The sequence below is a fragment of the Loxodonta africana genome, chromosome 26 (genome assembly GCF_030014295.1).
Source record: "Loxodonta africana isolate mLoxAfr1 chromosome 26, mLoxAfr1.hap2, whole genome shotgun sequence".
Classification (NCBI taxonomy): domain Eukaryota; kingdom Metazoa; phylum Chordata; class Mammalia; order Proboscidea; family Elephantidae; genus Loxodonta; species Loxodonta africana.
Window position 1 is genome coordinate 24,894,838 of NC_087367.1, and position 144,179 is coordinate 25,039,016.

The window sequence follows — 144,179 nt, forward strand, 5'->3', positions numbered from 1 at the left end:
GGAGTCTGAATCCACCAGCCACTCCTTGGAAACCCTATGGGACAGTTGTATTCTGTCCTGTAGGGTTGCTATGAGTTGGAATTGACGACACACAACAACAAGAGGAAGTATGGGAAGGTAAGGCAGGCTGAGGGGACTTATAGGAAAATGCTGGAAAGCACAGTAGAATCCAGAACACACTGTACTCGGTCCATTTCCCAAAGACCAACGACTGACAGGTTTAAAATGAGTCAAGGAATTGGAGTCTTCTGAGGTGCAGATTTTGGATTTATTTGAACTGATTGATAGTACATGATAGCATAAAACATTTCCTTAAAAAGCACCAACCCAGACCCATCACTGATTATTTAATTGTCCAGGAAAGGAGAGTGCCCCCAGCCTCGTCTGTATGACACCTGCTCCCAGGGCAATGTGTAATCCTCACTGCCCATCACAAGGCAAGGCGTGCCCCTCACACTAGCATGGCTCCTATCTCCAATGTCTCCTTTCTTACCCATGCCTGTGCTCGGCTGGGCTTTCTCAGGTAATCTCAAAGGCAGAAAGTCTAAATGACAGATTCTCCATAATTTGATTTTCTACTTTAAGTTAAACCATCTCCAGGACTAACAGTTAAACTCAACCTATTGCTTCTCATAACAGTGAATCTGGGAAGAACGGCTGGCTCTAATCACCACAGCAAGGGTAAGATCCCCCTTTGGCCCTCAGTGCAGACCAAGGTGGAGGAGCAGGAAAAGAAGGAACTTGAGTCCACATGACCTGAACTCAAGTTCTGGCCAAAAGTTTTACCAGCTGGGTGCCTATAGGTATGTCGCTTAACCTCTCTCAGCCTCGGAGACCGCATCCTTCCATCAGAGCTAGAGGCAGAGCGTTCCATCTGCCAGCATGCTGAATGGGCTGATGTCACGTTTGAAAACCCGAATGTGCTGTTTGAGGTAGAGGAAGACGAAAAAGAAAAGGAGTGAGACAGTAGGAAAGAAGAAAGGGACAGTGAAAAGCAGAAAAGAAAGGGGCAGGGTGAAATGATGGAGCCAACAACACCTGACCAGGCACCACTGCCTCTGAGCTTGAGGGTCCTTGGTACCACTTCTGTGTTCAGGTTAGGGCTTAAATGGTGACACTGGCAGTTGAGTTCCCTTGTCCTTTGAACTACACAGAGAATAGAGCTGGTCATTAGACATGGCAGGGAGCCAGCCATTGGAAAAGCTCCTAGGAAACCAGTATTCAGACTGATTATCATGACAGCTACCATTTATATGATTTTAATTCACAGGATCACTTTTAAAGCCTCTAAATCTTTGCCTCATTTCTGGATAGGAAACAGGGTGCTGTGGAAGTTCCTGTCGGTCCTGTTACAAGTCATGACTTCACACTTCCTTAAGCCACAGAAAAGTTGAACCAGGTGGTGTGGTCATACTCCTCACCAGGTCTCAGCAGCACAGGAGGGAAGTGGGGCTGTGAAGGGGAAAACAACATCGGTTATACCTGCCAGCCCAGGTTGCACCATCACCCATTCAGGAATTCAAGACATGCTTCTGGACTGGACTGGATTCTAGACCAGTGTTAGATCAGTATTCTATAGACCAGTTGCCAGTGCAGGGGCTATTTATTATTGATTTGCAATGAGATAAAGAGCTTGTGCCAGAATGAAAATCAGCTACACTAGGGCAGCGGGGAAGCAAGACTATTTGTTAAAGGAAGCAGTGTGTTGATTTACATTCTGGTGCGAGCTCATCATGGACTGGCACTCTGGAGCATTACTCCAGTCAATAGCTAGGAGAGTTTTGAGGGAGCAAACAGGAAAGTGTGGGTGCAGAAAATGACTAGGTATTGATGAATAAAAACAAACTGAATACAGGCTTTGAAGTGCAAAATTTGTTTTTTTTGTTTTTTAACTTGGCTAGGGTCTTCCTGTATTTATCATGTCTTAGGAGAACAAACATGAATTTTAGAATCCTAGGGAACTGGCTTGAATGTCGTGACCGCTGTGGTACAGTGTGGCCTTGGACACACCACCACTCTGACGAGGCAGCCTGCGGCTTTACCTGATTGACTGCATTGGGCCAGTTCTGGGTCTCAAGGCAGAAACCAGAGTGCTTGGGGTAGACTGCTCCACTCTTCCCCTTGATCGTGCCATCCAGAAAGTTGCCCGTGTAAAACTGGACACCAGGCTGGGTGGTGTACACTTCAAGTACCCGCCCGCTTCCAGCATGACGGACCCTGAGGATGAAGCCAAACAGCCTGTGAGTCCAGGGCAGAAAAGCAGGCAGGGAGGGTAGAAGCCGGGAAGCAGCTGTGAGACAGGAACCAGGGCCAGCCGTGGCGCAGGGACAAGGCGTAAGGAGAAGACAAAGGGAAGAAGAGCGTGACGGAGGATTCTCACAGCCTCGTAGGTGAGGCATGGAGGGTTCCCACAGCCTCCCAGGTGTGGCACGGAGGGTTCCCACAGCCTCCCAGGTGTGGCACGGAGGGTTCCCACAGCCTCCCAGGTGAGGCACGGAGGGTTCCCACAGCCTCCCAGGTGAGGCACGGAGGGTTCCCACAGCCTCCCAGGAGAGGCACGGAGGGTTCTCACAGCCTCCCAGGTGTGGCACGGAGGGTTCTCACAGCCTCCCAGGTGAGGCACGGAGGGTTCTCACAGCCTCCCAGGTGCAGCATGAGCAGCTGGTTTTGATGATCCTCAATAGCACCTTCTCACTCTGATCTTGGCTTTGGGGAAGAGGGAAAAAATCTCCCCAGCCAGATGGGGGTGGTGCGGGGTGGCCAGGTTGGAGAGAGGCAGCTCTAGGGTCCTGGAGGGGCTGGGGGTTCTTATAAAGAGCCGGAGCTCTCTGTGTGGCCTGCTTTATGAAACAGAAGAGACGCTTTTCCTAAAGTAAACTGTTTGCCTCCTTGCAGCTTGAGCAGGCTGCTTTTAGTTAGACCTCTGCCTAGAACAGTCCTGCTATGGGTTTCCACAAGATTCACCGTTTCCTTTTTTAAAATAAAATAAAGCCTCTACAGAGGTGAGACGTTGCCCAGCACCGTACTTGGTGTCGAAATGATATAAAGAAATGACGGGAGTCTTACCATCTCACCAAGAGGCAAAACACACACACGAAACAGTTAAAATATCCCCACAATGTGTTGTCAACCAAGAGATTCAGGGGAACATGCTGCAGAAAAAGGTCCAGGATTTAAGTAAAAGGAGAGAAGGCAGGAGGGTGCCCTCAGGTGGGGACAGTGAGGACACAAAGGTGACTAAGGAAGAAAGTGGGCTAGAACTGGAGAAACAGAGCCTGGATGGGCTGGGGCCTTGGTGTTGGGGCTCGAATTTGAATTCTTTTTCTCTGCTGTATTTAAAATCCATTCGTTCAACAAACATTTATTGTTTGCTAGCGCCAAGCATGGTACTGGTGTTAGGACAGAGGTCGGAATTCACAAAGAGGAAACAGCATGAGGCACTTGGAGTTTAGTGAGACGGTGAGAGTGTGCAGTACAAAGGCCTATCAATCGAGGCTGGCTGTGGTGAGTGCTGTATGGGGGGAGCACAGCCTCCAGCTCTCCAGGGAAGTAGACAGGACACAAATCACAACTCAGGAAACCACAAAAGGCTCTGGGGGTTCAAGCAAGGCAGAGGTGGCTTCCACCAGGGGGAATTAGGACTTTTAACAGAAAATGGGCCTTAAAGAACAGGTAGAGATGGGAGACAGAGAGCAGAGAAGGGAATCCACGCAGGAGGCATAGGAGTAACAGCATGGCGAGGGCGGGGGAAGGTAGGGATGTGGTGGGCTGGGCGGAGCAAACGTTAAGTGCTCAACTAAAGCCAAAAGATTGGCAGATTGCACCCACCCAGAGGCGCCTGGGAAGAGCCCTGGCGATCTGCTTCCTAAAGGTCACAGCCTTGCATACGTAGCACGGTTCTACTCTGCACACATGGGGCTGCCATGAGCCGGAATCGACTTGACAGCAACAAACAACAGCAGCAGCAAGGTAAATGGTACTGATACGGCCAGAGGAAAAGCTCCTCAATTAGGCCTTGGTGTCTATTCCCTACAGAGACAGTAAATGAAAAGGACCTGACCTTGCACAAAACTGCTTTTCTTTAGATCTCTTCAGACAGAAATTGTGGTCAAAGCCATCGATGTGGGACTCTTGCAGGTGTTTTCCAAGCTCCACTGGCTTCCTCAGGTCAAATGCAGTTCCTTGCACTGGAGCAACTTCTCCTGGTGTAAAGAGGCAGAAAAAAGAAGCTGATAAATACACATATCAAATTTTCATACACAATGTCCTAAAGACCCACTGATTCTACTGTCTCGGCTGTCATTTCAATTTTTAAAGGAGATGGGGGCTTAGATCCCAAGATGCTACGAAGGAGAATAAACTACTGGATTTCTTTCATTATAAGGTGCTACTGATTGCAAGATGCAGTACCTGTACCAAGTATTCTAATTTAAGAATAATTTAAGTGTGAAGATGTACAAAAAATAGAGGAAACACAGAATCTCCATTCAGGGCTAAGTTGGATAAAGGGTGATGGTTGTTCTCACATCTTACTGTACGTAAATAAAATAGTCATTCATCTTGTTGACATTTCTTGTTTAGTGCTGCAATATCCCAGGGCTCATAACCAAGTATTAGTACCTGCAGTGGCTAACCAGACACTAACGAAGTCTCTGATGTTAGATTCTCAAACCACTTTGGGCCAAAGGTATATTGGCAACCACTCTGGCTCCAGTCATCTCCCTGATCAGCCTGTAGACACTGTCCAAAGGGTGTTGGGAGCTAGTCACAATAACACTGGGACAAATGGGTTAACTGGGAAAGCCCAGGGCAAACTGGGATATATGGCCATCAAACTATATGCCAATTTCAGATTCAATCCTTTGAATGAAAGCTTTGCGTCTCCAGGAGTGATTCCTGAAGGAGTTGTACTCAGGCAGTCACTGCTTCCTTGGCTCTAAGCCAGATTAGATTCTTCAAGCTCTGGGTGTAATATATTTTTGTCCTTGAGCCTCTTCACAATGATGTGGGTGGGTGGTGAGCCCTGAGAGAGGATACTGCAGCGTAGGGACCCTCAACTTTTACAGGGCAAAGCACAGAAGGAGCCTGGACAGGGATCCTGTTCTGACAGTCATCACACAGCCACTGCCCCAACGGGCACATCCCTTCATAGTGTCACAGAACTCAAGGGTGTTGGGATGGAAGGGTTCTCAGAGCTCCTCTGGTCCAAACCGCTCATGTAACAGACCGATGAGGAAACTGAGACCCACATAACGTGTTCCTAAACAACAACCTGTTGTGCTGATGTATGGTATTCCATCAACTGAAGACACTCATTTTCATATTTTAACATCTTTGAAACTGTCATGGTTTACCTGGCAGAGGTTTTTCTTCATGGTATGTAAAATAATGGTGAACCTTCCATTGACGGCACCTTAGAGTAAATAAAATACGTACATCAAAGAGTTTGCTGCATCCTCTGCTTTACCAAAGCCACTAAGCAAGTAATCAGAACTCTGAGGGAGAAAAGGGAACTGGCATTGTTTTGGGAAGTCATTTCAGCCCGAAATTCAGGGGAGAGAGAATTCATCAGTAGACAGTCTGAATATATAAAACAACTAAAAGCTGGTACAGGCTCTGAGCAACTCAGTTGGAAGAACCTCAGGACTAGGTGATAGCAAAGGTCCACCCCCACCCTCCTAAAATTCTAGCCTACCCAAGAATAGGAGCAGTCAGATCCTAGAATTTTGCATCAGGTTCAAAAGCTCCCTGGCTCCTCTGCAACAGGCCAAAAGAGGTGAGGTGAAATGGAATCACTCTTCTTGAGGGAGGAAGAAGAAAAAGGCTCCATTTTAAAGCCTTAAATGATGATACAGTTCAGTCCTTTTTAAAGTTTCTTTCCTGTTCCAGAACCGTATCATGTATTTTTAAGGTAGTACAAACTTACAGTGTTTAACATACTCATTTAGGGTGAGAATTACTTTTTTCTTTTATGTGGTCACATATAGATATTTTAGGAACTTGGTTTCTATTATTTTTAAGGGAGAGAGATAGCATGCAAAGTGGGACTGAAGTCTCAGGAAGCTAAGAAAAATCAGGAACTTGTACTTGACTGTTAAAAGAATTAAATAAAAGGAGAACCAACCGACTGTTAGCCATTTAAAGCATTTAGTTTGGGTTTTGTGAGTTCCTAAATCCTGAGAGGAAACACAAATCTGTCTTTAGATAAAACAGGCATCCTTTTCTTAAACTCAGAGCTCCTTTCATAACTGATGCCTTCATGGCATTTGAGGACTAGGGTCCTGGAGCTCACACAGAGCTGTCAGGGTCCTTGCGGTACAAAGTGCCCAAGCAAGACACTGTGACCTGGGTGACACCGTCCTGGAGTCCAGGTATCCATGGCTCAATCACGGGACTTTGGGAAGCACAAAAGAATCCTTTTACCAGAGTCGGCTTTAGGAAAAATTAAATAGCATCCTTTTTGAAACATTATTTAAGAGCATCTATTTCCCTGGCCCTGGCTCCTCTTTTACAAAAAAATAATTTTTGAATAGGCAGTATTTGCATGACAGTCCCTGGGTGGAACATATGGCTAACTCGGCTGCTAACTGAAAGGCTGGTGGTTTGAGTCCACCCAGAGGCACCTCAGAAGAAAGGCCTGGTGATCTATTTTCCAAAAAAAGAGCCATTGAAAACCCTATGGAGCACTGTTACTCTGATACACATGGGGTAGCCATGAGTAGGCACTGGCTCCATGGCAACTGGTTTTAATATTTGCCCATGTAATCAGTTTAACGGGAGCCCTGATGAAACAGTGGTTAAGTGCTCAGCTGCTAACCAAACCTTGGTGGTTTGAACCCACCAGAGGCTCCACAGGGGGAAAGACCCGGCGATCTGCTCCCATAAAGACTATATCCTAGGAAACCCTATGGAGCAGCTCTACTCTGTCATATAGGGTCGCTATGAGTCGGAATTTACTGGAGGGCACACCCCACCACCAGCCATCAATTTAAAAGATAACAAATGTAAAAGTTACAAAATACTGTATAATTAAAAGAATTTCTCTCGTCTTTGTTCCCCACATATCCCATTTCCTTCAGAAACAACCAGAAGCAACCACTGTGTTTTCCTTCCTGGTTTCTCACACACTCTTCCAGATAGTCCAAGTATATCCAAGCATCTACATGCACACTCATAAAGTACAATAAAAGAAAATAAGTGCACACTCATACATAAATATGGTGCACCAGTTTGCAGCTTGCTCTTTTCACTCAATGTATCTTGGAAATTGTTGCTGAATTTATTGAGGCATTTTATTAGACAACTCTATATACACTCCTGTTTTTCTCTGTGACAATTTATCCATTCTACATTTCAAGGGCCACATTTATAATTTTATATTTTTCTAGAAAATTATCCAGTTCATCTATATTAGTTTCACATTTATTTATAAAAAGTTGAACAAATAAATCATTTATGTTCCTTTTAATTTCATCTGGCTGTGGTTATTTCCCTATGCTCATTTCTTATTTTCTATATTTAGTAGCTTAGCTAATGACTGATCTATTTTTTTGTTCTATTTTTCCTTCCAAAAAAGCAGCTCTTTGAATTATTTATTGGTATTACTTTTCCCTGCTTCTTTTCAAAATCAAATTTTCTGCTTTTATTTTTATTAATTTTTTTCTTTTGTTCTTTTGGGTTTATTTTGTTACTCTTTTTCAAATGCCTAATTCATTTATTTTCACACTTTCCTGATTACTAATATAATTATTTAGAACTAAGATTTTCTTCTGAGCAACACTTTAGCTGTATCACATGTGAAGTTTCCATTATAGTTATCTCCTGGATACTCCTTGTTCTGGGGTTTGATTTCCTTTTAATCCAAGAATTATTTAGGAGTTAAAAAACTTTTGGGTCAGTGTTAGCTATATTATTTATATTTTATGGAATCGCCCAAGGTTTTTTTTTCTTTTTTTATTGTTTTAAAGAGTTTTTTAATCTTTTTTTTCTTTACTGTTTTGTTTTATGGACTTGTCTAATCTTTGGCTGAAGGTTGGACTTCAGGAGTGGCTTCAGTTCTGAGTTAAAAGGGTGTATGGGGGCCACAGTCTTGGGGGTTCTTCCAGTCTCTGTCAGACCAGTAAGTCTGGTCTTTTTTTATGAATTTTGTTCTACATTTTTCTCCCACTCTGTCCAGGACCCTCTATTGTGATCCCTGTCAGAGCGGTTAGTGGCGGTAGCAGGGCACCATCTAGTTCTTCTGGGTTCAGGCCGATGGAGGCTGTGCAACTTTGGTCCATTAGTCCTTTGGACTAATCTTTCCCTTGTGTCATTGGTTTCCTTCATTCTGCTTTGCTCCGGATGTGATGGGGCCAGTAGATGTATCTTGGATGGCCACTCACAAGCTTTTAAGACCCCAGATGCTACTCACCAAAGTTGGACATAGAACATTTTCTTTGTGAACTTTGTGTGCCAGTTGACCTAGATGAACCCTGCAACCGTGGTCCCCAGCCCTCAGCCCCAGTAACTCAGTCACTCAGGGGGTTTGGATACGCCGAGGTTTTATTTATAGTCTTAGACACGGTCATTTTTGTGAATCTTCATTGTGAATTACATCCTTTATTATTACAAGCTAGCTTCCTTTGTGTAATTTAATGCTTTCTGTCCTGAATCAGCATTTTCTGATGTTAAGATGAGACCCTCTTCTACCTTTGATTTGCATTCGCCTGGTTTGCTTCAGGGTTTTTGTATTTTCAACCTTTTTGAGTCACATGGTTTGTACACAGCATTCTATTAGGTTTTGCTTTGGGATTCAATCTGAGAGACTTTGTTTAATAGGTGTATTTCATGGCATTAATATGACATACAAATGTTCTAAGTGTTCTAAGTCCTGTCCTCATATTTTATGGTATGCTCTCTGTGTTTATGACTTCAAGTTTTTTTGTGTGTGTGTGTTTTAATTACTATATGGTTTCTGTTTGCTTTTATGCGTGTTTCTGACAATTTAGAAGGTTTATGTTTTTGTTTTAGTGGTGATATCTATTTATATATAACTTCAATATAATATATTTTATCCTGTTTTTTAGACAGAAGCTACTCTGAATTCCTTTCTTCTCCTTTTCTACTGCCTCTTTGCTACTTGAAAAACAAAAACCAAAAACCAAACCTATTGCCGCCAGGTTGGCAGCTGAGCTCTTAACCACTGCACCACCAGGGCTCCCCTTAAACTGAAGGTATCCTAAAAAAAAAAAAAAGCACTTTTGTTTTCCGGTAGATGGCGCTAGAGACAATAGAAAGGGCTTGTTTTAAAACCATCCACCTTGTGTGAATTCTGAGTCAGTTCTCTAAACCCCGATCAGTTCTGAGAGAAATGAGAGGTGAACTGTTTGGATCTTTATGACCAAAGACCAATCCTGGGTAGAAGTGATCCACCTAGTACTCTGTCCTGTGACCAGCCACCTCCCAAACTGACATAAAAAAGGCAACTCTGTGGGTATCTTTGAGTCGGAATCGACTCAACAGCAGTAGGTTTGGTTTGGTTTTTTTGGTGGGTATCTTTAAGAAACAGTTAGACTGGGGAAAAGCAGCAGCTTTTCTCATGGGCTCAGGATAGTTTGAATCTTGTCAACCCATATTCTAATGGTAATTTATGTTAAGCTTTCTTCCCTAATATATTATGGTGTTCACGATATTAGTTCTTTCTTAAAGCTGCATTTGGATTCAAATCTAACCCTTATGATAGTTTTAATATGATTGCCCCAAGTTGATCAAAATTACTAGCAATTACTTGCCTTAGAGTATGAATATGGTCTGAAGAATTTAAGGAACAAAGAAAGCCATGGGATTTTCATGAAGGAAGAACCTAGGTTGTATTTCAGGTCTGTTTACCTGATACTGAGCAATTCACAAATCAATATTTGCTTCGGCTTTTCCCTCTGTAAATCGAAGCTGCTATACATTATATGGAAATATTTGATAAATGATATGCTTGGAAATCTTCAGGAGGATGGTATGCATAAATAAAGGGACCAGTTTTCAGGATAACACACGTAACGCAGAGCAGAGACTAGAGAGAGTGTAAGAGTTCAAGAATGGCAAACCTCACTTAAAATCAGAAACTTAGAGTAATTTTAAAATGGATTTTTGCTAAATGAGAAGAAAAAACGGTTCCAATCTATCTTCCCTGCCTCACATCCTGACACGCTCCTGCATGATCTGGCATATGGAAAACTTGGCACCAGCCTCCCAGATTCCCCATGTCTCTGGGCCCTTTCTCCTAACTGGAACTTCCTTTCTGTGCTCCCTACCCCCACTACACTCTGGCAAAGTCCAATAAATCATTTAAGATTTCTCTCTGATGCCATTTCCTCTGTGAAGGATTCTAGCCTCCAAGTCCAGAACTAATCTCTTTTTCTACTTTGTTCCCACTTTGAACATACTTTCCCCCAAACACCCCTCACATTATATAGTTACAGGATGATACCAAGCCATGTTTCTGTAAGGCATGTGAGCCCCAGGGCAGGAATTGCACCCTATTCATCTTTTTTGTTTTTGAACATTTTATTGTGCTTTTGGTGAAGATTTACAGAGCACATTAGTTTCCCAATCAATAATTCATATACAAATTGTTTGTGACATTGGTTGCTGTCCTTGCTATGTATCGGCACTGTCCCCATTACCACCCTGAGTTCCCCGTTTCCATGTGGCTGGTTTTCCTGCTCCTTCTGCTTTCTCATCTTTGCTTTTGGGCATATGTTGCCCTTTTGGTCTCACACAAGACAATGGCTCCGAGGAGCACCCTCCTCACGGGTGCCGTTGTTCATCTCATGTAGTTAGCTTATGTGGAGTCTATTCCGACTCACGGCGACCCTGTGTACAACAGAACGAAACAGCTCCCGGTCCTGCGCCGCCCTCACAGTCGTCGTTACACGTTTCAGCCCATTGTTGCAGCTGCTGCGTCAATCCATCTCATTAAGGATCTTCCTCTCTTTCACTGACCCTCGAACAAGCATGATGTTTTCCAGGGAACGGTCCCTTCCGATAACGTGTCCAAAGTACACGAGATAAAGTCTCGCCATCCTTGCTTCTAAGGAGCATTCTGGCTGTACTTCTTCCAAGACAGATTTGTTTGTTCCTTTGGCAGTCCACGGTATATTCGATATTCTTCGCCAACACCAGAATTTAAAGGCATTAATTCTTCTTAGGTCTTCCTTAGTCGTTGTCCAGCTTTCCCATGCATATGAGGCAATTGAAAATACCATGGATTGTGTCAGGCATGCCTTAGTCTTCAAAGTGACATCTTTGCTTTTAATACTTTAAAGAGGTCTTTTGCAGCAGATTTGCTCAATGCAATATGTTGTCTGTCTTCTTCACGGCTGCTTCCATGGGTGTTGATCGCAGATCCAAGTGAAATGAAATCCTTCACTACTTCAATATTTTCTCCGTTTATCAGTTCACCTTATAGGCCTATTATATGGGTGACAGGTTATCCCAGGAGTGGCTTCAGTTCCAAGTTAGAAGGGTGTCTAAGGGCCATAGTCTCAGGGGTTCCTCTAGACTCTATTGGACCTGTAAGTCTGGTCTTTTTTATGGATCTGAGTTTTTTTCTACATTTTTTCCCCCACTTTAACTAGGACCTTTTATTGTTATCCTGGACAAAGCGGTTGGTAGTAGTACCTGGGCACTAGCTAGCTCTTCTGGTCTCAGGCTAGTGAAGACTGTGGTTCCTGTGATCCGTTAGTCCTTTGAACTAATTACTTCCTTGAGTCTTTGGTTTTCCTCACTCTCCTTTGCTCTGGATGGAAAGAGACCAACAGTTGTATCTTAGATGGCTGCTCACAAGCTTTTAGGACCCCAGACACTACTCACCAAAGTAGGATGCAGAATGTTCTTTATGTTCTTTACATTGTCTTTATGAACTATGTTATGCCAATTGACCTAGATGTCCCCTGAGACTGTGGTCCTCAGCCTTCAAGTCCAGTAACTTGGTCCCGTGAGGTGTTTGATTATGTCTAGGAAGTTTCCATGCCTGTGCCCCTGCCCCCGTGTGCTCTATTACATACATACATGAATGTACATGCACTAATATATATGTAGAAATATTCATATCCAAACCTATATATGCACATGGATGTACTCCCATGTGCCCTCCCACACCTTGCAGGATTATATATATTATAGTATTTACCTTAGTTGTCTTTTCTTCTTGCAAACCTCTCACTGTCTTCCCTTGTCTTGGTCATGCTGTGCTGACTTTCCTCTTGTTGTGTATTGTCTTTCCCTTCACCAAAGTTAACACGTGTCTACCATATAGTTAGTGATTTTCCCTCCCCCACCTCCCATCCCTAGTAACCATCAAAAAATGTTTTTTTCTGTGTGTAAACTTTTCTTGACTTTTTATAATAGTGGTCACAAACTATATTTGTCCTTTGTGATTGACTTATCTCACTCAGCATAATGCCCCCCAGATACATCCATGTTGTGGGATGTTTCGTGGATTCATCATTGTTCTTTACTGTTGTGTAGTATTCCATTGTGAGTATGTACCACGATTTGTTTATCCATTCACACATTGATGGGCATTTAGGTTGTTTCAGTCTTTTTGTTATTGTGAATAATGCTGCAATGAACATGGGTGTGCATGTCTATTCATGGGACAGCTCTTATTTCTCTAGGATATATCCCTCGGAGTAGCACTGCTGGATCATATGGTATTTCTATTTCTAGCTTTTTAAGGAAGCCCCATACCATTTTCCATAGTGGTTGCACCATTTTATATACCCAGCAGCAGTGTATAAGTTCCAATCTCCCCACAACCTGGCCAGCATTTGTTGTTTTCTGTTTTGTTGATTGGTGCCATTCTTTGCTGGGGTGAGATGGTATCTCATTGTAGTTTCGACTTGCACCTCTCTAACGGCTAGTGATCGCAAGCATCCCTTCATGTGTTTGTTAGCTGCCTGAATGTCTCCTTTGGTAAAATGTCTGTTCATGTCCTTTGCTCGTTTTTTAATTGGACTGTTTATTTTTGTTGTTGTGAGGTACTGAAGTTTTCTATAAATTTTAGAGATTAGACCCTTGACAGATATGTCAAAGCCAATTTTTTTTCCAAATCTGTAGGTTCTCTTTTTACCCTTTTGGTGAAGTCTTTTGATGAGCATAATTGTTTAATTTTTAGGAGGTTCCACTTATCTATCTTCTGCTGTTTGTGCATTTTTAGTTATGTTTGATATTCTATTTATGCCATTTACTAGTGCCCCTAGTGTTTTCCCTATATTTCTTCCATGATCTTTATAGTTTTATGTTTTACACTTAGGTGTTTGATCCACTTTTAGTTAGTTTTTGTATTGTGTGAGGTATGGATCTTGTTTCATTTTTCTGCACATGGATATCCAGTTTTGCCAGCACCATTTGTTAAAGAGACTTTCTCTTCCTCATTTAATGAACTTCGACCCTTTGTTGAAAATCAGCTGTCCGTAAGTGGATGGATTTACTTCTGGGTCTTCAATTCTGCTCCATTGGTCTATGTGTCTGTTGTTGTACCAGTACCAGGCTGTTTTGACTACCCTGGCTGTATATTAGGTGTATCCTACTTATCTTTGTATCTATCCTCTAGGAGTGAAGTAGAGCCCTTTACTTGACTAAAAACTGATGAATGGAGCCAGAAAAAAAAAAAAAAATAGGGAAACTATGAATGTTGTAGTATCCTGTGACACAGAATGAAAGATCTAGAAAGGATCTAGGAAATTACCTCATCCAGTCCCCTCACTTTGCAGAGCATGAAGTTGAGACTCAGACTACTAAAGGGACTTGCCCAAGGTGATGCATTTCCCTAGTGTCAAAGTCTCCAGGCTCCCACTCAGACACTTTCCATATCACCCTCTGCCAGGTGCTCTTGATTTTTCTCACTAAAAATTTGGAAATGAACATGCAGTTCTTCTAATGTTAATGTGCGCTTGTCCTCGTGTGCTAAGAATAGAAGATGTCAAAGTAGCTCTCTCGGTAACGCTGAGTGTACAGGAAATGAACCGGAAATGGGAAGGGTGCCCTCAGAGAGAATGTCACATCATCAGACTTTGGTTTTAAAGTCACCAGGAAGCCAGGGTAGGTGCCCATAGAGAGAAGATGTTTTCTGGTTGGCTTAGAGTGCATTAAGGCCTGAGCAGCAATGCCGACTGGCAGACATCGGTCTCTGACCCAAAGATGTAGGTTTACTGTTCTGGGGCCGAGGAGGGGCCTGAGAGAAAGGCTGATTGGCAGGTGGCATTATGTATCCACTCGAGGCTCATGGTCATGAATATAGAGTGAGAATCAGTAAGCTGCATGGTGGCAGGTGTGGAGGTTGTGGACGGGTGAATTTAATCATGGTTCCGTTTTGTTGGGAGAATACAAAGAAGGAGAAAGGCGAGAGAGTTGACAGCATGCGCAAAGGGGTGATTTTTTTTTTTTTGGTCAGGGTCCTTTTTTATTGTGCTTTAGGTGAACGTTTAGGGTGCAAATTAGTTTTTCATTAAACAATTAATACACAAATTGTTTTGTGACACTGGTTGCCAACTCTGCTGTCATTCAAAAATTTATACATTCTCTCCCTTTCCACCCCAGGTTCCCTGTGTCCATTTGTCCAGTTTTCCTGTTTCATCTTGTCGTCTCATCTTTGCATTTGGGCAGGTATTGCCTATTTGGCCTTGTATACTTGGTTAAGCGAACAAGCACATTCCTCACATGTGTTGTTTGTTTTATAGTCCTGTCTAATCTTTGGCTGAAACGTGGATTTCAGTTCTGAGTTAGCAGGGTGTCCAGTGGCCATAGTCTCGGGGGTTTCTCCAGTATCTGTCAGACCAGGAAGTCTGTTGTTGTTTTTTTTTTTGTTGTTATGTTTTGTAAATCTGAATTTTGTTCTACATTTTTCTCCTACTCTGTCCAGGACCCTCTGTTGTGATCCCTGTCAGAGCCATTAGTGGAGGTAGCCAGGTACCATCTAGGTTTTTTGGGCTGAGGCTGGTGAAGGCTATGCTACTTGTGGTCCATTAGTCCTTTGGACTAATATTTTCCTTGTGTCTTTGTTTTTTTTCATTCTCCTCTGTTCCATATGGATTGTGACCAATAGATCTACCCTAGATAGCAGCTCACAAGCTTTTAAGACTCCAGACAGTACTCACCAAAGTAGGATGTAGAACATTTTCTTTATGAACTATGTTATGCCAATTGATCTAGACATCCCCTGAGACTATGGTCCCCAGCCCTCGGCTCCAATAACCTGGTCCCTCAAGGTGTTTGGATGTGTCTAGGAAGCTTCTATGACTTTGCCTTGGTCAAACTGTGCTGACTTATATTGTGTGTTTTCTTTCCTTTCACCAAAGTTAATACTTGTGTACTATCTAGTTAGTGATTTCCCCTTCCCACCCCTCCCCTCACTTGTAACCATCTATTCATGTGACAGCTCTTATTTCTCAAGAATATACTTCTAGGAGTGAGACTGCTGGATCATATGGTATTTCTATTTCTAGCTTTTTAAGGAGGCGCCATATTGTTTTCCATAGTGGTGTACCATTTTACATTCCCACCAACAATGCATAAGGGTTCCAATCTCATTGCTACCTCTCCAATGTTTGTTATTTTCTTGATTAGTGTCAGTAATGTCCAAGGGAGATGGCATCTCGTTGTGATTCTGATTTGCATTTCTCTAATTGCTAATGATTGCAGGTATTTCCTCACGTGTCTGTCGACCATCTGAATGTCTTCTTTGGTGAAGTGTCTGTTCATGTGCAAAGGGATGATTTTAATGATGAAATTTGAATTTAAGAGGTGGCAGTGAAGGAAGTGAGATCATGAGGGGGTGAAGGACAGTGAAAGAAAGACTCAAGAGACTATAGGTTCTTGTGGCATCGAAGAATTACTGGAGCTGAAAGATAGGAGGTGGTGGTCAGGGATTGATATGTCTTAGATTACGATTGTGGGAATTTGCAGTAAGAGGTCAAGGGTATGACTCTATGATGACAGGAGTGTGTACCTAAGAAGGGTGGAGGACAAGATCATTGGAACAGAGGATGTCAAGAAGCTAAGAGGCCAGGGCATCACCAACACAGATAATGAAATAATCAAGAGTTATGATAAGAGTGGTGTTAGACTGACAGTGAGCCAGGAACAAGGGGAAGTGTCTTGGGGTGGGTGGTCTACAGATGACTGCAACAAAGAGGAGTTGTCTGCGTGCCACTCTGGCAATTACAGTTGCCAGCTTTTTTTGCAGGAAGATGAAGAAGACCTCATAATTGAAAGTACTGTAGTACTTTCTAAGGAGCCCACGTGGTACAGTGGTTAAGTGCTTGGCTGCTAACCAAAAGGCTGGTGGTTCAAACCCACCAGCTGCTATGCTGGAGAAAGATGTGGGTCTGCTTCTGTAAAGATTTACAGCCTTGAAAACCCTATGGGGCGGTTTTACTTTGTCCCATAGGGTTGCTACGAGTTAGAATCGACTCGATAGCAACAGGTTTGGTTTTTGGTTAATACCATCTACCATTCCAGGTCTCTGCCACAGGAAGTTAAATCTTTCTCTTTCTATTTGACTTCCTGACAGAGGTAAATTTACCTGTACTCTGGAAGTGAAGGAAAAGCTCACTGCCTTTATGAAATCATCTGCTTTGATTCGTCTCTCTTATCTCACATAAGGGACTCACACACATATTCTGTTTTGAGGAACATGGCCTATTCTCCATGACGGCTTGTGGCAGATTGTACTTTTCAGAGATGGCTACACCTGTATGTATCCCATCCCACATAATCTTCTCACAACAAGAAGTGATGCTGACACTCCTTCACTGAGAGGTATAGTCTTTGTTCCCTCCCTCGAACCTAAATGAACCTTTGTAATCGTGTCAACCGGTAGAAGGTGGCCCAAGTGATGCTCTGTGATTTCTGAGGCCAGGTTATAAAACGCAACGTGGCTTTGGCCTGGGCACCTCTCTTCTCAGGACACTATCATAGCCTCCAAGTGAGGAAGCTGAAGCCACATGAGAGGCCAAGTGTGGGGTATTCTGGCTGGGAGCCCCACCTGGGCTCCCAACAACGGGCAGCACCACTGCCAGACATGTGAGTGAATGCATGATTCCAGCCCCTACTCTAGTTTTCCAGCTGAGGCCCTGGACATCATGTGCAGAGACAAGCACACCCTTTCTAAATTCCTGACCAATGGAAACAAGATATAATAAACGAAGTGTTGCGATAACTTCTTGTTGGGTGCACAGGTATGCCATATCTCTTTCACCGTCTCCCTAGCTCGAATGGACATGATAACTACTAATGGACATAAAGTAAAGTATGTGCTTTAGGGCGAGATGATTGCCCTCCGAAGAAAGCCAGAACTGTATCTTAGTTGGATAGAGGAGGAAGGAATGTTCTCTGGTGCCAGTAAATCTATGACAGCCTGAACAGGGCACTAAATGATGTCCATTGCCTTCATGGGGCTTTCTACTTTTATTACTACCTTTTACCTTTTATTACCCCCTTTTATGCCCGGGAGAGAGGAACTTGGGCACTCTCCTCCCAAGCCATGAACTGGGGTGTGTGCTTGGATGTGATCTAACCCTGTGGATGGGAGCCTAACTTCAGGGAACCTAGGCTGATGATGACGTATGCTGTTCTACTCATCCCCGTCCTGTTTATTCTGTGAGTAATAACTGTCTGCTGATCACGCCGTTAGAAGAGTCTGGTCTCAGAATCTGGTGGAAAAGACAGGTAAGACATGTTGTAAGAGGATGACAAATGCAATGAGAGTGGGGTTTGTGAGGCTGTGATAGAGCATGGAGAAGCAGCACCTAACTCAGCCATGAGCATCGGGAAGGGTTTCCCAGAGGTAGTAATTGGAGCCCAGTCTTGAAACATAAGCCTGAATTAACTAACTGGGCTGGTCACAGCAGAGAACAAGCATAGGGACCAACTCCTGTCACCTGTGACATTGTATCTGGGGCACAGGCAGGACAAATTCATATTACAGATATCCTATGGGCACCTTTGCACTCGACTACTAACCTAAAGGCTAACAGTTCAAACTCAGCCAGTGGCACTGAGGAAGGAAGGCCTGGTGATCTGCTTCCGTGAAGATTACCACCCAGAAAATCCCACGGAGCTGTTCCACTCTGTAACTCACGGGGTCACCGGGAGTCAGAATGGACTCGACGGCAATAGGCTTGGTTTTGGTATGGGCACCTAGCTCTGACTTAAGTTTGTGGGCAAAAGACTTAAGAAACAGGGTAGAAGGTGAATTGGTACTTGTAAGCTTCTGATCAAACACTGAGTACAGTGAAATTTCTTCTGTAACATGAGCTTTTTCTCAGTGTTTGACAGAAGACCCATGTGGGGATAGTTTTAATTCAAAGCTTTTAATTCCCCATGATCTGAAATAGCTCTTTTCCTTGGCTGCTGGTCCTCACGCCTGCCTCTCTGAGAAAAGGAACGGACAGTCACTGTGAGAATGGCTGAATCTCCACGTTCATTCATTTTACCTCCTTTCTTCATGGCAAAGCCCCTTTCTACCTCATCCTCACACAACCCAATTATACAAATGCAGGGAGAAAACCACAGTTTCTTCAGGTAGTCCTCAGCACAGGTAAGTCTCATTTATAATAACAATTAAACATTATTTTAACAGAGAAAAGGAAGAAAACAAAAAGAAAATCTGGCATAGAGTCTCCAGAACATTTTGGTAGGTGGAAAGAAATTTTTTCTAATATTTTTTTCTCCTTTAAAAAATACTAAAAAAAAAAAATTAAGTATGCTATTTGAAAATTGTTGTCTATGATTTGTCCTATTTTGGTTTACAAAGCTATGTAAGATGTTCTAGGATTTAGACAGACTTATCATCAGTTTCTATGCCTCTGTAAGTTTCAGTTTCCCCATTTATAACATGGAGATATACTGGTGCCTATCTAATACAGACACTGTGAGTACATAGAACTGTCCCATATGGTTTCCAAGGCTGTAATCTTTATGGAAGCAGACTGTTACATCTTTCTCCTGGACTAGTATCTGGCACACAGTTAGCTTTTTCTCTCTTTTATACACACATACATACACTCAAATCCATACTCGCTCCCTTGACAAAAAGAACACGTATTACAGCATAAACCATTAATGAAAAAGAAAAGTACATTCCTGCCTCAGGGGGGCATTGTCATTTGCATTAAACAAAGATTCATGGTAAATCTTAAACCAAAACTATCCCCTGAAATCTTCTTTGAACCACAAAATAGCTTATCTTAATTAGTAAAGCACATCTGCTTTGAGAATTGTGTACTTTTAAAGAATTATCTATGAGATACGAAATTGGCAATGGCAACTGAAAGGTTAGATGGGAAGCTCAGAGGGTAGTGAGTTTGATAATGGTGGTAGAATTTTGGAAAAGGACAGCAAGAATGGTATTACAACTTGAAGAATATAATCAATGCCTCTGAATTGTACATGTAGAAAATGTTGAAATGGTGTTAATATTTGGCTGTGTACACTTTCACTAAAATAAATAAATAACCAAACCCACTGCCCTCAAATTGATTCCCACTCATACCGACCCTATAGGACAGAGTAGAACTGCCCCATAGTTTCCATGGAGCGGCTGGTGGATTCAAACTGCTGACCTTTTGGTTAGCAGCCGTAGCACTTAACCACTAAGGCACAGGGTTTCCAGTAAATAAATAGATAATAAAAAGATCCAGGGTTTTTGTTTTAAGTTTCTTCTCCGTGATTTTTAAATCTAAAACAATGGTTTATAAGTTATTTTTTGAGTCATGGACTCTTTTGAGTATTTTATAAAAGCAATGGGCCCTCTCTCCAGTAAAATGCATACATATATATACAGGATGTCCCTAGAAATTCTGAAACCCAGCCGTGCCTCCTTGATCTACAGGCTCATGAATATGTTCTCTTTATACTGTTACACTTTCTTCTATAGTTTGGACATGGTATCAGGAGGGACCAGTCCTTGGAGAAGGATATCATAACTGGTAAAATAGAGAGTCAGCAAAATAGAGGAAGACGCTCAACAAGATGGATGGCACAGTAGCTGGAACAATGGGCTCAAACAGAGCAACGACTGGGAGGATGGCACAGGACCGGGTGGTGTCTCGTCCTGTAGGACGTAGAGTTGCTATGAGTCCGATTCGACTTGACAGCACCTAACAAGAACATACTGCTACACATCACAAAACAAGTTGCCCTCTCATGATCTCATGCTGAAATGGACATTTGAAATGTTGCAGTCAGGTAACATTTGGTCAAGAAATGCAGCCTGGAGTCCGCCGGCAGAGTTCTCCTACAGCTATGAGGCAAAGGCTTTGCATCAGGGGCCTCCTTCTGAGCTGTTTATGGTTCCTCCACATTCATGCAGCACGTAAACAAACTAACATGTGAAAGATTGAGAAGCTTATCTCAGTCTGAGCAAATCAGCAGCTTTCAGAAACTGCAGGAAAACGAAACATCAAAGAAAGCAGAAATTGCCCCTAATGATAGCACAGAAAATGGGACTGATTAGGCAAATGAGTTGCAGTGGGTATCAGGAATCATGATCACCAATTACTGTTATCAGCCTCACAGGAGCATCCTGCCCAGGTGTTTGGCAGCCAAGCTCAATAGAGATTAGCACAGATCTTAGAGTCAGGCGCCAAACCCAAACCCACTGCCATCTAGTTGATTCTGACTCACAGCAACCCTATAAGAACAGAGGGGAACTGCTCCATAGGATTTCCAAGGCTGTAAATCCTTACGCAAGCAGGCTGCCACATCTTTCTCCTTTGGAGAGGCTGGAGGGTTTGAACGACTGATCCTCCTGTTAGCAGCCGAGTGCTTTAACCACTGTGCCACCAGGGCTCCTGAAGGTCAAACAGGCCTGGATTTAAACCCTGGCTTTCCTTGCTGTAAACTTTTGTGGAGGTTGCTTAAATTCTCTGAGCCTTGGTTTCTTCATCAGTAAAACGGGGATAGTTAAGAGTATCTACCTCAAAGGGTTATCGTGAAGATTAAACGAGATAAGGCATGTGAAGCGCTCAGCACCCTACGCTACACTCAGTAATACAGCTGTCGCTCTGGACCGTAGCGACGGAAGCAACAGCATAGACACTGGAATTAGACAAACTTGGTTCCAAACCCTGACTCCGCCAATCACTTACCTGTTTAACTTAACAGTTACTTAACCTCTCTGAACTTCAGTTTCCTTAACCGGAGCACACAGATAACACCTACTTCAAAGGGTACTTCAGTGAGCTAACGCATGCATGTGCTTAGCCCAGTCCTGCATGTATCAGACACTCAGTGAATGGAGGCTATGCCAAGGATGGTGACAATGATAGTAATACTAACAGCTAATACTTATAAAGCTCTTATTAAATGCCAGGAGATGTTCTAAGCACTTTTATTATCTCATTTAATCTTCACAACCAACCCTAGGAGCTAGGTCCAATTATTTTTACTTTACACATGGGTCCCCAGAAAATAAACCCACTGCTGTCAAGTCGATTCCGACTCATAGCGACCCTATAGGACAGAGTAGAACTGCACAATACAGAGTTTCCAAGGAGCACCTGGTGGATTCAAACTGCTGACCTCTTCATCAGCAGCCGTAGCACTTAACCACTAAGCCACCAGGGTTTCTTGGGCCCTCAGAGCTCACATAAATTGCCTACGATCACAGAGCGGGTAAGGATTTAAAGCTAGGCACTCAGAGTTTGAGTCCATGCCCGTAACCACTGTGTTTTCCTGCTTATGGTGTGTCGAAATCAACCTTGTAAAACTGCCATATGAGGTCATACCAAGGATTCACTTCACCCAGCTTGGAGGCACTTTCCATTTCTGGCTGGAGTGCCCTTGCTTGCCCCATCAGTTTTCAGGGCACACTGGGGCACCCACTCACCCAAGAGCAGGTGCATTTCCAGTAGAACTGTGTTCCACAGGGTTTACAATGGGTATAAGGTTATGGAAGCAGATTGCCAGGCCTTTTTTCTGCAGCACCATTGGGTAGATTAGAACTGCCTACTTTTCAGTTAATAGCTGAGTGCCAACCATGTGAACCACCCAGGGAAGCCTCTTCTCCTTGAAAGTCTTCCCAGATAAACATACAATCTAAGTTTCAAGGCAAGCCCCAGCCTCCCTTCTAAGGAGACTGCAGCCCTTTGCTCCTCCTATATAGAAATGCTGAGCCTTCTGTAGTTTAGTTGGAACATAGGAGGCTGGCGTTTGGGCTGCTGGAGTCAGAGAGGCAAGGAGCCTTCACCTTCATGGATGGCCTTCTAGATCTAATTATCTGCAGGAATTGGTCACGGCTCTTTCTAACGTGTGTTCTACAGAACCTGCATTCTACTAGTTCCTTGCCTCTGGCCCTGCCCAGAGGGTCAACTTCTCAAACTACAAATTTGGGAGCCGCAGGGCATCCTGGGAAGAATTCTGGAATGGGGAGCTGAAAGTGAAGAAGGACGCTCATCAGGAGCCAAAGACAAATATGTTCAAATACAAACTACGCCCAGCCACCCTCATAGGCTTCTCTGGCTGTGTTACAAGGCTGGTGGCTCAAGGAGCTTCCGGAGACGTGGAGCATCTGGCTTCAGTGATCAAAATCTGTAGAGCTGCCAAGTAGCCTCTGCCCTCGTGGGTGGTCTGGATAAAGCTACAGAAGACATTCTTAAGCAACAACAGACAGCACAAGGCTAGGAGGCAGACACCCTTGAGATGACAAAACCAGGAAACCAAAAGACATTGAAAAGTGGGGTAAGGCACCAACTACAAGATGAAATTTAAGAATAACAGGAACCATGTGGTCCTGCAGGTATGTCCAATAAAAACAAAGACACTGCTTCGGTTTAGACCATAACTGTGGTCCCGGGCACAGAACAATCTTTCGGAGTTCCAGTTTCTTCATTTGTAAAACTGAGATAATAACAGCTCCTACCTCATGGGTTGTTCTGAAAATTAACTACTACAGAGAAAATGCTTAGCATGGTGCATGGCCCACGGTGGTCGTGATGATGACGACGATGGTGCTTAGCACAGAGCTTTATACACAGGCAGTCTGGTTCCAGAGCCTGTGTTCTCAACTATCACGTTACACTAACTCTCATAAGTGTTAAGTATAATCATTATAATTATTACCATCTAGGGAGAAATGTAGCTGAGTCACAGCATGTGTGAGAATGACTTAAGGATGTGGGTTGGCAGTAAGTTCAATATGAGTCACATACAGACTATAATGAGATGGTGACAGTCATAGGCCTACTGGGCTACTTTTTAAAAAATTGTGGTAAATATATATGTAACAAAACATTTGCCATTTTACCATTTCTTTGTATAATTCAGTGATATCTGGACTGCTTTTTGCAGTGTGTGGCAGGGGGGTGGCAATCAAAGGCAGAGAGGGCTGCAGACACACAGAAGCAAGATCAAAGGAGAGGATCACAATGGCCAAACTGTGGTATACAAAGAATAGCCAGATGAACCAGCGATGTTTTGCCTGAAGAAGACAAGCCTCGGGGGGACATGATAGCTGATTTCTAACACCTTATGCCTGCTCTGTAGGGACCCAAGGCCCAGCAATAAGCCAGTTGGGGGTCATCTCCAGGCAGGACTGAGCTCAACATGAGGAAGGCCATTCTGACGTGCTGGCCCAGGATCTGCCTCTAAGGACAGTGAGCACCCTGTCCTGGAGGTATCTGAGTACCAGCAGAGCTCTTAGTTCTGGGATTCAAATATTAGACAGGTGGCTGGTGGCTGGAGAAAACAAGGTCCTTTCCAACTGTGGCGTTACAGGGCTATCAGTCCATTGGTCCCAAGTAACAAAATAACAAAGCAGGTTGTTCCGTTCAAGGATACACTGTATTCTTTTGGGTATTTCTCTCTTTTTTTTAATTAAAATTTTAGCTTGTCTTATCTAGGGAGGCCATTGGCTGAGAAGGGCCTACAGAAAATGGCTTTTGATGAGAAAGGCCCAGTTGGGGGTGTGCAGTGCTGACAGGGGAGGGGAATACAGGGAGCTTAGGGGATACCACAAGGGCACGGGGTTGTTGGGGAGGGAGACAAAAGGGGAGGGATGAGTGATAAAAAGGGAAAAAGCAACAAAGGCCAATGTCACCTGGGGCTTTTGGTGTTGTTAGCTGCCGTCAAGCCTGCTCTGACTCATGGTGACCCCATGTTTGCAGAGAACTGCTCCACAGGGATTGCAAGGCTGTGACCTTTTGGAAGGTCCCTAGGTGACACAAACAGTTAAGTGTTTGACTACGAGCCAAAGGTTGAGCTCACCCAGAGGTGCCTGAGAAGGCAGGCCAGACAATCTGCTTCCAAAACACAGTCTCGAAAACCGTATGGAGTAGTTCTACTTTACACACACGGATCGACTTGAGGGCAACCAACAACGACGACAACCTTTCAGAAGCACATCCCTGGGCCTTTCTTCCGAGGCTTTTTAAATAGCTCTTCCCAATGCAAACCAAAGACCATCAGCATAGGTATCACCTGGAGGTGGGGGCAGGTTACAATCGACTCTGAGTCTCCTTCCCAGACCTACCGAGTCAGAACCTGCATTTTAACAAGTTCCCCTGGTGATCTGGGTGCACACGGAAGAGGAAAAGCAGTGATGTGGTGATCATCTAAGGGAGATCCAAGCTCAGATGCATCGCTGCATTCATCTCTGAAAAACAAGTGAGGAGGAACGCTGGCTGGGGCAACAGGAAGAGCGTGCCTAGGTGCTGGAGTCTGGTCTCCGTGGGGACGGCCAGCTGTGCTTCTAGCCCAGCTGCTCCAGTTATGTCAGTCAGGCTCAGAACAGTCGATCAGATTTGCATAAGGAAGCCGGGCGATAATGGTGCTCATGGGCACAGGTACTCACCTGACAGCTAATTAAGCCATCTTAGTAAATCATCTCTAGAATGCCAGTTATTATTTTAGGAAATAACATAAAGAGAACGATAATTAAAAGTAACACTCTGTGAGAATTTTGCCTTCGTTTCAGTGGTTGGCAACTAAAGCATCGAGGGTTTTTTTTTAAGGCAACATTTCTATAAATTTTCAGAGCTCACACAACCTCAAAGCTTGTCTGTGCTAGTTTTTTCCCTTCCCTCTGTCAAGGCTTTTAGTTTGTGGCTTTATTCTACTGCTTTTTTTTTTCTTTCTTTTTCCACCGAGCATTTTCTGATTTTACTTTGACTTGCACCAGGGTAGGGTATCGGCTTTTGGATATTATATCTGAATATGTACTGATATTATATCCACGTAATGGAAATGACACCTGAAGCATAAAATGCTAAACCGAGCTGAATGCTGTTTTCAGGTGAAAAGGTGATTTTACACTTCACGGTTAGGTTCAGGGGAGGCATTTTCATGGCAGGAAATTTTTCCATTCCAGGCCTCTAGCAGGATGGTATCTTGGGATTTGCCAATGAGTAGAAACTTTGCCCTTCAGTCACCCACCCTGTCTGCAGCCTCCTAGCCTTCCTGCAAGTTGCATGGGCATTCCCATTAGACCTGCTCTCCTCCTGGGGCTTCCAGGCCCCTGGTGCCGCCATATTCCCCTGGTCTTCAGGCCTCTGATCATATTATGTCCTTTACACCCTTCACATCCTTCACTGCCTACCTGCGGCCCACTGTCATGACCTGGCTAGTAACCTCCTTACTGATCTGCCTTATACCCTGTCCTTCTACCTCTCTGACTTGACAAAACCCCAACTGTGGGTCATCTCACAATCCACCTTCTCTGTTCCTGACTCCCTGCAGCTGAGAGAAACTGGAGAAAACCCACAGAAGCACCAACTGGGATCACTACAAATTCAGGGATTCTCAGTACCCCTTCACAGGCACTTTATTTGTCCTAGTGGCACAGTGGTCAAGAGCTATGGCTGCTAACCAAAAGGTATGCAGTTCAAATCCACCAGCTGCTCCTTGGAAACCCTATGAGGCAGCTCTACTCTGTCTGATAGGGTCGCCATGAGTGGGAATCGACTTGATGGCAACGAGTATGGTATGGTACGGTTACTTGTCCTAAATCAGATCCTCCTTCCCTAAAACCTTTCCCTCTTTCCCTAAAAACCTGCATCTCCACCTCATGGAGGCATCCTCTCTTCTGTCTTCCACAGCGTTTTTTAAAATTCATTTTTATTTTGCTTTAAATGGAAGTTTATAGATCAGTCTCTCATACAAAAATTTACATACATCTTGCCATATACTCCTAATTGCTCTCCCTCCAATGAGACAGCACAGTTCTTCCCTCCACTCTCTTTCCTCGTGTCCATTCGGGTAGCTTCTGGCCCCCTCTCCCCTCTGATCCCCCCTCCAGACAGGAGATGCCAACATGGTGTCATGTGTCCACTTGATCCAAGAAGCTCGTTCTTCACCAGTATCATTTTCCATCCCCTATTCCAGTCCAATCCCTGTCTGAAGACTTAGCTTTGGGAATGGCTCTTGTCTTGAGCTAACAGAAGGTCTGGGGACCATGGCCTCTGGGGTCTCTCCAGTCCCAGTCTGACCACTAAGTCTGGTCTTTTTATGAGAATTTGGGCTCTGCATCCCACTGCTCTCCTGCTCCCTTGGGATTTCTCTGTTGAGTTCCCTGTCAGGGCAGGCATCGGTTGTGGCCAGGAAACATCTAGTTCTTCTGGTCTCAGGCTGATGTAGCCTTTGATTTATGTGGTCCTTTCTGTCTCTTAGGCTCATAATTACCTTGTGTCTTTGGTGTTCTTCATTCTTCCGTGCTCCAGGTGGGTTGAGACCAAATGATGCATTTTAGATGGCTGCTTGCTAGTGTTTAAGACCCCAGACGCCATTCTCCTAAGTGGGATGCAGAGTGTTTTCTTAATAGATTTTATTATGCCAATTGACTTAGATGTCCCCTGAAACCATGGTCCTCGAATCCCTGCCCCTGCTATGCTGGCCTTTGAAGCGTTCAGTTTATCTGGAAAACTTCTTTGCTTTTGGTTCAGTCCATTTTTGTTGACTTCTCCTGTATTGTGTATTGTCTTTCCCTTCACCTAAAATAAAACTTATCTACTATCTAGTGAACACCCCTCTCCTTCCCTCCCTTCTTCCCTCCCCTCTCTCGTAACCATCAAAGAATATTTTCTTCTCTGTTTAAACTGTTTCTCCAGTTCTTATAATAGTGGTCTTATACAATATTTGTCCTTTTGCAATTGACTAATTTCACTTAGCATAATGTCTTCCAGGTTTATCCATGTTATGAAATGTTCCATGGATTCAACACTGTTCTTTACCGATGTGTAGTATTCCATTGTGTGAGTATACCATAGTTTATTTATCCATTCATCTGCTGATGGGCACCTTGGTTGCTTCCAACTTTTTGCTATTGTAAACAGTGCTACAATGAACATGGGTGTGCATATATCTGTTCGTGTAAAGGCTCTTATTTCTCTAGGATATATTCCAAGGAGTGGGATAGCTGGATGGTATGGTAGTTCTATTTCTAGTTTTTTAAGGAAGTACCAAATCGATTTCCAAAGTGTTTGTACTATTTTATATTCCTACCAGCAGTGTATAAGTGTTCCAGTCCTCCACAACCTCTCCAACATTTATTATTATGTGTTTTTCTTCCACAGCCTTTTGACAGATTGGTCAACACCAGTGGCTTCCAATAACTCACTTTGGCAGCTTTTAGAATGTACAGATTCCCTGGCCCCATGCTAAAGTGAGTGCTTTAGAATCTCTGGGGTGGGGCCCAGGATTGTGTATTCAAGAATGGTGCCTCACACAAATCAAAAAAGCAGAAAATAACAAATGTTGGAGAGGCTGGGGCGAGACTGGAACTCTTATGCACTGCTGATGGGAATGCAAAATGGTACAACCATTCTGGAAAATGATACGGTGCCTCCTTAAAAAGCTAAAAATAGAAATACTATATGATCCAGCAATCCCACTGCTAGGAATATATCCTAGAGAAGTAAGATCCATCACATGAATAGACATATGCACACCCATGTTCACTGCAGCACTGTTCACAATAACAGAAAGATGGAAACAACCTAGGTTCCCATCAACAAGTGAATGGAAAACCAAACTATGGTACATACACACAATGGGATGCTGTGCAACAATAAAGAACGGTGATGAATCTGTGAAGCATCTCACAACATGGATGAATCTGGAGGGCGTTATGCTGAGTGAAATAAGTCAATCACAAAAGGACAAATATTGTATGAGACCACTACTATAAAAACTCCTGAAAAAGTTTACATGCAAAAAGAAACAATCTTTGATGGTTACGAGGAAGGGGAGGGGTGGGGATGGAAAAACACTAAATAGACAAGTGGTAACTTTGGGTTTTGGTGAAGGGAAAGGCAGTATACAATACTGGGGAAGCCGCCGCAACTTGTCCAAGGCAAGGTCACAGAATCTCCATAGATACATCCAAACTCCCTGAGGGACCGAATTACTGGGCTGAGAGCTGTGGGGACCATGGTCTCAGGGAACATCTAGCTCAACTGGCATAACATAGTTTATAAAGAAAATCTTCTACATTCTACTTTGGTGAGTAGCGCCTGGGGTCTTAAAAGCCTGTGAGTGGCCATCTAAGATACCCCACTGGTCTCACCCCATCTGGAGCAAGGGAGAATGAAGAAAACTAAAGATACAAGGGAAAGATTAGTCCAAAGGACTAACGGACTACAATTACCACAGCCTCCACCAGACTGAGTCTAGCACAACTAGATTGTGCCCAGCTACCACCACTGACTGCTTTTACAGGGATCACAATAAAGGGTCCAGGATACAGCTGGAGAAAAATGTGTAACGAAATTCCAACTCATAAAACAAGAAAAAGAAAAAAACACCAGACTTACTGGACTGACAGAGACTGGAGAAACCCCGAGAGTATGGGCCCAGGATACCCTTTTAGCTCAGTAATGAAGTCACTCCTGAGGTTCACCCTTTAGGCAAAGATTAGACAGGCCCATAAAACAAAAGGAGACTAAATGGGCATACTAGTCCAGAGGCAAGGATGAGAAGGCAGGAAGGGTCAGGAAAGCTGGTAATGGGGAACCCAAGGTCGAGAAGGAGAGAGTGTCGACATATCATGAGGCTGGCAGCCAATGTCACAAAACATAATGTGTATTAATTGTTTAATGAGAAACTAGTTTGCTCTGTAAACCTTCATCTAAAGTACAATAAAAAAATATTAAAAAAATAAAAAAAGGATTGGTGCCTCAGTTGGAAACCACTCACTGGCCTACACTCCTTGACTCTCTCCCTTCACTTTCTGTTACTCCTCAAATTGCCATGATCTGGCTTCTGCCCTCATCACTCCATCAAATGGGGCCAGCAACTACAACTTCTAAAGCCCATGCTCTTCCTCCAGGTCTCCTGTGACTCAACCTCTGGAGTACTGACACTTCCAGGACACTTTCTCTTCTTCTCCTCCTTCTATCTCTGAGCATTTACTGGGAGTCTTTCTTGCACCTCAAATATCGGTGCTCTCTAGGGTTCACTGGGTTCAGACTATTTCTCTTCTTAATCTATGTTTCCTGCCCAGGAAATCCACACGGCTTAATCTTCAAAGTACATGCTGATTTCTATCTTCAGTCTTTATTTCTCTCGTAACATTATACTCGTCGATCTAACTGCTCATCTATCCAATCAGACATCTCCCCTGGATGCCCCTCACGCACCTTAACACCAAATATATCTGAGACTAAATCTACCATTACCACCACCCCATGCAGGCTCCTCCACTTCCTATATTTACTACTCAATATCTCCATCTCTACTACCCAGGAGCTGCCCTAGAAACCTAGGACCCACCACAGATCCCTCCTGCTTCCTCACCCACTACATTCCGTCAGGCTGCCTGATTTTCACCTCCTAAATAGTATAAGCTACATTTCTTTCCACTTGATCCCTAGTTAGGCCCTTCTCATCTCTCTTGGATGATTAAAATAGCCACTTAAGGTCATACCAGAGTAAGGTGGGTCCTAAACCTAATCCCTTCCAAGTGGTGTCTTATAAAGGGGAGTACAGACAGAGATACGACACACACGGGGTACGACGCCACGTAAGGACCCATCTACAAACAAAAGAAGGATCACCAGCAGACACCAGAAACTAGGGAAGAGGCTCACAGAAGGAACTGACACAGCTGAGACCCTGATTTTGACTTTTAGCTCCAGAACTGTGAGAAAATAAATTCCCGTTCTTTAAAGTTTAAAAAAAAAAAAAAGTCTCTTAATTGGTGTCTGTCTTAAGTCCCAACCCCAACAGTTGCTTGGGTAATATTTCTAAAATGCCAGTCTTAAAACTCTTCAAAGTCCTTCATGATATAAAGATAAAATCCTGGCTCCTTAGAAGGCCCACCATTACTGTGCCCAACTGCAATGCTAGCACCAGGGTGAAGCAACCAGGTGCTTAGGGAACAAAGTTTAAGGAAGCACTCACTCTCAGGTGCTGAGCCTGCACGTGCACGACCCTGAGAGTGAGTGCCACCTTAAATTTTACACCTGAGGCACCTTGCTCAGCCTGTCTCACCCTAGCCCTTGCCCTGCCCAACTGCCTCTCTAGTAGCCTCTTGGCTTAACATCCGCCTCCATTCCAACATTCTGTGCCATCACTCTCCTTGTTGCTAGATCTTCGCAGACACTAAGAAGCTTTTCACAGCTCAGAGCAATCTCCTGGGAAAAGCATCTGCCAACCCTCGCTTCTATGCTCCCTTAGCTCCCCTGGACATTATTTCTAATATTGTCCTGACCACATTAGATTCTCCCACCCCCTGTGAGCTTCTCAAGGGCAGAGATACTGTGATTATTTTTCTATGGCCAGTGCCTCAGGCAGCATGTAGCAGTATGTAGGTGCTCCGTAAATGTTAACTGAACTGAATGCAAGTCTGCTCTGTGACATCACTTGAATCATGTCAGCTTCAGGCCCGTGGTTCAAAGCTCACAGTTACTCCTCAGCCTCTTCAGAACGGGAAGCCCTCTAAGGATTGTCCTGTACTGGGAATGAACTAGAGCCAGCCACTATCCAGATCTGGAGGGAGAAGGTTAAACAATTAGGTCTCCAAAGCCGGTGGCCAAAGCTCTAGCAAACAGCTCCTCCTCTGACAAATTTACTTGATGTTAGTCTGCAGTTTCCACAGGGATTACACACTGCTTGCTCAAGTGCTAATTTTTGAGCTTTCTTCCTGCCAAAATTTCCACCATGCTGGCTCACGGTTGCCAATCTTGTAGCAGTGATACGTTTTCTGGCAGAGAGCATAAGCAGTTCTGGAACTTCGCAACACTATTCTTGGGACCACTTTATAAAGAGTGGTTCAGTAATGCACTCCCTTGGAGAGTATCACCGCAACCAGAAGAAGTCCTTGGAGTTTTGGTATAGAACCTCCTTAGACACTGTCTAGGAGTAAAGTGTCATAGAATACACGGCTCCAGAGAAAACAGCATCCCATAAGATCCAATGTCATGAGTTACTTTTTTTTTTTTTAGTGTTAAGTTACTTTTTTTTTAAGTGTCAAGTTACTTTCTTAACTGTAGCCTTATTTATTTGAGGACAGGACCTGTGCTGTGTCCATGACTGTGTGTTCTCCATGTGGACAGGACTCATCCATTTTGTTCAAATTGCTTCCCTGGGGCTGGCACAGTGCCTGGCACACAGTAGGTACTCAGTATCACCAGGTGATGAGAAGAGAAAAACAAGAAACTTGAGGGGTAGATGTGGAGCTGAAGGGGCTCATCTTCAAAGCTGCAGAGCTAAGGGCAGGGTGTTGACCAGAACATGGTACTCTGGCTTTCTGTTTACAGGGCAGCCCCTGTGCACTTGCCTGTTTCTGCACTCCACAGACTATGCCCAGGCCTAGAATCCTGACTGGGTCAAGGGCTGGTGGATATTTGAAGGCTACTTCATTCATCCGATCAAGCAGAAAGTGGAAAGCTGGCCATCCAACCCAAAGTCCTGTACCGCTGTTGCTTATGAGTGACTTCCTGCTGAGTGACCTTAGGGAAGTTGTTTTTCTTCTCGGTGTTGCGTCTTTCTGCTCTAGTGAGCCTTCTCACTCTCTTCAGGAAATTTAATGGTGATGAGTCAGAAAACAACCCACTCTTAAGACTACAAAACGGAAAATGCACAATTGCTATTAACAAAAATGATAGCTTCCTTTACGTATAAATATATGTGGTAGGGCATCCATGTTGTTGTTAGGTGCTACCCAACTTATAGCGACCCTATGCACAACAGAACAAAACACTGCTTGGTCCTTCGTCATCCTCACAATCGTTGTTACGCTTGAGCCCACTGTTGCAGCCACAGTGTCAATCCATCTCGTTGAGGGTCTTCCTCTTTTTCGCTGACCCTTTACTTTACCAAGCATGATGTCTTTCTCCAGGGACTGACCCCTTCTGATAACATGTCCGAAGTATGTGAGGCGAAGTCTCACTATCCTTGCTCCTAAGCAACATTCTGGCTGTACTTGTTCCAAAACAGATTTGTTCATTCTCTTGGCGGTCCATGGTATACTCAATCCAAGGGCAACCATAGGCTATCATTATCCTAAGAGATGAAAAAAAAAGACCAGAAAGCTCCTCTGCAGGACCAGGATGATAAGCTAACTCATACAGCATTTTACAAAGAATTTTAGAGGCTTATGAATCCCTTGAAATTCTTTCATCATGCCAGCTGTCTAAGGGCCCCAGTTAAGAATATCTGGTTTTGAGATTCAGCGTGATCTCTGAGTCAGAGTTAGAAATGGGACTTTGGAGTTCATCTAATTAGATTTTATAGATTAGGTTGATGAGGCCCAGAGGATTTACATGACTGACTTGAGGTCAACAGCTAGTGGGTAGCAGAATAGACAGAGACCTGTATCCAGGTTTTCTGACTCCCAAGTCATCACATAGTACTGCTTTAATATATTACGTTTAAAAACAAATGTAAAAAGGAAGAGGGGCAGGGAAGCTAGATTAATGAAATGGTAAAACCAGAATGGTAATAATGGGAATGCTGACATATTGTGAAAAATGTAACCAATGTCACTGAACAATAAGCACAGAAATTGTTAAAGAGAACCGAATTTGCTGTGTAAACTTTGACCAAAAACACAATAAAATATTATTAAAAAAGAAAAATAATACAGAAAAAAAAATGTAAAGGGGAAAGGGGGAGAAAGACCAAATGTGGGGGTAAAGGAAGAAGCAGCTTTCCTAGGTTGTAGATTAGCTATTATTTGGTTTCATTTTTGGGTTGAGTATAAATTAATTCTCTAGCTTCAACCCAAAGAGACGAAGCCCGACGCTCCCTTCAAGTTCCCGATTTAAGATCTGGAAATTGTAGACCTCCTGAGAAGACAGTGGAGGGGCAGATAAGCAAGACTCTGTATATGGTGAACTCTGAACAGCTGACACCATTACAAAACCCACAAGCAACAAGAATGTTGTTTCCAGGAAGTCGGGGAAGGGCTTCTGAGGAGAAAGTATGAGTCTTGAAGGAAGAGCAGAGGCTCATGCAGCACAGAGGGGGAGTTGGGCGGTCCCTGTAGGTGAGAGGAGGACTAAACCAGAGTACCCTGTGAGCGAGAAGACAAGTGAGGCGTGGTGGGAGATAGGCCTGCGGAGGCAGCTGGCGTCTGGCCTGGGAGCCATCCAAAGGGTCTTTTAAGCTGGAGAGCATTAAAGTAAGATTTACGCTTATTAACTTTGGTAACCAAACAGAGTAAAGATTTCAAGAGTTTTTTTTTTTTTTTTTTTCCAGTTAGGGAGTTATTATCCAGATTCATTCATTCATTCATTAGAAGCCATTCATAGAAGTCAGGCACTGATCTACACAAGAAAAGACAGCCTAAACCAGGGCAGTGGCAATGGAGATGGAGTCAGATAAGCAACAGCACACGCTGAGGAGGCAGAGTTGAGAAATACATAGGAGCTAAAAATCAGCAAGGCCTGAAGACTAATGACACGGGAAGTGGGGAGGAAAAGGAAAGAGGCAGCACACTGATGGTTAGTTGAAACTAATATTATGTCCAATATTTTAGAACGTTGAAGAGAATTTTCTGTAAGGAGATCTAGAAAGATTAAAACCCAAATGCTAATACATTAAGATCAAAACAGTCTTCATTTGCAGCATCTCTGAGACCAGAAGACTAGTTTGGAATTTGTTATTTCTCCTGGGCAGAGACATAGTTCAACTGAACCGCAGGCTGAAACTAGAGAGGTTGAAATAAAATACAAGGGTATTGCTGGGCCTCTCGCCACAGCCTGGGGTAAGCGGTTACTTGCAGAATTCTAATCTTGTCAAAATGGGGTTGCTTCTATGTAATTTTAGAATGAGCTTTCAAAAACTGAGAGCAGCCAGAACTGTAAGTGATCACAGACGGGCTGGGGGACAGCAGAGATTGGGTAATTTTTATAAAAATAAATAGCACCTTCTTCAAAGAAAAGAATAAGATGGAATTTTTACTAATATTACTTTAAGAGGCAAAAGACCTAGTCAAAGCATTCATTTTTGCTTTCTTAATTTCTTATCTACTACTACAAATAAAGAGCAGCTAAGTAACAAAAGGGAGAGAAAAAACAAAAACTAAGTGCTGTAAATGCCTTTAAAGACATATCCTTAGGTAAAAAATGGCTTGGGGACAGTGCCTTACCTCTTCCAACTGCACAAGGGGGAAAGAGAACCAAGATCAACAGCACAAGACTGACTCCCATGAGGTGGAGGCCAAACAAGCCTCCTCTCTCCGCCATCTTTACTAACTCTGACACCAAGTCCCTCGCACAGCACTCTCTACTTCTCTGCTGGGTTTGGTAATTTGTTGCAATGGCCACACAGAACTCACAGACCATGCTGGCTATTATGGAGCTTATTAGGTAAGTAACAGTTACAGTTCAGGCTCAGAACATTCAGGATACAGTTCTTCCATCAGGATAGCCTCTTCCCAACCATGCTCACAGGCACGCCTCTCGCTGGCCCTAGGCCTCTACCTAAAGGCACTCAGTGTTCTCTCTGTGGGTGGTGAAGCCCACTGCACTGTTTCCTGCTGGGTCTCTGCTGCCACCATTTCTCACTGGTTTCAGGGTTACAGCTTGTTCTCTCTCTCTCTCTCAGTGTCCTGCTTCCAGGAGCTTCTCAGAGCAAGGATCCTGGGTCCAAACACATGCTCTCCGCTCTTGGCTGTTCTTCCTTGGTGGTGGTAGGAACCTCCTCTCTGCTCTGGAATTGACTCTCTTTTAGGGCAAAACTGACCAATCCCCTTGGTAGATTACCCCCATTACACAATCACCTGAATGGGAGTTACAAAACCATGGCTAGAAAGGCCACACACTGCACCTTAGTACATGCACTGTGTTGTATATGCCCTAACATCTTGCTGGGTGATGAATTATGAGTTGCTCAGATTACCTGGCCTTGCAGCTCTGTAAAGTGAAAGGGTGAAACGTAATATTTACAACCCTGGGAGTGCACTAATCCCTGGAGAAACTGAAGGTTTGAAATTTCTCACTTGTTCACATGTAGATGGCTTAGTTCCTGGGCAGTGTATCAGGGGCCAGCTTCCTCTTGCTGCCACAGGGCAGGACACTGGACTCAGGTCCTGAAGCTAAATGTCTGATAAGGTAGCACAGGGACCTGGCACTGGTCTTCTCTATCTCTGAAACCAAAACCAGACCCACTGTCGAGTTGATTCCGACTCATAGTGAACCTACAGGACAGAGTAGAACTGCCCCATAGGGTTTCCCAGGAGTGGCTGGTGGATTTGAACTATGGACCTACTACTTAGCAGCTGAGCTCTTAACCACTGCACCACCAGGGCTCCTCTCTATCTCTAGACAGTCAGTTATATACCTGTCATCCTGGTACACAGCTTCTAGCAATTTGACTTCGGGGAAACTACAGGGACAGCCCTGACAGCAACAAATACAACACACTCAAGAGGACCTTAAGATGCCTGTAATTGTTAAAGTTGTGTGGCAACTTGGCTGGGCCATAATTCTCAGTGGTTTGGCGGTTATGATGTAGTTTGGCAGTCATATAGTTATGTAATCACCGCCATGATGAGATCTGATATAACGTGATCATCGCCATGATGGGATCTGCTGTGAGGAGCCAATCAGTTGAAAAGGAATTTCCTTGGGGGTGTAGCCTGCATTCAATATAGGTGGACTTTCTAGCAAGGTTCATGGGCTTTTGCTTGCTTTGGATCTTGCACCTGGCTCCTGTTCACCTCCCCTCTGGTTCTTGGGACGTGAGCTAGCAGCTTACCTGCTGATCTTGGGATTCTTCAGCCTCTGCAGTCTGTGAGCTTACCTGTCAATCTTGGGATTTGTTAGTCTACACAGCCTGTGAGCCAGAGGCCCATTGTCTGACCTGCTGATCTTGGATTCATCAGCCCCTGCAGCTACGTGAATCTGGAGAAGCCTCCAGCCTGACCCATGAACTTGGGACTTTCCAGCCTCTACAACCACGTGAGCCATTTCCTTGATATAAATCTCTCTCTCTCTATATATATATACATATAGAAGCTTCACTGGTTATGCTTCTCTAGAGAGCCCAGCCTAAGACCAAAAAACCAAAACCAAACCTGTTGCCACTGAGTTGATTCCAACTCATGGCAACCCTACAGGACACAGCAAAACTACCCCACAGGGTTTCCAACGAGCGGCTGGTGGATTCGAACTACTGACCTTTTGGTTAGCAGCTGAGCTCTTAACCACTGCGCCACCAGGGCCCCTAACCACAGTAAGGGAAGGGAAAGAAATGAGCATTTATTGAGTACCTCTTGAGTGCTCCCATTAGTAGCAAACGCTTTATGGGCTGCGTGCTTTTTTTTTTTTAAGGTGACAAAAAACAATTGCTCTGAAGAAGCTAAGCTAACTGCTGACACCCAAACCCAGCCTAACCGCTAAGCTGCAAATCTTGCACCTGGTCCATATATAAAATGAGCTCCCAGCCTTACAGAGGCCTCTGTACCTTGATGAATCATTTTTCTAAAATTACAAAGGGAAAGTAAACTCAAAGTACTGGCATCAGAGGTGGTTGGGAAGGCAGAGGAGGTTCTTTCAGGCCCTACCTGGGGTGGAGGTCTATGTCGGGGCTGTAAGTTTAACACACGAGGGCAGTTCATCATACTGTGCTTGCTTTGGTTCCCTGTAACTTATGTCAGGGGATCCCTTTCTTTTCTGTGGGATAATGCCAGATCACTAGGTCAGTAACAAACAAAATGGAGGACAGGAAACCTCTCCCCCAAATATACACAGTAGAGAATGTCCCCCTTTTACCAAATGCCATGGCCACATATTAAAGCTACTATAAAGTCCATGAAGATGGGTTTTCCCACCACCTGAAAAGTTATTTACCAAATGTCTGTAACCATGATGAAAACACCCCCAAAGATTAGATTTGCATCAGCATTTCCCTCAAGAATAACCCAGGTTACAGCTTTTATGAAGACAAATGAAAATAGTTAAGAAACAAATTTAAGTATAAATTCCAAACCCAAACCAAATCATTGCTGTCAGGGTGCTTCCGATTCACAGCAACCCTATAGGACAGAGTAGGACTGCCCCATAGGTTTCCAAGGAGTGGCTTGTAGATTTGAACTGCCAACCTTTTGGTTTGCATCTGAGCTCTTAACCACTGAGCCACCATGTGGCTTCCCAGCCACAAAATGCTGGGAAGAGGCTATTAAAACATCTTTGCACCAAGGAAAGACACGAAACTAGAAGCAGCCCTGTGGGGCTAGGCTGGGAGTCAGCAGGATGCTGACTCAATGGAGCTACAGAAATTGTGATTTTGTCAGATGAAACATGTGGGACAAGCCCACACAGGATTCAAAGAAAGTAGATGATATGGCAAAAGAGCTCATGGCGAAAATGTTGCACTGAGCTTCCCCCAAATCTACCACACATTCTCTTGCTTGAGACATGGCTTAGTTGCCATCTGTTCTTATGACTCAGTTACAGAGTTCCTGGCATTGGCTTGTTTCCCCAGTACAATGATGATAACGGACACTTCTCTCTACAGAAGCACCAGGGAAAGTTAACGAGAATCTTTATGACCCTAGGAAGAGAGATTTAAAAAACAAGCAAGCAAGCAAACAAACAAATGGACAAGAATATGGGGGTGGAATGCAGAAGACTGGGATGGTGAGCCAAAGAAATGATTTATGGAGTAAAAACCATTTCTATGCAAGGAGACCAAAATTGTTGGTAGTTTTCTTTCTTTTTTAATAATTTTTTATTGTGCTTTAAGTGAAAGTTTACAAATTAAGTCAGTCTTTCACACAAAAACTCATATACACCTTGCTACACACTCCCAATTACTCTCCCCCTAATGAGACAGCCCGCTCTCTCTTTTCGTGTCCACCCTCTCATCTCCCCTCCAGGCAGGAGATGCCAACATAGTGGTAGAGTAGTTTTCTACTGCCAACTTCTGTAGAGCTTCACCACAACCAAAAAAGAGTAGCCCCAGGGAGGGCAAAAGGGTCTCAAATGAACTCATTACCATTGCGTAAATGAAGTGCCCCACCATAAATCAATGTTCCAGATTACTAATGTCTACCTTGAAGTGGGGAAGCTTTTCTTTACTGTTGGTGAAAATCTTTCCAAGGTGATTTTCCTGTTCTCTTCAACAGAGATAGCCATCGCACACACTCAGAGAAAACACACTTTCAATATAACTGGATTATAACAAGATTTTGCAGCTGAGAAAGTCAAGAGCCAGTGAGACAAGAGATGTGCCACCAAGCACACTATGTTGCAACAGGGCAATGATCTCCGAGCTCCTGAGGGTTACAGAGAAGAATTCTGAGCTTTAATTTGCCTGTCTTGGGGTTGTTCCTTTTTTGCTTTCTCTTCCTTGTCAGGCTAACAAGGCCAGACAGTTAAATTCATGCTCTTCAGTTACAGGAAAGCTTCTTAGGACACTTTTTCTTCTTCTTTCAATATAATTTCAACAAGCTTGGTGTTCTGTTTTCTTCACAGAAAAGTAGAAATTAATTAAAGGCAGGGGGAGACAATGAGAGAAGCTGTGAGCTACCTATACAAAAGATGGCAAAAGAAACAAGAACTGACTACTATCAAAAGCCTGTCAAAAGAGGAACCCCCAAAACTATGGCCCCCGGATGCTCTGTTAACCCAGAACTGAAACCATTACCCAAAGCCCACTTCAGACAAAGATTAGATAAGCCTAGAGAAAAAAAAAAAAGCTTGTCAAAAGCTTTTTTTGCTTGTTTGTTTGTTTCTTTCTGGGGGCGGAGGGGCTTCCTTCCAATATCTTGACTACATGATGTCTTGGCTATCTATAGAATCAAGAAATTAATTTACTTTTATTTCTTCTCCCCTCTTCCCCTCCTCCTAAGAGAGACTTCTTCACATATAATCACACTGTAAAGTCTGTGTGAGTCCAGTCAAAAGCCTGAGTTCTAATACCAGACTACCTAGGTTTGAATCCCAGCTTCCCACCACTTGTTAACTGGGTGATCTTTAGTAAGCTACTTAAACTCCTTGTCCTACAGTTTCCATATGTGTTAAATAAGAAAAAGTAACAGAAACTACCTCGCAGGGTTGCTGTGTGGATTATATATAAAGTGTTTATTATTATCATAAACCTTCACCTCATCTCACAGATAGCCAGTATCTTCCTTTTTCTCAATTCAGCAAAACCACTATCTCTAGATACAAAAAACCGTTGCCGTTGAGTTGATTCCGACTCATAGCGACCCTATAGAACAGAGCAGAACTGCCCCACAGGGCTTCCAAGGAGTGTGTGGTGGATTCGAACTGCTGACCTTTTGGTTAGCATCCATAGCTCTTAACCACTACACCACCAGGGTTTCTAAATCTCTAGATACTGCATATCAATTCCCAGAAGTCTTTAGAGAGTGTGGCTGCCCTAACAGGCTTTGCAGCACATCTCAGGAGGTGGCCTCCTCTCCCTCGTGGTCCAGTTCTGCCTAAACACCAAAAGGTCTGATCTGGACGCCAGTACACCTGTGAGTCAGTTCTGCATGGAACCACCTTGAACTCCAGGTCAGCCTGGGGTCATCCAGGGCCAGCACAGGGATTGCAGGAGGGTTGCAGAGTCTGATGTGGATCTGACATGGTCCCAGGCAATCTCTGCAGGCCCATCCATCCATCTTCTGCCCCTCAAAACACATGTTCTGTGCTTCAGAAGTGCAGTACCTGCCCAGAACTGCTCTGCTGTTCCCGCACTGTCTGGGGTTACCCATCTTATCCAAAACATCTTCCTCCTCCTCACTGCCTGGCAAACCTGTCCTTTAAGGTTTTATCTAACTCTTACCTACCCACCCCCCCATCCACACACCCACCCACCCACCTACCTTCCCACCCACCCACCCACCTACCTATCTATCCATCCTTTTAACTGAACATATGCACAAAGAAAGGAGCCCTGGTCATGCAGTGGTTAGAGCAATCGGGGGCTGAACGAAAGATCCACGGTTCAAACCCATCAGCCGTTCTGAGCGACAAAGATGTAGCAGTCTTCTTCAATAAAGACTACAGCCTTGGGAACCCTATGGGGCAGTTCTACTCTGTCCTATAGGGTCGCTGTGAGTCAGAATCAACTCGATAACAACGGGTTTCATCTCCTCTATCAGGGAGCCTCCCCAACAGTTGCTTCCCCTCTGTGCTGAGTCTCCTAGTGACCTCTGCTTACATCTAGCCTGGCACTAATGGATAATATTCTGGTTGACTCCTCTACTACACACTGCCAACTCCTGGAGAGCCCAGCAGCACAAGGGAAGCACTCTGCAAAGACTTCTAAGTGACCCAATGATGGGCAGGCCCTTTGGACCAGTCTCAGAATTAGCCACTTACTCGTGGGCTTTTGCTTAGTATCAAGAGTCAGATGATATTTGTTAGAGATTCGTTCGTGCTGCAAGTGGGTCAGACATGTGAGTTTATCTGTCTCTGAAATGCACAGTAGCAAAGGAGTGCAAAGGAATCATATAATTAGCCTCTTTTTTTTTTTTTTTTTTTACACATTTCTGAGAAAGAAGAAGAGAAAAAAATGAAAGAAAACTCAAAACCTGCAATTTCTGTTTAAGTATCAGTTGGCAAACGGGCAAAACTTATGTAGGACTGACTAATCTATGGATAGGTAGAAGGGAATTAAGAATTTTTCACGAGCTCTGAAGCTGTCGTCGTTAGGTGCCGTCGAGACGGTTCCAACTTACAGCGGCCCTATAGGACAGAGTAGTACTGCCCCATAGGGTTTCCAAGGAGCGCCTGATGGATTCAAAATGCCGACCTTTTGGTTAGCAGCTGTAGCACCTAACCACTACACCGTTTCCAGATGCCGTGTACAGCAGAACAAAACACTGCTCTGTCCTGTGCCACCCTCACAATCATTGCTATGTTTGAGCTCACTGTTGCATCTCGTTGAGGGTTTTCCTTTCTTTTGCTGACCCTCTACTTTACCAAGCATGATGTCCAAGGCAAACATAAATGCCTTTAAACCCAGCCCCGGGGCCCAGATAACATTCAAAACTGTGATGCCAAAAACCTTAGTCCATTTATCTCTATTTCTCCAATTATTTCAACTAGTTTTGTAATCACTGCATTCAGGGGAGTTTCAAATTCCTGATGTTATCTGAAGTTGTTGTTTGGTATGCAGGTTCACATTCTTATCTTTTTTCCCTGTAAAAATTTTGAACTACCAGTGTGATAAACACAATACAATTGTGTTAAAGGAAACAAAATAAAACAAAAATCCCTTAGCTAATGTAAGGCAGGTGTCCAATGGTATCTTACTTAAAGCCCCTGGTTTTTTGTTTTGTTTTTTAATTTTGAAATAATTTTAGACTTACAGAAAGATTGCAAAAATAGTACATCTCTGCAAAAAAATAGTACATCTCTGCATACCCTTCACCCAGCTTCTCCTAATGTTAACATCTTACATAACCATGATACAATTATCAAAACCAAGAGATTAACATTGGTACAATACTATCAGTAAACTATGGACTTTATTCGGATTTCACCAGTTTTCCCACTAATGTTCTTTTCCTTGTTCGGCATCCAATATAGGATCTCACATTACATTTACTTGACACGTCTCCTTAATCGCCTCAATCTATGAAATAGCTTCTTAGTCTTTGTCTTTCGTGACCTTGACACTTTTGAAGAATACTAAACCTGCTGCCGTCAAGCTGATTCAGCCTCATAGTGACCCTATAGGACAGAACAGAACTGCCCCATAGAGTTTTCAAGGCTGCAAATCTTTACAGACAGCCACAGCTTTCTTCTGTGGAGTGGCTGGTGGGTTTGAACCGCTGACCTTTTGGTTAGCAGCTGAGCACTTAGCCACTGTGCCACCAGGGCTCCTTTGAAAAGTACTGGCCAGTTATTTTGTAAAATGTCCCTCAATTGGCTTTGTCTGATGCTTTCTCCTGACTGGACTGTGGTTATACATTTTTGACCAGAATACCATACAAGTGATGTGTTTCCTCAGTGCATCATATCGGGGCGGGGGCATGGGATGTCAATACGTTTTATTACTGGTGATATAAACCTTGGTTACTCGGTTAAGATGGTGCCTTTGTCTTTTAATTGCTCATTTTATACCATATTAAGCACTTTAATGGAACAGGGATGACAACTAAAATAGTAGCACCCTTATTTAGTATGGGAACACAAGGGAAAAGTCTTGATCTTCATGTATACCAGCAGAGAGGGCTCGTAGAGGACTGACCCTCTGAACAGAGCCCTGAGAGACTGGAACACGGAACATATGCACTCTGACAATGGAGCTATGAGGCAACACCTCAGAGACATGGGCAGACACAGGTAGAGGCCTGTAATGGGAGACCTTAGCCAGCCAAGAGGTAGCATGAGGAGAGTGGGCCACCTGGGGAAGAGGAGCTGATGCGAGTGTTTGTCTTTCAAGGTTTCTATTCTTCTTTCCCTTCATGGCCTACTTTTGTTTACTTTAGTTCTCTTTGATTATGCCCCGTACCCTCCCCTGATCTTTGATTTCAACAAAATCCCATTAAGAACGTTTATCTCTACCAGCCGCTCCTTGGAAACTCTACGGGGCAGTTCTACTCTGTCCTATAGGGTCGCTATGAGTCAGAATTGACTCTAAGGCAATGGGTTTGGTTTTTTTGGCTTTGGGGGTAATTGGGTGGTGCAAATGGTTAACACACTCAGCTGCTAAACGAAAGGTTGGTGGTTTGAGTCCACTCAGAGGCGCCTTGGAACAAAGGCCTGGTGCTCTACTTCTGAGAAATCTGCCACTACAAACCTTACAGAGCACAGTTCTACTTTCACACACGGTGTCGCCATGAGTTGTAATCAAATCCACGGCAAATAGTTGGGGTAATTACTTCAAATTAATTCCCATAAGCTGCCATAAATGATAACTGTACCCCTGCCAGCCATCTCCTGTTTTCCACCTGACTGCTGGAGGCAGATGGAGGTGTACGTATGATTTAGAATAAACTACACCACTCACTCCTGGAGATGACAGTGTGAACCAAGCTTTTTTTTTTTGAGATATAGTTCATATGCCATAAAGTTAACCATTTTAAAGTATATGATTCAGCAGATTTTTCGTATATTTTAGTATTTTGTATACTCCAGAGCATTTTCATCAACCCCAAAACAAACCCCATATCTGTGAGCAGTCAGTCCCCATTCACCCTCTCCCCCAGTCCCTGGCAGCCACTAACCTACTTTCTGTCACTACAGATTTGCCTATTTGAACCAAATTAGTGATAACCAAGATGATCTTAATCAAGTTAACCCAGGAGACACACACAAATACAGTCTGACTTTGGTAGCACGTACCTTCCCTTTTGATACTCAGCCCTCCCTGCCTGGCCCTGTTCTCCTGACTGTGTCTCAGAGGCAACTTATCTGTACCCGCCTCTTCAGGGTACACTCATCCCATCCTCTCCACTTCTATCCAAAACCACGTGGTATTCCTTCAGTGTTCTGCATTGGTGAGGTAACGTACAGTAAAATCATCTTTGCTGAGGTGCTAAGCAGTAACAGATTACCTGGTAGCAGAGGACTTCTAGAGTCTAAAGCCTCAGCAAGGGTGACCACATGACTCGGTCTGCTTTCAGCTTTCCCGGTTTATGCTTGTTGTCCTGGCTTAACCATTACTAGCATCTCCTTTCTCGTTCAAAAGTGTCCTGGTGTGGATGATAAATTATATGGTCTCCCAATCTTAACCAAAATAAATGACTAATAATGGCAATTATAGGCATTTTGGCAGGCCAGGAAAACGATCTTACGTAAATGAAGTTTTCATGGCTCCTCAAACCATAGCCCAGCTCAGCCTACCTTTATAGTTTAAATTGACCAACCTGTGGGAATCAGGGTTTCATCCACGGGCAAAAAAGCGTCAGCTTCTATAGTGACTTCGTGGTCATATATATTTGGAGAACCCTGGGAGAGAAAAAGTAGAGAAAGAGAAGAAGATTTAATGCTTAATCTTATTTTATGTAGTTGGTTTAGAACTTCTTTTACAGACATATTTTTAGACATTGACAAAAACTTTAAAAATCCCATTCGACTCTGACTAATGATTAAATACGTTCACTTAAGTGTAGGTAGACAGGGCCTCAGAATAGCCACTGATAAATTTAGAGCACATTTTCAAGTACGACCCCAGTATGCACTGTCTTTTCTAAATGGGATTATGAAGGTGCAAAGTCAGAGAGACCTCAGTGGTTTGAAAGCGTTTTGGACCTTGGCTTATTAGCAGAGGGTGTTTTCTACTCTCCTCACGTGCCAGGAAACTAGAACAGTGAGAGTGGTGCCCAGTCACATACAGGCCCTGGACAGCCAAGGCTCACTGCCACCCTTTCTCTGACCTACCTCCCGCCCAGAGGACCCACTGTCTGCCCTGCGACAGAAGCACAGGAGTCAGAACAGGGTTCCTGCTTTTGGGAGGTTGCCCACCTGCTACATAAAGATGTAGCCTGCTCTCCCGGGGGGGTCAGAGGCTTGTATAAAAAGCACTGGTCAATGGTCAGAGGGCCTGGATCTAGTTCTGGTTCTCAGTGAATGGCCCCAGGGAAATTACTTAACCTCCAAGAATCTCATTTCTTTGATATAAAATTGGGATAATGATGCCTCCAGAGTTCTTGTGAGAAACAGTTAAGGCCTATTGTGATGTTTGCAAATTGGAAAATACTTTACCTGTGTATGTTCCCAATCAAAAGATTATTTTTTACTATTAATAGTAGTATATTTTAAAGCTTCGTGGCAGATGTGGAAGGGGATCTGGGTGAAGGGTTTTGCTTAGTAAATGCTCAAGAATAAGCGAAGCCAGTGAGTAGGGCTGGAGCCTAGAGGAGATGGGCTCTTTCTCTGGGCTCCTGGCCTAGCATTTATACAGGTCTTCAGACCGTTTCCTCAGGTGCAGCCTTTCCTTTAAAAGAAATAAGTAAGCATGTATTTATTTATATAAATATACGTTTAGTTAAGATGTAAGACACAAATAATGAAACGCAGACTTTCAGAGTATAGTTCTGAGCTGGGACAAATACATGCATCCCAGTCAAGATACAGAACATTCCACTGCCCCGAAGTTTCCCTCCAGCTCCCTTTCCAGTTAATACCCAGCCCCACTGAGGACAACACTGTAATGGTTTCTATTGTTATACATTTAGTTCTGCCTGTTTCAGAACTTCATATAAAAGGAATAATACAGTATACACCCTTTTGTGTTTTGCTTGTTTCACACAAAATCATGCTTTTGAGATTCATCCATATTGTTGTGTGCATCTGTAATTTGTTCCTTTTTGTTGTTGAATAGTGTTCCATTGTACGAATATACCTCAACTTCTTTATTTATTCTCCTGCTGATAGACTTTTGGGCTGTTTTCAGTTTTTTACTATTTTGAATAAAGCTTTTTTTTTTTTTTTTTTTTTTAATAAAAGGAAATTCCTTTTCCTGTTTGTGTTTTAGTACTAGGGCAGGAAGCTAGTGATTCAACGTGAAAACCATACACCAAATAAGCTGATGAGTCTGAGATGTTAGGAAGCAGCCTGGGAGTGAAGGGAACACTTACTGAGCTCCCCTGACTTAACGGTCATCATCGGGTCACTACTCAGCACTAACATTCTTCATTAAAGGGAAGGATGCTTCATTTTACAGCTCTTCTGGCCTGGAAAAAGGCATGGTCCACTCAAGCAGAATATTACTGTTGGATTCATTTCCTTTCAAGGCTGATGAAAATGTGGCAAGAAATGCTGATTCACAAATAATTCTTGAGGCCCATCTCCGAGTTCGGTGTTTGTTTTGGTTAACGTTGCTCAGCTGCTACTGGTTCTGTAACATTAACCACTTATAGTCTACTATGGCTCTCTTTTTTTTTTTTTTTTGGCTTGTGTGGGGCCTTAAAGACCTTTCTGGGCATTGCCACTACCACTGCCTTTATTCAGCTCTTATCACCTTTACCAGGATACAACAGACACTATCAGTTATTACCCAAAAGCCAAAGCAACCCCTTTGCTAGTGCACTCACTTACCCCTTAACAGAATCCTGGTTTGTTTATTCATCCTATTCTAGGCCATATATTTAAGGAAGGAGACTCCCCTTCCCCAGCCCCAGGGGGTGAATTTAGATTTTTGATTGGCCTAAGCCAATCACGATGGTCTAATTCCCTTTCTGTGGTTGGGTTAGGCAGGGCATGGGGCATACTTCTGACCAGTGAAATGTGAGGGAAAATCTGCTGCTGAGGGGCTTCTGGGAAAGGTTTTTCTTGTTCTTAAAAAGGTAATATTAGAGATATGCAAAAAAGGAGTAGGTCCTTTTTTGTCTCTGGGTATGATTTTTTCTGACTCTGGATGTATATAAAGGAGGTGACTCCTAGAGCTGTGGCGGCCATCTTGTGACCGTGAGGGAACAAGCCTGAAGACAAAAGCCAAAATACTGAGGAAGCAGAATGGAAAGATGGAAGTATACGCGCCCTTGGTAACATACCAACCCAGTTAAACCTGAACCACAGCTACTGTTTTCCATTTCAAGTTCACCTAGGCCTGTTTTCAGAGCTCTTTAGGTAAAGTTTCAATAAAAAACACATTCTCCCAGTTTTGTGGTAGGTATAGGATAGAACAGCAAACGAAACAACAACAAAACCAAACTGCAACTTACACACCTTTTCCGTTCTTTGAAAAACACAGTTCTCCCCTGCCCCACACGCTCAACACTCAAACTTACGTGTGATGAATTGTCAATGCTTGGGCCCCAAGTAGAACAAAAATACTGCCTATCAAACTAAAAATGAACGAAAAGACATAAGATGAGCCGACTACTTTAAACATCCACTTTTGAGCTATTTCCCTAGGGAGCATTTGGGATAGATGATAACGCTTCTCTAGGTAGGACGAGAGATGTTCTGGAGATGCAGTGGCCCCTTGATCACAACCCTGGTGACTGTCCACTCCTACCTGAACACCCCAAAGGGCTGGAGGTCCCTGCCTACCCTCAACCCTTAAGCTGGTGGCTGTGGATTTGAGCTGTACTTACTTTATGGAAACCCTCGTGGCGCAGTGGTTAAGTGCTACGGCTGCTAACCAAGAGGTCAGCAGTTTGAATCCCCCAGGCGCTCCTTGGAAACTCTATGGGGCAGTTCTACTCTATCCTATAGGGTTGCTATGAGTTGGAATCGACTCGACGGAAGTGCGTTTGGTTTTTTTTTTTAACCTAAGATGGAATCCACAAGCCACTCCTTAGAAACCCTACGGGGCAGTTCTACTGTCCTATAGGGTTGCTATGAATTGGAATCGACTCGACAACAACAGGATTGGTTTTGGATTTTTGGCTACCTAAACAAAAAAAAAAAAAAAATTTTTTTTTTTTTTAATATAGTACAAGGAAGGGAGATCCTGGGTGGGATCTATGATCTGGGAAACTATTCAGCCTCTGGCAAGAGACTTAGAAATACTTATCACAAGTCCTTGTTGGATTGAAAGGATGGAAAACCCTGGTCAGAAGGGTCCTCTTGCCAGATGAATAGAAAGAACCTTCGTGAGCCCTATGCTCCTGCTTTGTCTCCTTCATTGACACATATTGGCAGATGTAATACTTCAAGCATAACTTCTCTTTCTATTTCTGAATCTCTCCCATTATAAAACAGGATATTTTTTAATTATAGGGTCGCTATGAGTCAGAATTGACTTGTCAGCAATGGCAATGGGTTTGTTTCTCTGTTTTAATTATAGAAAAATACAGTTAAGTAGTGAAAAATGACCATAACCCACTACCTAATAAAGGTATTCATATTTTGTTCTATATGTATTGAGTTTCTTTTTGAACTCCTTTAAATAAGTTCACATTACTACACATTATTGCAGAGACTCTTATGGTTGGGCGTTTGGCGGTGTTGATTTTGTTTTCTTTTTTTAAAATATTTTACTGAGTTTTTGGTGAAAGTTGACACAGCAAATTAGGTTCTCATCTAACAATTTCTACACATATTGTTCAGTGACATTGATTACATTTTCCACATGGCATCAATATGCTCATTATTTCCATGCTGGCTGTTCCAGTCCCATTATTTTTGCTTCCCGGTCCTACGTGACCTTCTCTTGTTTGCTTTTGGCTAAATGTTGACCGTTTAATCTCAAGCAGATAATTTTCTTTTTTTTTTTTTTTAGTATAAAAGGGGCACAGTACTCATGGGTGATATTGTTTATTTTATGAGCCAATCTGCTATTTAGTTGAAAGGTGATCTCCGGGAGTACTTTCAGTTCAAAGTTTAAAGGGTATCCACTTCAAAGTCTAAAGGGTATTTCAGGGCGACAGTCTCAGGGGTTTCCCAGGTCTCTGCTGATCCAGTAAGTCTGGCCTTTTTTTATGACTGTGAGTTTTGTTCTATAATTTTATCCCATTCTATCTGGAACCATCTGTTGTGGCCCCAGTCAGAACAGTTGATAGTGGTAGCTGGGCACCATTTAATTCTTCTGGTCTCTGGACAGGTGAGGCTGTGTTTGTATAGGCAATTGGTCCTGTAGACTAGTTTCTTCTTTAAGTCTTTGGTTTCCTTCTTTCTCTTTCGCTCCAGACGAATAGAGACCAACAGTTGTATCTTAGATGGCCACTCTCAAGCTTTTAAGACCTCAGACACTACTTACCAAACTAGGATGTAGAATATAAACGTTATAGACTATGTTGTGCCAATTGACTGAGATGTCCTGCAAAACTGTGGTTCTAACCCTTCAAGCCCAGTAAACCTATCCTGCAAGGTGTTTGGTTATCTCTGGGAGGTATCTGTGACTGTGCCCCCTATATGCTTTATTATATATATGAATATATGTGCAGCATTCATAAACATGTATACAGATATGTCTACAAAAAAAATGTCTACAGGCACTGTTTATTTGTTTTTAAGATCTCAAGAAGAATGGTGGAAGTCCTTGAAGCTAGGGAACAAGCAAGTGAATGACCACTTTTTCATTTTTAAAGGCAGAACTTTGGAAATAGTATAAGAGCCAATTAACTCATACTACTTGAGAAGATCTTAGAAAAGAATTAGCAGATGATCAGCAAACTCCTAAAACAGTGTAAAAATGCAAGATATTACTGGGTAGCTGTGAACTTCGCCTTGGGGTAGTAAATCATGCCAAAACGATTCAAGTATAGTAGTGGGTAATGGCAAGTTGTCCAGATAAGGAAGTAACAGAGATAATCTACAGAGTTCAGCTAAGCTTTTTATTCTGTATCATTTGATAGCCTCTTCTTCAACAAGCTAAAATGTTAGCATTAGGAGGGAATGAGACAGCTTAGAGGGGAGTGACTCTACATGGTCTTAGGTTGACATTTTCAATATCCTCCCATTGGGGTTTATCTTTGGATTGATTTCAGTGTCTTTATCAATAACTTGATAAAGCGTTTTTAACAGGTGCTGACAAAAAAAAAAAAACAACAACAGCAACAAACCCACTGCTGTTGAGTAGATTACGACTCATAGCGAACTTACAGGACAGAGTAGAACAGCCCCAAAGGGTTTCCAAGGCTGTAAATCTTTATGGAATAGTTGACAAATAATAGGTAGCGATTATTATGAAATGGAGATTTTGCTTATTAATCTAAAGAACTCAGTCTTCTAACTTCAAGTGCAATGCTCTTTCCACTCTACTGTGCAGGGCAGGACTGGCCACCAGGAACTGAAGTGGGCTGCACAGTGGGCGCACATAAATACTGGCCAAAACCCATTGCTGTTGAGTCGATTCTGAGTCACAGCCAGCCTACAGGACAGAGTAGAACTGCCTTACACGATCTTTAAGGCTGTAAATCTTTATGGCAGCAGACTGCTACATCTTTTTCCCATGGAGCGGCAGATAGGTTTGAACTGCTGACCTTTTGGTTAGCAGCCAAGCACTCTAACCACTGCACTACTCAGGGCTCCTCAAATGCTGGCAGCATATATAAAGGGACTACAAGAGAGGGGTTGTGCTAAGCACATTTCCAAATAGCAAGAGCAGAAGACATCTTAAAAGAAAAAAAACCAGTTGCCATAAGTAGAGTCCAAGTCATGGTGACCCCATGTATGCAGAGGACACTGCTCCATAGGGTTTTCATGGCTGTGACCTTTTGGAAGCAGATTGCCAGGCTTTTCTTTGGAGGTACCTCTGGGTGAGTCTGTACTGCCAACCTTCCAGTTAGTAACCAAGCACTTAACCTTTTGGGCCACCCAAGGACTCCTGGAATACACTTTAATTGGAAGTAATTCTTGGGGGTAGGAGTAGAACAGGGGAAGCAAATACAAACACACATAACAATTAAATAAGAGGAAGCAACTGAAATAGCTCATTACTTGTCTGAAGCGTGCTGAGAACAGATAATTCTCTGGGCAGCACAATGTGCTCATTCTATCTTCCTCTATAACTTCCATTTATTGAGCACTTCCTATGAATCAGATGGTCTGCTGGGCACTCTTCATGATCATGGGGATGACTCTATCACCCAAGTAATTACACCCTGGGTGGGACTCTCCAGCCACTCCCACGATCATTCCACAATGCACGTGGGTTATAGCTAGAGAGAAGAGGCAAGTTCACTTACCTGGCCTGCCAGGTTGAAGTAAGAATGGTTGGTCAGATTTACTGGTGTGGTCTGACTGGCCTGTGCTCTATAGTTGACCATGAGCTCCCCACCATCCAGTGTGTATGTCACCCAGACCTTCAACTCTCCAGGGTAGCCTTCCTCACCATCTGGACTGACACGTGAGAATTCGACGCCATTTGGCAGCACCCGAGGGGTCCAGAGGACCTAGGAAAAAGTGTTTTCAAAGCTGCTTGATCACTCCAATCTCAAGCTAAATGTCACATTTTAATATTTAAAGACAACTGATTCTTGGAAGGGAAGTAGTTATATCAAACATTAGGGTTTTTGAATAATACCCTGGATTTCAAACACTAAAATTTTTGATACAGAATGGCTTTTGAGAGAGGGAAGAAAAATGTTTTCATTTTTACCTACCCACATTTCTGTATTTTTTCTCATTCAATTTATATGCATGTGTGTACGATATTTTTCTCTTCCCCTTCTCTGATTATTTTTCTTTGATATGTTTTTATCTTGCAGCCCAATTCTGGTAAATATTATATAGCAGTATCTGCTAATACCCTCTCCTGGGGGTACCATATGCAATATGTATTAAAAACAAAAAAATAAAAAAACAATTTGAGGTTCTCTATGTTCCCTTGGCAGAGTTAAAAACAAATAAGAAGGCACTTGTTCCATTGGGAAGAACCCTAGCCCACAAGCCAGGAGGCCTGATTTCGGGGGCAGGTTTGTCCTTAGCTCAATGTGTGACTTTGGGTACCAATCCCTTCCATAAATAACCCAAAAAAACAAACCAAACCCAGTGCTGTCAAGTCGATTCCGACTCATAGCGATCCTATAGGACAGAGTAGAACTGCCCCACAGAGTTTCCAAGGAGCGCCTGGTAGATTCAAACTGCCACTTAACCACTACGCCACCAGGGTTTCCTCCATAAATAAAGGGGTTGAAAAAGTGATCTCAAAAGTTTCCACTTGTTTTACAAAGTACAACTCTAAGAATAGAAAGAAAAATATGAAGAAACATTCCCTAAAAAATGTTTTTGCTTTAGGAAATAGGAATAGTAATCTTAGGTTAATATATAGTTCCTCTCAATTTTGGCCTTGAGGCTCAAAGGTCAAGCTTATGGGGAAGGGAAAACCCAAGTGGCCATGATGACTAAAACACTTCGCTAGAAACTTCACAGACATTATCTCCTCTGTCTCATGGCAGTCTTGAAGTATCATTATCTTCATTATTATCATTTATCTTCAATGATTAATGAGAGAACTGAAGCTCAGGAAGGATAAACCACCTGCCCCAGGTCGCTTAGCTAGTAAACGACAGCAGATTTGCACAGAATGTCTGATCTGGAACCTATGCCTGCTTCCTTATTCTACAGATGATGACTTGGCCAGAGATTTCCACTACCTGAAGGGGAATCCTGCTTCTCAGCCCTGTAGGAGTCTGTGGGTTAACTCGATGACTTTCTCACTGGTCTTGTTTCAGGCTGTGAGGGAGATCATTTTGGTAGTTAACTTTCCTTTAAATTATACCACCCAGATTATATCCTAGAGAAGAGCCAGAGAAGATAGTAGCCAGTATGGCAGCTGGGTGAGACCTCCAATTTCTGAGTTCTTACCAGATGCTGACCTGGTGCTTTACGTAAATCACCTTACAAAGTAAGGACTTGGTTGAACCAGATGAACTTGCTAGTTTCTGTATATCAAAACAAACACTGGTAATTTCATATAGCCCCAACTAATATTCTTACCCCCATTTTACAGATGAGCAAGTTGAGGTCTGTGAGGTTAACTAGCCCACTTCCATCTCCCACATCCCAGTGAGTAGGGTACAGTCCTTTCATACTTCAGGTCCATTGTTTAAAAGGAAAAAAAAAATTTTTTTTTTGTTTGAAATCATACATGTAATTAGTGACAGAGCTAGGATTCAAATTGAAGACTGGGTACTTATACTAATGGTTTGGCTGTCTACACTACTCTACACCTTTGTTCTCAGTGAATGCTTCATAAAAGTCTCCATTTTCAACAGATGAGTTGAGCTCAAACTTTGTCATTCCAAAAAGACTTGAAAGATAATAACCTCCACAGGCTGTTCTGAATGGCCGGTGGACCCAGACTCTGCTCATCCACTCCAGGCGGGGCTTGGCTCTCTCACTGATGTTGAATTTGCCAGGAGGGGAGCCCAGCAGGAACAGAGGCCTCTGCCCTCACCTATGGTGAAAACAGCTGATATTTCAAGTCACTGACCTTATAAAAATTAATTTTACACCCTAATTATCCCCCAGAAATGGCGAACTCTCCACTTAAAATATGAAGCCTGTTACATATATAATTAAAAAAAGAAAAACAATCCTCCAAATGGAATATTTTAGGGATCAGAAATTTTAGAAATATTTGAAATAAAATGTTCATAACTTGCTACCTAGTTTTTCTCCTTTAGCAAAAGGATATAATGGAAAGATTTTTGTGTAAACCAATATTATCAGATAAATAGAATTCCTATTCACAGAAGTATTTTCCTGTACCTGTAGTTTCCAAATTTCTAGAAATTTTACATCTCTAGGCTTACTTATTCCATTTCTAATCCTGTCAGGTTTTTCAAATTTCGTCTTTTAAAAAAATGTGTTGATATAAATAGAAAAAGCACATACCTTCAAAGTAATCAATAACTCTCTACCAGCAAACTCGTAAGACTGAAGATGGCAAATTGTTCCGTGTTGAGAGCAAACACAACTTAAAACAAAGCTTACCTGACACTGTTCGTGTTACTGTGCTCAAAAACCTTCAGTGACTGCAAGATAGTGTTCAACCCTTCCCCACCTCTGCCCAGGCCATTGCACAACCATTCTCTCTAATATCCACATATTAAATGAAATGCTATCCTTTCTTTAAGCACAGTTCAAATCTCACCTTCCCAGTTGCAATCAATCCATTTATACCCAGTTCCTACAGCACATGTTGGCATCTACATTATGGGACTTCTTACAGACTACCTATGACAGTCACCATACTTTTACACAAATAATGCACACATTATATGTTTTTTGACAACCGTGCAACCCCCCACTCCTCGCTATTTTCATATGTGAGCTATGCCACGTGTTACACGTGTGGGTATGTTATTTACATGCATGTGTTACCTGAGGAAAAAAATACAGTATTATATAAGCGTCTGCCTCTCTCACTATACTGTGAGCCTCAGGAGGACAGGGACTGTTTTGTGCCTCGTTCAGTTTGGTATCTCGAGTCCTATTACGCTCCCTGGTTCACAGAGGGGCTCAGGAGGTATACTGAATTGAAGGACATACATATTCACTATTTTGCTATGTTTATAGAGAGCATATATAGTAAGAAACACCATAGAAAATACTACAGTGGAATAGAGGGATCAGGAACATGGTAGAACAAGGTACTGCCCTGAGGCTTCTCTGAAAATCTCTGTCCAAATGACAGAGCCAGGTCTTACTTCCTCTGGTTGGGGTTTGCTCATGGACCTGGCATATTCCAGAGACCCTAGCAAAGCAGGTCTTACTCTATGTCTTTATGCTTTCCCTGGCGTGACAAGTCACATCATTGAGAAAAGGAGAACTGTTGGAACAGTCTGGTTCTAGGCCACAGACAAAAAGCTTGTGGAAGAGGGGAAACGGAGTTACCAACTTCCTTCAACAGGACAAGTAAGTCAGAAGCAGAAAAGAAGAAACTGTGGTCTCCAGCTATTACTCATGTTCGTGCCTTCTCTGCCTCTTCTCTAGGATATAATCTGGTGGTGTAATTTAAAGAGAAGTTAGCTACAAAAATGATCTCCCTCACTAAATAGTGTAGTCAAAGAACTTTCATATGGGGAGGAAGTTAATGCAGTATCAAGATATAAAAGATTAGTTTAAACTTAGAAAAATAGAGGTAAATTTTAAGGTAACCACAAAGGAAACTAACAAATCTACACATCAAAATAAAATAGAAGAAAAATATAAAGATTCAGCAAATACAAAATGAACGACAATGAAAAAGATGAAAATGAAACATAAAGAAAAACAACTCAGCACAGAAAATTAAGTGGAACAAAGAAACTCAACAACACACAAAAAAACACATCAAAATGACAGCACTAAACTCTATCAATAATTACACTGAATGTAAATGGACAAAATGCTCCAGAAAAACAGACAGAAAGTGGCAGAATGGATAAAAAACATATGTTTATATGCTGCCTAAAAGAGATACACTTTAGACTCAAAGACACAAACAAACTAAAACTCAAAGGATGGAAAAAAACATATCAAGCAAACAATAATCAAAAAAGGGCCGGAGTGGCAATATTAATCTCTAACAGAATAGACTTTAAAGCAAAAACCATCACAAAGGATAAGGAAGGAAACTATATAATGATTAAAGGGTCAATACACCAGGAGGACATAACCATAATAAACATATAGGCACCTAATGACAGGGCTCCAAAATACATAAAACAAATTCTAACAGCACTGCAAAGAGAAATAGAGAATTCCACAGTACTAGTAGGAAGCTTCAACACACCACTTTCGGTGAAGGACAGAATATCTAGAAAGAAGCTCAATAAAGACACGGAAGATCTAAAAGCCACAATCAACCAATTTGACCTCCTGGATACTCCACCCAACAGCAGCCAAGTATACATCTTTTCCAACGCACATGGAACATTCTCCAGAACAGATCACATATTAGGCCACAAAACCAGCCTTAACAGAATCCAAACATCGAAATACTACAAAGCATCTTTTCTGACCATAAAGACACAAAAGTAGAAATCAACAACAGAAAAAGCCAGGGGAATATAATCAAATACATAGAAACTGAACAACACCTTGTTCAAAAACTACTGGGTTACGGAAAAAATCAAGGATGGAATAAAGAAATTCATACAATCAAATGAGAATGAAAACACATCCTACCAGAACCTTTGGGATACAGCAAAAGCAGTACTCAGAGGAGGTCAATTTATAGCAATAGACGCACACATCCAAAAAGAAGAAAGGGCCAAAATCAAAACATTACCCTTACAACTCGAACAAATAGAAAGAGAGCAGCAAAAGGAGCCCTCACACACCAGAAGAAAGGAAATAATAAAAAATTAGTGCAGAAATAAATGAAATAGAGAGTAGAAAAACAATTGAAAGAGTCAACAAGACTAAAAGCTGGTTCTTTGAAAGGATCAACAAAATCCATAAACACTGGATATTTTCTAATGATGTGGAGAAACAAATCACTAAATTCATATGGAAAGGGAAGAGGCCCAGCTAAGTAAGCATTACTGAAGAAGAACAAAGTGAGAGGTCTCACAGTACCTGATTTTAGAACCTATTATAGCCCCACAATAGTCAAAACAGGCTGGTACTGGTACAAGAACAGATACATAGACCAACAGAACAGAATTGAGAATCCAGACATAAATTCATCCATCTATGAGCAGCTGATATTTGACAAAGGCCTGAAGTCCATTAAATGGGGAAAAGACAGTCTCTTTAACAAATGGTGCTGGCATAACCGGATATGCATCTGCAAAAAAATGAAATAAGACCCTTACCTCACACTATGTACAAAACAAACTCAAAATGGATCAAAGACCTAAATATAAAATCTAAAACAATAAAGATCGTGGAAGAAAAAATAGGGACAACACTAGGAGCCTTAACATGGCAGAAACAGAATACAAACCATAACTAACAATACACAAACACCAGAAGACAAACTAGATAACTGGAAGCTTCTAAAAATCAAACACTTATGCTCATCAAAAGACTTCACCAAAAGAGTAAAAAGACAATCTACAGACTGGGAAAAAATTTTGGCTATGACATATCTAATAAGGTTGTAATCCCTAAAAATCTCAAGATACTGCAACACTTCAACAACAAAAGACAAATAACCCAATTAAAAAGTGGGAGAAGGATATGAACAGGCACTTCACTAAAGAAGACATTCAGGTAGCTAACAGAAACATGAGGAAATGTTCATGATCATTAGCCATTAGAGAAATGCAAATCAAAACTACAGTGAGATTCCATCTCACTCCAACAAAGCTGGCACTAATCCAAAAACACAAAATAATAAATGTTGGAGAGGTTGTAGAGAGACTGGAACACTTACACACTGCTGGTGGGAATATAAAATGGTACAAACACTTTGGAAATCGATTTGGTGCTTCCTTAAAAAGCTAGAAATAGAACTACTATATGATCCAGCAATCCCATTCCTTGGAATATATCCTAGAGAAATAAGAGCCTTTACATGAACAGATATATGCACACCCATGGTCACTGTAGCACTGTTTACAATAGCAAAAAAGATGGAAGCAACCAAGGTGCCCATCAACGGATGAATGGATGAATAAATCATGGTATAGTCACACAACACAATACTATGCATCGATAAGGAACAACGATGAATCTGTGAAACATTTCATAACATGGAGGAATCTGGAATACATTATGCTGAGTGAAATTAGTTGCAAAAGGACAAATATTTCATAAGACCACTATTGTAAGAACTCAAGAAATAGTTTAAACAGAAAAGAAAATATTCTTTGATGGTTATGAGAGGTGGCAGGGAGGGAGAGGGGGATTCACTAATTAGATAGTAGACAAGAACTACTTTAGGTGAAGGGAAAGACAACACACAGTATAGAAGAGGTCAGCACAACTGGACTAAACCAAAAGCAAAGCAGTTTCCTGAATAAACTGAATGCTTTGAAGGCCAGCACAGCAGAGGCAGGGGTTTGGGGACCATGGTTTCAGGGGACATCTAGGTCAATTGGCATAATAAAATCTATTAAGAAAACATTTTGCATCCCATTTTGGAGAGTGGCATCTGGGTTCTTAGACACTAGCAAGCAGCCATCTAAGATGCATCAATTGGTCTCAACCCACATGGAGCACAGGAGAATGAAGAACACCAAAGACACAAGGTAATTGAGCCCAAGAGACAGAAAGGTCCACATAAATCAGAGACTACATCAGCCTGAGAACTAGATAGTGCCCGGCTACAACCAATGACTGCCATAACAGGGAACACAACAGAGAATCCCTGAAGGAGCAGGAGCAGTGGGATGCAGATCTCAAATTCTCATAAAAAGACTAGACTCAATGGTCTGACTGAAACTAGAAGGACCCTGGAGGTCATGGTCCTCAGACCTTCTGTTAGCCCAAGACAGGAACCATTCCCAAAGCCAACTCTTCAGACAGAGATTGGACTAGACTATAAGATAGAAAATGATACTGGTAAGGAATAAGCCTAAAAGGATCAAGTAGACACATGAGACTATGTGGGCAGCTCCTCTCTGGAGGGGAGTTGTGAAGGTCAAGGGGGACAGAAGCTGGCTGAATGGACATGGAAATATAGGATGAAGAGAAGGAGTGTGTTGTCTCATTAGGGGGAGAGCAACTAGGAGTATATAGCAAAGTGTATATAAGTTTTTGTATGAGAGACTGGCTTGATTTGTAAACTTTCACTTAAAGCAGAATAAAAATTAGAAAAAAAAAATGGGCAAAGGATATGAACAGACACTTCACCGAAACAGTCATTCAGGAAGCTAACAGATACATGAAGAAATGCTTACGATCATTAGCCATTAGAAATGCAAATCAAACTACAATGAGATACTATCTCACCCCAACAAGGATGGCAGTAATCCAAAAAACACAAACTAATAAATGTTGGAGAGGCTGTGGAGAGACTGGAACACTTACACACTGCTGGTGGGAATGTAAAATGGTACAACCACTTTGGAAATCAATTTGGCACTGTCTTAAAAAGCTAGAAATAGAACTACCATACAATCCAGCAATCCTATTCCTTGGAATATATCCTAGAGAAATAAAGAGTCGTTACACAATTAGATATATGCACAGCCATGTTCACTGCAGCACTGTTCGTGATAACAAAAAGATGGAAACAACCTAGGTGCTCATCAACAGATGAATGGATAAACAAATTATGGTACGTACAATGGAATACCATGCAATGATTAAGAACAATGATGAATCCGCAAAGCATCTCACAACATGGATGAGTGTGAAGGGCATACTGAGTGATATTAGCCGCAAAAGGACAAATATTATATGAGAAAGCTGTTTCCTGAACACAACCAAACACTTTGAGGGGCAAGAGTAGCTGGGGCTGGGGCTGGGGTCTGGGGACAATGGCTTCGAGGGATATCTAGGTCAACTGGCATAACGAAGTTTATTAAGAAAACGTTCTGCATCCATCCCGCTTTGGTTAGTGGTGTCTAGGGTTTTAAAGCTTGAGGGCGGCCACCTAAGATGCATCAATTGGTTCCGACCCACTTGGAGCAAAGGAGAAGGAAGAACATCAAAGACAGATGGAAAATATCAGCCCAGGAGACAGAAGGGCCACATAAACCAGAGACTCCATCACCTTGAGACCGGAAGACCTACCACCAATGGCTGCCCCGACAGGGAAAACAACAGAGAGTCCCTGATGGAGCAGGAGAAAATGTGGAGCAGAACTCAAATTCACATAAAAAAAACCAGACATAATGGTCTGCAGAGACTGGAGGAGGAACCCCCAAAACTATGACCCTTAACGCTCTGTGAACCCAGAACTAAAATCATTCCCGAAGCCCACTCTTTAGACAAAGATTAGACTGGACTATAAAACATAATACTCATGAAGAGTGTGCTTTTTAGTTCAAGCAGATACAGGAGACCAAATGGGCAGCTCTTGTCTGGAGGCAGGATGAGAACGCAGGAAGAGACAGGAGCTGGTTGGGTGGACACAGGAAACCCGGGGTGGAAAGGGGGAGTGTGCGGTCACATTATAGGGATTGCAACTACTATAACAATATGTGTATAAATTTTTGTATGAGAAATTAACTCTATCTATAAACTGTCACCTAAAGCGCGCACACACACACACACACACACACACACACACACAGATCTCCCTCACAGCCTGAAATGAGACCAGTGACAGCATCGTGGGGTTAACTGGTAATTCCCACAGGGCTAAGAAGCAGAACAGTAGGCATTTCTATCTCAGAAAGAAGCTATTTAATCAGTTTGCTTTCCTAACCCTGTTTTTCAGGGATTCATTTGGGGAATGGCAGTTTTAATGTGGGAAGGTGGAATTGGGGAGAATCTGAGGCATGGGGGAGCCCTTGTGGTGTAGTGATTAAGAGCCCAGCTGCTAACCCAAAGGTTGGTAGTTCGAATCCACCAGCTGCTCCTTGGAAACTCTAAGGGGCAGTTCAACTCTGTCCTGTAGGGTCGCTACGAGTCAGAATTGACTCAGTGGCAACGGGTTTTCAGGCACGGAAGGGAAGGGAACGGCAGGCCTGGATGCAGTGATACAGTGCATGGGAAGGGGCTTTAGGGCAGATAAAGGGAGGCATGTTGGATTGGGGGCAGCCTTCGAGCCTGGCAGAGCTGGCTCTCCCACTTAGGAATTCTCTTGCCTTTCGGGGTCTCAGATTTCTCATTTGGTGACAATCCAGGGTTTTAGGGATACAGGGGCAGAGTTATTGGGTGTGAAGGCCTTGTAAAATAAGTGATGGGCACTATTATTAATCCACTTTTCTGTTGTGCCTCAGGTCAACCTGACCCGATTCCATTTAATTCATTTCATCTTTGGGACACTTCCATGGGATGTTGTTGCTGTGCGCTGTCGAGTTGATTCCGACTCATAGTGACCCCATGTACAACAGAACGAAACACTGCCCAGCCCTGTGCCATCCTGACAATCATTGCTTCTATGGGATAGACACTAAATTATTAGCACCGTTTTAGAGATGAGGAAATTAAGGACAGGATGGTTAGGTAACCCACCTCAAATACTGTGGGGCAAGTAGTTCCTTGCCCTTCCAAGTCCCTTCACTCGGGGCCTGCCCTGCCTGTTACTGTCAGAGGAGCTGGAGACGGATAGGCCCTGGAACGTGGCCATCACATTGCTCCACCAAATCAGGGGCATTCCGTACCATGCTGCATTTGCTCTAGGGTTTGGGATTGTGCCTGGCAAACAGAAAGTATGCTTGTGGCTATTTTGTGAAGTGTGTCAGGTGGCAACTCTTTCAAATGCCCTGACTCACCGTATCAAACCCTCTGATTCCTCCATGCAGACTGTTGGGCTCTTTATTGATGGCCAACTTGTACTCCTTCCCATCCAATGTGAATATTCCTTTCGCAATTCGGTTGGCCACCCTCCCAATCACTGCTCCAAAGTAGGGCTGCTTTTGGAGGTACCCTGCAAGGACATGAGATGACAACATTTTTTAAGACTTCAAACCACTTGTGAAGCTCACACTGCTGCCCAGCACTTCCTCTGAGGGATGCTACGAGCAGGAACAATTTAGGCAAATCAAAGGCCTCGTGGAAGCACAGAAAAATGATGTTCTTTACACATGGCCTTTTTCCCTTCCCCAAAGTAGTTTATGTTCATCTAAACAAATTAAGAATTTTGTAAATCATGAAGAAGAAATTTAAAACATCCTTAATCTCATCACCAGAAAGAACCACTGTTAATATTCTTATGAATAGCCTTTTAGTCTTTTATGACATGCATACATGTAATTTTTTCTTTCTTTTGAAAAAACTGGGATCTTAGTATATATGCTGCTTTATAATCCGCTTTTTTCCAGGCCATCCAGTTTTCTTAAGCAAAATGTATGCTTTGTGTAGTTTTGAGAGGAAACAATTTTATCCTTTTTTCTCTTATGAATTTTTAAAGAAGGCATACAGTTAGTACATAAAAATACCCCTCAAAGAGAGGAAAATAACCTAGAAGTACATAGAGCAGTGTAGCCAGATGAGATAAAGAATGCCCCGTTAAACCTGAATTTCAGGTAAACAATAAATAATTTAGCATAATTATCTCTGATATTATTTTTTTAGTGTATTTTCATATTAGGAGCCCTGTTGATACAATGGTTACACACTTGGCTGCTAACCAAAAGGTCGGTGGTTTGAACCCATCAGTGGCTTCTCAGGAGAAAAGACCTGCTGATATGCTCCCGTAAAGATTACAGCCTAGAAAACCCTATGAGGCAGTTCTGCCCTGCCCTAGAGGGTCGCTACGGGTCGGTATTGACTTGAAGGCACACAACGTCCATATTAATATTACACATGAGACATACTTATGATTAAAATGTATTTGTTGTTTATCTGAAATTCAAATAAAACTGAGCATCCTGTATTTGTCTTTGCTAAATCTGGTAACCCTGGGAAGGAGTAAAACATGAAAACCATCTTTCACCCCTCTACTCCTGTCCTTTGCAACGGTAACTGATGGTCACAGCTTGGCATGTACACTTCCAGTATTTTCTTTGAATTAACTACATATGAGCACATATACAAATATACAAACATACATATATCTTATATAAAGAAGATCACACTGTATACATTGCGTGGCAACTTTTTTTTTTCCACTTATCAAACGTCTTAAGATTTCTCCACGTCACTACATATCCATTTACCATATTCCTTTTGATGGCTACAGGGTATATATTGATGAGCACCAACTGTTGTTGATTTTATGTTTTTTTGCTATAAAAGTGAACATAGCTAAGAATATCCTTGTACTTACAATTTTGTGCATGTGTCTATTATAGTCTGCTCCTTTTCTTTTGGTTTTATTTTCTAATATTTTATTTTTTGGCGAAAGTTTGCACAGCAAATTAGGTTCGCATTAAATCATTTCTACACATATTGTTGGAGCCCTGTAGTGTAGCGCTTAAGAGTTCAGCTCCTAACCAAAAGGTCGGCAGTCTAAATTCACCAGCCGCTCCTCAGAAACCCAGTGGGGCAGTCCTACTCTGTCCTATAGAGTCGCTATGAGTCAGAACCAACTCGACAGCACCTAACAACAACATACATATTGTTCAGTGACACTGGTTACATTTTCCACATTGTGTCGACATTCTCATTATTTCCGTTCTGCTTGTTCCACTTCACTCCTTTTCTTTAAATTCCTCTGTCAGCTATAATCTTTTAGTTTCATTTACAATGGAAAATTGTAAGGTTTAGAGGTAGGTTTTTTTTTATTATCATGAAGATTACTTTCTATTCTATTTTACAACTGGACATCCTCGGAATTCCATTCCCTTTTCCTGTGATGTTCCGTATCTACCACGTCTACTGCAGATCAGTAGAGAATGAACACTTCTACCGTGGCTAGAGGGGTGCTCAGGATACTGCTCCTGAACTGTTGGCCCAGTTACAGGTCACAGGCTCACCTTACTCACCTGGTTGGGCATAAATCAATCATTAAATCATTCTCTTCCAGGCCCTTCCTGGTTCACATCCTTACTAATCTGCAGGTTCCTCAGAGTCCTGCCCATGGACTCCTCCTAACAGCTAACACTGCCTGAGCGCTTCCTAAGTCCCAGCCACTTTCTATGGGCTTTACACTGAACTCATTTCATGGTCAGGAGATTTCTATGAGGTAAACATTATTATTCGCCCCATTTAGAGATAAGGAAACTGAAGGCAGAAAGGTTAGCTAAACTACTCCAAAACACATAGCTAGCAAGTGGCAGAACCCGGGTGCGAACCCAGGCAGTTGGCTCCTGCGTCCCTGTTCTTAAGCATCTTATTACCTGGAAAGTACAGGGCTTTCTAGTTGATAGACCTTACTGATCTCTTCCCACTCCCACCTCTCTCCCCATCCTCCTCTCTCTTCTGAAGCTGTAGCTATAAAACCCCTCACACTGAGTAATCAAAAAGGGCCCCAAAGGACCAAACAATCGTTTCTCAGTTTTGGCTCACCTGCTTTTCAGAGCTCAAAAATGTGAAGGAAAGCAGATTTTTTTTTGTCTAAAAACTATTTGGCTGTATTTGTTTTTGATTCCTTCCCTGACTCATTCAACAAATGTACACCGAGCCTTACGCTGCCAGCCGTGTGCAAGGCATTGGAGACACAACCACAAACCCAACGTCAGGACTCCTCCTCACAGGGCTGACAGAGATTCCCTCAGAAGTGACCACTGCCTGGCAATGGGGAGATAAGAAGCACTTGCCAGTTCCTTGACTTGGATGAATAGTTTAAAAGGGTTAAACCGTAAGGACAGCAGAAACCATTGCTCCCAACTATCTCTGAAAAACCCTTCACTATAAATGGTTTTATATTATCCTCATGTGTTGCTAAGCTTTTACATCAAAGTAGACACACATAGTGAAAGTCCCCAAATCCTAAATAGGCCATGACTAAAAAGGTTGTTTTGAAACGCAGAAACTACTGTTTTCTGTGAAAGGGGCAAAGTTCTTAGCTGAGCCATGAATGTTGGTTTAATCAAGCCAATGGCTCAACTGGGAAGATGGGAGAAAATCAGTTACCCCTGAGTCAATCCCAACTCATGGCAACCTGTGTGTCAGAGTACAGCAACTATGCTCCATAAGGTTTTCAATGGCTGATTTTTCAGTAGATCGCCAGGCCTTTCTTCCGAGGTACCTCTGGGTGGACTTGAACCTCCACCCTTTGGTTAGCAGCCCAGTATATTAACCATTTGCACCACCCAGGGACTCCAGGTGGGAGAAAGGATAGAGGAAAAGTTTGGTCCCTTTTCCTGGGTGTCTTAGTTATCTAGTGCTGCTATAACAGAGATACCACAAATGAATAGCTTTAACAAAGAGAAATTTATTCTCTTATAGTCTAGTAGATTACAAGTCCACATTCAGGGCCTCAGCTCCAGAGGAAGGCTTTCTCTGTTGGCTCTGGAGGAAGGTCCTCGTTATCCATCTTCCATTGGTCTACAAGCATTTCAGCACAGGAACCTCAGTTCCAAAGGATTCGCTCTGCTCCCGGCACTGCTTCCTTGGTGGCCTGAGGTCCCCAACTCTCCGCTTGCTTCCCTTTTCTTTTTATCACTTGAGATAAAAGATGGTGCCGGCCACACTCCAGGGAAACTCCCTTTATATTGGATCAGGAACGTGACATGGGTAAGGGTGTTACAACCCTCTTTAACATAAAATTACAATCACAAAATGGAGGACAACCACGCAATACTGGAAATCATGGCCCAGCCAAATTGACACACACATTTTTGGGGGAACTTAATTCAATCCATGACATTGGGCAAAGCACTGGCTGGAATAAATTAATAAACACTTAACCATAGGTTATGCCCCATTTTACCTCTCTAACATGCCAAAGGCTCCCACTATGACATTCAACTTGGGGAGCCCAAACTTTAGCCAGAGTGCTCCAAAGTCTACAATAAAATGATTCCCTGTTCTCAGTTACGAGCCCTGTTGGCACAGGGCTTACCAAAAAGGCTGGCAGTTCAAATCCACCAGCCACTCCTTGGAAACCCTATGGGGCAGTTCTGCTCTCTCCTGTAGGGTCACTATGAGTCGGAATCAACTCAACGGCAATGGGTTTGGTTTTGGTTTGGTTCTCAGTCAAGACCTCTACATCCTAAATATGACTTTAATTGCCTAAATATGACAAACTTTAATTGCCGAGTATTTGAACCATCTCATATACTCTGTTTTTTAATGGTTGTTTGTTGTCCCGTATGAATCTCTGTGCCATTTTTTTAGTGTTAACAGTGAAAAAGTTCTAGTAGTGTGAGGGAAGATATTTGGGGGCAAAGGAAGGAAAGGGGAAAAAGTGATTAATTGTTCACTCTGCCAGGCACTCTTAGCTGGTAGCACATTTAATCATCATAATCCATTTGTTCCGGGTGAGAAATATCTCTGGAGAGGTTAAAGACCTTGCCTAAGGTCACACAGCTTTAAAGGACAAAGCAGAGATTTAAAAGGAAACCTCAATGCCCCTGGCAAGGGCATTAGTGAAATTTCTCCCTAAAAAAGCAGCCCCTCAACTGGCCCCCTTCCCCCCACCCCCTCTTCTGAACCTAGGGTTTCTAAGTATGCTAAGTTTTCTACTTTTTCCATAATGGCTCTTGTGGAAATAATAGCCGGGTTTTTGGAGGTAACTGGGGGGAAGATGAAAGGGAAGGAGTGTCATTGATTGTAAGGGTAGGTTTATACCTGTGGCTTATAAACCAATCTTCTCATAACAGGCTTTGAAAGAGGTCATAATGACTGTGGGGGGGGGGTCAGATGAAAATCATTTTGAAATATAAAAAAATGGCAGAAAAACTCACATGAGACACTACACTTTTTCTAGGCTGCAACTAAAAGAGTGTTTGATTTACCTTTTCAGAATTCTACAGAGGAGAGATATCATTTTCCCAGGGAGAAACTGAAGCAGTCCGACCTCCCGTTACGTCAGTCATCCAGCCAGTTTATATAACCTTATCTGGGAAATTGTTCACGTCTAACCTGGCAATTACAAAAGGACCACGTCTCATGGAATTATCCATGCTTAGCTGGTTTTTGCGGCTCAAAACGTTTTGCGTACATGATAATGTCAAAACAACCCCTTATTCTGTCAAGTTGTATTACTTTAAATTATTTACCTCAGTTTACAGTACTTAAATTATTTAAGTTTATACTACTTAAATTATTTTTGAGGAGGTAATCTTTGTACGTGGTATAAAACTCAGACGTTTTATAATACACGGTGAACAACTCAGAAAAGGCGGGTGAGAATGGTTGCACAACTCAAAGAATGTAATCAATGTCAATGAATTGTAGATGTAGAAACGTGAGTTGGCGTGTGTAGTCTCAACAACAAGAAAAAGAAAAAATTACTAAAAAAAAATCCAGTGAAAACTATGTCTCCTTCCTACCCCTGCACCCCAACTACCCAGGGTCCTTCCCTAAAGACAAGCAAGCACTGTTGCTAGTTTCTTGTTAACATGGGTTTTAATGCACTAGAATTGATCGAAATGGCAGCACAGTGCTGTTTCAGACTCTGCTGACTGAGACAAGTATGCTTTCTGTTAAGACCTACATGAAGTCTTCTTTATCTCTGGCAATACCAAAAGAGTCCACAAAAACCTGAAAGATAGGGCCATAAAAAGGGAAGAAGGGTCCACTTGCAATAACCTCAGAGGTGGCTGAACATATTAAAAAGTATTACTTAATATTCTGGGGATTTTTTTTTTCAACTTCCTCTCTTTTGAAAAGTTTTGTTTCCTTTTTAAACAGATAATTAAGTTATATAAATTACAGCATAGGTACAAAAATGCCCACCTTTTTCCCAACCTAGAAGAATATTTTAAATGCTTTGATTTGACTTGGCATTTTGTGAAGGCCTGTGCTACATTCTGGTGAGAAAATGTTATTTAAAGTGCTCAAGAAATATTCATAACATGGAAAGTGTTATGTATTAAATTGTGTCCCCCCAAAATATGTGTTGGAATCCTAACCCCTATACCTGTGAATAGGATTTTCTAATGTGTTAATCAAGGAATCCTGGTGGCGAAGTGGTTAAGAGTTCAGCTGCTAACCAAACCAAAAAGTCAGGGTTCGAACCCACCAACAGCTCTTCAGGAGAAAGATGTGGCAATCTACTTCCTTGAAGATTATAGCCTTGGAAACCCTATGGGACAGTTCTACTCTGTCCTACAGGGTCACTATGTGTCAGAATCAACTCAGTGATAATGTTTCTTTTTTGTTTACTATGTTAATCAAGTCATACCCAAGTAGGATGGGTTCTAAATCTGATTACTTCTGAGTTATAAAAAGAGCAGATTAGACACAGACATGCACACATTGGGTCAGGGAGGAGATAGTAGCTTGTGAGGACTGCCTACAAACCAAGGAACCAAAGAATACCCAGAACTACCTACAAGGAAGAGACTGACATAGCCAAGACCCTGATTTGGACTTTCAACCTTTAGAACTGTGAGAAAATAAATTTCTGTTCTTTAAAGCCCCAGACTTGTATTTGTTATAGCAGACTAGGTAGGTAACTAAAACAGAGGACAATATAGGCCAGATTGTTGTAATCTAAGGGGATTATCCACTCTCCCTTAAAAGAACATTTGGAGACAAATTTTCTTGCACTGAGGCTCACAGGCTCCTAGAGAAGGTTTGTAGATGCCTTCATATAACTGGCACACCTATGTTTATCAAGAAGCTGGTACTTCCTAGGTGTCATATCATCATGGGGCACATTTCATATGAACTCCAAAAAGACGTCTTGTGTTTTTAGATACATGAGACTCTTTAAAAATGATAAGAAGACGCTAAAAATGGTAAGAAGTGAGTGGGAATATATGTGTATATGCAGGGGGCAGGTAGTATCTCCGAAAAGTGTTAAGCAGAGAAGGAAAGGAGGTGATACAAGCAGATGCCCGGTTTATCACCTCCAATCCGTTTACCGGCTCTGGCATTCTAGGCCATATACCCATTTCTCCTTTGGCTCCACTGGTGATTTTGCACCAGTCATGTAATCTCGTTTTGAATCTGTTTCAACCCAGAAAATGGTTGTGCTACTAGCAGAGAGAGATGACTCAGCAAAATAATTCCAAAGAACCCTCTTTTATATGTCACCTTGCATTCTGAATCTGAAGACAGCAAATGTCAACTCCCACCCCCAGAAGTGCAGGAGATCTGGAGAGGAAGGGGAAGAAAAACTGATTTTCCCACATCCCAGAACCTTCCTACCAGTGTGTCTCTTTTAACAACCTCACTTAAGTCACCACAGAAATTCTCCAAGGCAAGCTGTGGAAACTCCAAAGTAGATAAGGGCAACCAGAGAGGAAGGAATAAGATCCCCAGGAGTATTCTTATAATTAATTTTGTTAAGGAAACAGACAGCATATTTCAGACTCCTATGGGAAAAACAACACTCCCAGAGTTTTCTGTTGACCTTAAATCATCAATCAAGTTAATCATATCTGAAGAACTAAACTAGCAGAAAGACACACCTAAAAGAAAACCTCAAACCTCCTCTCTAGCAGATCTTGTCCCCACCCCACCACAGAGCAGAGGGTATCAATTCTTAAGCAGTTCCCTCTTGCCAAATTATTTCAGACCTCATTTTCTGTTTAGCTACACTATAGGGCCAAGAGATAGCACCATGTACATTTTCCTTTGCTGAAATAAAAGGGTCGCTATGAGTCTGAATAGATTCCACGGCAATGGGTTTCTTTTTGTCAATCAAACTGGGAACTGTAGTTATTTATCTATGCAGCCATTTGATTAGGGTCTATCTCCCTAGATAAACTGCAAGCAAGCTCCTTGAGGGTGGGACCTTGCCTATGTTGTTGAATGAATTAATTGAATTAACGGAGTTTTTTGAATGCATGAGTTAACAAATAATCTTAATTGCCCACGGATTCCAATAGAATAAAGGCCCATCCTTGTTATGAACCAAACCAAAAAACCAAACCCATTGCCGTGGAATGGATTCCAACTCACGGCGATCACATGTGTTACCGTGTGGAACTGTTCCATCCAGTTTTCTTGGTTGTAATCTTCACAGAAGCAGGTCACCAGGCCTTTCCTCTGTGGCACCATGGGGTGGGTTAAAAATGGTAACCTTTGAGGTTAACAGCCTATCACAAATCCGCTTCCGCCACCCATGGTTCCCCACATCCTAGCTTAAAAACAAAACAAAATCAAACCCAGGGCCATCGAGTGGATTCCGACTCATAGGCCTCATTTCTACACAATAAGTTGGTCTTCTCTGTTTCATTCAATGTACAATTATCGAACAGTCACGGGGTGCTGGGCACCATAGGCAGGTTATGACGGGTGCCCCACCGAGCAAGGCAGATAAGCTCTCTGCGTCCACTGAGCTTATGTTGCAGCATTACTGCAACGACCAGGCCTCAAAGAGAATCTGGCAAAGGAAAACGGAAGCAGAAAGCGCGCACGTCTTCGATTTTTCCCTCTTCAGAAAGGGCACAGAGCACTAGGAGCCACACCCCCTTGCCGCCTCCTCATCGCTGCCCTCTCAGTTCAAAGATCGCCCCCACGATGGCTGGTGTTTTACCCTGAGCAAAGCCTGAATGTATAACCGGAGGCAAAGTCCTGCAGCTGTTTACATTCATTTTGTCTCTTTTCCAAAACTGGATCCAAACACAACCCTGGTTCAAGCACTCGGATCCATCATAAGCTCGGGTATTTTTCCCTCCGTCTCCTCCGTCACGGGCAGCGCACAGGGGTTTGTGTAAGGGGTGGGTGTGGGGCCGGCCTGCAGCTCGGGGCCGATTTCAACCCACCTTCCAACTCGGCAAAGCCGAGCACCACATCTGAGGCTCTCCCCAGCCTGTCCTTGACCTCCAGAGCTGTGATGGTGCAGCCCCAGGAGATGATGTCCACTCTCAGCAGGTCTGACTGAAGCCGGAACTTCTCCACTGTTCCGGCCCCCGACGGCAGGACCCCAAACACCGCTCTGGTCACTGAAGCCATGGGGAAAACTCCAGGTCCTTCAAACGGCTGCCACCAAGCAAAGAGCCACAGAAGTTTACGGGAGAAGGGGCAAGTGACCTGGCTCAGACTCCTCCCTTTCCTCCCTTGGATTTAGGGAGTGACCATTATTGCAAAAACTACCCTACGGGGGCCTTTCCAGGTCATTATTTTTCCTGAGGACGACCTAAAGGCAAAATTTCCAAAGAGGTTTGCAGTTGTTTTCCAGCGGTAACTGGTTGCATTGCATGCTGGGATTAGTAGTTTTTGGAAGGTGGAATTGCATTATGGGGCCCGTAGTCTTAGGAAAAGGAGCCCTGCAGGCGCAGGGATTAAGGCGCTCAGCTGTTAACCATAAAGGTAGGCTTTTCGAACCCACAGGCTGGTGGGGCAGCTCTACTCTGTCCTACAGGGTCACTATGAGTCAGTATGGACTTGACGGCAATAGGTTTGGGGTTTTTTTGGTTTTAGGATTTCCAAATTCTAAGTGCAATATTCTACCTGCTTTTCTGGCTCATGTTTCTTTTCTTTTTTTATTGTTCTTTAGATGAAGGTTTATTTTTTAGTATACATATTGTTTTGTGACATTGGTTACCAACCCCATGACATGTCAACACCTCTCCCCTTCTCGAGCTTGCGTTCTCTATTACCAGCTTTCCTGTCTACTTATGCCTTCTAGTCCTTGCCCCTGGGCTGGTGTGCCCCTTTAGTTGCGTTTTGTTTTATGAGCCTGTCATTGGCTCCTCAACGCGTTTGTCAGTTTGTCGTACTGTGGGGGGCTTGTGTGTCCCTGTGATGCTGGAAGCTATGACACCAGTATTCAAATACCAGCAGGGTCACCCAGGTCAGCTGAACAGGTTTCAGCTGAGATTCCAGACTAAGACAGACTAGGAAGAAGGGCCTGGTGGTCTACTTCTGAGAAGAATTAGCCAGTGAAAGCCTTGTGGTTAGCAGCAGAACATTGTCTGATACAGTGTCAAAAGATGAGCCCCTCAGATTGGAAGGCACTCAAAATATGACTGGGGTAGAGCTGCCTCCTCAAAGTAGAGTTGACCTTAATGATGTGGATGGAGTCTAGCTCCTGGGACCTTCATTCGCTGATGTGGCATAACTCAAAATGAGAAGAAACAGTGGCAAACATCCATTAATAATTGGAACATGGAATGTACGAAGTATAAATCTAGGAAAACTGGAAATCATCAAAGATGAAATGGACCCCGCATAAGTAAAGCATTACTGAAAAAGAAGAACAAAGTGGAAGGCCTCACTCTACCTAATTTTAGAACCTATTATACCACCACAGTAGTCAAAACAGCCTGGTACTGGTACAACAACAGATACTTAGATCAATGGAACAGAATCGAGAATCCAGACATACATCTATCCACATATGAGCAGCCGATATTTGACAAAGGCCCAAAGTCAGTTAATTGGGGAAAACACAGTCTTTTTAACAAATGGTGCTGGCATAACTGGATATCCATCTGCAAAAAAAATGAAACAAGACCCATACCTCACACGATGCACAAAAATGAACTCAAAATGGATCAAAGACCTAAATATAAAATCTAAAATGATAACGATCATGGAAGAAAAAATAAGAACAACCCTAGCAGCCCTAATACATGGCATAAACAGTATACAAAACATTACTAACAATGTAGAGGAGAAACTAGACACCTGGGAGCTCCTGAAAATCAAACACCTGTGCTCATCCAAAGACTTCACCAAAAGAGTAAAAACACTACCTACAGACTGGGAAGAAGTTTTTAGCTATGACATTTCCCATCAGCGTCTGATCTCTAAAATCTACATGATACTGCAAAAACTCAATTGCAAAAAGACAAATAACCCAATTATAAAATGGGCAAAGGATATGAACAGGCACTTCACTAAAAAAGACATTCAGGTACCTAACAGATACATGAGGAAATGCTCACGATGATTAGCCATTAGAGAAATGCAAATCAGAACTACAATGAGATTCCATCTTACTCCAACAAGGCTGGCATTAATCCAAAAAACACAAAATAATAAATGTTGGAGAGGTTGTGGAGAGACTGGAGCACTTATACACTGCTAGTGGGAATGTAAAATGGTACAACCACTTTGGGAATCAATTTGGCTCTTCCTTAAAAAGCTAGAACTAGAACTACCGTATGATCCAGCAATCCCACTCCTTGGAACATACCCTAGAGAAATAAGAGCCTTTACATGAACAGATGTATGCACGCCTATGTTCACTGCAGCATTGTTTACAATAGCAAAAAGATGGAAGCAACCAAGGTGCCCATCAACAGATGAATGGGTAAATAAATCATGGTATAGTCACACAACACAATACTATGCATTGATAAGGAACAACGATGAATCTGTGAAATATTTCATAACATAGAGGAATCTGGAAGGCATTATGCTGAGTGAAATCAGTCAGTTGCAAAAGGACAAATATTGTATAAGACCACTATTGTAAGAACTCGAGAAATAGTTTAAAAAGAGAAGAAAATATTCTTTGAGGGTTGTGAGAGTGGGGAGGGAGAGGGGTTTTCACTAAAATAAGAACTATTTTAGGTGAAGGGAAAGACAACACACAATACAGGCAAGTTCACAACTGGACTAAACCAAAGGCAAAAAAGTTCCCTGAATAAACTGAACGCTTCGAAGGCCAGCATAACAGGGGTGGGAGTTTGTGGACATGGTTTCAGGGGACATCTAAGTCAATTGGCATAATAAAATCTATTAAGAAAACACTCTGCATCCATCTTTGGAGAGTGGCGTCTGGGGTGTTAAATGCTAGCAAGTGGCCATCTAAGATGCATCAATTGGTCCCAACTTACCTGGAACAAAGGAGAATGAGAACAACAAAGACACAAGGTAATTACGAGCCCAAGAGACAGAAAAGGCCACATAAACCAGAGACTACATCAGCCTGAGACCAGAAGAACTAGACGATGCCTGGCTACAACTGACTACTGTCCTGACAGGGAACACAACAGAGAACCCCTGAGGGAGCAGGAGAGCAGTGGGATGCAGACCCCAAATTCTCATAGAAGGACCAGACTTAATGCTCTGAGTGAGACTAGAAGGACCCCAGAGGTCGTGGTCCCCAGACCTTCTGTTAGCCCAAGACAGGAACATTCCCAAAGCCAAGTCTTCGGACAGGGATTGGACTATGGGAGAAAAAATGATACTGGGGAAGAGTGAGCTTCTTGGATCAAGTAGACACATGAGACTATGTGGGCAGCTCCTGTCTGGAGAGGAGATGAGAGGGCAGAGGGTGTCAGAAGCTGGCTGAATGGACACGAAAATAGAGAGTGGAGGGAAGGAGTGCGCGGTCTCATTAGAGGGAAAGCAACTAGAAAAAGAAGTATATAGCAAGGTGTATATAAGTTTTTATATGAGATACTGACTTGATTTGTAAACTTCCACTTAGAGCACAATAAAAATTTTTTTTTAAATGAAAGGAAACACATAAACATCAATATTATAGGCATTAGTGAGTTGAAATGGACTAGTATTGGCTGTTTTGAATCAGACAATCATATGGTCTACTATGTCGGCAATGACAAATTGAAGAAGAATGGCATTGCATTCATCGTCAAAAGGAACATTTCAATATTTATCCTGACGTACAATGCTGTCAGTGATAGGATAATATCCATAGGCCTACAAGGAAAACCAGTTAATACAACTATTTTTCAAATTTATACACCAACCACTAAAGCCAAAGCAGAAGAAACTGAAGATTTTTACCAACTTCTGCAGTCTAAAATTGATCAAACATACAATCAGGATGCATTGATAATTACTGGCGATTGGAATGTGAAAGTTGGAGACAAAGAAGAAGGATTGGTGGTTGGAAAATATGGCCTTGGTGCTAGAAAAGATGTCAGTGATTGCATGATAGAATTTTGCAAGACCAATGACTTCTTCATTCATTGCAAATACCTTTTTTCACCAATGTAAACAGCGACTATGCACATGGACCTTGCCAGATGGAGCACATGGGAATCAAATCAACTACATATGTGGAAAGAGACGATGGAAAAGCTCAATATCATCATTCAGAACAAGGCCTGGGGCTGACTGTGGAACAGACCATCAACTGCTTATATGCAAGTTTGAGTTGAAACTGAAGAACATTAGAACAAGTTTGTGAGAGCCAAAGTTTGACCTTGAGTATATACCACCTGAATTTAGAGACCATCTCAAGAATAGATTTGATGCATTGAACACTAATGACTGAACACAAGTTGTGGAATGACATAAGAACGTGAAGAAACCAAGAAGTCACTAAAAAGACAAGAAAGAAAGAAAGACCAAAATGGATATTAGAAGAGACTCTGAAACTTGCTCTTGAATGTGGAGTAGGTAAAGCGAAAGGAAGAAATGATGAAGTAAAAGAACTAAATAGAAGATTTCAAATGGAGGCTCAAGAAGACAAAGTATTATAATGACATATGCAAAGATCTGGAGGTAGAAAACCAAAAGGGTTTTAACACACAGGCTGAAAGAACTGAGGAAAAAATTCAAGCCTTGAGTTGCAATATTGAAGGGTTCTACCAGGAAAATATTAAACATTGCAGGAAGCATTAAAAGAAGATGGAAACTGTGTTGGCATCTCCTGTCTGGAGGGGGGATGGGAGAATAGAGAGAGTGGCAAAGTTTTTACGAAAGGAGAGACTGGAAGGGCTGACTCATTAGGGGGAGAGCAAGTGGGAGTAAGGGGTAAGATGTATATTAACTTATATGTGACAGACTGACTTGATTTGTAAACGTTCACTTGAAGCTCAATAAAAGTTAATAAAAAAAAAAAAAAGAAGAAGATGGAAGGAATATACAGTCACTGTACCAAAAAGAACTGGTTGATGTTCAGTCATTTCAGGGGGTAGCAAATGATCAGGAGCCTACGGTTCTGCAGGAAGAAGTTCAAGGTGCACTGAAGGCATTGGCAAAAAACAAGCCTCCAGGAACTGATAGAATACCAACTGAGAAGTTTCAACAAACGGATGCAGACCTGGAAGTGCTCACTCATCTATGCCAGGAATTTGGAAGACAGCTCCTGGCCAACCCACTGGAAGAGATTCGTATTTATGCCTATTCCCAGGAAAGGTGATCCTAACAAATGCAGAAATTATCGAACAATATCGTTAATATCACACTCAAGTAAATTTTGCTGAATGTCATTCAAAAGCGGCTGCAGCAGTTTATCAACAGCCAGAAATCAAGCCGGATTCAGAAGAGGATGTGAAACCAGGGATATCATTGCTGATGTCAGATGGATCCTGGCAGAAAGCAGAGAATACCAGAAAGATGTTTACCTGTGTTTTATTCACTATGCAAAGGCATTTGACTGTGTGGATCATAACAAATTATGGATAACATTGCAAAGAATGGGAATTCCAGACCACTTAATTGTGCTCATGAGGAACCTTTACAGAGATCAAGAGGCAGTTGTTCGGACAGAACAAGGGGATACTGATTGGTTTAAAGTCAGGAAAGGTGTGCGTCAGGGCTGTATCCTTTCACCATACCCATTTAATCTGTATGCTGAGCAAATAATCGGAGAAGCTGGACTATATGAAGAAGAACGGGGCATCAGGATTGGAGGAAGACTCATTAACAACCTGAGTTATGCAGATGACACGACCTTGCTTGCTGAAAGTGAAGAGGACTTGAAGCACTTCCTGATGAAGATCAAAGACTACAGCCGTCAGTATGGATTACACCTCAACATAAAGGAAACAGAAATGCTCAAAACTGGACCAATAAGCAACACCGTGATAAACAGAGAAAAGACCGAAGTTGTCAAGGATTTCGTTTTACTTGGAAACAGCAGTCAGGAAATCAAAAGATGCGTTCGGCAAATTGGCTGGAAGAGACCTCTTTATAGTGTTGAAAAAGCAAAGATGTCACCTTGAGGACTAAGATGCATCTGACCCAAGCCATGGTGTTTTCAGTTACCTCATATACATGCAAATGCTGGATGATGAATAAGGAAGATTGAAGAATTGACGCCATTGAATTGTGGTGGTGGTGAGAAATATTGAATATACCATGGACTGTCAAAACAACGAACAAATCTGTCTTCGAAAAAGTAAAGGATGGTGAGACTGCGTCTCACATACAATGGACGTTATCAGGAGGGATCAGTCCCTGGAGAAGGACATCATGCTTGGTAAGGTGGAGGGCCAGTAAAAAAGAGGAAGACCCTCAGCAAGATGGATTTACACAGTGGCTGCAACTATGGGCTTAAGCATAACAATGATTGTGAGGATGGCACAGGACCAGGCAGTGTTGTGTTCTGTTGTACGTAGGGTTGCTATGAGTTGGAACCAACTCCACAGCACCTAATAACAACAATCTTTGGCTAAAAGGTGACCCTCAGAAGTGACTTCGTTACTGAGATAAAAGGGTGTCTGGGGGCCATACACTCCATTCTCTGGTTTCTCCAGTCTCTGTCAGGCCAGTAAGTCTGGCTTTTTTTTGCGAGTTAGAATTTTGGTCTACATTGTTCTCCAGCTCTGTCCGGGACCCTTTATTGTGATCCCTGTCAGAGCAGTTAATGATGGTAGCCAGGCACCACCTATTTGTGCTGAACTCAGTCTGGTGGAGGCTGTGGTAGTTGTGGCACATGGTTCTTAACACACACTGAGCTGTCCATTAATGTTAGTGGCTATCAGACAAAGTGCTGAAAACACAGAGAACTGAATTAGGGACAAGTGAGATGAATCATGGGGAAAATTCTGGTTTTAATTTAACTCTGTGATACAGAGGAGAAAGAAGTACCACTGTAGTTTAGACAAGGGATAATCACTGCAGACCTCTTGTCCAGGCTTACTGAAGAAGGTCCCGTCTGTTTGTCCCACTGTTGAAGCCCTAGGCACGTTTCTGCTGGAGCCTCTGTGGATATATTAAATCAAACGAAACATGTTGCTCTCTAGTAGATTTCCGAATTACGGTGACTCCATGTGTTACAAAATGGAAATGCTTCATAGAGCTATGTGTGTGTGTGCTTTAGGTGAAAATTTACAAAGCAAATTAGTTTCTCAGTAAACAATTAATACGCAAATAATTTTGTGACATTGGTTGCCAATCCTGCAATGTGTCGGCACTCCCCCCTTCTCTATCCGGGTTACCCATTTCCATGTGCCCAGTTTTCCTGTCCCTTCCCACCTTTTTGTCTTTGTTTTTGGGCTGGTATGTCCCTCTAGTCTTGTATACATGATTAAACTATGAAGCACGTTCCTCATGTGTATTATTGTTTGTTTTGTAGACCTATGTAATCTTTCGCTGAAGGGTGAACTTCGGGAATGACGTCAGTACTGAGTTACAAGGGTTTCTGGGGACCGTACTCTCAGGGTTTTCCGGTCTCTGTCAGACCATTAAGCCTGTTTTTTTTTTTTTTTTTGGTGAATTTGAATTTTGTTCTGTATTTTTTTTCCCCCAGTTCTTCTGGACTCAGGATGGTGGATGCTGTGGCTCATGTGGTCTGTTAGTACTTTGGACTGATATTTTCCTTGTGTTTTTGGTTTTTTTCATTCTCCTTTGTGCTGGAAGAGGTAGGACCAGTAGATGTATCTTAGATGGCTACTCGCAGGATTTTAAGACCCAAGATGTTACTCAACACAGTCCCATGTGGAACATTTTCTTTATCAACTGTTATCCCAGTTGAGCTCGATGTTACCCAACACCATGGTCCCCAGCCCTCAGGCCAGCAACTAGGTCCCTCAGGGAGTTTGGATGTGTCTATGAAGCTTCTATGACTTTGCCTTAGTCAAGTTGTACTGACTTCTCCAATATTGTGTACTGTCTTTCCCTTCACCAAAGTTACCACTTACCTAAGAACTAATTAGTGTTTTTCCCTCCTCACCGCTCCCTTCCCTCATAATCATCCAGACTGTTTCTTTCTGTGTGTTAACCTTTCCTTGAGTTTTTGTAATAGTGGTCTCATACAGTATTTGTCTTTTTGTGATTGACTTATTTCACTCAGCATAATGCCATCCAGATTCATCCATGTTGTGAGATGTTTTGCAGATTCACCATTGTTCTTTATCATTGCATAGCCTTCCATTGTGTGTATGTATCATAGTTTGTTTATCCATTCATCTGTTGATGGACGCTTAGGTAGTTTCCATCTTTTTGCTATTGAGGACGATGCTGCAGTGAACATGGGCAGCATATGACTATTCATGTGATGGCTCTTATTTTTCTAGGATATATTCCTAGGAGTGGGATTGCTGGATCATATAGTATTTCTATTTCTAGCTTTTTAAGGAGGCAACATATCGTTTTCCATAGTGGTTGTACCATTTTGCATTCCCACCAGCAGTGCATAAGAGTTCCAGTCTCCCTGCAACCTCTCCAACATTTATTATTTTCTTTTTTTTTAATTCATGCCAATAGTGTTGGGGTGAGATGGTATCTCATTGTAGTTTTGGTTTGCATTTCTCTAATGGCTAGGTAGCTATGAGTCGGAATTGACTCAGCGGCACTGGGTTGGGTTTTTTTGGGTTTGAATGGCTAGTGATAGTGAGCATTTCTCCATGTGTCTGTTAGCTGCCTGAATGTCTTCTTTGGCAAAGTGTCTGTTCATATACTTTCCCCATTTATTAACTGCATTGTTTGTCTTTTTGTTGTAGAGGTGTTGGATTTTACTATAGATTTTAGAGATTAGACCTTTGTCAGATATGTCATAGCCAAATTTTTTTTCCCAGTCTGCAGCTTCTCTTTTTACTTTTTTGGTGAAGTCTTTTGATAAGCATAAGTGTTTAATTTTTAGAAGATCCCAATTATCTAGTTTCTCTTCTGGTGTTTGTATATTGTTAGTTATGGTCTGTAGCCTATTTATGCCATATATTAGGGCTCCTCGCATTGACCCTATTTTTTCTTCCATGATCTTTATACTTTTTAGTTTTCTATTTAGGGCTTTCATCCATTTTGAGTTAGTTTTTGTGTATGGTGTGAGTCATGGGTCTTGTTTCATTTTTTTTAGAGATGTACATACAGTTTTGCCAGCACCATTTGTTAAAAAGACTGTCTTTTCCCCATTTAATGGACTTTGGACCTTTGTCAAAGATTAGGTATCTATAGCTGGATGGATTTACATCTGGGTTCTCGATTCTATTCCATTGGTCAATGTGTCTGCCAGTATCAGTTCCAAGCTGTTTTCACTATCATAGCTGTATAGTAGGTTCTCAGGTCAGGTAGTATGAGGCTTCCTACTTTGTTCTTCTTCAATAATGCTTTACTTATCTAGGGCCACTTTCCATAAAAAGTTAATGATTAGTTTTTCCATCTCATTAAAGAATGCTGTTGGTAATTGGATAAGGATTGCATTATATTTGTAGATCGCTTTGGATAGAATTGATATTTTCACAATGTTGAGGCTTCCTATCCATGAGCATGGTATGTTTTTCAATTTATGTAGGTCTCTTGCAGTAGAGTTTTGTAGTTTTCTTTGTATAGGTCTTTTACATCCCTGGTTAGAGTTATTCCTAAGTTTTTTTTTTTTTTGAAACCTGAAAAGGAAGAACATGCATGGGATTTCTCAAGCTGAAAGAACTGAAGAGAAAATTCAAGCTTTGAGTTGCGATATTGAGGGATTCTATGGAGAAAATATTAAATGATACAGGAAGCATAGAAAGAAGATGGAAGGAATATACACAGTCATTATACCAAAACGAATTGGTTGACATTTAGACATTTCAGGAGGTAGTGTATGATCAAGGACCGAAGGCACCAAAGGAAGAGGCACAAGCTGCACCAAAGGCATTGGTGAAAACAAGGCTGCAGGAATTGACAGAACACCAATTGAGATGTTTCAACAAACGAGTGCAGTGCTGGAAGCGCTCACTCGTCTATGCCAAGAAATTTGGAAAACAGCTACCTGGCCAACCGACTGGAAGAAATCCATATTTGTGCCCATTTCAAAGAAAGGTGCTCCAATAGAATGTGGAAATTATTGAACAGTATCATTAATATCACATGTAAGTAAAATTTTGCTGAAGATCATTCAAAAACGGTTGTAGCAGTACATCAATAGGGAACCACCAGAAATTTAAACTGGGTTGAGAAGAGGATGTGGAATGTGTGATATCATTGCTGATGTCAGATAGACCTTGACTGAAAGCAGAGAATACCAGAAAGATGTTCACTTGTATTTTATTGACTACGCAAAGGTGTTCAACTGTGTGCATCATAACAAACTATAGATAAGAACGGGAATTCCACAGCAATTAATTGTGCTAAAGCTGAACCTTTACATAGACCAAGAGGCAGTCATTTGAACAGAACAAGGGGATACTGCAGAGTTTAAAATCAGGAAAGGTGTGCATTAGGTTTGTATCCTTTCACCATACTTATTCAATCTGTACGCTGAGCAGATAATCCAAGAAACTAGACTATAAGAAGAAGAATGCAGCGTAAGGATTGGAGAAGGACTCATTAACAGCCTGCAATATGCAGATGACACAACCTTTCTTGCTGAAAATGAAGAGAACTTGAAGCACTTACTCATGAAGATCAAAGACTATAGACTTCACTGTGGATTGCACCTCAATATAAAGAAAACAAAAATCTTCACAACTGGACCAATAAGTAACATCATGATAAAAAGAGAAAAGATTGAAGCTGTCAAGGATTTCATTTTACTTAGATCTGTGATCTATGCCTGTGGAAGCAGCGATCAGGTAATCAAATAACACATTGCATTAGGCAAATCTGCTGCAAACTCATAAACCCAAAAGACCTCTTTAAATTGTTAAAAAGCAAAGATGTCACTTTAAGAACTAAGGTGCTCTTGACCCAGGCCGTGGGATTTTCAGTCGCCTTATATGCATGCAAAAACTGGATGATGAGCAAAGAATTGATGCCTCTGAATTATGGCATTGGCAAAGAATATTGAATATACCATGGACTGCCAGAATAACAAACAGATCTGTTTTGGAGGAAGTACAGCCAGAATGCTCCTTAGAAGCAGGGATGGCAAGACTTCATCTCATACTTTGGACGTGTTATCAGGAGGGAATAATCCCTGGAAAAGGACTTCATGCTTGGTAGAATAGACAGTCAACAAAAAGGAGGAAGACCTTCAACAAGATGGACTGACACAGTGGCTGCAACAGTGGGCTCACACATAACAACCATTGTGAGAATTGCACAGGACAGGCACCGTTTCATTCTGTTGTACATAGGGTTGCCGTGAGTTGGAACTGGGTTGACATCTAATTTCTTGACATCTGATTTCCTTTTCATAGTTCTCTTTATTGGTTAATAGCAATCCAACTGATTTTTGTATATTTATCTTGTATCCTGCTAGCCTGCTGAATCTTTTTATTAGTTCCAGTAGTTTTCTTGTGGAGTCTTTAGAGTTCTCTATGTATAGTATCATATCATCCGCAAATGGGGATAGTTTTCCTTCTTCCTTACCAGTATGGATGCCCTTTATATCTTTTTCTTGACTTATTGCAGTAGCTAGGATTACAACACAGTGTTAAATAGGAGTGATCCATAAAGGCTATCCTTGTTTTACCTGTTCTTAGGGGGAATGCTTTCTGCCTCTCTCATTTGAGGATGATGTTGGCTGTTGGTTTTGTATAAACGCCCTTTATTATGTTCGCAAATTTCACTTCTATCCCTGTCTTACTGAGAGTTTTTAATCAGGCATTTGTGTTGGACTTTATCAAATGCCTTTTCTTCGTCAATTGAGATGATCATGTGATTCTTTTGCTTTATTTATGTGGTGGGTTATATTGATTGATTTTCTAATGTTGAACCATTCTTACCTACCTGGTATGAATCTCACCTGGTTGAGGTGTATTATTATTTTTTTTTTTAAGATGCTGAATTCTATTGGCTAGGACTTTGTTGAGAACTTTCGCATCTATATTCATGAGAGATACTGGTCTGTGATTTTCTTTTTTTGTGGTGTCTTTGCCTTGTTTTGGTAAAAGGGTTATGCTGGCTTCATAGAATGAATTCTGAATTATCCCTTCCTTTTCTATGTTCTAAAATAGTTTGAGTAGTACTGGTGTGAGCTTTTCTGTGAATGTTTGGTAGAATCTTCCAGTGAAGCCATCTGGGTCAGGACTCTTTTTTTTTTTTTTTTTTTAATTACCTTTTCCATCTCTTCTCTTGTTACGGGTCTATTCAGATTTTCTACCTCAGTTTTTGTTAGTTTGGATACTGTACTGTGATTGATTACATTTGTGTGGCCTTTCTAGCCATGGTCTTGTGGCTCCCACCCAGGTGATTGGGCAGGACTGTGTGATAGGGTGGTTGTGGCTCACCAAGGGCTTTGGTCAGTTTTGCCTTAAAAGAGAGCCAATTCCAGAGCAGAGAGGTGAATCCTAGCTCCACCAAGGAAGAACAGCCAGGAGCAGAGAGCGCATACTTTAGACCTGGGATCCCTGTGCTTAGAAGCTCCTGGAAGCAGAAGACCAAGAGAGAGAGCAAGCTGTAACCCTGGAGATAGTGAGAAACAGTGGCAGGAGAGACTGGCAGCAAAGACCTGGCAGCAGGTGACAGCGCTGGGCTTCCCAGCCCACAGAGAGAGAAAGCTGCGTGCCTTTGAGAGAGGCCTACGACCAGGGAGAGGTGTGCCTGTGAGCATGGCCGGGAAGAGGCTTTCCTGATGAAGGAACTGTATCCCGAGTGTTCCTGAGCCTGAATTGTAACTATTACTTCCCTTATAATAAACCCCATAATCCTGAGTATGGTCTTTGAGTTCTGTGTGGCCATAGCAATGATTTATTGAAACCAACAGAGAAATAGAGAGTGCTGTGTGAGGGACGGTTGATGTCAAAATTAGTAATGGTGGTAGAGAGAGGAGGCTTGTCTGGCATCCACCTCATGGGAGTCAGCCTTGTGCTATTGATCTTGGTTCTCCTTCCCCCTGGTGGGGTTGGAGGAAGTCAGACACTGCCCCCATGCTGTTTTTACGGGTAGGTAGAGTGTTTCTAGAAAATTTTCCATTCCTCTAGGTTTTTAAATTTGTTGGAGTACAGTTTTTCAAAGTACTCTATTAGAATCCTTTTTATTTCAGTTGGTTCTGTTGTAATGTCCCCCATTTCATTTTTTATTTGTGTTATTTGCTTCCTCTTCTGTTTTCTTTTGTCAGTTTGGCTGAGGCTTTGTCAATTTTATTGATCGTTTCAAAGAACCAGCTTTTGGTTTTGTTGATTCTTTATATTGTTTTTCTGTTCTCTCATTTAGTTCTGTTCTGATCTTTATTGTTTCCTTTCTTCTGGTAGCTGTGGGTTTCTTTTGCTGTTCTCTATTTGCTCGAGTTGTAGAGCTAATGTTTTGATTTTGTCCCTTCTTTTTTGATGTGTGCATCTATTGCTATAAATTGACCTATGAGCACTGCCTTTGCTGTGTCCCAGAGGTTTTGGTATGATGTGTTTTCATTCTCATTTGATTCCAGGAATTTTTTTTACTCCAACTTTGATTTATTCTGTTACCCAGTGGCTTTTAAACAAGGCGTTGCTCCTTTTCCATGTTTTTTAAAAAAATTTTTCCCCTGCTCTTCCTGTTATTAATTTCTACTTTTATGGTGTTGTAATCAGAGAAGATATTTTGTATTATCTCAGTTTCTTGGATTTTGTTGAGGGTTGCTTCGTGGTCTAAGATGTGGTGTATTCTGGAGAATGTTCTGTGTGTGTTAGAAAAGAATGTGTACTTTGCTGCTGTTGGATGGAGTGTTCTGTATACATCTATGAGGTCAAGTTGGTTGATTCTGGCTTTTTGATCTTCTGTATCTTTGTTGAGTTTCTTTTTAGATGTTCGGTCCTTTACCAAGAGTGGCGTGTTGAAACCTCCTACTATTATTGTGAAACTATTTCTCTTTTCAGTGCTGTTGGATTTTGTTTTACATATTTTGGAGACCTGTTGTCAGGTGTATAGATATTTATTATGGTTATGTCTTCATGGTAGATTGTCCCTTTAATTATTATATAATGTTCTTCCTTATCTTTTATGGTGGATTTTGCCTTAAAATCTATTTTATCTGAGATTAGTATTGGCCACTCCAGCTCTTTTTTGGTGTGAGACCAGGCAACATTTGGTTCTGTTATACATAAGGTCATTATGAGTTGGAAGTGACTCTACAGCACCTATCAACAAAAACAGCAATCTTTACAGTAGCAAATCACCAGGCCTTTCTTCCAAGGCATCACTAGATGGGCTCAAGCCACCAACCTTTAGGTTAGTAGTTGAGAGCAAATGGTTTGTGCCATGCAGAGACCTTGTAGATAGATAGATCGTTGTTGTTGTTGAGTGCTGTTGTGTAGGTTCTGACTCATAGCAACCCCTGTGACTGTAGAGTTGCTCCATAGGGTTTTCTTGGCTGTAATCTTTATGGAAGCATATTGCCAGGTCTTTCTTCCATGGAGCCACTGGGTGAGTTAGAACTACCAACCATTCAGTTAGCAGCTGAGGGCTTAACTGTTGTGCCACCAGGACTCCGCCATAGGTAGATTATGCCCTAGTTATATGGAAGTGATTAGAGGCAGACTTTGACTTTCTTTTCTTCAGGTGACTGTGAAGGGACCTTGGGTAGCTACCCTCTCTTGTTCTTGAAGTCCAAAGTTCATTTAAGAAGAGACTAAGGGAACAAATATGTATTGAGGTCTTTGTAAATGCCAGGTACTCTACCTTTATTATCTCCTTTTCCACAATTAGGAAGAAGGCTTTAAGTGTGTACTGCCAGAAGAGGAAAGGCACTAAGGTCATTAAATTGTTGTCATGCTTTAGTGTGCCTCACAATTATCTGAGGAAATTAAAAAAAAATGCGTATTCACAGGACTACCTGGAATTTCTGATTCATTGAGTCCAGGGTGAGACTCAGGAATCTGCATTTTTCACAGGTTCCCAGGTCATTCTAATGTAGGTTAGCTGGGAGCAAACTTTTTTCTCCAAAGTTAAGTTCTGAGTACAAAGGACTAAGACAAAGCTACTAAGATCTTTAATAGGATTGCCAGATAAAATACAGGAGCCTGTGTATTTCTTTACTAAATCTGGTAACTGTAGAGGAGCTCTGGGTCCAGAAAGGAGAAGGGTGCAGGGAACCTAAAGACATGTTGTACTCAACCCATTTGCATCATCGGCCCATTTTCGCTTGGCACTGTTTTTGGCTTGGTTCCTAGGTACTTCAGAGGGTGTCCAACTAGGCTGTGGTTAGTGCTGAAATGTATCTGTGATTAGGAAATTAGGAGAATTAGGATCGTGTTGCTGGAATCAGATACTAATAAAACATAGTAACTGCCTCTCAGGCTTTTCTGTCTGTAGTTTGAAGGAATATTTAGCATTCTTGCCACAAAGCCTCCGTTCTCCATCACAGTGCAGGGGAATTTTTCTGATAGCCAAGGAAAAAGAGAGCTTGCAACAGGCTTCAGTGAAGCATGACATATAATAACACAAAGACCAAAACAAGTCAAATTATAGACTGCACCACACTCATATGATAACGAATAAGCACTCTTGTGTGCTGCTTCATCAGAAATTCTCATAAACTCTGCAGAGCTCATCAGCCCACTTAACATTTGTAGCTGATTCATACACAAGCCCTTTTGGCAATGCTGTGCCAGCAAAGATGTCTTAGAATCTCTTCTGTAAGCAGGAAGACTGCGTTTTCTTCTCAGCCTCCAGTTCTCAATGTTCTGCCAAACTCATTCTATCACAGAGAGCAATGAATGCATTTATTTGAGTGGCCAGTGCCAAGTATTGCTAGGGAAAGTCCTGTTGCTCAGCTTGGTAGGAAGTGAAACATACCAGGAAGTCTCTCTGAGATGTAAGGAGCACAGTTTTTTTATTTCATTTTCCTTTCACTTTGAAGGGTTTAACCTGTTGTCCCAAATAGGACTACCTTGTGCTTCAATCAGCTGTCAGGTACACACCTTGATTTTTCTTACAAGAATATCCCATTTTCCTAGTCTCACAGTGATATTTTAAAGGAATATTTGTGCACTTAAGAAACAAAAAAAAGAAGAAGCCTATATCTAGGGGGAAATAAAATGCTCCACCTGAAAGGTTGGATTGGGTCATAAACAAGGTAGTAGCCTTGAAAATGAAGGATTGTCAAATTCTAGGAGGGCTTTATTTATTTATTTAGGATAGTGGCTGAGGGTGAGGTTATGAGGTAGACAGAGTAGGGACTATGACATTTATGTAAAATAGGAATTACTTAAAGTGGGTATTTTTTTCTTTCAATTAGATGGGGACAGGTGTCAGGCTCGACAGGTAAAGAATAAGCTCTGTCCCTCTCCTTAGCTGGAGGTTAGTCCCCAAAGCTGAGTGCTTGCGGAGCCAGGCATGACAAAGTCTGAGCCCTAGGAGTGTGCACACTCCTCCTCATTCTGAACAGAACCTGGTGTGTTGTTCCTGGGACCTGTTAGGTTCTGGGCTCATGAAGGTGGCTATGAAGCCTACGGTATTAATAGACTGCTATGCAGAGGAAACTCTCTTGAGATATAATAATAAAATCAACTCACAGTACCTCACAGTTTATCTATACAGAGACCTGGGAGGGACTCTCCAGTCAGGTTGCTACATTACCACCCTCTTGTTCTCTTTTCCATTCTCTGTGCTCGAATAGTGATTCTTGTCAGTTCTCTTCATTTGGCACTCAGTATTGAAATTGGCCTGACAGCACCTAACAACAACAACAAATATACTATCTTAGATCATTCCTTATCTTTCCATGAGTACATTTTTGTTGTTGTTGTTTATTCAACTATTGGCTCCCTGAGTGAAATTTTGGCTTACGTGTTGTTTGTAACCTAAACATCACTATACTTACTTGGTAGTTTCAAATGAAAACAACCTGTATCTGGGAGTCAGGAATGCCTGGGAGAATTCCATCAAGTTCATGAGAGGTGGAATTCTTCACCGTTTAATTCACCTCTATTTCATCAACAATTTGGGGGCAGCTTCTGGGGAAGAAATTATGGGGGATATGTGAGAGCTTTTTGAGTAAGATGGATTTTCACTGTATGGCATGCTGTTCATTCATCAGCTATTCGATGAGTATGTGCCAGGCACTGTGCTAGGTGCTGGTGGTACAGTGGTACATGAAACATGATCCCTGCCCTCCAGGAGCTTACAGTTTAATGTGATGTAATCCTCATCTCTATCCTCCGTAAAAATTTCATTAAAATCTTCAAAATGCATTACAGGCAAGTACTGGGTGAGACAAAGTGCTGGGACTGACCTCAAGGTAGTTGTAATTACAGGGTTGCCCAAAGATGACCAGCTGTATTGGGATTATATTGGAATTCCCTAGCACCTTTAGGTAAGGACAGTGACTGGAACATATTAGATGTTGGTTTGTTGTTATTGTGTGTCTTCGAGTCGATTTCCAACTCATAGTGATCCTATAGGACACAGTAGTACAGTCCTATAGGTTTCCTAGGCTGTAATCTTTTTTTTTGTTGTTTGTTATGACAAGCTTTATTTAGTAAAAGTGAAAGAAAAAACAAAAGCTGACATTTTATATAGAAATGTCAAATTATGAAAATTTTGAGATGTACAGTATTCAACATGTTCAAGCTATTAAATTTCTAAAAATGTCCAGTTGTTTAAAAAAAAGAATGGCCACAGTTTTTTGTCTATTAGCATAATTTCTATCGCCAATATTTATTCCTTCCTATGAATGGCGTAGTAGTTACGTGCTACTGCTGCTAACCAAAAGGTCAGCAGTTTGAATCAAACAGGTGCTCCTTGGAAACTCTATGGGGCAGTTCTACTCTGTCCTATAGGGCAGCTATGAGTCAGAATCACCTCGACGGCAACAGGGGTTTTATGAAGCATTTTCCTGAACAATCTCATCCACTTTAAAGGTGTCACTTATATTTTATATACCACGATTACCAAATATCTCTCTTCAGAAAACTCGACTTTATTCCTACACTGTAAACTGACGTATACAACTGCCTTGAACTTATCCATTTGGACATCCAAAACAATTCTAATTCTATATGACCTAAACCAACCTAATCTCATTTTCCCAAAACTGTCTTTCCTTTATATTGGGGAACAACAGCAGTATAAACAACTTCCCAGATACCAAAAAAAAGTCAGAAGACTGGCCTCATCTAGATTTCCTTCCTTTCTGCCTCTCTGCAGCTCCAATCAGTCCCTAAACAAGGTCGACTCCATGTCCACACTCTCTAATGACTTTTTTTTTAATTTCAGTCGATTCTGTTGTGGTATTACCCATCTTATTTCTTTTTTAAATTTTTTTAAATTGTATTTCAGATGAAGGTTTGCAGAGCAAACAAGTTTCTGATTAAACAATTAATATATATATTGTTTTGTGACATTGGTTTCCAGCCCCTCTGCATGTCAACAGTCTCCCCTTCTCAATCTTGGGTTCCCCGTTACCAGCTTTCCTGTCCTCTTCTGCTGCCTCATCCTTGCCTCTGGGCTGGTGTGCCTATTTAGTCTTGTTTTTTTTTTTTTTTTTTTTACAATAACTTTTATTAAGCTTCAAGTGAACGTTTACAAATCCAATCAGTCTGTCACATATAAGTTTACATACATCTCACTCCCTACTCCCACTTACTCTCCCCGTCTTGAGTCAGCCCTTTCAGTCTCTCCTTTCTTGACAATTTTGCCTGCTTCCCTCTCTCTCTATCCTCCCATCCCCCCTCCAGACAAGAGTTGCCAACACAATCTCAAGTGTCCACCTGATATAATTAGCTCACTCTTCATCAGCATCTCTCTCCCACCCGCTGACCAGTCCCTTTCATTTCTGATGAGTTGTCTTCGGGGATGGTTCCTGTCCTGTGTCAACTGAAGGTCTGGGGAGCATGGCCGCCGGGATTCCTCCAGTCTCAGTCAGACCATTAAGTTTGGTCTTCTTATGAGAATTTGGGGTCTGCATCCCACTGATCTCCTGCTCCCTCAGGGGTCCTCTGCTGAGCTCCCTGTCAGGGCAGTCATCGATTGTGGCCGGGCACCAACTAGTTCTTCTGGTCTCAGGATGATGTAGGTCTCTGGTTCATGTGGCCCTTTCTGTCTCTTGGGCTCTTAGTTGTCATGTGGGCTTGGTGTTCTTCATTTTCCTTTGCTCCAGGTGGGTTGAGACCAATTGCTGCATCTTAGATGGCTGCTTGTTAGCATTTAAGACCCCAGACACCACATTTCAAAGTGGGATGCAGAATGATTTCATAATAGAATTATTTTGCCAATTGACTTAGAAGTCCCCGCAAACCATGTTCCCCAGACCCCCGCGCTTGCTCTGCTGACCTTTGAAGCATTCATTTTATCCCGGAAACTTCTTTGCTTTTGGTCCAGTCCAATTGAGCTGACCTTCCATGTATTGAGTGTTGTCTTTCCCTTCACCTAAAGCAGTTCTTATCTACTGATTAATCAATAAAAAAACCCTCTCCCACCTTCCCTCCCTCCCCCCCTCGTAACCACAAAAGTATGTGTTCTTCTCAGGTTTACTATTTCTCAAGATCTTATAATAGTGGTCTTATACAATATTTGTCCTTTTGCCTCTGACTAATTTCGCTCAGCATAATGCCTTCCAGGTTCCTCCATGTTATGAAATGTTTCAGAGATTCATCACTGTTCTTTATCGATGCGTAGTATTCCATTGTGTGAATATACCACAATTTATTTACCCATTCATCCGTTGATGGACACCTTGGTTGCTTCCAGCTTTTTGCTATTGTAAACAGAGCTGCAATAAACATGGGTGTACATATATCTGTTTGTATGAAGGCTCTTCTATCTCTAGGGTATATTCCTAGGAGTGGGATTTCTGGGTTGTATGGTAGTTCTATTTCTAACTGTTTAAGATAACGCCAGATAGATTTCCAAAGTGGTTGTACCATTTTACATTCCCACCAGCAGTGTATGAGAGTTCCAATCTCTCCGCAGCCTCTCCAACATTTATTATTTTGTGTTTTTTGGATTAATGCCAGCCTTGCTGGTGTGAGATGGAATCTCATCGTAGTTTTAATTTGCATTTCTCTAATGGCTAATGATCGAGAGCATTTTCTCATGTATCTGTTGGCTGCCTGAATATCTTCTTTAGTGAAATGTGTGTTCATATCCTTTGCCCACTTCTTGATTGGGTTGTTTGTCTTTTTGTGGTTGAGTTTTGACAGAATCATGTAGATTTTAGAGATCAGGCGCTGGTCGGAGATGTCATAGCTGAAAATTCTTTCCCAATCTGTAGGTGGTCTTTTTACTCTTTTGGTGAAGTCTTTAGATGAGCATAGGTGTTTGATTTTTAGGAGCTCCCAGTTATCGGGTTTCTCTTCATCATTTTTGGTAATGTTTTGTATTCTGTTTATACCTTGTATTAGGGCTCCTAGGGTTGTCCCAATTTTTTCTTCCATGATCTTTATCGTTTTAGTCTTTATGTTTAGGTCTTTGATCCACTTGGAGTTAGTTTTTGTGCATGGTGTGAGGTATGGGTCCTGTTTCATTTTTTTGCAAATGAATATCCAGTTATGCCAGCACCATTTGTTAAAAAGGCTATCTTTTCCCCAGTTAATTGACACTGGTCCTTTGTCAAATATCAGCTGCTCATACGTGGATGGATCTATGTCTGGGTTCTCAATTCTGTTCCATTGGTCTATGTGTCTGTTGTTGTACCAATACCAGGCTGTTTTGACTACTGTGGCTGTATAATAGGTTCTGAAGTCAGGTAAGGTGAGACCTCCCACTTTCTTCTTCTTTTTCAGTAGTGCTTTGCTTATCCGGGGCTTCTTTCCGTTCCATATGAAATTGGTGATTTGTTTCTCTATCCCCTTAAAATATGACATTGGAATTTGGATCGGAAGTGCGTTAAATGTATAGATGGCTTTTGGTAGAATAGACATTTTTACTATGTTAAGTCTTCCTATCCATGAGCAAGGTATGTTTTTCCACTTAAGTATGTCCTTTTGAATTTCTTGTAGTAGAGCTTTGTAGTTTTCTTTGTATAGGTCTTTTACATCCTTGGTAAGATTTATTCCTAAGTATCTTATCTTCTTGGGGGCTACTGTGAATGGTATTGATTTGGTTATTTCCTCTTTGGTGTTCTTTTTGTTGATGTAGAGGAATCCAAGTGATTTTTGTATGTTTATTTTATAACCTGAGACTCTGCCAAACTCTTCTATTAGTTTCAGTAGTTTTCTGGAGGATTCCTTAGGGTTTTCTGTGTATATAATCATGTCATCTGCAAATAGTGATAACTTTACTTCTTCCTTGCCAATCCGGATACCTTTTATTTCTTTGTCTAGCCTGATTGCCCTGGCTAAGACTTCCAACACGATATTGAATAAGAGCGGTGATAAAGGGCATCCTTGTCTGGTTCCCGTTCTCAAGGGAAATGCTTTCAGGTTCTCTCCATTTAGAGTGATATTGGCTGTTGGCTTTGCATAGATGCCCTTTATTATGTTGAGGAATTTTCCTTCAATTCCTATTTTGGTAAGAGTTTTTATCATGAATGGGTGTTGGACTTTGTCAAATGCCTTTTCTGCATCAATTGATAAGATCATGTGGTTTTTGTCTTTTGTTTTATTTATGTGATGGATTACATTAATGGTTTTTCTGATATTAAACCAGCCTTGCATACCTGGTATAAATCCCACTTGATCAGGGTGAATTATTTTTTTGATGTGTCGTTGGATTCTATTGGCTAGAATTTTGTTGAGGATTTTTGCATCAATGTTCATGAGGGATATAGGTCTATAATTTTCTTTTTTTGTAATGTCTTTACCTGGTTTTGGTATCAGGGAGATGGTGGCTTCATAGAATGAGTTGGGTAGTATTCCGTCATTTTCTATGCTTTGGAATACCTTTAGTAGTAGTGGTGTTAACTCTTCTCTGAAAGTTTGGTAGAACTCTGCAGTGAAGCCGTCCGGGCCAGGACTTTTTTTTGTTGGGAGTTTTTTGATTACCGTTTCAATCTCTTTTTTTGTTATGGGTCTATTTAGTTGTTCTACTTCTGAATGTGTTAGTTTAGGTAGGTAGTGTTTTTCCAGGAATTCATCCATTTCTTCTAGGTTTTCAAATTTGTTAGAGTACAATTTTTCATAATAATCTGAAATGATTCTTTTAATTTCATTTGGTTCTGTTGTGATGTGGTCCTTCTCATTTCTTATTCGGGTTATTTGTTTCCTTTCCTGTATTCCTTTAGTCAGTCTAGCCAATGGTTTATCAATTTTGTTAATTTTTTCAAAGAACCAGCTTTTGGCTTTGTTAATTCTTTCGATTGTTTTTCTGTTCTCTAATTCATTTAGTTCAGCTCTAATTTTTATTATTTGTTTTCTTCTGGTGCCTGAGGGATTCTTTTGTTGCTCACTTTCTATTTGTTCAAGTTGTAGGGACAGTTCTCTGATTTTGGCTCTTTCTTCTTTTTGTATGTGTGCATTTATTGATATAAATTGGCCTCTGAGCACTGCCTTTGCTGTGTCCCAGAGGTTTTGATAGGAAGTATTTTCATTCTCGTTGCTTTCTATGAATTTCCTTATTCCCTCCTTGATGTCTTCTATAACCCAGTCTTTTTTCAGGAGGGTATTGTTCATTTTCCAAGTATTTGATTTCTTTTCCATAGTTTTTCTGTTATTGATCTCTAGTTTTATTGCCTTGTGGTCTGAGAAGATGCTTTGTAATATTTCGATGTTTTGGACTCTGCAAAGGTTTGTTTTATGACCTAATATGTGGTCTATTCTAGAGAATGTTCCATGTGCGCTAGAAAAAAAAGTATATTTTGCAGCAGTTGGGTGGAGAGTTCTGTATAAGTCAATGAGGTCAAGTTGGTTGATTGTTGTAATTAGATCTTCCGTGTCTCTGTTGAGCTTCTTTCTGGATGTCCTGTCCTTCTCCGAAAGTGGTGTGTTGAAGTCTCCTACTATAATTGTGGAGGTATCTATGTCGCTTTTCAGTTCTGTTAAAATTTGATTTATGTATCTTGCAGCCCTGACATTGGGTGCATAAATATTTAATATGGTTATGTCTTCCTGATCAATTGTCCCTTTTATCATTATATAGTGTCCTTCTTTATCCTTTGTGGTGGATTTAAGTCTAAAGTCTATTTTGTCAGAAATTAATATTGCTACTCCTCTTCTTTTTTGCTTATTGTTTGCTTGATATACTTTTTTCCATCCTTTGAGTTTTAGTTTGTTTGTGTCTCTAAGTCTAAGGTGTGTCTCTTGTAGGCAGCATATAGATGGATCTTGTTTCTTTATCCAGTCTGTGACTCTCTGTCTCTTTATTGGTGCATTTAGTCCATTTACATTCAGGGTAATTATAGATAAATAAGTTTTTAGTGCTGTCATTTTGATGCCTTTTTATGTGTGTTGTTGACAATTTCATTTTTCCACATACTTTTTTGTGCTGAGGCGTTTTTCTTAGTAAATTGTGAGATCCTCATTTTCATAGTGTTTGACTTTATGTTAGTTGAGTCGTTACGTTTTTCTTGGTTTTTGTCTTGAGTTATAGAGTTGTTATACCTTTTTGTGGTTACCTCATTATATACCCCTATTTTTCTAAGTAAAAACCTAACTTGTATTGTTCTATATCGCCTTGTATCACTCTCCATATGGCAGTTCAATGCCTCCTGTATTTAGTCCCTCTTTTTGATTATTGTGATCTTTTACCTATTGACTTCCATGATTCCCTGTTATGTGTATTTTTTTTTTTTTTTAATTAATCTTAATTTGTTTGTTTTTGTGATTTCCCTATTTGAGTTGATATCAGGACGTTCTGTTTTGTGACCTTGTGTTGTGCTGATATCTGATATTATTGGTTCTGTGACCAAACAATATCCTTTAGTATTTCTTGTAGCTTTGGTTTGGTTTTTGCAAATTCTCTAAACTTGTGTTTGTCTGTAAATATCTTAATTTCGCCTTCATATTTCAGAGAGAGTTTTGCTGGATATATGATCCTTGGTTGGCAGTTTTTCTCCTTCAGTGTTCTGTATATGTCGTCCCATTCCCTTCTTGCCTGCATGGTTTCTGCTGAGTAGTCAGAACATATTCTTATTGATTCTCCCTTGAAGGAAACCTTTCTTTTCTCCCTGGCTGCTTTTAAAATTTTCTGTTTATCTTTGGTTTTGGTGAGTTTGATGATAATATGTCTTGGTGTTTTTCTTTTTGTATCAATCTTAAGTGGGGTTCGATGAGCATCTTGGATAGATATCCTTTCGTCTTTCATGATGTCAGGGAAGTTTTCTGTCAGAAGTTCTTCAACTATTTTCTCTGTGTTTTCAGTCCCCCCTCCCTGTTCTGGGACTCCAATCACCCGCAGGTTATCCTTCTTGATAGAGTCCCACATAATTCTTAGGGTTTCTTCATTTTTTTTAATTCTTTTATCTGATTTTTTTTCAGCTATGCTGGTGTTGATTCCCTGGTCCTCCAGATGTCCCAGTCTGCATTCTAATTGCTCGAGTCTGCTCCTCTGACTTCCTAGTGTGTTGTCTAATTCTGTTATTTTATTGTTAATCTTTTGGATTTCTACATGTTGTCTCTCTATGGATTCTTGCAACTTATTAATTTTTCCAGTATGTTCTTGAATAATCTTTTTGAGTTCTTCAACAGTTTTATCAGTGTGTTCCTTGGCTTTTTCTGCAGATATCCTAATTTCATTTGTGATATCATTAAGCATTCTGTAAATTAGTTTTTTATATTCTGTATCTGATAATTCCAAAATTGTATCTTCATTTGGGAAAGATTTTGATTCTTTTGTTTGGGGGGTTGGAGAAGCTGTCACGGTCTGCTTCTTTAAGTGGTTTGATATGGATTGTTGTCTCCGAGCCATCACTGGGAAACTAGTTTTTCCAGAAAATCCACTAAAAAAAAACTGCAGTCAGATCCCTATCAGAGTTCTCCCTCTGGCTCAGGCTATTCAGATGTTAATGAAGCCGCCTGGGGAGGGTGGGGGAGGGAACAGAGAGATAGGAGAGTAGCACCTCAGAATATAGCCAGAGTTGCTTGTCTTGCTTGGAATGACTGTTATATCTGAGATTCCCGCAGGCGCGTCGCCTATGTGTGCTGGCTGTGTGGAGATTGCCCCCAGGGGGTCTGGCCCGCTGGAGTCACGGTCAGATCCTCCGCTTCCAGCCCCACGCCCAGCGTCAAGGCTCCCCTACTGGGACGGTGCACTCTCAACTCCAAAATCAGTCTCTGCCTCCCGGGGACTTCTCGTCCCTCCAGCCGCGTGGCCGTGCCGCCCCCGTGAACCAGGTGGGCCCCCTCCCGGGGTTAGTTCAGATGGGTGGAGTAGCTCCCCGTGCTTGTGCCGCGACCGAGTGTCCCGGCTGGAACGCTGTTCTCCCCACTCCAATACCAGTCGCTGCCTCCCGGGGACTTCTCCTACCGGCTGCGTCCCACGCCGCCCGCGCGACCCGGCTGGTCCCCTTCCCGGGGTTAGTTCAGGGGGTGGAGCAACTCTCCGTGTTTATGGCGTACCTGCGTGCAGTCCAAATCCCTGCGGGACGGTTCCCCGGCTCGGATGCTGCTCTTTCTGCTCCAAGATCAGTCACTGCCTCCTGGGGACTTCTCCTACCGGCTGCGTCCCACGCCGCCCATGGAACCAGCTGGTCCCCCTCCCGGGGTTAGTTCAGGGGGGTGGAGCAGGTCTCTGTGCTTGTGCCGTACCTGACTGGTACGCTGGCTCCAGGCTCTGGAAACTATCGCTGCTTCCCCGTATTAGTTCGTTCTCCGTCTCTAAATCTGTGTTTGTTGTTCGGGGTTCGTAGATTGTTATGTATGTGATCGATTCACTTGTTTTTCCGTGTCTTTGTTGTAAGAGGGATCCGAGGTAACGTCTGCCTAGTCCGCCATCTTAGCTCCGCCTCCTCTTGTTTTGTTTTATGGGCCTGTCTAATCTTTGGCTGAAAGGTGAACCTCAGGAGTGACTTCATTACTAAGCTATATGCGGGTCCAGGGGCCATACTCTCGGGGTTTCTCCAGTCTCTGTCAGACCAGTAAGTCTGGTCTTTTTTTTTTTTTTTTTTCTGTGAGTTAGAATTTTGTTCTACATTTTTCTCCAGCTCTGCCCAGGACCCTCTATTGTGATCCCTGTCAGTAGGCTGTAATCTTTATGCGAGCAGATTGCCAGGTCTTTTCTCCCGTGGAGCTGCTGGTAGGTTCAAACCACTGACCTTTCAGTTAGATAGCCAAGCACTTAACCATTGCACCATCACGGCTCCTTACACATTAGATATCCCATAAATAATTGTGGAATAGGTATATGATACATTCTTATGTACAAACAGTGTTATAGTGGAAGTAGAATCGGCTCTGGTATCAGAAAACTTTGGTTCAAGAGGTACCAGTCCTCACTGGCTGGGCAGGTTACTCAACTACTCTGAGCCTCACTTTCCTCATCTATTAAATGGAAATAATATCACATGATTGGCACATCCAAATATTACTAATGGGTTGCTAGTAAATATAAAGTGCTAAAAGTTTACTGGACACCATGATAAGCATTCTATACTCATTATCTCATTCAACCCTTACAACATTCCCATGAGTCAGGCACTGTTATCTGAGGCTTAGATTAAGTAACTTGCCAAAGGTCACATGGTTTTTAAGTCATGAAATCAAGATTTGATCTGGACAGCTTGACTGCAGAGATAGGGACACTTAAGTACTTCCTTATATGTTGCCTAGTATTGTCATCAACTGAGAATATGGATTCCAAAGCCCTCTGTAAATTCTTACACATCGTTGTTCTTTTTAGGTGCTGTCAGGTTGGTTCTGACTCATAACGAACCTATGTACAACGGAATGAAACATTGCCTGGTCCTGCACCATCCTCACAATAGTTGATATGTTTGAGCACATTGCTGTCGCTAATCTGTCAATCCATCTCATTGAGGGTCTACCTCTTTTTCACTCAGCCTCTACTTTACCAAGCATGATGTCCTTCTCCAGGGAATGGTCCCTCCCGATTACATGTCCAAATTACACGAGATGAAATTTCACCATCCTTGCTTCTAAGGAGCATTCTGGCTGTACTTCGTCAAAGACAGATTACTTCCTTCTTGTGGCAGTCCATGGTATATTCAATATTCTTTGCCAACACCATAATTCGAAGGCATCAATTCTTCTTCAGTCTTCCTTATTCATTGTCCAGTTTTTGCAAGCATATGAGGTAATTGACCATGGCTTGGGTCAGGCGCACTGTCATGGATTGAATTACGTCCCCCCAAAAATGTGTGTATCAACTTGGTTAGGACATGTTTCCCAGTATTGTGTGGTTGTCCTCTGTTTTGTGATTGTAGTTTTATGTTGAGAGGATTAGGGTAGAATTGTAACACCATCCTTAGTCAGGTCACCTCCCTGATCCAAGGTAAAGGGAGTTTCCCTGGGGTGTGGCCTGCACCATCTTCTATCTCTCAAAGAGATAAAAGGAAAGGGAAGCAAGCAGAGAGTTGGGGACCTCATACCACCAAGAAAGCAGCACCAGGAGCAGAGCGTGTCCTTTGGATACGGGGTCCCTGTGCCTGAGAAGCTCCCCAACCATGGGAACATTGAGGACAAGGACCTTCCTCCAAAACCGACTGAGAGAGAAAGCCTTCCCCTGGAGCCAATGCCCTGAATTTGGACTTGTAACATACTAGACTGTGAGAAAATAAATTTCTCTTTATTAAAGCCATCCACTTGTGGTATGTCTGTTATGGCAGCACTAGATGACTAAGACATGCACCTTAGTCCTCAAAGTGACACACTACACCAATGTAAAATGTTCATCTTCTAAATTTTAACATAATTGTAAGTTTTAAAACCATCAGTTTCAGAATTAGGTCATGTTGGGCTCATGAGGGCACTGTGTTCATTTATTGTGGGTAAAGAAGGGCCCAAGGATAAGGGCTAGTCCTCAGCATCCACAGACTCAAGGGGGCGAATAGTCCAAAAGACTAATGCAGCACATGAAACACAGCCTACACGACCCCGAGACAAGAAGAACTAGATAGTACCTGGCTATCACTACTGACTTTTCTGACTGGGATCACAACAGAGGATCCTGGACAGAGCGGGAGAAAAATTGTAGAACAAAAAATCAAACTCACAAAAAAGATCAGGCATACTGGTCTAGCAGAGACTGGAGGAACCCACAAGACCATGGCCGTAAGGCACCCTTCCAAACTGGAACTGAAGCCATTCCCAGAGACCACCTTTCAGTAAAACCATAGCCAGGCCCATAAATAAACAATAACACTGAAGAACAATGTGCTCCTTAAAACAGTCAATTATATTAGATCAAAAGGATGACATTTGCCCAAAAACAGAGATGAGAAGGTAGGAAGGGATAGAACATCAGGATGAAAGGAAAGAGGGAACCCAGGACAGAAACGGGGAGAGTGTTGACACATTGTGGGGAATGAAACCAATGTCATGGAACACTTTATATACAGACTATCAAATGGGAAACTAACTTTCATCTAATGCACAATAAAAAATTAAAAAAAAAAAAAGACTAGGGTCGCTACACTATGAGTTGGAATCGACTCAACAGCAGTGGGTTTTTTAGGTTTTAATATTTACAGGAGCAGATTGCCAGGTCTTTTCTTCCATGGAGCCACCAAACCACCAACCTTCCGGTTGCGCCACTGGGCTTTTTTTTTTTTTTAAAATATACACATTTTAGATGTCATTCATGATGGAAATACTTTCAAGGGGCAGAACTCTCTTATTTCCAAAAGTTCTAAACCAACTCGAACTTGCCTTAAGCAAAACAGGGAATTTATTTGCTGACATGTCTTCAGGCATGTCTGGATCTGAGCTAAAGTTTGTAGTAGAATTTTTTTTTTTTTTTTTTTTTTCCTGCTTAGATCTGTTTTCCACTGTGTTGGCCTTATTTTCATGACTGCTTTTTCTATCTAGTGATTTCTAGCATCCATGGGCTTATATTATCCCACAGTAGCAATCTCAGTATAAAGCAAGCTTCTCATTCCAAATAGTATCAACAAAATTCCCAGTATTGAATTTCACTGGGCAGGTTTGGGTCATGTACACTCCTGAACCAATTACCTGGTACTTGGAGTCAGCCTCACCCAAAATATGGACTGAGAGTGGGGACGGGTGATTCCCCACGGGAAAATCTGGATTCTATTCCCCAAATGGATACTAGCCAAAACCCATTGCTTTTAAGCTGATTGCAATTCATAGTGACCTTACAGAACTGCCACATAGGGTTTCCAAGGAGCAGCTCGTGGATTCGAACTGCTGACCTTTTGGCTAGCAGCCAAGCTCTTAATCACTGCACCATCAAAAAACCACCAGGGCAGGCAAAAACAACATGCACCCACCAAAAAGAATAACGGACCTAATAATTTCATTAGAAAATTGTGAACGTTTTAGAAGTTGGAAATAAGAAATAACTGCACAGGGGATTATTGTAGAAGATCAAACATTTAGAATATTTTGGCACATCAAATATCTCACAGAAGGGCTTTCAACATTTTGTCAGTGATTCAGCAGCAGGTATCCCCACATCCTCACATCTGTTCTCTTTTTATCTTTGTCTGCCTTGGTCTCTTGATTAATGTGGTAGTGATGCAAGCTTGTTTGAACCTTTCTCAACATTTTAAATTAGCTAGGCTTTTTTTTTTTTTTAAAGGACAAGAGCTGCTAATGTGCTAAAAAAAAACTCTGAGGACAAGGCAAATCAGGGAATTTCCTCTCTGAATATATCTGGACTCCATTCCTCATAATGTAGAATCTTTTATCAAAAAGCATGAGTGACTCAGACATAAATCCATCCACCTACGGTCAGCTGATCTTTGACAAAAGACCGAAGTCCATTAAATGCAGAGAAGACAGTCTTTTTTAAAAAATGATGCTGGCAAAACTGGATATCCATCTGTAAAAAAAATGAAACAGGACCCATACATCACACCATACACAAAACTAACTCAAAATCGTTCAAAGACCTAAATATAAAACCAAAAACTATGAAGATCATGGAAGAAAAAATAGAGTCAATGCTCAGGGCCCTTATAAAAAAAAAAAAAAAATTTTTTTTTTTTTACATAGCATAAATTCAATACGAACCATAACTAACAATACACAAATACCAGAAGATAAACTACATAACTGGGAGCTCCTAAAAATTAAGCATTTATGCCCACCAAAAGACTTTACCATAAAAGTAAAAAGAGAACCTATAGATTGAGAAAAATGTTTGGCTAAGATGACATATCTGACAAGGGTCTAATCTCTAAAATCTATAGAATATTTCAGCACTTCAGTAACAAAAATACAAATAATCTAATTAAAAAATGGGCAAAGGATATGAACAGACACTTCACCAAAGACACTCAGGCAGCTAACAGACACAGGAGGAAATGCTCAAAATCATTAGGTATGAAGAAATGCAAATCAAAATTAAAATGAGGTACCATCTCACCCCTACATTACTGGCACGAATCAAAAAAAGCAGGAAATAACAAATGTTGGAGAGGTTGCAGGGAGATGGACTCTTTTGCACTGCTGATGAGAATGTAAAATGGTAAAGCCACTATGGAAAACAATATGGCGCCTCCTAAAAAAAAAAAAAATACCATACGATCCAGCAACCCCACTCCTAGGAATATATCCTAGAGAAATGTTGTCACAGAAATAGACACCTGCACACTCATGTTCATTGCAGCATTATTCAGAATAGCAAAAAGATGGAAACAACCTAAGTGCAGATGAATGGATAAACAGATGCCCGAATAAACAAACTATGGTACTGTTGTGGATTGAATTGTGTCTGCCAAAAATATGTGTATTGATTTGGCTGGCTGTGATTCCCAGTATTGTGTGATTGTCTACCATTTTGTTATCTGATGTGATTTTCCTATCCGTTATAAATCCTATCTCTGTGATGTAGATGAGATGGGATTAGTGGTAGTTATGTTAATAAGGCAGGACTCAATCTACAAGATTGGATTGTGTCTTGAGCCAATCTCTTTTTAAGATATAAAAGAGAGAGGCTAGCAGAGAGACATGGGGATTTCATACCACCAAGAAACAAGCACTGGGAGCATAGTGCATCTTTTGGACCCAGGGTCCCTGTGCTGAGAAGCCGCTAGACCAGGGGGAAGATTGAGGACAAGGACCTTCCTCCAGAGCCAACAGAGAGAGAGAGTCTTCCCCTGGAGCTGGCACCCTGAATTTGGACTTGTAGCCTACTAGACTATGAGAGAATAAATTTCTGTTTGTTGAAGCCATCCACTTACAGTATTTCTGTTATAGCAGCACTAGATGACTAAGACAGGTACGTACACACAATAGAATACTATGCAATGATAAAGAACACTGATGAATCCACGAAACATCTCACAACATGAATGAATCTGGAGGGCATTATGCTGAGTGAAATCAGTCATTCACAAAAGGACAAATATTGTATGAGACCATTATTACAAAAACCCAAGGAAAGGTTTACATGCAGGAAAAAAAAAAAACCTTTGGTGCTTACAAGGGAGGGGAGGGGTGGGGAAAGGAAATCACTAACTAGATAATAGACAAGTGTTAACTCTGGTGAAAGGAAAAACAACACATAATATAGGAGAAGTCAGCACAGTTTGACCAAGGCAAAGTCATAGAAGCTTCCTATACACATCCTAACACCTTGAAGGACTTAGTTGCTAGGACTGAGGGCTGGGAACCATGCTGTCAGGGGACATTTAGGTCAATTGGCATAGCATAGTCATAAAGAAAATGTTCTACATCCTACTTTGGTTAGTAACATTTGGGGTCTTAAAAGCTTGCAAGTGGCCATATAAAATACATCTGTTGATCCCAGCACATTCAGAGGAAAGGAGAATGAAGAAAACCAAAGACACAAGGAAAATATCAGTCTAAAGGACCGATGGACCACATGAAGCACAATCTCCACCAGCCTGAGCCCAGAACTAGATGGTACCCAGCTACCACCACTGACTACTCTGACAGGGATCATAAAAGAGGGTCCCAGAGAGAGTGGGAGAAAAATGTAGAGCAAAATTCAAATTCACAAAAAAAGACCAGACTTACTAGTCTGATAGAGGTGGGAGGAACCCCTGAGACCATGGCCTCCAGACACCCTGCTAACTCAGAACTGAAGCCACTCCTGGAGTCCACCTTTCAGCCAAAGAGTAGACAGGCCTATAAAACAAATAACACACGTGAGGAACGTGCAGCTTAGTTCAATCAAGTATGTGAGACCAAATGGGCAACACCTGCCCAAAAGCAAAGACAAGAAGGCAGGAAGGGACGGGAAAACTGGACAAATGGACACAGAGAACCCAGGGTGTAAAGGGAAAGGGGGAGAGTGCTGATACCTTGTGGGGATTGTGACCAAAGTCACAAAACAATTTGTGTATAAATTTTTGAATGACAAACTAACTTGTGCTGTAAACTTTCACCTAAAACACAATAAAATCAAAAAAAAAAAAAAGCATGGGTGAATATAATTGTTGCCAAAAAGTAACGTTTGAAAAAAAAAAAAAAGACATTTAAGCTATGTTTGAATTTATCTTACTCAAAGTCAATATGGAAAATTCACTTTCATAATTTTGCCAGCCTGATTCAATAACAGTGGCTTCCGCACCTGCTATCCATAGAAATTTTTCCTGTCATAGTCTCCTTAATGCCTATATAACACTTGTTCAAGAGATGTCAAGTAGAACATGCTTCTCACTTTTTTCAAAAAATAATTTCTTGCTTTTGAATGGATAGTATTTGGCTCAGTTCAAATGGTAAATCTCTGACAAGATGTAACAAATGTGATTTTTTGCCAAATCGTAACTTCCAAAAGTTTGATTAGTTAGGATTATTTTTGGCTGCCTCTAACAGAGATCCCGAATAAGGGTAGAGTATGACATATACAAGCTGATTTCTCTCCTAATAATATTCTGGGATTTTATTCTACTTGAAAGCTAATAAATTACTGTTTCATGGATGCTGGTAGAAGACACAAGACTCCTAACTCAGAGTCATAGGATTTCACTACTCATTGCTTGTAAAGCATCATGTTGAGGCTGGTTCCCCACACCCTCCAAGACTTATGGAGGCAACACACAGGGGCCAAGGTGGACTCTATCACCCAGTGAGTTTGCATCACAGGTGAGGAGCACTAAGCTTGAGGAACTAACACTTTTATAGTGAGTGGTAGGCAAACCTGCTCTTTTTCTGTGAGGAGATGTTAACTCATCCCTTAAGATTCCTTGCTGAAAACTCTGCCCTGAGAAATGGCTGAGTAAAGAGTGGTCAGGACCTTGGGTTCTTAGCATACCCAGAAAAGATGTTCGGAGAAGCTCAGGGCCCTGGTAGATTTCTTCTTTCAACAGATGGTCCAAGGCTAGCATGGAAACTCTCCTCAACATGGTCATTGGGGACCCAGGCTCCTTCTAACCTGTTGCTTCACCATCCCTAGGATGGAGCCTAAAGTCCACTTCTGGCTAAGGAGCTATGCCACCATGTCCATTTTTAGAGCAGCAGAATGATGGGGCAGTGGGCAGTAGGGGGGTTGGAGAAGGGTTGGAGAAAAGATATACCCTCTGTCTTTAAGGACACATCCTGAAAGTTGCATATATCACTTCCCCTCACATCTCACTGGCCAGAGCTTATTCACATAATCATATCTAACTTCAAGGTAGGTTGGAAAATAGTCTTGATTCTAGGGGGTCTCTTAATGTAGTATAAAGGGAGGACATGGGAGAATTGTCACTAAAAGTTGATAATATTTGAATACATATTGCCCTGGAATCTTTGAGGGGTGATATTAGCTGCCTCATTCCTCCAACTCTTCATACATAATGAGGATCTAATCCTGTGGCCTGGGTGTATTCACCACAGCCATGTGTCTCTGAGCATATACTTGTGTGTTGCTAAGGATGCCAGATATACTTCAGACACTGCCATGGTGAGGTCGCAAAGAGTCTGATGATTTCCAGGGGTTTTATTCCAGGTGATGGTACATTCATGAGCATGGAGCTAGAGACCCCAAGGGTCAAAGGAGGGAGGTCTAAAAGAGCTATAGATGGGAAGGCTCATTATGCCAGAGGGTGGGTGGTGCAGGTTGGGAACCATTTTAATGGTGATGGCTTGTCAATGGAGGGGGAGCCAAGGCCACACAGGATGTCACTCCAACCCTCACAGAATTGGCTCCCATGACTTGGAGGACCCCAAGTCAGTCAGCTCAGGACATGGGCTGTTTGTATCTTCGAAGAGGATATTGAGCCTGAGATGGAGGGAGGAGTTTCCAGGAGTCAAGATTAACCCAGCAGAGCTGCAGTAAGGGATTTCCTTAATCCAAGTGACTGGGAGCTGCCTAGGACACTATCCCAAGCAGAGTCCTGCTGAGGTCCCCAGGGATGATCTTGCAGCTGGCAGGTGCTTTCAACTACTTAATGGTGACTCTGCAGCATAGCCCTCTAGTCCTGGGGAAGCTTATCCTTCATGGATGACTTTAGCCTCTGCTCAGAATAGAAACACTCATTCCACTTGGACTTTCATAGCACGCTGGGTCTCACTCATGAACCTTGATGTTGTGCCATCTCTACCAAATTGGCCATGTCTTCCTCCCTGCAGATGGGTGATGTAATCATTGACCAGGTTTACTCTGTAGAGTAACAGGTACCGTGAAGAATCACCACATACACAAAAAAAGACAATGAATGAAGCCCCTTTGATTGATTGATGAAGCTGTATGGTTTCTCTAGGAGGAGAGGGAGAGAAGGCATGGAAGGGATGAGAAGTATTTAACAATAAACACTGGGAGCAAAACACAGCTGGGACGGCAGGCACAAGAGCCAGCACAGGAAAGTTTGTCAGCAGAGCCTTTGCCTGGGCTCCTGAGGCACATTTGAGTGGCAATGGCTAAGTGAGTTTATTGAAGTAACTTTGCAGTATGAAGAAAGTCTTCACTGCTGATAAGTAGCCAAGAGGGACCCGGGCAAAGAATGTAGCTAGATGGGAGGGGCTTCGCAGACAGCACATGACCAGGCTCGAAAGTCCAAGGACAGCTCAGTGGGATCCAGCCACAGTCAAAGCAGCCAGTGAGTCCATGAGACGATGCCAGCATATGGGGCTGATCCCTGGTTCTAGAGCTGAGACCCTGCTCCCTGGACTGTTGGAGATTGTCCCCCGGGTGTGAGGTTTATTATTACAGTCAGAGGACGTCAGATATCTGCAGGCAAATCCTGCCCTCTCGCAGGTAGGGGAAGAGGCTTGAATAGGGAAAATTTAAGCCCCACTTCTGCTTCCCTTCAAAATGCCAAAATCAAATTTAAGTCAGAGAATTACAGTGGAATTGGCAGTTTCTTCTGGGATTAACCACATTCTGTAAAGAAGTGTCGCTGTACAAGGGACTGTGTGGAGTCAGGAGGAGACTAAATGAGACAGAGCTCCCGACTAGGGCCAACCCTCTACTCTGTCATCAGAGTGTGACGAGGTCAAGGAGCAGGAGAGAAGAACTTCCAGAGAGTCAGTGATTCTCAAACTTTGGTGCATGTTAGAATCTTCAGGGAAGCTTATTAAAAATTTAAATTCCTGGGGCTGACTTTCAATGACTGGTCAGCAGATCTGGGGAGGGACATGGGAATCTGTATTTTTAATAAACTCCCTACGTGATTCCCACACTCACTGGAGTTTGAGGACTGTGGAATAGCCATTTCCTTGAAACTGCCCCCACCATCCCCTTTTCCAAAAATCTGTCCAATCATGCGCTGAAGAAAGAGCCCCAAGACCGACTGGAGGTTGTAACTTTCCCCTTACTTAAGAATTTTGACCGAGTACAGGGGACCACTAGGAGACATGGATCTTCATTAGGATCCTGGCGTTTCTGCCTCAGGGTGGGGGGAAAAGGGATCAAAAGTTAGCATTGTTTCAGTGTTTGCTGTGCACCAGGTGATGGGCATGCTAGGTGCTTTTATGTGGCTTATCTGTAAGGGAGGCATAACCGTTGTTCATTTCATAGCAGAGAAAACTGAAGCCAAGGAGGCACAGCTGGTATGCAAACTCAGGCCTCTCTGGCTCCAATATCTACGTCAAAATAGCAAGTGATTAAAAGGGAACAAGTCTAGCTGGTGTGACTTGGTTGTGAATTGGAGTCGCTGCAGTCACAGTTCAGAGGGTTGATCACTGGTACGGAAATGGCAGAGCTGACAGAGCAGCTCTGGCTGCCAAGGATGAGAAGCTTCAGCCCACAGATGCTACTTACTGAAGCAGCTACTTTCCCAGTGCCTCCCTGGGAAATCAGTCCTGCTGAGTGTTTCTCTGCCTGTTTGCAAAGTTTGCTGATCTCAGATCTCTGAAGCGGAGCCCAGCCAACACTTCTGGAAACTGCCGCTTGACGGGACCTTCATATCTCATGCTGAACCTGTTTCTGTCGATCCCAACTTGTGTCTCTTCTGGCACGCTGGGGTGGCCTGGATCGTTTTACGGGTCTAAGTCCTACCTGCAAGGCCAGAGCAAGCCTGGTGGGAGAGTAGAGCTTCCCTTCGGTGTTGGGGTAGAGGGAGATGGGCTGATAGAGGAAAAGTGCCATCCAAGGCTTTTTGAGGCAGCCAAGGACAAATTCAATAGAAACCTGTTGCCGTCGAGTCCATTCTGACTTATAGCTATGCTATAGGACGGAATAGAACTGCCCCATAGGGTTTCCAAGGCTGTAAATCCTTACAGAAGCAGACTACCACATCTTTCTCCCACAGAGTGGCTGATGGGTTCAAACTAAATTTTCTGTTCGCAGCTGAGTGTTTCAACCACTGCACCACCAACAGGAGCAGTGGGGGAAATAAATAGGAGAAAAAAAAAATAGGAGAAGGGATATAAAAATCAGGAGCCAGAACTTTGGGAGTGGGTAAGAGTAAAGTGGGTTAAGTGATGGGAAGTGGTTCAGGGATGAGCCGTTGCATGGACAGCTTGGTCAACACGTGTGGAAAGTGTTGTGGGGTAGACATTGCAGCTTAAATGAAATATGTGCACCTGGCCAGACTATGTTCCACTTCCATGTAGCTTCTTTGTCCTTCCTGGGTGGACTTGGCAATAGGGAGGACAGGGAGGTAGCAATGTTGCCAGGGGAAATAGGTCAAGTGATCACACAGGGCATGAATTCACCCATAGGCCTGGGGTCTGGTCCTCTGCCTTGCAGTCAAGAAACCCAGTCTTGTCAGTGTCCCAGGATTCATTCTCCTTAGGGTTAGGAATACCATCTACACTCTTATGAGACTGGCACACAAAATAAAAGCCTAGTCTATTTCTTTAAAATGGGTCTGTGCTTTTCCGGTGCTTAGAATGTTCTTATCTCCCTTCTCTAGTGTTGAAGAACTGGTAACAATGAATTAATAATGGAGGGCCATTGGATGAGCATGGATTGACGCAAAGAGCTCTAGAGTCTTAGGCCAGGGCAAGGCACAAGGAATTGTTCCTGCTTCACAGGTGGGACCTCCTCTCTGAGGGCCAGGCTGCTGATGTCCTCCAGATTCAGTACCCTGCCCCGCCCCTCCCACTGACATTGCTGGATATAATCAGCCAATGTTTGTGTCTTCAGCTCTGCGTTTTCTGTTCTTCCATGTCAGAGGCGTATAACTTAACTCTTGCTAGAACTATCTTTGCAGAGAGAATGGATTTTTCTATCAGCATGTCCGTAACTCAGCTGGTCTTCCCCCTGAGCCTTCACCCACTTGGTTAGTAGAGAAGTGGGCCTTAGCTAAATGTCTAGTCTGGTTTTAAGGCTAGTAATGTCGATAATTTAAATGATTCCTTTAGATATGCTCAGTTTCTCTTGGATAAAACTGCTACATCTCTCAGATAACCTCCTCTTCTCTCTGCTTCTTTCCCTAACACGGTAAGCATGTATATGGGAAAGAGGGAGGAGTGTGGCTTATGAGTCTTTGTCACAGCAAGAAGAGCCAGGGTCCTTAGGCTTGGGGTCCTCTGCCTCCTCTGCTCCCTTGTCCTTGGCTGTGTGTCCTGCTGGCTTGCAAAACTGCAGCCTGCAGTAGTCAATACATGACCCCTTACAGCTTCCTGGGAGCGTTGACCATCTTCCCCTTGTAGACTTGGCCTCTACTCAGCTCTCTGACTGTGGACCCTGGGCTTCAGCTTTGTTCTCCACTGGCACCCCCTGCCGTGGTGGTTCACCCCCAGCCTCTGTGCTGGGGTCTTCTCTTTGCTCAGACCCTATCCTCTCTCTTTAGTTCTAATGCAGTAGTCTCCGAATAATCTCTCTAACTACCTATGACCTACGATCACTTTTTCTTACAGTTGCAGGGCACCTTCCTGAAACGCCATTATGATCGTGTCACTGTTCTATAAACCCTCTAAGAGCTTCGTGTTTTCTGTAGGATAAATTTGAAACTACTTGTTCCGTTATAACCAGTTGCCATCGAGTTGACTTTGACTCACAGCGACCCCATGTGTGTCAGAGTAGAACTGTGCTCCTTAGGGTTTTTGGCGGCTGATTTTTCAGAAGCAGATCACCAGACCTTTCTTCCAAGGTGCCTCTGGGTGGACTCCAACCTCTCACCTTCCCATTAGCAGCCAAGTGCTTTAGCCATTTGTACTACCCAGGAATATAAGACCCCAAGCAATTTAGCCTCGATTTCCTTCCAACCTCACACACCAATCTAATGCATGATGTCCTTTCATGCCTCTGAGGTTATGTGCTATTCCTTCTGCCTGGAATTTTCTTTTCTCTTTACCCTTGAAGGCCTAACTCAAATGCTTCTCTGTGAAGCAGTTTTTTCTTTTTCTTCCTCTTTGTCCATATATCTAATATAGCGCTTATCTTATTAGATCTCTAAGTAAAATAAAATATTTTAAACTAAGTTTAAAAGTTGAAGGAAAATCTATTTAAAAAAATTGTATGTTAATTAAAAACCCAATTAACTATAAATTTTTTTCCCCTGTGCACAAGAAGCAGCCCCTGAACATTAAAATAAACCTCCTTTGATAGTGACATATTTAAATAATTTTTAAATAAGAAAGCCTTGTAACTGGCTTGTTGGGAACTGCTTTTGGTTGCAGGTAACAGGATGCCCATTTGCAGCAGCAAGTGACAGTGGCTTAACTGAAAGGGCTCTATTTTTCTCACATAGTAAGTCCAGATGTGAGCAGTCCAGCACTGATATAAAAAGTACCTAAAAAATGCTGACAAGGATCAAGGTTCTTCCTGTCCTTCTGCTCCACCCTTCTCCGCTTATGGGCTTTTAAGCTCAGATAGAAGGGAATGAAATAGATATAAAATTGCAAAACTCAAAGCCTGATTAGTAGGAAGGCTTTGATTAAAAAAGGAAAAAAAAAAAAGGTGTTTTGTACCAGTTTGCCATTAAAAATGATCTGTGGTGAAGTTAGCTTTATTCTTCTCATGCTTTTTTTCTCATGGTCACCAACTGACTGGAGAATCTCCAGGCCTCATGTCTGCTTTCTAGCGGGAAGAAGGCAGACAGGCAACAGGGACACAAGGGGCAAAAGGGTTCTGCCAGTCGTATCTATCCCTTTTCATCAGAAAAGCCAGTCTTTCCTGGAAACCCTCCCTGGGAGAGTTCTACTTACATTTTATTGGCTAGAACTGAATGATATGGCCACCCCTAGCTACAAGAAAAAAAAAAATATATATATATATTTTATTTTTTTTTAGCTACAAGAGGGAGCCTTGGTTGCACAGTGGTTAGGAGCTCGGCTGCTAACCCAAAGGTCCACAGTTGGAATCTACCAGCTGTTCCCTGGAAACCCCATTGGGCCATTCTACTCTGTCCTATAGGGTCACTATGAGTTGGAATTGACTCGACAGCAATGGGTTTGCTTTTTTTTTTTTTTAGCTACAAGAGGGGGCAGTAATGGTTCAGTGGTAAAATTTCCACTTACCATGCAGGAGACCAGAAACCCTGGTGGTGTAGTGATTAAGAGTTATGGCTGCTAACCAAGAGGTCAGCAGTTCAAATCCACCAGGCGTTCTTGGAAACCGTATGGGACAGTTTTACTCTGTCCTATAGGGTCACTATGAGTTGGAATCAATTCGACAGCAACTTTTTTTTTTTTAATACTGGAGACTTGGGTTCAATTCCTGGCCAGTGTACCTCATATGCAGCCACCAGTCATCTGTCAGTAGTGGCATGTGTGTTGCTATGGTGCTGAACAGATTTCAGTAGAGGTCCCACACTAAGATGGACTCGGAAGAAAGGCCTGGCTATCTACTTCTGAAAATCAGCCCATGAAAACCCCGTGGATCACAAGGGTCTAAGCCCCAACCGATCGTGTGGATGGCACACAACTTGGCAGTATTTTGTTCTGGGACAACTCAACAGCAGCTAACAGCGACAACAGCTGCAAGGAAGGAAAATAGAATATTTTGCTTTCCAGCCTCAATAATAGAAGACAAGAGAAGAGGGCATCGTGAATGGCTTTTGGGTTTATATTAGGCTATATTGAGTTAAATTCTTCGTTAGATAAATAGTACAGAATGTCCTTTAAGGGAGGTGAGGAGAAGAAATGGTGGAATGTTAGGATAAAAAACAACCAAACCCACTGTCACTGAGTGGACCCTGACTCACAGCGACCCTACAGGACAGAGTAGAACTGCACCACAGGGTTTCTAAGGAGCACCTGGTGGATTTGAACTGCTGACCTTTTGGTTAGCAGCCATAGCACTTAACCACTACTCCACCAGAGTTTCCAAAAGTTAGGATATTTTGGATCAAGAACTCAGCTCTGCTACCTTTTGTTTTCCTGGCCTTAGTGCTTTTGCAAAGAGAGAACCCTAAGGCAAGAGACTTCCAACTTCTCATTATGCACTCTACTGTCTTTCAGACTCCTCCTTGAGAGCAGATTTTTATTGGGATATAATTTACATGCCATAAAATTCACCCACTTAAAGCGTACCATTCAGTTGTTTTAGTATATTTGTAGAGTCGTGCAACATCACCACAATCTAAGTTGAGAACATTTTCATCACCCTAAAGCACCCCCCTCACCAGCACCCATTAGCGGTCACCATCCTCTTGCCCCCAACTCCTCAGTCCTAGGCAACCACTAATATTTCCATTCGAGAACAAATTTTTTAGGAGCCCAATTTTCTGCTGGAAAATCAGTAGAAAACACCATAAAAACAAGCTTCAGGGAAGGCGCTTAGATGCACATATATCATGAAAGGCCATGCATCCGCTGTGGTGCAATTTTTTGTGAAGGAGCTGTCTCAGGATTGTTCTCAGTGAAAGCAGAATTTCTAAGCACTTCATCTTTTCCTCATTTTCTCCTTCAGAATCACGCTGTTTTCTACATCTTGGCTATGTGTTTTATATTTCAGACTTTCTTAGGAAGTCTTAAAAGTGAGTTTTATAAAGATATAAAGTAGACATATAGTTACAAAACACGAAATCAAACTCAAAGCCTAATTAGTGGAAATGCTTTAATTAAAAAAAAAAAAAATTACCCAAGGCCTGAAGAAAAAAGGCCCCCCAAAAACCCAGCCCAACCAAACCAAACCCAATGCAGTATAGTCCGACTCACAACGACACTATAGGACAGAGTAAAACTGCTCTGTTGAGTTTCTAAGGAGTGTCTGGTAGATTCCAACTGCAGACATTTGGTTAGCAGCCAAGCTCTTAACCACTGCACCACCAGGGCTCCTGAAGGGGCCCAGCAAGCTGCTGATTGACGGTGCTCAGTGGAGCCAGGCAGCTGTTCTTTCCCACTTGTACGAGTACAGCCCCTGTCCCACTTTAATTCTTATTCAGAAGAGATGATACTATTTATCTACTGAATTGAGAATGAGCAAGATGGCTTAAGAGTTAGAGTAATCCCTTTCATTACTGTTTGCAACATTCCCTCTGTCATATCCTGCTCAGCTTTGTACTTGTTGTTGCGTCTAGTTAAGAAAGAAATCAGGAAACCTTGCAGGTATTTAGCCCAGTCAGACAACTATTATCAAGGGGTTCCAGGGTCAGGGTTTTCTGATCGGAGGTTTCAGGGTCTATGGAGAAAAACTGAGAACATTTGTGTCAGATAAAAGATGCCACCCACGCTCAAACAGAAGCAAGGGAACATGACAACGCGCCGGCTTTTGAGCACCATATCACTGAATGCAGAGACCTTACTCCTGAAGATTATAGATTTGGGTGTTGTTCATTCCGTTTTAACCATGCTCAAGCTGCCAGGTTTCTTTTTCCTCACAGCTTTATTTTTTTAGCTTTAGTTACTATCATTGTACCAGAAAGATGTTCTGTGCCAGTTTTCCATTAAAAATTGTCTACGGTAAAGTTAGCTTTATTCTCATTTGAATTTTATGTTTTGAGATATAAATAAGTTGACGAGTAAACAGATGTTGTATAACCAAAAATTTTATTTCTGAAGAAAAGATAACCCCCTATTTTAAAATGTTTTTCCAATTAAAAAAAAATTATAACTGAGAAAATAGTATTTCTGGCTTTTAGAATTGTACAAGCTTCTTGATAAGCACAGTTTTGTTTTTTTTTTTCCTGGTATTTTAAAAAATCTTATTGTCCCTTAGGTGAAAGTTTACAGTGCAAATTACTTTGCCATTCAAAAATGTATACACAAATTTTTTGTGACATTGGCCGCAATCCCCACAATGTGTCAGTACCCTCCCCCTTTCCATCCCAGGTTCCCTGTGTCCATTCGTCCAGTTTTCCTGTCCCTTCCTGCCTTCTAGTCTTTGCTTTTGGGCAGGTATTGCCCACTTAGTTTCGTGTACTTGTTTGAACTAAGAAGCATTTTCCTTCCCTGTGTTATTGTTTGTTTTATAGGCCTGTCTAATCTTTGGCTGAAAGGTGGACTTTGGGAGTGGCTTCAGTTCTGAGTTAGTAGGGTGTCCAGGGGGATTTTTTGCTATTTTTCTTTTTCTTTAGTTACTATTAAAAATTCTAGGCATGTAAAATAATAATAAATATTCAAATTTTGCCACCTTGCTTAAGAAAAAAAAAAAATATTACAAATACCATTGGCCCTTCTGTGTTTCTGTCCACAGTGCATTTCTGTCTTTCCCCTCAAAGGAACCACAAGCCTGAATTTGGTTTTTATTCTCAGACATGACTTTATAATTGTGATACATATCTATGTTGTTGTTAGTTGCCATTTGGTCAATTCTAACTCAGGACAACCCTGTGTGGGCAAAGTAGGCCTTTTGGAAGCAGATCACCAGGGTTCTCTTCCAAGGTACCTCTGGGTGGGTTTGAATTGCCGTGCTTGCCAAGCTTTTGGCTGGTAATTGAGTGTGCAACTGTTTGGACCACCCAGGGACTCCTACATACTCACGTAATCCCTAAAAAAAATCAGAGTTGTCTACATATTTTTAAACTTTTCAAAATAAGGGAAGCACTAAAATGCTAAGTCACAAGGAAAATATTACTCCAAGGGACTAATGGACCACGTGAACCACAGGTTCCACCAGCCTGTGCCAAGAAGAACTAGATGGTGCTCAGCTACCGCCTCCTGACAGGGATTACAAAACAGCATCCTGGTTAGAACAGAAGAAAAATGTAGAACAAAATTCAAATTCACAAAAAAAGCCGAGACTTACTGGTCTGACAGAGACTGGAGGAACCCCTGTGACTATGGACTGTGGACACCATGCTAACTCAGAGCCGAAGCCACTCCCAAAGTCCACCTTTTAAAGATTAGACAGGCTTATAAAACAAACAATCACACACATGAGGAACATCCTTCTTAGCTCAATCAAGTATTCGAGACCAAATGAGCAACACCTGCCCAAAAGCAAAGACAAGTAGGCAGGAGGGGACAGGAAAACTGGGCCAATGGACACAGAGAACCCAGAGTGTAAAGAGAAAGGGAGGGGGGAGTGCTGACACATTGGAGGGATTGCAACCAATGTCACAAAACAATTTGTGTATAAATTTTTGAATGAAAAACTAATTCGCACTGTAAATTTTCACCTAAGACACAATAAAATTTTAAAAAAATAATAAAAAGTAAAATAAAATTCTTTATAGGCTTCAGATCTTGTAAGGGCAAATAGCTGAGTGTTTACTTCGGTATCGTTTCTGCCACCCCGTCCAAAGTTCACTGCATAAGCTACGTCGTAGCTAATGGGTGCAGCAACGTCGGTTATACGAACAAGGCATGCCATTTGGATTTATCCTCGTTGTTGTTGTTAGGTGTCCTCAAGTGGGTTCCGACTTATAGTGACTGTATGTACAACAGAAGAGAACATTGCCTGGTCCTATGCCATACTCAAAATCATCACTATGTTTGAGCCCTTTGTTGCAGGCACTGTGTCAGTTCATCTCGTTGAGGGTCTTCTTTTTTGCTCACCCTCTACCAAGCATGAAGTTCTTCTCCAAGGACTGGTCATTCTTGATAATAGGTCTAAAGTTTCATTTTTCTGGCAGTGCATGGTATGTTCTATATTCTTCACCGAACCATAATTCAAAGGCATCAATTCTTCGGTGTTTCACATGCATATGAGGCAACTGAAAATAACATGGCTTGGATCAGGAGCACCTTAGTCCTCAAAGTGACATCTTTGCCTTTTAACACTTTAAAGAGGTCTTTTGCAGCAGATGCGCCCAGTACAATACATCATTTGATTTCATGACTGCTGTTTCCATGGGCATTGATTGTGGGTCCAAGTAAAATGAAATCCGTGACAACTTCTATCTCTTCTCCATTTATCATGATGTTGCTGATTGGTCCAGTTATGAGGATTTTTGTTTTCTTCATGTTGAGGTGTAATCCATATTGAAGACTGTAATCTTTGATTTCATCAGCAAGTGTTTCAAGACCTCTTCACTTTGAGCAAGCAGGGTTGTGTCATCCGCATATTGCAGGTTCTTTATTATTTTTTTTTATGGTGCTTTGGGTGAAAGTTTACAGCTCCAGTTAATTTCTCATACAAAAATTTATACAAATACTGTTTTGTGACATTAGTTGCAATCCCTACAATGTGAAATCATACTCCCCCTTTCCACACTGGGTTCTCTGTGTCCATTTGACTAGTTCCTGTCCCTTCCTGCCTTCTTATCCTGCTTTTGGACAGGAGCTGCCCATTTGGTCTCATACATCTAATTGAACTAAGAAGCACATTCCTCATGTGTATTATATTTTGTTTTATAGTCCTGTCTAATCTTTGTCTAAGGAGTGGGCTTTGGGAATGGTTGCAGTTCTAGGTTAACACTGTGCCTGGGGTCATAGTTTCAGGGACTCCTCCAGTCTCTGTCAGACCATTAAAGCTGGTCTTTTTACATGCATTTGAGTTCTGTTCTACATTTTTCTCCTGCTGTGTCCAGGATTCTCTGTTGTGTTCCCTGTCAGGGTGGTCACTGGTGGTAGCCAGGCACCATTTGTTTTTCTGATCTCAGGCTGGTGGAGTCTCTGGTTCATGTGTTCCCTTAGTCCTTTGGGCTAATATTTTCTTTGTGTCTTTGGTTTTCTTCATTCTCCTTTGCTCCAGGTGGGATGGGACTGATTGATGTATCCTAGATGGCTGCTTGCAAGCTCTTAAGACCCCAGATGCAGCTCACCAAAGTGGAATGCAGAACATCTTGCATAATGCAGGTTCCTCCAATTCTGATGCCGTTCTTTTTCGTATCGTCCAGTTTATCAGATTATTTGCTCAGCATTCAGACTGAATAAGTACGGTGAAAAGATATAACCCTGACACACACCTTTCCTGATTTTAAGCCATGCAGTATCCCTTTGTTCTGTTTGATCTGCTTTCTCTTGGTCTGTATATAGGTTCTGCATGAGCCCAATTAAGTATTCTGAAATTCCCATTCTTCACAATGTTATCCTTAATTTGTTATGATTCATACAGTCGAATGCCTTTGAGTAGTCAATAATACACAGGTAAACATCTTTCTGGTATTCTCTGCTTTCAACCAAGATCTATCTGACGTCACCAATGATATACTTTGTTCCACGTCCTTCTCTGAATCCAGCTTGAGTGTCTGGCAGTCCTGTGTTGATGTACTGCTACAACTGTTTTTGAATTATCTTCAGCATAATCTTACTGGATTGTGATATTAGTGATATTGTTTGATAATTTCTGCATTCCATCGCATCACCTTTCTTTGGAATAGGCACTTATATGGATCTCTTCCAGTTGGTTAGTCAAGCGGCTGTCTTCCAATTTTCTTGGATTAGGAGAGTGTTTTCAGCGTTGCATTTGTTTGTTGAAACGTCTCAATTGGTATTCTGTCAATTTCTGGAACCTCTTTTGTCACCAGGGCCTTCAGTGCAGCTTGGACTTCTGCCTTCAGTACCACTGGTTCTTGCTCATATGCTGCCTCCTGAAAGGGTCAAACGTTGGCCTATTCTTTTTGGTACAGTGACTATGTATATTCCTTCCATCTTCTTTTGATGCTTCCTGCATTATTCAATATTTTGCCCATAACCCAACCCAATTTTGCCCATAGAATCCTTCAATACTGCAACTCAAGACTTGAATTTTTTCTTCAGTTCTTTCAGCTTGAGAAATTCCAAGTGCGTTCTTCCCTTTTGGTTTTCTAACTCCAGGTCTTCGCACATTTCGTTGTAATACTTTGACTTCTCGAGCTGCCCTTTGAAATCCTCTGTTCGGTTCTTTATCATTTTTTCCGACCGCTTTAGCTATTCTATGTTCAAGAGCAAGTTTCAGAGTCTCTTCTGACATCCATTTTGGTCTTTTCTTTCTTTTCTGTCTTTGTAATGATCTTTTGCTTTCTTCGTGTATGATGTCCTTGATGTCATTCCGCAACTGGTCTTCAGTCATTAGTGTTCAATGCATCAAGTCTATTCTTGAGATGGCCTCTAAATTCAGGTGGGGTGTACTCAAAGTTGTACTTCTGCTCCTGTGGCCTTGTTTTAATTTTCTTCAGCTTCAGCTTGAACTTGCATATGTACAATTGATGGCCTGTTCTGAAGTTGCCCCCGGCCTTGTTCTGACTGATAATAACTGAGCTTCTCCATCATCTCTTTCCACAGATGTAGTCGATTTGATCCCTGCATATTTCATCTAGTGAGGTCCACTTGTATAAAAAAAAAAAAATTCACTGTTTATGTTGTTGAAAAAAGATATTTCCAATGAATAAGTTGTTGGTCTTGCAAAATTTTATCATGGGATTTCCTGCGTTGTTTCTATCACCAAGGCCGTAGTTTCCAACTACTGATTCTTCTTCTTTGTTTCCAGCTTTCGCATTCCAATCACCAGTAACTATAGATGCACCTTGATTGCATGCTTGATCAATTTCAGACTGAGATGTTGGTAAAAATCTTCAATTTCTTCAGCTTTCGCATTAGTGGTTGATGCAAAAATTTGAATAATAGCCATATTAACTGATCTTCCTTGTAGGCATATGGATTTTATCCTATCACTGACAGTGTTATATCTCAGGATAGATCTGAAAGTGTATGCAGAGTCAAGGGTTGGAACAGGTTGATCTGGAAGTCTGGGGCTCTGCGCTGTCCCCATCAGGCCATACTACTTGGCAAGGTGGATGGGGGAGGTGGTGTGTGGTGGAGTCCAGGGTTTTGGGGGGGTGCACACTTGTCCCACTCAGGGGCACAGTGCTTGAAGGTGTAGGGCCGGGGGCTGCATGAGCCCGGGTTCAGGGGTCCACCCTGATGCCACCTGGGGGCATGGTGCTTTGTGGGGTAGGGCTAGGGCGTGGGGCTGGGGGCCAGAGTGGGTGGTCTGAGGGTCCAGGATTCTGTGCTGGTGCTGCTCAGGGGCATGGCACTCTGTTGGGCAGGGCTGGTGGGTCAAGAGGTCCATACAGATGATGCTCAGGTGTGTGGTGCTCAGCAGACAGTGCAGACAGGGAAGGGAGAGAATGTGTTGTGCAGAGCTAGGTGGGAGGGAGAAAAAAAAAGCAGTGAGAGAAAACAAAGGAAAAAAAAATGGTAGCATGCGGGAACCCGTGGGTAGAGTGGGGCAGACATGGAGAAGTCCTATACTGGTGGCTCTCTAGCCCAGCAGTGTGGCAGGGCTCATTGAGTAGGGGCAGAAGTGACACACTGTGTTAGGTGGGCACGAGGAAGGAAAGGAAGGAAGGGAAAGAGAGAAGAAACAAACCAAAACAAAAAAAATACGGCACTGAGATAATCGGTTGTTTGCAGTGGAGTGGAACCGGAGGTATAGTGGCAAGCTGGGATCTCTCTTGCCAGGCAGTGTGGCATAGCACTGCAAATTTTCAGTGGGGGTTCGAGCAGGAAGGAAGCCCTGCATGGAAGGAACTTCAAGAACTTACCTCTAATTCAGCAGTCCTATGAGAGGAGGGAGCCCTCCACACAATTTGCTGAAGTCCTATTTTACAGTTTATAGTCTCGAAGTCCTTTCTAAAGTATCAGGGGGGAGATAAAAAAAAATTAAATTGATCCCACCATCATAAATAATAATAAGGCCATCTATAAAATGGTATATATGAAGTATTATATAAAGAGGAGAGCATGGCGTACATGTAATATGTTTGTGTTATTGGATTACTGTGGGCTACCCTCCTTGCTTCCAGGCTGAACAAATTTGGACCTAGGCGATAAATTTTCTCTTGCTCCCCTTTTTGGTGTAGGGCTTAGGACTCATTTAAAAGTAATTTGAACAAAGAAATAAAAGGTATCCGGATTGGCAAGGAAGAAGTAAAGTTATCACTATTTGCAGATGACATGATTATATACACAGAAAACCCTAAGGAATCCTGCAGAAAACTACTGAAACTAATAGAAGAGTTTGGCAGAGTCTCAGGTTATAAAATAAACATACAAAAATCACTTGGATTCCTCTACATCAACAAAAAGAACACCGAAGAGGAAATAACCAAATCAACACCATTCACAGTAGCCCCCAAGAAGGTAAGATACTTAGGAATAAATCTTACCAAGGATGTAAAAGACCTATACAAAGAAAACTACAAAGCTCTACTGCAAGAAATTCAAAAGGACATACTTAAGTGGAAAAACATACCTTGCTCATGGGTAGGAAGACTTAACATAGTAAAAATGTCTATTCTACCAAAAGCCATCTATACATTTAACGCACTTCCGATCCAAATTCCAATGTCATATTTTAAGGGGATAGAGAAACAAATCATCAATTTCATATGGAAGGGAAAGAAGCCCCGGATAAGCAAAGCACTACTGAAAAAGAAGAAGAAAGTGGGAGTCCTCACTTTACCTGACTTCAGAACCTATTATACAGCTACAGTAGTCAAAACAGCCTGGTACTGGTACAACAACAGGCACATAGACCAATGGAACAGAATTGAGAACCCAGACATAGATCCATCCATGTATGAGCAGCTGATATTTGACAAAGGACCAGTGTCAATTAATTGGGGAAAAGATAGCCTTTTTAACAAATGGTGCTGGCATAACTGGATATCCATTTGCAAAAAAATGAAACAGGACCCATACCTCACACCATGCACAAAAACTAACTCCAAGTGGATCAAAGACCTAAACATAAAGACTAAAACGATAAAGATCATGGAAGAAAAAATTGGGACAACCCTAGGAGCCCTAATACAAGGCATAAACAGAATACAAAACATTACCAAAAATGATGAAGAGAAACCCGATAACTGGGAGCTCCTAAAAATCAGACACCTATGCTCATCTAAAGACTTCTCCAAAAGAGTAAAAAGACTACCTACAGATTGGGAAAGAATTTTCAGCTATGACATCTCCGACCAGCGCCTGATCTCTAAAATCTACATGATTCTGTCAAAACTCAACCACAAAAAGACAAACAGCTCAATCAAGAAGTGGGCAAAGGATATGAACACACATTTCACTAAAGAAGATATTCAGGCAGCCAACAGATACATGAGAAAATGCTCTCGATCATTAGCCATTAGAGAAATGCAAATTAAAACTACGATGAGATTTCATCTCACACCAGCAAGGCTGGCATTAATCCAAAAAACACAAAATAATAAATGTTGGAGAGGCTGCGGAGAGATTGGAACTCTTATACACTGCTGGTGGGAATGTAAAATGGTACAACCACTTTGGAAATCTATCTGGCGTTATCTTAAACAGTTAGAAATAGAACTACCATAAAACCCAGAAATCCCACTCCTGGGAATATACCCTAGAGATACAAGAGCCTTCATACAAACAGATATATGCACACCCATGTTTATTGCAGCTCTGTTTACAATAGCAAAAAGTTGGAAGCAACCAAGGTGTCCATCAACGGATGAATGGTTAAATAAATTGTGGTATATTCACACAATGGAATACTACGCATCGATAAAGAACAGTGATGAATCTCTGAAACATTTCATAACATGGAGGAACCTGGAAGGCATTATGCTGAGTGAAATTAGTCAGAGGCAAAAGGACAAATATTGTATAAGACCACTATTATAAAATCTTGAGAAATAGTAAACCTAAGAAGAACACATACTTTTGTGGTTACGAGGGGGGGAGGGAGGGAGGGTGGGAGAGGGTTTTTTATTGATTAATCAGTAGATAAGAACTGCTTTAGGTGAAGGGAAAGACAACACTCAATACATGGAAGGTCAGCTCAATTGGACTGGACGAAAAGCAAAGAAGTTTCTGGGATAAAATGAATGCTTCAAAGGTCAGCGGAGCAAGCGCGGGGGTCTGGGGAACATGGTTTGCGGGGACTTCTAAGTCAATTGGCAAAATAATTCTATTATGAAATCATTCTGCATCCCACTTTGAAATGTGGCGTCTGGGGTCTTAAATGCTAACAAGCGGCCATCTAAGATGCATCAATTGGTCTCAACCCACCTGGAGCAAAGGAGAATGAAGAACACCAAGGTCACACGACAACTAAGAGCCCAAGAGACAGAAAGGGCCACATGAACCAGAGACCTACATCATCCTGAGACCAGAAGAACTAGTTGGTGCCTGGCCACAAGCGATGACTGCCCTGACAGGGAGCACAACAGAGAACCCCTGAGGGAGCAGGAGATCAGTGGGATGCAGACCCCAAATTCGCATAAAAAGACCAAACTTCAAAGTGGTCTGACTGAGACTAGAGAAATCCCGGCGGCCATGCTCCCCAGACCTTCTGTCGGCACAGGACAGGAACCATCCCCGAAGACAACTCATCAGACATGAAAGGGACTGGTCAGCGGGTGGGAGAGAGACGCTGATGAAGAATGAGGTAATTATATCAGGTGGACACTTGAGATTGTGTTGGCAACTCTTGTCTGGAGGGGGGATGGGAGGATAGAGAGAGAGGGAAGCCGGCAAAATTGTCAAGAAAGGAGAGACTGAAAGGGCTGACTCAAGAGGGGGAGAGCAAGTGGGAGTAGGGAGTGAGATGTATGTAAACTTATATGTGACAGACTGATTGGATTTGTAAACGTTCACTTGAAGCTTAATAAAAGTTATAAAAAATAAATCAATAAATAACCTCTAAAAAAAAAAAGTAATTTGATGCGTCGGTTGCCATGGTAAATACTTTTAGTAAGAAGTAAGTAGTTGTCAGAAGCTGTTATAATTTACCATTATTTAGGTTCAGAGTGATTTGAATGTTCTCATTTTCTCCCTTCATTTAAACGTTTCATGTGCATCAGGATTTCTTTCTTTCCTTTTTTAAAAGAATTTTCTCAAGAAAAGACATACTTCACTAAGGACAAAGATACCGTAATGATAGTGAAAATACATGCCTTTTTTTACTAAAGAAAATGGTTCGGGACAAAACTGTAGAACAAAATTCAAATTCACAAAAAAGACCAGACTTACTGGTCTGACAGAGACTGGAGGAACCCCTGAGACTACAGCCCCCAGACTCCCTGCTAACTCAGAACTGATTCTGTTTCCAAAGTCTACCTTTCAGCCAAAAACTAGACGGCCTATAAAACAAACAATAACCCATGTGAGGAACATGCATCTAGTTCAATCAAGTGTGAGACCTAATGGGCAAAACCTGTGCAAAAGCAAAGACAAGAAGGCAGAAAGGGACAGGAAAACTGGATGAATGGAGATGGTGAACCCACAGTGTAAAGAGAAAGGGGGAGAGTACTGACACATTTCAGGGATTGTAACAATGTCACAAAACAATTTGTATATAAATTTTTGAATGAGGGGGAAAAAAAAGAAAATGGTCATGTGTTGTTGTTAGGTGCCATCAAGTTGGTCCTGACTCATAGCAACCCTATGCACAACAACAGAACAAAACACTGCTGGGTCCTGCGCCATCCTCACAATTGTTGCTATGCTTGAGCCTATTGCAGCCATTGTGTCAATCCATCTCTTTGAGGATCTTTCTCTTTTTTGCTGACCCTCTACTTTACAAACATGATGTCCTTCTCCAGGGACTAGTCTCTTCTGATAACATGTCCAAACACATGAGATGAAGTCTCACCATCCTTGCTTCTAAGAAGCATTCTGGCTGTACTTCCAAGACAGAGTTGCTCATTCTTTTGGCAGTCCATGGTATCGTCAACATTCTTCTCCGACACGACAATTCAAAGGTGTCAGTTCTTCCGTCTTCCTTACTCATCGCCCACGTTTCGCATGCATACGAGGCTATTGAAAACAGCATGGCTTGGGTCAGGGGCACCTTAGTCCTCAAGGTGACATCTTTGCTTTTAACACTTCAAAGACATCGTTTGCAGCCAATTTGCCCAATGCAATGCTTTTGATTTCTTGACTGCTGCTTCCATGGGTGTTGATTGTGGATCCAAGTAAAATGAAATCCTTGACAACCTCAATCTTTTCTCCGTTTATCGTCTTGCTTATTGGTCCAGTTGTGAGGATTTTTGTTTTATGTTGAGGTGTAATCTGTACTGAAGGCTGTGATCTTTGATCTTCATCAGTAAGTGTTTCAAGTCCTCTTCACTTTCAGCAAGCAACGTTGTATCATCTGCATAATGCAGGGTGTTAATGAGTCTTCCTCCAATCCTGATGCCCTGTTCTTCTTCATGTAGTCCAGTTTCTTGAATTATTTGCTCAGCATGTAGATTGAATAGGTATGGTGAAAGGATACAACCCTCATGCACATCTTCCTGACTTTAAACCATGTTTTTTTTTTTTTTTTAGCATCCTCTTATTCTGTTTAAACGACTGTCTCTTGATCTGTGTACAGATTCCTCATGAGCACAATTAAGTGTCCTGAAACTCCCATTCTCCAAAATGTTATCCATAATTTGTTATGATTCACACAGTTGAATGCCTTAGCATAGTCAACAATACACAGGTAAACATTTTTCTGGTATTCTCTGCTTTCAGCCAGGATCCATCAGGATCTTCTTCTAAATCCAGCTTGAACTTCTGGTAATTCCCTATCAATATACTGCTGCAGCTGCTTTTGAATAATCTGCGGTAAGATTTTGCTTGCATGCGATATTAATGATATTGTTTGATAATTTCCACATTCAGTTGGATCACCTTTCTTAGGAATACGTGTAAATATGGATCTCTTCCAGTGGGTTGGCCAAGTAGCTATCTTCCAAGCATCTTGGCATAGATGGGTGAGCACTTTCAGCACTGCATCTGTTTGTTGAAACATCTCGATTGGTATTCTGTCAATTCCCGGAGTCTTGTTTTTTACCAATGCCTTTGGTGCAGCTTGGACTTCTTCCTTCAGTACCATCAGTTCCTGATCATATGTTACCTCCTGAAATGGTTGAACGTTGACCAATTCTTTCTCATATATTCCTTCCATCTTCTTTTCATGCTTCCTGAGTCATTTACTATTTTCCCCATAGAATCCTTCAGTATTCCAACTTAAGACCTGAATTTTTTCTTCAGCTTTCAGCTTGGGAAATGCTGAGCGTGTTTTTCCCTGTTGGTTTTCTATCTCCAGCTCTTTGCACGTATCATCATAATACTTTACTTTGTCTTCTTGAGCCACCCTTTGAAACCTTCTGTTTAACTCTTATACTTCATCATTTTTTTTCCTTTTGCTTTAGCTACTTGATGTTCAAAAGCAATTTCATAGTCTCTTCTGACATCCATTTAGGTCTTTTCTTTCTTCCTGTCTTTTTAATCACCTCTTGCTTTCTCTGTGTACGGTGTCCTTGATATCATTCCACAACTTGTCTTTTCTTCAGTCATTAGTGTTCAGTGAGCTAAATCTATTCTTGAGCTGGTCTCTAAATTCAGGTGGGATATACTCAAGGTCATACTTTGGCTCTCGTGGACTTGTTCTAATTTTCTTCAGTTTCAGCTTGAACTTGTATATGATTAATTGATGGTCTGATCTGCAGTTGGCCCCTGACCTTGTTCTGACTGATGACATTGAACTTTTCCATTGTCTCTTTCCACAGATGTAGTTGATTTGATTCTTGTGTATTCCATCTGGTGAGGTTCATGTGTACAGTCACCGTTTATGTTTGTGAAAAAAGGTATTTGCAATGAAGAAGTCAGTGGGCTTGCAAAATTCAATCCTGCCATCGCCGGCATCATTTCTGTCACCAAGGCCATATTTTCCAACTACCGATCCTTCTTCTTTGTTTCCAACATTTTCATTCCAGTCGCCAGTAATTATCAGTGGATTCTGATTGCACGTTGGTTAATTTCAGACTGCAGAAGTTGGTAAAAATCTTCAGTTCCTTCATCTTTGGCCTTAGTGGTTGGTGCATAAATTTGAGTAATACTTGTATTAACTGGTCTTCCTTGTAGGCATGTGGATATTATCTTATCACTGACAGCATTGTACTTCAGGATAGCTCTTGAAATGTTCTTTTTGTTGATGAACACAATGCCATTCCTCTTCAAGTTGTCATTCCTGGCATAGTGCACCATATGATTGTCCAATTCAAAATACCAGTCCATTTCAGCTCATTAACACCTAGGATATTGATGTTTATGCGTTCCATTTCATTTTTGATGATTTCCAATTTCCTAGATTCATACTTCATACATTCCAAGTTCCTATTATTAATGGATATTTGCAGCTGTTTCTTCTCATTTTGAGTCATGCCACATCAGTAAATGAAGGTCCCGAAAGCTTTACTCCATCCACGTCATTAAGGTCGACTCTACTTTTAGAAGGCAGCTCTTCCTCAGTTGTATTTTGAGTGCCTTCCAACCTGAGGGGCTCATCCTCCGGCACTATATCAGACAGTGTTCCGCTGCTGTTCATCAGGTTTTCACTGGCTAATTCTTTTCAGAAGTAGACCACCAGGTCCTTCTTCCTAGTCTGTCTTAGTCTGGAAGCGCAGCTGAAAACTGTCCTCCATGGGTGACCCTGCTAGTATTTGAATACTGGTGGCATAGCTTCCAGCATCACAGCAACACACAAGCCCCCCCAAAATAGACAGATGCATGGAGGAATAGCAATTGATCCATCTATCATTCACAAACATTTCCTCCTTGATAGATGGATCAATTGCCCATTTCTCCTAAACCTTGAAGACTGAGATCTGTCACCTGGTTAAAAACAGCCTAAAAAATGAGGCCTGCATCAGATGCTTTAAGTCCTACAGACCAAAAAGTATAAAAAGGGGAAACGGGCAACTGATCCATCTATCAAGGAGGAAGTGTTTGTGAATGCCCACATTGTAAATGTGCTCGATACCATCATAATGGGGTCATACTTTGTTCAAACTCTAAAAGACAAAATTTAAATGCAGTTTTATAGGTTTTGCAGCTGTTATAAAAAAAAAAAAATTTTTTTTTTTTATGTTAACTGCATGTACTGCCAGGTGTCCTGTGGCTTATGCAGTTCATTGGCACATGATTACCCAAAGATACCAAGATAATGAAGTATCCTTAAAAAGAAAAAGACTCTAACACAGAAGTGACATCAAGAACTTGAATAGATCCAGAAGAACTAGATGGCGCACAGCTACCACCACTGACTGCTCTGACAGGAATCACAACAGAGGGTCCTGGACAGAGTGAGAGAAAATTGTAGAACAAAATTCAAATTCACAAAAAAAGAACAGAGGAGGCGGGGCCAAAATGGCTGACTAGGTAGAAGCTACCTCAGCTCCCTCTTGCAACAAGACTCAGAAAAACAAGTGAATCGATCACATACATGACAATCTACGAACCCTGACCATCAAACACACATCTAAAGAATAGACCTGAGTGACAGAGACTGAACGAACAACCACGGGGAAGCAGCGACCATTTTCAGAGCCTGGAGCCAGCGTCCCAGTCAGGAAACCTTGGTGCCGAGCTCTGGATTGGGTGCAGGGGAGCTGAGCACGGCATCCTGAGATGGCGCAAACACAGGATGCAGCCCTAGCCCCCACAAGTGACCTCGGGGGAAGCCCAGCCAGTACACGCAGACAGCACAGCAACGTGGCTGACAGGAGGAGAAGTCACCGGGAGGCAGTGACTGGTTTTGGAGCCAGGAGTGTGGCGTCCCAGCCGGGGAACCTTGGCCCTGGGCTTTAGACTGGGAGCGGAGGAACTAACCACAGCTTCTGAGACACCACAAGCATGGGACACAGGCCTGACCCTCGGGGGCAATCTCCACCCAGCCAGCGCACACAGTCGACTCACCCCTCGGGAATCTCAGATAAAACAGTCATCCCAAGCAAGATAAGTAACTTTGTCTATATCCCGGGGTACTACTCTCTCCTATTTATCTGGACCCTCCCCTCCCCTTTCCAGGCAGCTTCATTAACATTGGAATTTCCTGAGCCAGAGAGTGAACTGCGCTGTGGTTTTTCTTTCTTTCTTTCTTTCTTTTTTTTGGTCTTTTCCGAACCCATTCTCCTGGCCTGAGAGAAGCAGCTACAAACAAATCAGGGACCAAAAATCCTTCCCTAATTGGACTAAAAACACAGAACCAGCTCCAGCCAAGCATATGTGATCCACAGTCTCCAGCTTTCATCCCTACAGGGAACAAGGTGGCTATTATAATGCAAAGGCATTTCTGATAGGGATCTGACTGTAATTGTTTTAGCGGATTACTGGAAAGACAAGTTTCCCAGGTCTGATACCTCTGCGTATTCAACAGAGCCCTCACTGACCCACAACAGGGAACTGAGGGCTGAAGCTCCCCCCAGACCACCTAGCCTCCTGCCTTAGGGGTCTAAAGAGGGTGACACCTACCAATCTGTAGAGGTACTTGCAGTGGGGGCCTAAGGTACAGCTGCAGAGCCCACCCACCAAAGTGCTTTAGGAATAGAGACACACCTACCTCACTGGCACCTGGGGGAAGCCTGTCAGCATCCTGCCCTCCCCTGGAGTGTGAAACCCTGCTGCTACTAGAATCTGGTGCACACAACTATCACCACTGCTTCTCTAGGTGGATAGGTGACAGTCTGCACCACACACTTGATGACCCAAAATCAGATTCTACTCAAGAATAGTGAATGGACTCTTAGGCTTATATATATGGTAACAGCCCAAACCAGCTGGTAATAGGACTTAAGTGATTCAAGGACTACAACAATCAAGACAGTGCAATCTAGTAGCCCATATACGTATATTGAAAGAAAACAAAACAAGATAAGACTCAGTGAGCAAATATAGAATAAATCACTACAATATCTTAGTGATGGCTCGGAGACAGCAGTCGATATCAAACCACATAAAGAAGCAGACCATGATTGCTTCTACAACTCCCCAAACTAAAGAATCAAAATCTTTCCCAAGTGAAGATACAATCCTGGAATTGCCAGGTACAGAATATAAAAAACTAATTTACAGAATGCTTCAAGACATCAGGGATGACCTCAGAAATGAAATAAGGCAATCTACAGAAAAAGCCAAGGAAAACACTGATAAAGCAGTTGAAGAACTCAAAAAGATTATTCAAGAACATAGTGGAAAAATTAATAAGTTGCAAGAATCCATAGAGAGACAGCATTCAGAAATCCAAAAGATTAACAATAAAATTACAGAATTAGACAACGCAATAGGAAGTCAGAGGAGCAGACTCGAGCAATTAGAATGCAGAGTGGGAGATCTGGAGGACCAGGGAATTGACACCAATATAGCTGAAAAAAAAAAATCAGATAAAAGAATTAAAAAAAAATGAAGAAACCCTAAGAATCACGTGGGACTCTATCGAGAAGAATAACTTGCGTGTGATTCGAGTCCCAGAACAGGGAGGGATAACAGAAAACACAGAGAGAATAGTTGAAGATCTGTTGGCAGAAAACTTCCCTGACATCATGAAAGACAAAAGGATATCTATCCAAGATGCTCATCGAACCCCATTTAAGATTGATCCAAAAAGAAAATCACCAAGACATATTATCATCAAACTTGCCAAAACCAAAGATAAAGAGAAAATTTTAAAAGCAGCCAGGGAGAAAAGAAAGGTCTCCTACAAAGGAGAATCAATAAGAATAAGTTCAGACTACTCAGCAGAAACCATACAGTCAAGAAGGCAATGGGATGAGATATATAGAGCACTGAAGGAGAAAAACTGCCAGCCAAGGATCATATATCCAGCAAAACTCTAAAATATGAAGGTGAAATTAAAACATTTACAGATAAATACAAGCTTAGAGAATTTGCAAAAACCAAACCAAAGCTACAAGAAATACTAAAGGAAATTGTTTGGTCAAAAAACCAAAAATATCAGATACCAGCACAACACAAGGTCACAGAACAGAGCATCCTGATATCAACTCAAATAGGGAAATCAGAAAAACAAATTAAGATTAATTTTAAAAAGAAAAAAACGCTCAAAACAGGGAATCATTGAAGTCAATATGTAAAAGATCACAATAATCAAAAAGAGGGACTAAATACAGGTGGCATAGAACTGCCATATGGAGAGGCATACAAGGTGATATAGGACAATACAAGTTAGGTTTTTACTTAGAAAAATAGGGGTAAATATTAAGGTAACCACAAAGAGGTATAACAACTCCGTAACTCAAAATAAAAACCAAGAAAAACATAACGACTCAGCAAACATAAAGTCAAATACTATGAAAATGAGGAACACACAATTTACAAAGAAAAAGGTCTCAGCACAAAAAAGTAAGTGGAAAAATGAAATTGTCAACAACACACATAAAAAGGCATCAAAATGACAGCATTAAACACTTATCTATAATTACGCTGAATGTAAATGGACTAAACACACCAATAAAGAGGCAGAGAGTCTCAGACTAGATAAAGAAACACGATCCATCTATATGCTGCCTACAAGAGACACACCTTAGACTTAGGGACACAAACAAACTAAAACTCAAAGGATGGAAAAAAATATATCAAGCAAACAATAAGCAAAAAAGAAGAGGAGTAGCAATATTAATTTCTGACAAAATAGACTTTAAAGTTAAATCCACCACAAAGGATAAAGAAGGACAATACATAATGATTAAAGGGACAATTGACCAGGAAGATATAACCATATTAAATATTTATGCATCCAATGACAGGGCTGCAAGATACATAAAACAAACTTTAACAGAACTGAAAAGTGAGATAGACACCTCCACAATTATAGTAGGAGACTTCAACACACCACTTTCGGAGAAGGACAGGACATCCAGTAAGAAGCTCAATAGAGACACGGAAGACCTAATTGCTATAATCAACCAACTTGACCTCATTGACTTATACGGAACACTCCACCCAACTGCTGCAAAGTATACTTTTTTTTCTAGCACACATGGAACATTCTCTAGAATAGACCACATATTAGGTCATAAAACAAACCTTTGCAGAATCCAAAACATCGAAATATTGCAAAGCATCTTCTCAGACCATAAGGCCATAAAAGTGGAAATCAATAACAGAAAAACTAGGGAAAAGAAATCAAATACTTGGAAACTGAACAATACCCTCCTGAAAAAAGATTGGGTTGTAGAAGACATTAAGGAGGAAATAAAGAATATCCTAGAATGCAACGAGAATGAAAACACTACCTATCAAAACCTCTGGGACACAGCAAAAGTAGTGCTCAGAGGCCAATTTATATCGATAAATGCACACATACAAAAAGAAGAAAGAGCCAAAATCAGAGAACTGTCCCTACAACTGGAACAAATAGAAAGTGAGCAACAAAAGAATCCATCAGGCACCAGAAGAAAACAAATAATAAAAATTAGAGCTGAACTAAATGAATTAGAGAACAGAAAAACAATTGAAAGAATTAACAAAGCCAAAAGCTGGTTCTTTGAAAAAATTAACAAAATTGATAAAGCATTGGCCAAACTGACTAAAGAAATACAGGAAGGGAAACAAATAACCTGAATAAGAAATGAGATGGGCCACATCACAACAGACCCAACTGAAATTAAAAGAATCATATCAGATTATTACGAAAAATTGTACTCTAACAAATTTGCAAACCTAGAAGAAATGGATGAATTCTTGGAAAAACACTACCTACCTAAACTAACAAAATCAGAAGTAGGACAACTAAATAGACCCATAACAAAAAAAGAGATTGAAACGGTAATCAAAAAACTCCCAACAAAAAAAAGCCCTGGCCCGGACAGCTTTACTGTAGATTTCTACCAAACTTTCAGAGAACAGTTAACACCACTGCTACTAAAGGTATTTCAAAGCATAGAAAATGATGCAATACTACCTAACTCATTCTGTGAAGCCACCGTATCCCTGATACCAAAACCAGGTAAAGACACCACAAAAAAAGAAAATTACAGGCCTATATCCCTCATAAACATAGATGCAAAAATCCTCAACAAAATTCTAGCCAATAGAATTCAGCAACTTATCAAAAAACTAATCCACCACATCCAAGTGGGATTTATACCAGGTATGTAAAAAAAAAAAAAAAAAAAAAAAATTTTTTTTTTTTTTTTAGGCAAGGCTGGTTTAATATTAGAAACACCATTAATGTAATCCACCATATGAATAAAACAAAAGACAAAAACCACATGATCTTATCAACTGATGCAGAAAAGGCATTTGACAAAGTCCAGCACCCATTTATGATAAAAACTCTCACCAAAATAGGAATTGAAGGAAAATTCCTCAACATAATAAAGGGCATCTATGCAAAGCCAACATCACTCTAAATGGGGAGAGCCTGAATGCATTTCCCTGGAGAATGGGAACCAGACAAGGATGCCCTTTATCACCGCTCTTATTCAACATTGTGCTAGAGGTCCTAGCCAGAGCAATTAGGCTAGACAAAGAAATAAAGGGCATCCGGATTGGCAAGGAGGAAGTCAAATTATCTCTATTTGCAGATGATATGATCTTATACACAGAAAACCCTAAGGAATCCTCCAGAAAACTACTGAAACTAATAGAAGAGTTTGGCAGAGTCTCAGGTTATAAGATAAACATACAAAAATCACTTGGATTCCTCTACATCAACAAAAAGAACATCAAAGAGGAAATCACCAGATCAATACCATTCACAGTAGCCCCCAAGAAGATAAAATACTTAGGAATAAATCTTACCAAAGATGTAAAAGACCTATACAAAGAAAACTACAAAGTACTACTGCAAGAAACTAAAAAGGACCTACTTAAGTGGGAAAACATACCTTGCTCATGGATAGGAAGACTTAACATAGTAAAAATGTCTATTCTACCAAAAGCCATCTATGCATACAATGCACTTCTGATCCAAATTCCAATGTCATTTCTTAATGTGATGGAGAAACAAATCACCAACTTCATATGGAAGGGAAAGAAGCCTCGGATAAGTAAAGCATTACTGAAAAAGAAGAAGAAAGTGGGAGGCCTCACTCTACTTGATTTTAGAACATATTATACAGCCACAGTAGTCAGAACAGCCTGGTACTGGTACAACAACAGGCACAGAGACCAATGGAACAGAACTGAGAACCCAGATATAAATCCATCCACATATGAGCAGCTGATATTTGACAAAGGCCCAGTGTCAGTTAATTGGGGAAAAGATAGTCTTTTTAATAAATGGTGCTGGCATAACTGGATATCCATTTACAAAAAAATGAAACAGGACCCATACCTCACACCATGCACAAAAACTAACTCCAAGTGGATCAAAGACCTAAACATAAAGACTAAAATGATAAAGATCATGGAAGAAAAAATAGGGACAATGTTAGGAGCCCTGATACAAGGCATAAACCAAACACAAAACATTACCAAAAATGATGAAGAGAAACCAGATAACTGGGAGCTCCTAAAAATCAAACACCTATGCTCATCTAAAGACTTCACCAAAAAGAGTAAAAAGACCACCTACAGATTGGGAAAGAATTTTCAGCTATGACATCTCCGACCAGTGCCTGATCTCTAAAATCTATATGATTCTGTTAAAACTCAACCACAAAAAGGCAAACAACCCAATCAAGAAGTGGGCAAAGAATATGAACACGCACTTCACTAAAGAAGATATTCAAGCAGCTAACAGATACATGAGAAAATGCTCTCGATCATTAGCCATTAGAGAAATGCAAATTAAAACTACGATGAGATTCCGTCTCACTCCAACAAGGCTGGCATTAATCCAAAAAACACAAAATAATAAATGCTGGAGAGGCTGCGGAGAGGTTGGAACTCTTATACACTGCTGGTGGGAATGTAAAATGGTACAACCACTTTGGAAATCTATCTGGCGTTATCTTAAAAAGTTAGAAATAGAACTACCATACAATCCAGAAATCCCACTCCTCGGAATATACCCTAGAGAAGTAAGAGCCTTCACACGAGCAGATATATGCACACCCAAGTTTATTGCAGCTCTGTTGACAATAGCAAAAAGCTGGAAGCAACCAAGGTGTCCATCAATGGATGAATGGTTAAATAAATTGTGATATATTCACACAATGGAATACTACGCATCCATAAAGAACAGTGACGAATCTGTGAAACATTTCATAACATGGAGGAATCTGGAAGGCATTATGCTGAGTGAAATTAGTCAGATGCAAAAGGACAAATATTGTATAAGACCACAATTATAAGATCTTCAGAAATAGTATAAACTGAGAAGAACACATACTTTTGTGGTTACGAGGAGGGGAGGGAGGGAGGGTGGGAGAGGGTTATTTACTGATTAGTTAGTAGATAAGAATTACTTTAGGTGAAGGGAAGGACAATACTCAATACAGGGAAGGTCAGCTCAACTGGACTGGATCAAAAGCAAAGAAGTTTCCGGGATAAACTGAATGCTTCAAAGGTCAGCGGAGCAAGGGCGGGAGTTTGGGGACTATGGCTTAAGGGGACTTCTAAGTCAATTGGCAAAATAATACTATTATGAAAACATTCTGCATCCCACTTTGAAATGTGGCATCTGGGGTCTTAAATGCTAACAAGCGGCCATCTAAGATGCATCAATTGGTCTCAACCCACCTGGATCAAAGGAGAATGAAGACCACCAAGGTCACACGATAACTATGAGCGCAAGAGACAGAAAGGGCCACATGAACCAGAGACGTACATCATCCTGAGACCAGAAGAACTAGATGGTGCCCGGCCACAACCGATGACTGCCCTGACAGGGAGCACAACAGAGAGCCCCTGAGGGAGCAGGAGATCAGTGGGATGCAGACCCCAAATTCTCATAAAAAGACCAGACTCAATGGTCTGACTGAGACTAGAGGAATCCCGGCGGTCATGGTCCCCAAACCTTCTGTTGGCGCAGGACAGGAACCATTCCCGAAGACAACTCACCAGACATGGAAGGGACTGGACAATGGGTTGGAGAGAGATGCTGGTGAAGAGTGAGCTACTTGTATCAGGTGGACATTTGAGACTGTGTTGGCATCTCCTGTCTGGAAGGGAGATAGGAGGGTAGAGAGGGTTAGAAACTGGCAAAATTGTCATGAAAGGAGAGACTGGAAGGGCTGACTGATTAGGGAGAGAGTAAGTGGGAGCATGGAGTAAGGTGTATATAAGCTTATATGAGACAGACTGACTTGATTTGTAAACGTTCACTTAAAGCTCAATAAAAATTATTAAAAAAAAAAAAAGACCAAACTTAATTGCCTGACAGAGACTGGAGGAAACCTCAAGAGTATGGCCTCCGGACACCCTGCCAACTCAGAACTGAAGCTATTCATTAAGTCCACCTTTCAGCCAAAGATTAGGCCTACACAACAAACAATAACACACATGAGGAGCATGCTTCTTTGTTCAATCAAGTATACAAGACCAAATGGGTAACATCTGCCCATTTGTGTATAAATTTTTGAATAAGAAACTAATTTGCACTATAAACTTTCACCTAAAACACACACACACACACAAAGAACTTGAGTGGATACTAACAGTACTGAAAAACATGAGGGGGAGGATTTTTTGTTAGAAACCATGTACTCACGAAAATAGCCAACCCAGCAGAGCCAAAAATGTTCAGGTATATTTTCGTCACAGGATGAGAATCTTGTTACATTTCCTTCTAGGGTAACCTTTGCTTTTTTCTCTCAAAACCTAAAACCTCTCCTTTTCTAAGCTAATACTGTGAATTATCTATTGCAGAAGCTTATTTGGCTTTTCCTTCTCTTTAATATGAGTTAGTAAGTTACCTGGATACATATTGATCTCCCTTCTCTCTCCTATTTTTTCTCCTTTCTCCTCTCTTTTCTTTCTTCCTTATGTCTAGACCATTCCAAGGAAATCAGTGATGCGGTGATGATGTAGATGTAGGAGATGGTGAGTTAGGAAGATTAAAAAAAATAAAGTATATTTCAGGTTGAGTCATACGAAAAATTCCTAACTAACATTCTGAAGTAATTTATTCTTGCTTACTATTTTATTTAGTAATAAGTGGCGTGGTTTTGAATTTTGTGTGTCCATGTACTGCTCTCTGGGTATTTCACATATGTAGTTTTTATATCCCTAAGTAGCTTCAGAACAACAGGGACTGTTCATTGCTCTTACTGTGTTATCACAGTGTGAGAAAATGGACCCAGGACCTTTCCAAATAGAAAGCTCCCCAGTCTTTGACCCTGGAAACACTTCCCTGAGGACATTCAAGGTTCGTTTTTTATATTTCAGCTCAAAACTTCTGTAATTCTTTACCAAACACACCCTCTTTCTTCTCTCTCTTCTATTTTTATTTTTTTCGTCCTTTTCCTTCCTTCCTTCTCCTTAAAATATAAAGTTCAAAAAGGTCTTGCTCCATAAAAAAGAATTATTATGAGAATTGACCAAAAAAGGGGAAGTCATTTATGGGAAATTTCCCATAAAGAAAATTTTTAGTAAAATTTTCCTTCAGTGAGTCTCTATATTAGAGTTTTTCCCTTCAGAAAGTCTTCATTAAATTTGCCCTATAGAAAGTCAGATTACACATCTCTGAACTGCGCCTTCTCAAGACAATGGAGTTTCCTAAAACGGGATCATGCATCAGTAACATAGCACCAGCTTGAACAAATTCTTCCATGAAATTACCAGCCATTGCTGATAAGTTTACGGCAAAACTTTTGCCGTGTTTTGTAAGATAACAATCAGTACAGCATGACCTTAATAGATTCGTTTCTTATTTTAGCAAAACCACATGCGACTTTGAGAAAAGCCAGACTCGGAGCAAAACTACAGCTTCTATTTTACTGGTCTTTGATGAGTTTGTCACCTGACACACGACCTAGTAAGGTCAAGGGAAATTTGCTTTGACTAGACACTTGACAATTTCATCTCGAGCCAATCTTTCATGGATTTATCTTTTTTTTTTCTTCTGATAAATGATGCTAAATCTTATTTCTATGAAAAGTTATTGGCTATTTTGGAATTTTTTTTTTTTATTAAACAATGTTTTTCTTTGTATCACTGTAGACTTGTGCTTCCTGTATGGGCTTCCAGAACTCTATGCATTCCTGGCTCCACCTGCTTCCTGTTCTTAGCATGCCTTACTTTTTCTATCAAATGATGTCTTTCTTGGAGGTGTCAAATTCCTGCTGTAAATGTTGTCTCCGCATTATTGGTCACAAAGTCAGGCCAGATTTTGACAAGCAAAAGCCTTAAAAACAATTAAAAAAATTTTTTTATTGCGAATTAGTTTCTCGTTAAACAACTAATATATGTATTGTTCTGTGACCTTGGTTGTCAACCCCTTGATGTGTCAACACTCTCCCCTTCTTGACTTTGGGCTCCCCATTTCCATTCGTCCAGTTTTCTGTCCCTTCCTGCCTTCTCGTCTTTGCTTTTGGGGTGGTGTGCCCACTTAGTCTCATATACATGGTTGAACTATGTGTGTTATTGTTTGTTTTATAGGCCTGTCTAATCTTTGGCTGAAGGGTGGACTTCAGGAGTGACTTCAGTACTGAGTTAAGAGGGTGTCTGGGAGCTATACTCTCAGGGTTTCACCTGTCTCTGTCAGACCAGTAAGTCTGGTCTTTTTGGTGAGTTTGAATTTTGTTCTACATTTTTTACTCACTCTGTCCAGGACCCTCTATTGTGATCCCTGTCAGGGCAGTCTGTGGTAGTAGCTGGGAACCATCTAGTTGTGCTGGACTCAATCTGGTATAGGCTGTGGTAGTTGTAGTCCATTAGTCCTTTGGACTGATCTTTCCCTTGTGTCTTTGGTTTTCTTCATTCTCCCTTGCTTCAGGTGAGCTGGGACAAGAAGATCTACCTTAGAGGCTGTTCAGAAACTTTTAAGACCCCAGATGCTACTCATCAAAGTAGGACCTTTTCTTTATGAACTATGTTATGCCAATTGAGGTAGATGTCCCCTGAGACCATGGTCCCCAGCCCTCAGCCCAGTAAGCCAGTCCCTCAGGGAGTTTGGATGTGTCTATGAAGCTTCTGGAACCCTGGTGGCACAGTGGTTAAGAGCTACAGCTTCTAACCAAAAGGTCAGCAGTTTTAATCCACCAGCTGCTCCTTGGAAATCCTGTGGGGCAGCTATACTCTGTCCTATAGGGTTGCTATGAGTGGGAATTGACTTGAAGGCAACAGGTACGAAGCTTCTATGACTTTGCCTTGGTCAAGCTGTACTGACTTCCCCAGTATTGTGTACTTTTATCCTTCACCAAAGTTACCACTTATCTATTGTCTAGTAGTGTCTTAAAAACAATTTTTTAAGGCTAGATGTCAGTTTTAAAGATTCAAGTAGAACTTTGGGTAGTGAAGATGTAGAATGAAAGATGAGAAGTTATCCAGATCAAGCTGTAATTCAGCTTAGTCTTCGGGAAAGTGGTGGTAATGTGTGGGGTTTCTCAGAGAAATTTATTTCCAGGATATTGTGGCCTCATTTTAAAAGCACAGCTTAAACTGTATCAAAATTCAGCACTAAAGCAAGCTTGAAAACATACCACAATAACTGAAAGAAATTTATAAAACCAATTTTTCTAAATCTTAAAGGAGCTCTGGTGGTGCAGAGGTTAAGTGCTCACAGTTAAAAGCTCTGATAGTTCCCAAATGAAACAGTGAGGTCTGAGTAATGGGGAACGAGACACACACACACACACACACAAACACACTGGGAGGCAGAAGACTAGCCAAGATAAATAATTTCATGTGACCCCAAGCCTGTCTCTTAACTCTTTGCTTCAGTTGTCTCACCTTGCAAGAATGAAGGCAAAAGGCTGGGCCAGATGACCTTTATTAAAAACCCCCATTAAAAAAAGTAATCATGCTCATTGTAACAAATCAAGCAAGAAATTGAAAAATACAGAAAAGGATAAAGAATTCAGATGTAACCCATAATCCTATCTGACCCTGATAGATTAATTAATGTTAATATAGTGAAATATTTCCTTTTAATCTCTTTTTTGTGTAACTGAAATCATTGATACATACAGTCTGTGTCTTGCTTTTGGAAAATCCAAAACATGTTGTCTTTCGCCAAACAAGACTGAGACAGACTAGGTTCTTAGGTCTGAAGACCTAATAGCATAAAGATGCCAGCCTCTTAGGGGTCAATTAGGCAGTATCTATCAAAATTTCAAATGGATATACTCTTTGACCCAACATTTACTTTTAATAACATTTTCTAGAGATAGTCTCTAAGAAATATTATTCATTGCAGCTTTTTTTTTTTTTTTTTGGTAATAGCAAAAGACTGGGAGCAACTTAACCTGTCGCAGTCGAGTCGATTCTGACTCATAGCGACCCTATAGGACAAAGCAGAACTGCCCTAGAGGGTTTCCAGGGAGCAGCTGGTGGAGTCAAACTGCCCACCTTTTAGTTAGCAGCCAAGCTCTTTAACCACTGCATCATCAGGGCTCCAGAAGCAACATAAATGTCAATTAGTAGGGGATATGTTAAATAAATTCCAGTAAAGCTACACTATGGAATACTACGCAGCCATGAAAAAGAATGAGTAAGTACTAGAAAGGTCTTCAAGATATATTAAATGAAAAAAGCCAGTTGCTGGAAAATGTATACAGTATATTATTATCCTCATATGCATGTGAAAACTGCCTTTGAATTATGGTGTTGGCAAAGAATATTGAATATACCATGGACTTGTCTTGGAAGAAGCCTGCCTTGGAAGAAGTACAGCCAGAGTGCTCCTTGGGAGCGAGGATGGTGAGACTTTGGACATGTTTTCCAGAGGGACCAGTCCCTGGAGAAGGACATCAGGTTTGGTAAAGTAGAGGGTTAGCAAACAAGAGGAAAACCCTCAACAAAACAGAGGCACATACATGGTGGCTGCAATAGGCTCAAACATAGCAAAGATTGTGAGAATGGCACAGGACCGGGCAGTGTTTTGTTCTGTTGTACATAGGGTCGCTATGAATTGAAATTGACTCGATGGCACCTAACAACCTATTATTATTTGTGTAAAAAAGGAACAGGCAAAAAATGTAGATTGTCTTGCACTGAGTAACAATCCACTAAAAGCAAGAAACTATGAGTATCGGTGACTCGTTTTGGGATGGAGATGGGAACCAAGTGGATCTGGGACAGGGTTGGAGTGAGACTCTTCACTTATGTATCTTTTTAGACTTTTTGAAGCTCGGACCATGTGAATCTACTACCTATTAAGATTAAAAGAGAAATCTGTTTGGTCCTTTGCTTACTAAGACGATATGTTGATCACCTCTCAGAAGGACTTTTGTTTTTAGTTTTATTGTAACAGTAATTCATTTGCATGAAATCATGACACCACATTTCTTCAATTCTAAGACACATTTTCCCCATGCATGAAAATTCCTGAAATGAGTAATTTCCCCTTCCTCCTATTACATGTAAATATACCATGCTTTATCTTGCTATTCTGCTATTATTGAACATTTAGGCTGTTGACAGGTTGTCTTTTTTCACGAATAATTGCCTCACACTTTTTACTGAATCATTAAATAGTTTTTTTAAGGCGATTAGAAGCAATGCTGCAATACCACAGGATAGTGAGGCATTTAAAAGTATGGGCTCTAGAATCACACTGCCTGGGTTTGGATCCTGACTGGTTACCTCCAGGCTGAATAATCTGGGCAATAACTTAACCCAAGTTTCCTAATTTGTGGGAAAGGGATTATAATGCTACCAACTCATATGGCTTACCACCCTACTTGGCACACAGCTTAAGTATTCAATAAGTATTAATTATTCTTTTTATAACAGAAATATTTGTTCGTGTATAAGGATTATTTCCATAGGACAGATTTCTAGAAATGGCATTATTTGACCAAAGGGCATAAATATCTCAGGACTTTCGGTATTGATAAATTGCTTTTCAGAAATTTCTATCAATTTACCTATGGATCACCAGTATCTTGCTAACAACATGATATTTTAAAAACATTTTCTTATTTTGGGAGATGATAGTGTTTATATATCAAATTTTAATTTTTTTAAACTACTAATATCATAATTTTTAGTTTTACCCTGTATGTTTAGTCAAAGTTTATTTCTTTTCTTGTTTGAATTTGTCTATTTATAACTTCTATCCATTTTTCTAACAAGGTTTTAAGTGTTTATCTGATCGATTTATATTAGGTGTTTACAGTACTGATAATTTGTAGCATTTGTGCATTTTTTTCTAGCTTGCCTTTAATGATTTTAATGAAGCCAGATTACCTTTTAGATTAAAACTGTAAAACATATCATTCATACAAAAGAGTATACATATTTGTACTGTTTAAAGAAGAATAATAAAGTGAACACCTGTCAACATAGGAAGCAGCACATTACTAATACTTTTGAAGGCCTCCTGTGCAGCTCCCTAACCCCATCCTTCCCAAGCTCTGGGGTTACCAAAGTTGTGAATTTCATTTCTTGCTTTTCTTCATGGTTTTACCATATACTAATACCCTGGTGGCGTAGTGGTTAAGTGCTACGGCTGCTAACCAAAGGGTCGGCAGTTCAAATCCACCAGGCGCTCCTTGGAAACTCTATGGGGCAGTTCTACTCTGTCCTATAGGGTCGCTGTGAGTTGGAATCGACTCAACGGCACTGGGTTTGGTTTGGTTTTTTTAATGTATTGCTAAATAATATATCGTTTGATTTTGCCTGTTTTTTACCTTTGCATAAATGGAATCGTACTGTATGAATGCTTTCATGACTTGCTTTTGCAATATGTAGCTGTAGTTCAAGGAGCCCTGGTGACATAGTGGTTAAGTGCTTGGCTACTAACCAAAGGTGGTTGTTAGAATCCACTAGCCGCTCCACAGGAGAAAGATATAGCGGCCTGCTTCTGTAAAGATTCCAAACCCCACTGCTGTGGAGTCCATTCCTACTCACAGCAACCCTATAGGACAGAGCAGAACCGCCCCATAGGGTTTCCAAGGCTGTAATTTTCACAGAAGCAGACAGTGGCTGGTGGGTTCGAACTGCCTGTCTTTCAGTTAGCAGCTGAGCACTTCAACCACTGCACAACCAGGGCTTCCCTATAAAGAGTACAGCCTTATAAACCCTATAGGGCAGTTCTGTTTTGTCCTTTAGGGTCACCATGAGCCAGAAGCAACTGGGCAGCTATGGATTTGTTTTGGTTTAGCAGTAGTTCATTCATTTTTACTGCTCAAATAAAGATTCCAGGTGTATTTATCAACTCTCCGGTTGATGGAAATTTGGATTGTTTCCAGTTTTTTACTATTATAACAAAGGCTGTTTGAAAGTAGATACACTGAGTTATAGGGTATAACTGTGCTAAGAGATACCAAATTGTTTTCTAAAGTATTGTACCAATTATCCTCCCACCAGCAGTGTCTGAATTTTCGATATCTCATGTTCTCACTTACACCAGGTACTTGCCAATCCTGTAGGTGTGAAATGGTAACTCATTTATTTTGCATTTCTCCTGTTCACATCCCTTTCCTATTTTTCTATCGAGCTGTTTATCTTTTACAAATTGGATTCGTTGGGGTTCTTTAAATATTCCAGGTACTAATCCTCTGTCAGTTATTGTGCCACAAATATCTTTTTCCAGTTTGAGACTTGTCTGTTCGCCTCTTTATTATATCGTTTGATCAGCACAAGCTCTTTTTCATGTAATAAACCATAGAAAACCTGCTGCCGTCCAGTCAGTTCTGACTCACAGAGACCTTATAGGACATAGTAGAACTGCCTCATACGGTTTCCCAGGAGTGGGTGGTGGATTCGAACTGCTGACCTTTTGGTTAGCAGCCAAGCTCTTCACCACTGTACCACCAGGGCTCCATAGAGATCATCAATCTTTTTATTTAAAGTTTGCTTTGTTGTAGCTGTTGTTGGATTTTTTTGGTTTTTGTTTTGTTTGTTTTGTCTTTAAGAATTTCTTCTCCATCCTGAAGTAAACATATATATTTTGTTCATTTTTTTTTCTAAAAGTTTTGTAGTTTTACCGTTCCCCAAAGTCCTTAATTCAACCGGCATTGATTTTTCTGTAGGGGTCTGGGAGAAGGATTTGTTTCATTTTTTCCATGTGAATAATTGCCTCACACTGTTTATTAAATAGTCCATTTCCCCCCTCCTGCTGATCTGCAATGCCAGTTTTGTTACGTATCAGTGAGTCTGTCTCTGGCTCTTTATTCCATTCTACTGGCCTACTTGTCCAAACCCACAAAATTATAGATATTGTAGCTTTATAAGAAGTCTTAATATTCAGTAGAGCAAATCTCTACACCTGTTCTTCAGGAGGGTCTTGCACTGCTAATGTAAATGGTATTTTAAAAATTAATTTTATTATTTTTTACTCTTTATAGAAATACAGTTGATTTGTGTATTGATTTTTGAATCCAACAACCTTCCCAAACTCTTATTTATTCTAAAAATTTATCTGTAGATTACCCTGTCATCGTCTATCATTGCAAATAATGCCAGCTCTATTTCTACTATTCCAATTCTTTCTTTCTTGGATAAAATATTGGATAAAAGTGATGATAGTGTATATCCTTATTTTATTCCTGACTGTAAAAGTATTTTTTACGTTTTACTTGCTGGAGAGTTTTTAAAGATACCTCTTTTCTCTTGGTATTGTATTCTGAGTAATTCCTTGACCTCTGTCTTACAGTTGGAGCCCTGGTGGAGCACTGGTTAAGTGCTCAACTGCTAATCAAAAGATCAGCAGTTTGACTCCACCAGCCACTCCTTGGAAACCCAATGGGGCAGTGCTACTCTGTCCTATAAGGTCACTATGGGTGGGAATTGACTCGACGACGACAGGTTTTTGTTTTTTTTTTTTAATCTTCCAGTTTACTAATTTTCTTTTATCTATCTTTTTCTGATGTGCTAACTTATTGAGTCAGTTTTTTATTTCAATTATGAAAATTTTCACATTTAGATATTCTAATTGCTCAAATCTGCTTCTTCAGAGTTTATATTCTGTTCTTTCATCATACTTTCAGTAGTAAACATAACCTGTAATTAATAATTTTAGTATCTAAAGTTTTTGCTGGTCTGATTCTGCTGTTTTTTGTTTTTCTGTTTACTTTTTTCATTTATGGTGGCTTGTTTCCTTAAGTGTTTTATGATTTTCACTTGTGAGTCCTTGGAACTTCATCTGTGGGAATTCCTTGAAGTCTGGGTTTAAAGAGAGAATTTATTTATACCTAACAAGAGCTTGGGAACATCACCAACTTCTGACCGCTTAAGCCAGGTTTACAGTTTGTTAAACCTAAAACCAGACTCATTGCTGTCAAGTCAATTCTGACTCATTACAACTCTGAAGGACAGAGTAGAATTGCGCCATAGGGTTTCCAAGGAGCAGTTGGTAGATTCAAACTGCTGACCTTGTGGTTAGCAGCCGTAGCTCTTAACCACTATGCCACCAGGGTTTCCTCCAAGGCAGTGTGAATGTGCCTAGAACCCACGTGAGGGAACTTTAGTTGTTGGGATTTCTCAGGGCTAAGACAGATAAAACCAAACCAAACCCGCTGCTGTCAAGTCGATTCCCACTCATAAAAAGTCATAGCAACCCTAAAAGACAGAGTAGAGCTGCCCCTCCAAGGAGGGCCTGGTGGATTCAAACTGTCAACCTTTTGGTTAACAGCGGCAGCTCTTAATTACTATGCCACCAGGGTTTCCAAGACAGATAAGGATCTCTCTGTCTTCCTCTGCTGGGTTAGTTTTTTTTTTGTTTTTCTTTAGCTTACCCATTTTTTTTTTACCCATTTAGTGAGTCATCTTTAGAGTGTTCTAGCTTTATATGGAGCTTTCTGTTATGATCTCTCATCTTGTAAAAGCATTCTGTCTTTGTGTTCAAGAGACCTATTAACACTCAGTTGCTAGTTCATCATGGATCAGAAGATACCTCCAGGGCAAACACCAGTTTTGACACACACTTACCTCTCTGGAGTCTCACTTTCTTGTTGTTAACTGGCCCCCGAGAATTTCCTTCATATCCCAGTCAGTTCAATTATGCACTTTAAAAGATGTTTTAAAATATTTATCCAGCATTTTTAGACATTCAGTACTCAGAGGGTTTCTCTGGCAAGTTAGGCTACTATACTGCTAGAAATTAAATTCCTTGACCACCTTTTAAATTTTCTTCTAAAACCTAATTGTTTTATGATGTTTTAGTTTTTTAAATCATGAAATATCTTTTTTTTTTTAATTTTTCATTGTACTTTAAATGAAGGTTTACAAAACAAACTAGTTTCTCATTCAGTACACATATTGTTCTATGACATTGGTTAACAACCCCACATGTCAACAGTCTCCTTTTTCAACCTTGGTTTCCTATTTCTAGCTTTCCTGTTCCCTTCTGCTTCCTAGTCCCTGCCCCTGGGTTGGTGTGCCCCCTTTAGCCTTGTTCTGTTTTATGGGCCTGTCCAGTCTTTGGCTGAAGGGTGAACATCAGGAATGACTTCATTACTGAGCTGAATGGGTGTCTGGGGGCCATACTCTCAGGGTTTCTCCAATCTCTGTCAGCCCAGCAAGTCTGGTTTTTCTATTCAAGTTAGAATAT

The 144,179-nt window shown here is 41.6% G+C and overlaps 1 protein-coding gene across 1 annotated transcript; it reads right to left on the bottom strand.

Annotated features, from left to right (window-relative positions):
* Window positions 1-235: 235 nt before the first annotated feature.
* Window positions 236-70,479, bottom strand: GALM (galactose mutarotase). The gene is made up of 7 exons (XM_003416085.4): window positions 70,034-70,479; window positions 61,040-61,194; window positions 50,960-51,166; window positions 44,249-44,330; window positions 4,061-4,202; window positions 2,043-2,217; window positions 236-1,452 (listed from the first exon to the last, which is right to left on the bottom strand). Exons 1-7 carry the CDS (start codon window positions 70,221-70,223, stop codon window positions 1,375-1,377), a joined length of 1,029 nt encoding a protein of 342 aa, XP_003416133.2. The 5' UTR covers window positions 70,224-70,479; the 3' UTR covers window positions 236-1,374.
* Window positions 70,480-144,179: the final 73,700 nt, after the last annotated feature.

Bases quoted from the DNA above. Each gene is read 5' to 3' on its own strand.
- GALM (XM_003416085.4), bottom strand. From the start codon at position 70,223: ATGGCTTCAGTGACCAGAGCGGTGTTTGGGGTCCTGCCGTCGGGGGCC. The intron at 4,203-44,248 runs GTTGGTCAATTT...TCTTTACACCAG, and splicing joins TGAAACCCTGATTCCCACAG to GAGAAGTTGCTCCAGTGCAA. The intron at 2,218-4,060 runs GTCAGGTCCTTT...CTTCATCCTCAG, and splicing joins GAAAAGCAGTTTTGTGCAAG to GGTCCGTCATGCTGGAAGCG.